Source organism: Pinus tabuliformis, chromosome 5_1, assembly GCF_031772625.1.
Source record: "Pinus tabuliformis cultivar Carrire ecotype Pingquan chromosome 5_1, CPIR1, whole genome shotgun sequence".
NCBI lineage: Eukaryota > Viridiplantae > Streptophyta > Pinopsida > Pinales > Pinaceae > Pinus > Pinus tabuliformis.
The window spans coordinates 721,594,962-721,739,140 of record NC_142305.1 but is presented as its reverse complement, the minus strand read 5'-3'; positions in this window follow the sequence as shown (position 1 = coordinate 721,739,140).

The window sequence follows — 144,179 nt, the reverse complement described above, 5'->3', positions numbered from 1 at the left end:
AAGCATGCTGCTACCCAATGGACTGATCTATCGACACTTTTTTTGGATAACGATGAGATCAAGAGGCAGATTCAGGAATTAATACAGAAAGGGCACTGAACAAGATCATTTTCTGGAATAGGTACCCAATCTTGTGAATTGATGACCTTCTGGACTAGCTCAAGGGGGAAAAATATTTCAGCAAGATTGACTTGAAGTCAGGTTATCACTAGGTGCATAACGAATCCTCGATGTGTGGAAGACTACCTTCAAATCCAAGGAGGGCCTTTTTGAATGGTTGGTCATGTCATTCAGATTGACGAACACCCCTGAAACCTTCATGAGACTGATGGATGACCTCTTGTGACCCTTCACCAATGCATTCGTGGTGGTGTATTTAGATGACATCTTGATCTTCAGCCAAAGTTGGGAAGAGCACCTCCACCATATTCAACAGGTCCTTCAAAGCCTTCAACAACGCAATTTGTGTGCTAACTTGGAGAAATGCACATTTGGCCTAACCCAGGTTCAATATCTATGGCACATCATTGATGAGTAGGGTGTACATGTGGACCCATCCAAGATACAAGTCATTCAGGATTGGCCATCCCCAACCAATCTAACAGAACTCCGTAGCGTTTTGGGTCTTGCCAATTTCTACCTTAGGTTCATGTTAGGGTTCTCCCATATCACTTGGCCTTTAGGTCAAGTCACCAAGGATGTAGCGAAAGCAAAGTTATTTTGGTTGGAAACCCAAAAACAAGCATTCTCCAAGTTGAAGAATCGCCTTTGTCCTGCACCGGTGCTCACATTACCAAACCTGTAACAACCATTTGAGATTGAGACAGATTCCTCCAACTATGCTATTGGCGCAGTTCTTACTCAGCATGGACATCTGGTGGCTTACCACAGTGAGACACTTTCAGACACAGTCTAAAAGTACCCCACTTATGACAAAGAAATGTATTCCATTATGCAGGTCTGCTATTAATGCAATCATTACATTCTGGGAAGGAAACGGTCATCCACACAGATGACCGGCCTCTACAATTCATATAGACACAAGGGAAGTTGGAGAATGATCACCATAAAAAATGATCCACCTATCTACAATAGTTATATTTGAAAATTAACTATAAGAAGGATAACACCAATAATGTTGCTGATTACCCTAGTTGACCACGGGTCATGGCACTATTCACTGTGCTCGACTCCTGTGGGCAGGAGACCTCAGGGTTTTCCAGATATTTACAAGAGAGATCCAAAATTTGGCAACATATACCAGACACTCCTGGAAGGGAATCAAGTTCCAAATTTTCACCTTCAAGATGCACTGTTATTCCACTTAACACATATTTCACTAAATTTAGAATAAAATAATGTATATAGAATTTGAAAATAACCAAAAAGATCAATTATAGTGATGTCATTGTAATAAAAAAATTCCAAATTTAATGAAATATGTGTTACTTGGGACACATTTGTGTTCCTTCAAGTGAGCGTGCCAAGATGATTTTGGAGGTGCACTACAATTGTGTCGTTGGACAATTTGAAGTGGAGAAAACAGTGGTGGTATTTCAGAAGTATCTTTATTGGCTGAAACTTCGTCAGGATGTTGGGAATTACATTAGATCATGCACCTCCTGTGCCATTTCCAAACCAACCATCAAGATTCAAGGCATGTATAATCCTCTACCTACTCCTAGTTGACCCTGGGCATCTGTCTCCATGGATTATATGTCAGGCCTTCCTTCTACTAAGCGTAATTTTGGGTTGTGTTATATTCTTTCCACAACTAGCCCACATAGTTAATCGACGGGTTAGAAGGGGCGCGAAGCCGCCCCTTCACTACGCTGATTGCATAGCAAGGGGAGTCACAAGGGGTTTGAGGGGTGCAGGTAACCCCACTCTATGGGGTCCAGGGCACTACCCCAGAAAATTTTGTTTTTGGACCCTATGTTAGGTTGGGTGGACCCACCTATGGTTTTGTGCATGATTTTCGCACATGTCTTTTGGACGCGATGGTTTTCGGTCCATGGTATTGGATGCGATGGTTTTTCGGTCCATGGTATTGGATGCTTCGGTATGTATAAATATGTATTATAACATTGAAAGGAACATAATGAAAAATCAAGCTAGTAGTCCCGGTTTTGGGATCCAGGGGAAAATTCTCTGTGTATATGTGTTTTATGTGTTATTCTCTCGCATTGTTTATTTTATTTGTTTCAGAATTCGTATGCAGGTAATTTCTGTATGGGGTTAAAACCTACACACAACAATGATTGTGTTTTCGTGGTCATCGATAGATTCTCTAAGATGGCCATCATGGCGGCCTACAAGAAGAGTATCACAACAGAGGCCACTGCTAAGCTCTTATTTGAATGAGTATGGGTACACTTTGGGATCCCAAATTCCATCATCTCAGATCAAGACAGCATATTCCTGAGTGCATTTTGGCCAAGTCTCTGGTTGAGGCTGGATATAAAACTTACTAAGTCCACGGCTTTCCATCGCCAAATTGATGGCCAAACAGAGGTTGTAAATAGGATGATCGTACGCATTCTATGCATGTACAACTCAGAGAATCCATTCACATGAGATAAAAGTCTCCCCTATATCCAACACAGCTACAATAGATCTCTCCACAACTCAATAGGCCACAACCCCTTTCAAGTGGCCCTAGGATTTTAGCCATTATGCCCCATTGATGTGGCCATACCATTTGCAGCCACTAAGGTAGATTCGGCTCACGTGAAGTCCGAAGCTGAAAGGGCTAACAACTTCATTGAGTGCATTCAACACATCTGCCAACAGGTCCATGATATATTAGATAGAGCTAATGCTAAGTACAAGCAAAGCTATGATCATCATCGAGTGTCGCACAAGTTCCAGGTGGGCGACAAAGTTTGGCTACATTTGCAGAAGGAGTACCTTGTTGGACCTCATTACAATCTTCGCCTGCTCCGATATGGGCCATATACCATCACCAAGGTCATCGGTGACAATGCCTTCGAGCTCAACATCCAACCGTTCCTTGGTCTGCACCCAGTGTTCAATGTAGATTGCCTTTAGCCATACTTTTCTTCATTGTTGGACACATTTGACATTGCAGAACAGCTCACACCAACAGAGCTCAACCCGGACTGCATGGAACATGCCAAAACTGATCAAATCATGGACACAAATATCAAGAACATTTGGCAACAGTTGATACAACTATGTCGACTTGTCAAAGAAGTCCAACTCCTTCACCAAGGCAAATGGCTCACCAAGGACCAAGTTTAGAAGAAGTTTCCTCATCTCATGAAGGAACTCAACGCAATAGGGACCATTGCTACCTAGGGGGGGGACTAATCTAGGTGGATTTTGGTGGCCACCTGCCTATTGCACTTGAACCCTCACCATTTTTTCTTCCATTTTTTCAGTTTCCTTAATTGTAGCACAATTTACTATTTTTGGCAGTTTTTCTAGTCATGAACTTCCGGAGTCGTTTTGAGGCCCCAAACGATGTTTTCTTGGCAATAGCAATCTGGTGATTGTAACTAAAATCGCATAGGTAGCTAGAGTCCTCGAAGGGATCTTTCCAGTGATGTATCATAGGCATCAAACATAGATAATATGACCAAGTTACGACCCCGGGAAGTTGGATGCCCAACTAACCCCAACGGGGCCCATAAACTCTTGGTGTTACATCTGCTCAGGTTAGGGTTTTGGTTGTTTAGGGTTTTCTATTATTGTTCAATAATGAAAGGCCCTTAAGCCTCATTATAACTCAGCTCAAAGGCATGTAGCCGCCACATCTCTTCTCATAGATAAGCTACCATCGCCCGAGCTATCTTATTTCCAATCTGTTTGCAAGCATAGTTCAATATTTTTCTATTAATGAAATGAAGTGTTTTCTTGCTGCATCTTTGGGTTTATGGTTATATCTGTAAGTTGTATCGTTCCTGTTTAAGTTCGGATCATTGGGAGGTGAAGATTGTGTAACTAATTTTATAGACAAACCTCATAGTTCACTAAACTAGCCTTGGTAATAGAAAAAGGAGAAAAGGTTGGTACATTGTATTTATGCAATAATATTTCTAATTATGTTACTCCTTTAACTCCAAAGGAGAAGATACAACATTCTGGCATCATAGGCTCGGGAATATTAGTGAGAAGGGAATGCAAATTTTTCACTTAAGAAATTTGTTGTCAGGTTTAAGGCATATTTATTTGGATTTCTATGAAAATTGTGTTTGTCAAAAATAGAAGAGAGTAAGATTTTACAGAGTTGGTAAGGAAAAGAAGAGTGAACAATTAGTGCTTGTGCATACAAATATATAGGGACTTGCCCTGGTATCATCTCTCGGTGGCTCTCGCTATTATGTTACTTTAATTATGATGCAAGTAGGAAAACCTAGATTTATTATTTTCGAAATAAATCTGATGTATTTGATACTTTCAAGAAATGGAAATCTTTGGTTAAGAATGATATAGAAAAGAAGTTGAAGTGTCTCAAATCAGAAAATCAAGGTGAATACTGCAGCAAAGAGTTTGATAACTATTGTTTAGAGAATGGAATTCGTAGAGAGAAGATAGTTCCAAGAACACCATAAGAAAATGGTGTGTTAGAAAGGATGAACATGACAATCATGGAGCATGAGATTGCATGCAGGATTTCCCTTAAAATTTTTGGTAGATGTTGTAGATATTGTTGTTTATCAAATAAAAAATGGGCATTCAAGTTCCTTGAATGCTGGTATTCCAGAGGAGGCATGGACAGGTAAAAAGGTAAACTACTCATTTTTAAAGACTTTTAGCTGTGAAGCCTTAGTCAACATCGATAAATATAATAGAACAAAGGTTGAGGAAAAATCACAGAAATGTACCTTTATTGAATATGGGGTAAATGATTTTGGTTATTGCTTATATGGTTACGAAAATCACAAAATCATTAGGAGTAGAGATGTCATATTGAATGAAAAGGTATTGTATAAGGATCAGATGTAGGGAAAGAATTAGGAAAAGGAAAATAAGGAACATACAATGCTTGATGAGATCACAAGATAATTTAAGGTGCCTGAAAATTAGAATGATCAGCCACCACAACAACAACAATAGCCAAAACAACAACAACAACAACAACAACCAAAACAACAACAACAACAAGAATAGACACCTCAAACACCTGAAACTGTACTCTCCTTCATTATATTATGTAATTTTGACTTCTTCTAGTGAACTGAAAAGATATGAAGAATAAATGCACGTAGAAACCAAGAAGAAGTGGGAGAAATCCATGGAAGAAGAGATGGATTCCTTGATGCAGAACTAGACTTGGGACTTGGTCAAGTTGCCTGCTAGTAAACAACATTGCAGCATAAATGGGTTTACAAGTTGAAGGAAGAAGATGGAGGTAAACAGAGGTATAAGACTATACTTGTAGTGAATGGATTTTCACAAAAGAAAGATACAAACTTTGTTGAAATATTTTCTCCTGTTGTTAATATGACTTCAATCATAACTATTTTAAGTCTAGTGGCAATAAAATATTTTCATCTTAAGCAATTAGACAGGGAAAATTTTAAGAACCCCCCCTAAATTTATAAATATAATAAATGGGCGAATCTCCATGGTATATAGGAAAAATGGAAGGCGATTTTATCAATAATATAATATGTATATATAATTTTTTGGCGAATCTCTCACCAGTCATGGTGAATATTTTACTCAATTATAAAATCTTGTAAGATCTTGGCGAGTCTTTCACTAAATAATAAAACTTTGTAAATTCCTAGTGAATCTTAGCATAGGCTACATGATGGTTTAATTCCCCCATTTAAATAGGCTACATTCGAGGTGAATACCATGGGTCAATACCATGTGCCATTTTGGTGAATACCATGGGTCAATACCATGTGCCATTTTTATTTTTATTAATTCTAATATTAGGGTTAATAATGGTTTTTTGCATGGTATTAATAACAATCTAGTCCATGGTATTTGTCCCATAGTATTTTGGCCATAGGTTTCACCTAAATATAACCCATTTTTTGAGTGTTCGTAAATATAAGGTGACTTATGGAGTAAATATAAAAAAATGTTTTATTTGTTTACCATACCTCTCGTTTATTTATATTTTTATTAATTTACCATACCTCTTTTACAAATATGGTATTTGGCCCATAGGATTCACTTAAATAAAACCTCTTTCTTGAGCCTTCATAAATAGGTAGAACGAGGGTTATGGACTAAATATAAAAAGAGGTTTTATTTATTTACGATATGTCTAGTTTATTTATATTTTTATTTCTTTACCATACCTTTTGAGTAAGTATAAAAAGACGTTTTATTTATTTACCATACCTCCACTTTACTTATATTTTTATTTGTTTACACCCTTACATGTATATAAGGTGACTTATGGAGTAAATATAAAAAATGTTTTATTTATTTACCATACCTCTTATTTATTTATATTTTTATTAATTTACCATACCTCTTTTATAAATATGGTATTTGTCCCATAGGATTCACTTAAATAAAACCTATTCTTGAAAATGGGCGAATGGAAGGTTGTAAGTCCTAATTTCAAGGGCTAAATTTACCTTTTTTACCCTCTCCCTTAAAATAAGGTGGGCTATTTGAGGTGATTTGTAAAAATGTACTATGATACAAAATATTCGCCCACTAAAAATTTAAAACCCCTTAATTTCGCCAAAGGGCGAACATTCGCCCCTAAAATTATCCTTGCAATTAGATGTAAATATAACCTTTCTCCATGTGGATTTGGAGGAAGAAATATATGTACAACATCCAAAAGGGTATGAGGTAAAATGGAAGGATAAATTAGTGTGCAAATTGGAGAAGAAATTGTATGGCTTAAAACAGGCTCCAAGGAAGTTGTATCTAAAATTTGATAGGCTTATGTCTAAACAAGGTTGTACTAGATGTCACTCTAACCATTATGTTTATTTTAAAAGGAAAAATGAGGACAACTATATTATATTGCTATTGCATGTAGATGGCATGCTTGTTGCAGGATCTAACATGTAGGAAATAAATATTCTCAAAGGAAAATTGGAAAATTAATTTCCAATGAAGGATTTGGGTGCTGCAAAACAAATCCTTAGTATGAGAATAACTAGAGATAGGAAAAATATAAAATTAACATTGTCTCAAAGTGAGTACATAGAAACGGTGTTGGAAATATTTAATATGCAGAATGCAAATCTAGTTAGTACACCATTGGCTAGCCATTTTTACTAAGTAAGAAGATGTGTCCCAATACCCAGAAAGAGATGGATTATATATGTAAAGTTCCATACACATCAACTATTGGACGCTGAATAAATTCGATGGTTTGCACAAGACCTCATATTGCACATGCAGTGGGAGTTGTAAGCAAGAATGTTAGGTCCCTATACTACTAGTGTAGCCCCTTGATTGTTATTAGTGCAACCCTGTTGTTGTATTGTTGTGCCTATGTAGTCCCCATATTGTTATTATTGTGCCCCATAGAAGCCCACTATTATTATTGTTGTGCCCTTACATTATTATTGTTATGTCGACTCTGATTATATTATGACCCCTTAGAATCTTATATATAGAAAGGAGGTCTTGTCATTTGTATCATCTATGAATTGTTCATTTTTGTAATGTAAAGGAGGTTTCCCCTTCGAAGAGACTACTTTTGAAGTCATTGATCTATCTCTTTCTTCTATTTTGTGCGCTGGTTGCATAATGTTTGATATCAGAGCTTTGGATTCTAGGGTTTCTCTATTTCAAATAATTTATCATGGAATTTTTGCTATAACCTTTTTTCTAGGAAGTTTTATAACCTGAAATTAAAACGCATTTGAGCTAAAATCGTGATGAACGTCATGTTTGAATTTTAAAGCTTTTATCGCATAATTTTCGGAGATATGAATCGAGGAATTTAGGGTTTTTGTAGGCTCCCAAATTCCATCCCAAACAGACAACCTTGGAAAAGTCATCATAACTTTCTCTCTGAGCATCAGATTAAAATTTCGTAAAAATATACAGAAAGAGGATGGATTTTAGTTTCTTGGGTATCAGTTTTAGGGTCGAAGGTCAAAATAGTGACATGTGGCATTTCGTACAAGTTCACTCTACTAAATGAGTGTATAATCATGTCATTATGGGAGATTGCGCATTTCTCTTTCTTGGAAAATCCAACATTGATCAGACTTGTGGGGTTGGAAAGAGAACTTAGAAATCTACGACAAGACGAAAATTCAGATCTTGGAGATCCAAAATTTTAGAGATACATCAGATTCAAAATTCCACTCCTACAAAGAAAAACAAAAAAATAAAAGGTGTAGTTTTTTTTTAAATTTTTATAAGTTCTTTTTGAAAAATTAGTTTTAAGTGATTCGAAGGGAATAGTGAAGCATAATTATCATTAATTGATGCCCCAACGAAATAAAATGGAAACACCTAGTAAGAAACCTAAAATCTCTTCTGTGAATCATGAAGAAGAGGAAGAGATCCAACATGATATATCAAAATCATGAGACAAAGTGCAACAAATTTCACTATCACAAAAAGTAACAGAAGCTAAGATGGATGGTTTGATGAATGGCATGGAAGCTCAGATGGATGGTTTGAAGAATGACATGGAAGATAAGATTGATCATTTTAAGAATGGGATCAATGAATCAAAAGGAAACATTGAATATTTGAAGAAACCCATGGAAGGTTTGAAGGGAGTTTTGGCAAAGTTGCTACACAAAATGTTTCCTAATGGAGAAAAGGTATTAGAGGAAAATCATGATGATAACAAAAGAAATGTTAATCGTGATTTCATAGCCTCTAATATTGGATTGAAGACCCACCATATTCCAAAGATCAACATGAGGAAGTTTGATTTCAAGGATCCCGTAACATGGATACTACAGATGGAGAAATATTTTGATCTCCATAATGTGAAAAACACACAAAAGGTACACATTGCAACTTTGTATTTAGAACTAAATCAGTTTGTATGGTATCAATGGATTTTCTCTCATAAACAAATTGTCATTTTGGTCAATTTGTATGGAGGAAATGATAGCACATTATGAGGATAGAAAGAGCAACGCCTTCTTTATCCAATTGATAAATCTCAAACAAAAGGGTTCAATTGTGGAGCACATTGAGGAATTCCAAAAGTTGATATAAAGGTAAATGATATTCCAGAGGAGCATAAGATTGATGTGTTCATAGGCAATCTAAAGGATAACATCCAACATGAAGTTCACCTTTAGTAACCTAATTCATTGGAGAAGGCTTTCAGGTTGGCAAGAAAAATTGAAAGCAAAATTATGGCAACAAGGAAGACTATCACTCACAACTATAAAGATGGAAGTGTGGTTGCTACTAGCCTCCCACAACCTACAAGGCTGACACCACAACAATTGGAAGAAAAAAGAGAAAAAGGGCTTTGTTACAGTTGTGATAGAAAGTACACTAAATGTCCTAAGTGTGCTGAGAAGAAATTATTTTACATCGATTATTAAGAAGAGGAAGAAAAGGAAAAAGAAATGTCAAAAGAAGAAGATATACACCAGGAACCAACCCCAGAGAAAGAATAAATGAATCTGACCACATTTTGTAATGCATTGGCAGGAATTACCACTTCTCAAACTCTCAAGATGGATGGACAAACAGAGATATTGAACAAATTTTTGGAAGGATATGTTTTTTGCTTTGTATCTAATAAACAAACACAATGGGTCAAGTCATTACCTCTTGTTGAATGGTGGTATACTGCTTCAATAAAAATGACACCATTTATGGCACTTTATCGATATCATACACCATCCATCACATCATCTTTAAGAGAAAATTTGAATGTTCAAGTAATGGAAGATCACATCAAGCATCAACAACAAGTTCTCCAAATCTTAAAGGATAACCTCACTTTGGCGTAGAATCAAATGAAACAACAGGAAGATCAACATCGTAGCAAAAGAAGTTTTATTGTAGGCAACTGGGTATTTTTACGGCTACAACCATACAAACAAATGTCCCTCAAGCAAGCTAATAAGGATAATAAATTATCAAAAAATTAAAGTATTATGGTCCTTACAAGGTGTTGCAAAACATTGGTACTATGGCATACAAATTGGAGCTTCTTGCATCTTCCCGAGTGCACCTAGTTTTCCATGTTTCATGCTTAAAGAAGGTTATAGGTGAAAAGATCTCAGTTCAAACAATATAGTCGAAACTTGACGAGGAAGGAAAAATCATATTGGAACTTGAAGCAGTCATGGAAATGAGAACCCTACAGCTACGAAATCGATCAATTTAAGAGAATCTCATCAAGTGGAAGAACTTAATTGCTGAAGATTCTGCATGGGGGGGTGATAATTTTATATAGAAGCATCGAAAACTACTCAAGAATTGAGGACAACACTTTTTGAAGGAGAGGGGAATATTAGGTCCCTATACTACTAATGTAGCCCCTTATTGTTATTAGTGCAACCCCCTAGTTGTATTGTTGTGCCCATGTAGTCCCCATATTGTTATTATTGTGCCCCATAGAAGCCCGCTATTGTTATTTTTGTGCCCTTAAATTATTATTTTTATGTCGACTATCATTATATTGTGACCCCTTAGACTCCTATATATATAAAGGAGGTCTTGTCATTTGTATCATCGAAGAATTGTTCATTTTTGTAATGTAAAGGAGGTTTCCCCCTCGAATAGGCTACTTTTGAAGTCGTTGATCTATCACTTTCCTCTATTTTGTGAGACGGTTGCATAACAAGGTATATGAAAAATATGGGAAAAGAGAATTGGATGGCATTGAAGTGGACTCTCATGTATTTGAGAGGTACCACAAATAAAGAATTATGTTTTAGGGGCTCAAACATTGCTCTAAAGGGATATGTTGATGCAGATATGGTAGGTGACAAAGATAACAAGCGAGGCACCACAGGGTAAATGTTTACTGTAGGTGGAACAAATATCAGTTGGGTTTCAAAATTGTAAAACATTGTTGCACTTTCAACAATTGAAGTAGAGTATGTTGCTGCTATAGAGGCTAGTAAAGAAATGATTTGGTTACAAAGTTTTATGGATGAGTTAGGAAAGAAGCAGGAGATAAGAAGGCTATATACTAACAACCAAAGTGTCATTCATCTTGAAAATAATTTTGACTTTCATTCTAAGACTAAACATATATAACTTAGGTATCATTACATACGATCAGTTTTGGATGATGAAGAGTTGAAGCTAGAAAATGTACACATCAGACAGAATCTTGCAGATATGTTGACAAAAGGTTGTAACTAGGGAGAAATTGAGTTTTTTATTAGTTTCAATTGGCCTTCAAGAATGGTAATGAATATGAGAAACATCTAGGTCCAAAGTGGACACATTGTGCAGCAAGTGAAGTAGCGATGGAGTAGGTATAATTAGTCTCCAACTAGTAGATCGTTGGATGTAGAGCCTAATTATTTTTTTGATTCAAAGCTCTTGTTTCTGACGCGTTTAGATCCCAGTCCCCGATAGGGGGGTGAAGGAGGGGGGTTCCCCCTACTATTTCTTCCTAGGGATTGGATGTGTTTGGATATCCCTTAGCGGGGATTGGGGGGCAGTGCCCTTGAAGCTAAAAGCAAATGAAAATTTTCCTTGTGAAATGTTGTAATTTCATAGTCAATCTGGGTAATTCATTAGGTAGATGATTTCACAGTAGAATTTATTTTTAATTTACAGTTTTTTTCCCTATAAGGAAACCCGTCAGTTAATAAGAGGGAATTGTATTACATATGTGTATTATTATTCTGAACGATAAAGAGAGAGGACATTGTGTGAGAGCGAAGAGGAAATTACAGAGGATCTGTTTTAGGTTGTATTTCTTCATTTTGCTAAATAATATAAAAGGAAGGACTAGTTGTTTCTTTGTGGATGTAGCCCAAATTGGGTGAACCATATATATCTGTGTCTCTTTGTCTATGCTTTTTTGTATTTGTGTTTCCGCAATATTTTGTGTATTTCATTGCTCATTAATTAATTTCTAACATTTGGTTCTGCAAATCGAGGACTATAAGAAGAAGAAAATATCTCCTTGGAGATATCAAAAACATACTTATAATATCCCCTCTATTGAATAAGATCATATTTGTCTCATGAGAGTTTAACCTTCTTAATGATATGGTTTTTGGAAGTTCCCTTGTTAGCACCATTCCTAGTGCCTCCTTGGGTAATAAAATTAATGATTTTCTGTTGGAATTGTTCTAGTTTACACATATCTAAATTGATCATAGTGTCTCCTCCCTTCCTATTTTGCTCCTCCCAGTGGGCAATCAATTTAGCAAAACCCTCCATTTCATGGGTGTTAACACGATAGTGTGAATACCATGGCATTTTTGGTAGTGGGAAATCGTTGGGTACATGTCTCCATTCATCATAATTATAACATCTAACTGGCCCTCTTCCACCATTTCTTCCTCCTCTATACCCTACATCTCTCCCATATGTGGATTAATTCACTTAGAAGGAAGAATGAACCAACCAATCTGCCAGAGTATCCAAAGATTTGCAATGGTTAGTACTATGTGTGGGAGATCCTTAATACTCACAAAAAGTAGAGTTAGGAACATTGGAATACTTCTACACTATTGTATATAACTTATGTGACTGACCATAACAAAAAAAATAAAAAAACCACAATATTCATTAGAGGGTGTACATTGTTTCTTTGGAAAAGCATGATATTATGTCCATGAAAATGAACAATTGAGGACACTTGCTCAACTCCTCTTGAAGGCCCTGTTTGTGGCAGAGGGGGTCCTAATGGAAAATTGGAAGGTCCCACACCCTAAAAAATTTAACATTGTAACATGATGTCCCTCAGTGTAGAAACTTTTGCACTAGACCTAACATTTGATAGGTTTTGCAATATTCATCTCCTTCAATCTCTCAGTCAAAACAACAATTTTATTTTGTAGATTAGTTAGAGTAAGGATGACTAGAAGTGCATCTTGATTTTAAGTGGCTAGGATATCATGTGATGGCCTTAATTTTCCTTGCTTTCTCTAAGGCTTTTGCTAAAGAGTTAATCTTGTATTGCGTCAAAGGTATTCTTGCTAATGGCAATAAAACATAAATAAACCATTCTTTCTGATGATATTGATGGATGGGATGATTTAATTTCCTGACAACATATTGCGATGCAAATCGCATTGTCATCTGTAGTCCTCAGATAGATCTTTCCAATGAGGTATCATACTTGTCAAACAAAGATAATATGACCAAGTTACGACCCTGGGAAGTTGGCTGCCCAACTAACCCCAACGGGGCCCATAAACTCTTGGTGTTACATCTCCTCGGGTTAGGGTTTTGGTTTTTTAGGGTTTTCTCTTATTGTTCAATAATAAAAAGGCCCTTGATCCTCATTGTAACTTAGTTCAAAGGCAAGTAGCCGCCACATCTCTTCTCAGAGATAAGATACCATCGCCTGAGCTATCTTATTTCCATTATGTTTGTAAGCATAGTTCAATATTTTTCTATTAATGAAATGAAGTTGTTTTTATGTTGCATCTCTATGTTTATGGTTATATCTATAAGTTGTAGCGTTCCTATTTAATTTTGGATCATTGGTAGGTGAAGGTTGTGTAACTAATTTTATAGACAAACCTCGTAGTTCACTAAAGGAGCCTTGGTAATAGAAAAAGGAGAAAAGGTTGGTACATTGTATTTATGCAATAATATTTCTAATTATGTTAATCCTTCAACCGCCAAAGGAGAAGATACAACACTCTGTCATCATAGGCTTAGGAACATGAGTGAAAAGGGGATGCAAATTTTTCACTTAAGAAATTTGATGCTAGGTCTAAAGCATGTTGATTTGGATTTCTATGAAAATTGTGTTTATGGAAAACATAAGAGAGTAAGATTTATTAGAGTTGGGAAGGAAAATATGAGTGAAAAATTAGTGCTTCTGCATATAGATGTATGGGGACCTGCTCTGGTATCATCTCTTGGTGGCTCTTGCTATTATGTTACTTTTATTTATGGTGCAACTAGAAAAACCTAGATTTATTGTATTCGAAATAAATATGATGTATTTGATACTTTCAAGAAATGGAAATCTTTAGTTGAGAATGAGATAGAAAATAAGTTGAAGTGTCTCAGATTAGATAATCAAGGTAAACACTGCAACAAAGATTTTGATAACTATTGTTTAGAGCATGGAATTCGTAGAGAGAAGATAGTTCCAAGAACACCTCAGGAAAATGGTGTGTTAGAAAGGATGAACAGGACAATCATGGAGAATGCAAGGTGCATGAGATTGCATGCAAGATTTCCCACAAAATTTTGGGTAGATTTTGTAGATATTATTGTTTATCTAATAAACTAAGGGAATTCAAGTTCCTTGGATGCTGATATTTGAGAGGAGTCATGGATAGGTAAAAAGGTAAACTATTTAAAGACTTTTAGTTATGAAACCTTTGTCTACATTGATAAATTTAATAGAACAAACCTTGAGGAAAAATCAAAGAAATGTACCTTTATTGGATATGGTGTAAATTATTTTGGTTATTTATTATATGATTACGAAAATCACAAAATTATTAGGAGCAGAACTGTCATATTCAACAAAAAGGTATTGTATAAGGATCAGATTTAGGGAAAGAATCAGGAAAAGGAAACTAAAGAAGAGAAAATGCTTGATGAGATCACAAAATAATTTAAGGTGCTTGAAAATTAGAATGATCATCCACCACCACCACCACAACAACAACAACAACAACAACAAAAATAGACACCTCAAACACCTGAAACTTGTGTTAGAAGATCTACTAGGATAAGTAGACCCCCTAAACAATACTCTCCTTCATTATATTGTGTACTTTTGACTTATTCTAGTGAACTGAAAAGATATGAAGAAGAAATGCACGTAGAAACCAGCAAGACATGGGAGCAAGCCATGGAAGAAGAGATGGACTCCTTGATGTAGAACTAGACATGGGACTTGGTCAAGTTTCTTGCTGGTAAAACAACATTGAAGCATAAATGAGTCTACAATTTGAAGGAAGAAGATGGAGGTAAACAAAGGTATAAGTCTAGGCTTCTGGTGAATGGATTTTCACAAAAGAAAGATATAGAATTTGATGAAATTTTCTCTTGTTGTTAATATGACTTCAATTAGAACTATTTTAAGTCTAGTGGCAATAGAATATTTTCATCTTAAGCAGTTAGATGTAAATATAACCTTTCTCAGTGTGGATTTGGAGGAAGAAATATATATACAACAGCCACAAGGGTATGAGTTGAAAGGGAAGGATAAATTAGTGTTTAAATCAGAGAAGAGATTGTATGGCTTAAAATAGGCTCCACAGAAGTTGTATCTAGATTTTGACAGGTTTATGTCTAAGCAAGGTTATACTAGATGTCACTCTCACCATTATTTTTATTTTAAAATGAAAAATGATGACAACTATATTATATTGCTATTGTATGTAGATGACGTGCTTGTTGTAGGATCTAACATGTAGGAAATAAATGTGCTCAGAATAAAATTGGAAAATTCATTTGCAATGAAGGATTTGGGTGTTGCAAACAAATCCTTACTATGAGAATAACTAGAGATGGGGAAAATAGAAAATTAACATTGTCTCGGAGTAAGTACATAGAAAAGGTGTTGGAAATATTTAATATGCAGAATGCAAAACTAGTCAGTAGACCATTGGCTAGCCATTTCAAACTAAGTAAGAAGATGTGTCCCAAGATCTAGAAAGAGAGGGATTATATATGTAAATTTCCATACGCATAAACTCTTGGAAGCTTAATGCATTCAATGGTCTGCACAAGAATTGATATTGCACATGCAGTGGGAGTTGTAAGCAGGTATGTTAGGTCCCTATACTACTAGTGTAGCCCCTTATTGTTATTAGTGCAACCTCCTTATTATAATGTTGTGCCTATGTAGTCCCCATATTGTTAATATTGGGCCCCATAAAAGCCCACTATATTATTTTTGTGCCCTTATATTATTATTGTTATGTCGACTCTGACTGTATTATGACCCCTTAGACTCCTATATAGAAAGGATGTCTTTTCATTTGTATCATCGAAGCATTGTTCATTTCTTAAATGTAAAGGAGGTTTTACCCTTGAGGATCCTACTTTGGAATTCGTTGATCTATCTCTTTCTTCTATTTTTTGTGCTGGTTGCATAATATTTGATATTAGAGATTTGTATTCTAGGGTTTCGCTACTTCAAACAGGTCATCATGGAATTTTCGTTATAACTTTTCTTCTACCAAGTTTCAAAAGTTGAAATTAAAACCCATTTGAGAAGAAATCGTGATGAATATCGTGTATGAATTTCAAAGCTTTAATCACATAATTTTCTAAGATATGAACCAAGGAATTTAGGGTTTTGTAAGCTCCCAAATTCCATCCCAAATAGATGACCTTGGAAAAATCATCATAAATTTCTCTCTCAGCATCAGATTAAAATTTCATAAAAATATACAGAAATCGGATGGATTGTAATTTCTTGGGTATCTTTTTCAGGGTCGAAGGTCCAAACAATGACATGTGGCACTTTGTACAAGTTCGCTCCACTGAACAACTGTATAATCAGGTCATTTTGGGAGATTGGGCATAACTCTTTCTTGGAAAATCCAATATTGATCACACTTGTGGGGTTAGAAAGAGAAATTAGAAGTCTACAACAGGGAAAAATTTTAGACCTTGGAGATCCAAACTTTCAAAGATACATTAGATTAAAAATTGTGCTCCTACAAAGAAAAATAAAAAAATAGGTGTATAGTTTTTTCTAAAATTTGCATAAGTTTTTTTTGAAAAATTAGTTTAAAGTGATTCAAAGGGAATAGTGAAGAATAATTATCATTAATTGATTCCCAAAAGAAAGAAAATGGAAACACCTAGTAAGCAACCCGAAATCTCTTCTATGACTCATGAAGAAGAGGAAGAAATGCAACATGATATATCAAAATTACGAGACCAAGTGCAACAAATTTCACTCTCACAAAAAGTAACAGAAGCTAAGATGGATGGTTTGAAGAATGGAATGGAAGCTAAGATGGATGGTTTGAAGAATGGAATGGAAGCTAAGATGGATGGTTTGAAGAATGGAATGGAAGATAATATTGATGGTTTGAAGAATGGCATCAATGAATCAAAAGGAAACATTGAAGATTTGAAGAAAGACATGGAAGGTTTGAAGGGAGGTTTGGCAAAGTTGCTACACGAAATGCTTCCTAATGGCGAAAAGGTAGTAGAGGAAACTCATGATGAGAACAAAAGAAATGTTAATCATGATTTCATAGACTCTAATATTGGATTGAAGACCCACCATATTCCAAAGATCGATATGAGGAATTTTGATGGCAAGGATCCTGTAACATGGATACTATAGATGAAACAATATTTTGATCTCCATAATGTGAAAAACACACAAAAAGTACGCATTGCAACTTTATATTTAGAACCCAATCACTTTGTATGGTATCGATGGCTTTTCTCTTGTATACAAATTTCCATTTGGTCAATTTCTACGGAGGAAATGATAACACATTATGAGGATACAAAAAACAACAACTTCTTTACCCAATTGATAAATCTCAAACAAAAGGGTTCAATAGTGGAGCACATTGAGGACTTCCAAAAGTTGAATATAAGGGTAAACGATATTCGAGAGAAGCATAAGATTGATGTATTCATAGGGACTATAAAGGATAACATCCAACATGAAGTTCACCTTTGGGAACATGATTCATTGGAGAAGGCATTCAGGTTGGAAAGAAAAATTGAAAGCAAAATAATGGCAATAAGGAAGCCTATCACTCACAACTATAAAGATGGAAGTGTTTTTTCTACTAGCTTTCCACAACCTACAAGGTTGACACCACAAAAATTGGAAGAAAAAATAATAAAAGGTCTTTGTTACAATTGTGATAGCAAGTACACTAAAGATCATAAGTGTGTTGAGAAGAAATTATTTTACATAGATTGTGAAGAGGAGGAAGAAAAGGAACAAAAAACATCAAAAGAAGAAGATATACACCAAGAACCAACCCCAGAGAAAGAAGAAATGAATTTTACCATATCTTGTAATGCATTGGTAGGAATTGCCACTCCTCAAACTCTCAAGATAGATGGACAAACAAAGATAGCGAATTTTTTTTTGGAAGTATATCTTCGTTGCTTTGTATCTGATAAACAAACACAATGGGTCAAGTGGTTACCTCTAGTTGAATGGTGGTATAATACTTCAATAAAAATTACACCATTTATGGCACTTTATGGATATCATACACCATCCATCACATCATCTTTAAGAGAAAATTCTGAGGTTCAAGCAATGGAAGGTCACATCAAGCATCAACAACAAGTTCTCTAACTCTTAAAGGATAACTTCACTTTGGCGCAAAATCAAATGAAACCACAGGCAGATCAACATCGTAGTGAAAGAAGTTTTGATGTAGGCAACTCAGTATTTTTACGGCTACAACCATATAAACAAATGTACCTCAAGCAAGCTAAGAAGGATAATAAATTATCACAAAAGTACTATGGTCCTTACAAGGTGTTGCAAAACATTGGTACTATGGAATACAAATTGGAGCTTCCTGCATCTTCCCAAGTGCACCTAGTTTTCCAGGTTTCATGCTTAAAGAAGGTTATAAGTGAAAAGATCTCAGTTCAAACAATATTTTCGGAATTTGATGAGGGAGGAAAAATCATATTGGAACCTGAGGTAGTCATGGAAATAAGAACCCTATAGCTACGAAATCGATCAATTTTAGAGTATCTCATCAAGTGGAAGAACTTAAATACTGAAGATTCCACATGGGAGGATGATAATTTTATACAGAAGCATCCAAAACTACTCAAGCGATTAGGACAACAATTTTTGAAAGAGAGGGGCATGTTAGGTCCCAATACTATTAGTGTAGCCCCTTATTGTTTTTAGTGCAACCCCCTTATTGTATTGTTGTGCCCATGTGGTCCCCACATTGTTATTATTGTGCCCCATAGAAGCCCACTATTGTTATTTTTGTGCCCTTACATTATTATTTTTATGTCGACTCGGATTATATTGTGACCCCTTAGACTCCTATATATAGAAAGGATGTCTTTTAATTTGTGTCATCAAATAATTTTTCATTTTTGTAATGTAAAGGAGGATGCCCCCTCAAAGAGGATACTTTTGAAGTCGTTGATATATCTCTTTGTTCTATTTTACGAGCTGGTTGCATAACAAGGTATATGAAAAATATGGGAAAAGAGCATTGAATGGAATTGAAGTGGATTCTCAGGTATTTGAGAGGTACTACAAATAAAGAGTTATGTTTTGGAGGTTCAAACATTTCTCTAAAGGGATATGTTCATGTAGATATGGCAGGTGACAAAGATAGAAAGTTGAGCACCACAGGTTAAGCATTTACTCTAGGTGATAAAAACTATCAGTTGCGTTTCAAAATTGTAAAACATTGTTTCACTTTCAACAATTGAAGTAGAGTATGTTTCTGCTATAGAGGCTAGTAAATAAATGATTTGGTTACAAAGGTTTATGGATGAGTTGGGAAAGAAGCAGGAGATAAGAAGGTTATATAGTGACAACCAGAGTGTCAATCATCTTGCAAAGAATTAATCCTTTCATTCTAAGACTAAAAATATATAGCTCAGGTATCATTTCATATGGTTAGTTTTGGATGATTAACAGTTGAAGCTAGAAAATATACATACTAGAAAAAATCTTGTAGATATGTTCACAAAAGGTTGTGACTAGGGAGAAATTGAGTTGTTGATTAGTTTCAATTGGACTTCAAGAATGGTGATGAAGATAAGAAACATCCAGGTCCAAAGTGGAAGCATTGTCCAGCAAGTGAAGCAGTGATGGAGTTGATATAATTAGTCTCCAAGTGGGAGATTGTTGGATGTGAAGCTTAATTAATTTTTTGACTAAGAGGTCTTGTTTTAGACATATTTAGATCCCAATCCCAGATAGGGGGGTGAAGGGGGGTTCCCCCCTCACTATTTCTTCCTAGGTGGCAAATGCGTTTGGAGGCCCCCTAGCGAGGGTTGGGGGGCAATGCCCTCGAAGCTAAAAACAAATGAAAAATTTCCTTGTAAAATATTGTAATTTCATAGTCAATCTGGGTCATTCATTAGGCAGATGATATGACGGGTAGAAGTTATGTTTAATTTAGTGTTATTTTCCCTAGAAGGAAACCCCTCAGTTAATATGAGGGAATTGTATTACAGATGTGTATTATTATTTTGAATGAGAAAGAGAGAGGAGATTGTGTGAGATCGAAGAGGAAATTACAAAGGATCTGTTGTAGGTTGTATTTTTTTCATTTTGTTGAATAATATAAAAGGAAGGACAAGTTTTTTCTCCATGGATGTAGCGTAGATTGAGTGAACCACGTATATATGTGTCTCTTGTTCTATGCATTTTTGTATTTGTGTTTCCGCAATATTTTGTGTATTTCATTGCTCCGTTAATTAATTTCTAACATTTGATCCCGCAAATCTAGGACCATAAGAAGAAGAAACTATCTCCTTGAAGATATGAACAACATATTTATAATATCCCCTGTATTGAATAAGATCATATTTGTCTCATGAGGGTTTAACCTTCTTAATGACAGGGTTTTTGGAAGTTCCCTTATTAGCACCATTTTGAGTGCCTCCTTGGGTAATAACATTAATGATTTTCTATTGGAATTTTTCTAGTTTCCACATCTCTAAATTGATCATAGTGTCTCCTCCCTTCCTATTTCGCCCCTCCCAATGGGCAATCAATTTAGGAAAATCCTCCATTGTATGGGTGTTAACATGATCGTGTGAACACCATGGCCTTTTTGGTTGCGGGAAATATTTGGGTAAATTTCCCTATTCATCATAATTTTAACATCTAACTGACCCTCTTCCACTATTTCTTCTTCCTCTATACCCTACATCTATTCCACAAGTGGATTGATTCACTTATAAGGAAGAATGACCCAACCAATTCGCCAGAGAATCCAAAGCTTTACAATGGTTATTACTATGTGTGGGAGATCCACAATACTCACAAAATGTAGAGTTAGGAAGATTGGAATACTTCTACACTATTGGATATAACCAAGGTGATTAACCATAAGAACAAAAAATTTCACAATATTCATTGGAGGGTGTACATTGTTTGTTTGGAAAAACATGATATTATGTCCATGAAAAGGAATAATTGAGGACACTTTTGAAACTCTTCTTGAAGGCCCTTTTTGTGGTAGAGGGGTTCCTAACGAAACATTGGAAGGTCCCACACCCTGCAAAATTTAACATTGTAACATGATGTCCCTCGATGTAGAAACTTTTGCACTAGACCTAAGATCTGCTAGGTATTGTAGTATTCATCTCCTTCAATCTCTCATTCAAAACAACAATTTTATTTTTTAGATTATTCAGAGTAGGCTTAACCATTACTTGAATAATCTGGTTATCTGCAAAACATATGTCTCGTCATGTATTCACCAAGTACATAAGTGAACCCACAAGCTGCCTATAAATAATAGCCTCCACTACCTCACCTAAAGTGGCATCTTCCTTCCTCCAATTCCCTACTAGAGGAGTCTCCATGTGTTTGTTTCTCTCTATGTGGAACTTCTTTATTATCTCATTGGCATACTTTCCATGAGAGACAAAAAATTCCGCATCTCCTTTCCATACTTCCATACCAAGGAAATAATGCATGAGCCCCTAGTCCTTCATCTTGAATTCTCTTACAAGATCCTCTTTGCCAGATTTTACAAGCTTCTCATCACCTGTTAGAAATAAATCATTGACATATAATACTATAATCAACAATTTACCTTAAACCATAATATGGTAAAGTTTTTCATTTGCTTCATTTTTGGTGAATCCCATCCTGGTGAAATAAATTTCAATCGTGGTGTACTAAGCATGGGGTGCTTGTTTCAATCCATACAGTGCTCGCTTGAGTCTGCACACATATGAATCTCTCTTTAAGGTATTAAATCTTTCTAGTTTCTCAATGTACACCTCTTCCTCAATCATTCCATTGAAGATTTTTGGCTTCACATCCATCTGATGTATCTTCCATCCCATTTGCATTGAAAGTGATATAATAGATTTGATTGAAGAGTACCTTGCTACTGGAGAAAAGGTCTCCTCATAATCAATTCCCTCCACCTAAGAGAACCCTTTGGCTACAAATATGGCCTTGTATTTTTCCACGCTCCCATCTACTACTTGTTTTACCTTGTCAAGCCATCTAGAACTCATCAATGACTTATCTGTTGGTCTTGGGACCACTTCCCAAACAATTTTTCTGATAATGGAGTCATACTCCTCTACCATGGCATCAACCCATACTGGTTGTTGTATTTCTTCCTCGAATGAGGATGTCTCAATATCTACACTCTCTCTCATCAGAGCCATGTATCCAGTGTATCGATCTAGTAACCTCCTGTACCTGTGTTGTGATGTGGGTGCTCCCACATTCTCTCTAGCATCATGCATCAATCGGTCATCCTCTCTGGCGCACTTCCTTCCATCTCTAGAAGTCTCTACATGAGTGGGTTCTTACACTCACTTCTCCTCTACATGTGGTTGCTCCACATCATCCTAACATTCTTCCTTTGGAGTTAAAAGCTCCTAATCTCCATGAGACTAAAGCTCCCTCTCAAGAGAACATCCCATGACCTTCTATTCATTAAAATTCACATCTATATGAACCACTATCATCATGTGAGATGGAAAGTACACCCGATAGTTGTGAGGTGTATCAGTGTAATCCACAAATATGTGCAACTCAGATGTTGGTTCTAGCTTTTTCCTTCCATCCTTGGTAACATGACAGTAAATTGATGAACCAAAGATCCTGAAGTATTCCACATCTAGTTTATTACCTGAAAAAGCTTCTTCTGGTGTACTCATCCTGAGAATCCAATGAGGACCCATGTTCTACGCATATACAGTTGTATTACATGCTTCATCCCATAAGTGAAATGGTAGGATTTGACCAAGTATCATTTCCCATGCATCTCCCACAATACTTGTGTTCTTTCTTTCAACCACCCCATTCTGCTATGGATTATCGGGTTCTATTAACTCCCATTGAACTCCTTCTAATGCACAGAAGTTCTAGAATTCATTCGACACAAATTCTCCACTATTATCACTCCTAAGAAGCTTCACTTTCCTCCATTTTATTTCTCAACAAGTGCTTTAAATTCACAAAATTTATAGAACGTTTAATCTTTCTTCTGCATGAAAAAAATCCAACACTTACGTGAGAAATCATTTAAAAATATTACATAATACCTGTGCTTGGTTGAGGAGGTTGTTGAGAATGGTCCACACACATCTTAGTGAACACTTTCAGGGATTTCTTGCGCTCGATTGCCCTCATCATGAAAGGTGTCTTTCATGTACTTCTCCAACGTACACCCTTTTCATGTATCTCTCCGCTCCAGTGTACCCTTGGGAAGTCCTGTAGAAATATGGTGCATGATATTCAAAGCTCTGTGGTGTAAGTGACCCACTATTCTATGCCACAACTCACTGATGTCTTAGCTCTGCACCTTCTCCGCTTTTGTGCCCAAAGCAGCACAATATTCTACATCTAATTTATAGAGGTTCTTCACCTGAACCCTGATCTGCTTCACTTGTCCAGAGGTTATGTGATGAAGGAAATTATTTCCTTTGCTAAATATCACATCATAGCCATGGTCCTCCAACATTGCAACTGAAACCAAATTCTTTTATAGGCCTAGAAAATACATGACATCTTTTAATGTGAGAGGATAACTAGACTCCCTCTAGAAAGTAATAGTATCGATGCCAGTCACACGTCACCTTCCATCATCTCCCATTTCAATGTGAATCTATAGGTCCTTCTCCTCCAAGTCACTAAATAATTATTTGTTTCCAGTCATATGGAATGAGGCTCCACTATCTAGATACCACACACTACCCATCACCAATGTCACCATGCAAGCAATGAGGGTGAAATCCAACTCGAATTGTGAAGTAAGAGATTCACCTGGTGCTCCTCCTGAGGGCTTATTGTCGAACTTCTTGTGTGGACACTTTGTGGAATAGCTTCCCAGCTCATGACAATGAAAACATTTAATCTTTTGAAATTCTTTCTTCTTCCCACCCTGACTAGAATCTAATTTGGATTGGGATGACTTCCCTTTCCCTTTCTTTTCCTTACCATATAAGAGACAATTCTCCTCATCATCATGCTTGGATTAGGTTCCATCTCTGGTGTTCTGCCAAATCTCTTCTTGCATCATCTTAGACCACAAATTCTCCCACTTGAGTAGCTTATCCCTCCCATTTACCGAATCTTGGTAGTTGTGCTAGATCTTGTGAAGGCATAGAGGTGTTAGGCTAACCATATCATCCTTACCAATTGTAACACTTACACTTCCAAGCTTATCCCGATATCAAGTGAACTTGGTCAAGTAATTTGGTATTGTGTCACCCTTCTCCATCTTGATTTTTCTGAGTTTGTGCTGCAGTGCCATCTTCCTGTTGTCACTATTATTTTGAAACCAATATGTTAAGGCCTTCCACATTTCATATGGATTCTCCTTACTGTGGAGGTTCGAGACAACATGATATTGAACTCCTTCTAGGATAATCCTTCTTTCCTTTGCAACACATTTTCTCCACTTTGCCAGGTCTTGAGCATCAGTTGGCTTAGGAATATCAATTTTTATGAATTCCTCTAGCCTGTTGTCTTACAACACTGCCTCCATCCTGTCCTTCCAATCAATATTGTTCAAACTATCCTTAAGGGAATATTCGAGTCTCAATTCGTAGAATGACATCCTGCTGACACTGAAGAATGATACTGCAAATTCAATTTCACCTGCAAAATACAAAATCGTATTCTCCTCTTCTAGAGTGATTTCTGCTCCAATACCAGGTAGAAATTCCTTGTAGATTCAAATTGCTAATTGTATTTTACTAAAACAATAGACTTGAATCTACTCTACTCATTAATGAAAATAATTAAACAATCGTGAAATCATGGATCATACAAGAGAAATAATTCAATCAGCACATTACACAATGATTCCTAGGGAAATCCAAAGCTATAAACACTTACTACCTGTATATTTCATTAGTCATAAAATATGAGAATATTACAATGTTTTTCTCAAGCCTGAGCAACCTTTGCACTATCTCTATCTGTCTCATTGCTTTATAGAAAAGCCTAGGCCAATACTTAACCAATTTCTCTCTTTCCCAAGACCCTATTTCCTTGCGTTGTTGCAACCTTTGCACTATCTCTATCTGTCTCATTGCTTTATAGAAAAGCCTAGGCCAATACTTAACCAATTTCTCTCTTTCCCAAGACCCTATTTCCTTGCGTTGTTTCCTTTGAAATTAGCCCCTATTAATTAGGAAAATTACTCAATTGGAATTGTGCAATCCTGATAGGCCTTCCTCTGACTACATGCACGACTTGTACAATTCAAATGACTATAAAATTGATAGTAAATTTTCCTTGAACCCCAATATAAACTGGGTAACTCGCAAATCTGACATGCATCAGTTATTTATGAGTTAATAATCAGTTAACTAGTTGATCACTGCACGCGTGACCCCACTCCTAAACCTTTCACTAGCTCCTCCAATAGTTGGAAGTAATTTAAATGAATTTAACTCAGTTGAACTGAATCAAATAGTTACAACTCAAAATAAACTCAACCAAGGCTTCTATAATGTAGGATACACTCTACATGACTCATGTTAGACCCTCAACTCGAATTAACTGGTCCAACTAAGTCAAATTAACTTAGTTAACTAACACAAGTTTTCATGTGATGTGGAATTACAACTTTATTCCTACTTTAATTCAAGGAAAAAATTAAATTAGGAATTTATTGTTGCATTTTCAACATTAAATTCCTTAATAATCTCATCTCTTAGCATATCCAAAGTCAAATTTATAATGGTTGGTGTAAACTTGATGTACCATTTAAGGGCTCTTCCCCTTAATGTTGTTTGGAATTCAACTAACTGAGTTGCATTCAGGGTTCGTCTAGATATCCAGATAGCTTCACATAAATACCAATGTTTTTCAATGCCCTCATCTCCTCATCCCCAAAACTCAGGATACTGAGTGAAATAACCCACTACATTGCCAACCATTAGAATCGAACTAGGAAAAACTAAGACAAACCTGTTTGGAATAGGTTGAGAAATATTCACCAAATTTTGTTGAATACTACTAGAAGAATTGTCAATTGTATGTACTTTGTAGAACATCAAAGTATTAACAAGATTAGAAAAGAACCTCACTGAATTTTGATAAAGCACAATGGGAAGGGATGGAGGAGAACCAACCATGTCGCTATCCTACAAACCATTGATTTCAGGGGAATGATTATATTTTTGGAATAACCTACACATCACAATATATATATATATATATATATATATATATATGTCTATATATATATATATATATATAGACATATATAGATATATGTCTATATATATATATATATATATATATATATATATATATATATATATAGATATTCATTCATTTACATGGGTATTAGAGTCCATCACTACAATCTTTAGGTCTAGTTTCTAGGCTTCACTTGATTCCTTTGTTGAATACTACTAGAAGAATTGTCAATTGTATGTACTTTGTAGAACATCAAAGTATTAACAAGATTAGAAAAGAACCTCACTGAATTTTGATAAAGCACAATGGGAAGGGATGGAGGAGAACCAACCATGTCACTATCCTACAAACCATTGATTTCAGGGGAATGATTATATTTTTGGAATAACATACACATCACAAAATATATATATATATATATATATATATATATATATTCATTCATTTACATGGGTATTGGAGTCCATCACTACAATCTTTAGGTCTAGTTTCTAGGCTTCACTTGATTCCTGGTGGACATCATCAACTCAACTCTTCTCTCCTAACTCGCCTCCTCTAACTTCCTATCCTCTACTAGAACTTTCATCTCCTCTCACTCCTTTTTTCCACAACTTTAAGTTGGCCAACATTTCCTCTATATTTTCAAATATTCTCATCTCCTTCTCATATCCGACATATTTCTATCCCTCCATTCCTCATATATGAAATCCCTTATTTCTTCCTTTAAATCTATTACATTTCATCTCTCTTCCCCTTCCGTTGCAACTCTTTCTTAGATTTTGCAATAGGTCATCGTCTCCCGCAAGCTTCTCCTCCCAACGTGAGGGTTTAAAGCTACCATATTAGTTGAAGGGAAGTGTAAAAATATTTCTTCCACCAATAAGATATTGATCCACAAGGGGATTTAATACAACATTCATCCTATTAACCCAAATATGAAAATTACTTTTTCTTTTGAAAAGGACTAACGGTTTTCTGTAGCGATTTCCATAATGTACCCCTCCAAGGTAACTTGCACCTATAAATGAATATCTCTGGTAAGCTCATGGTCTAGGCAGTGTAATGCAACCAAATTAGATGAAGTCTAGTTCTGATCGATTTTCCTAGAAATCTAATCTCTTAAAGAATCCTTCAACAATCACAACCAATGATATAAATTTTCAGGAAATTAGGGGTAAAATATCATGTATTGATCACTGACATACTCAAATAAACATAAAAATATCTCTTCATGAAGACAATCAAGGTTCTTTTGTCATAGCTTTTCTTGTTGAAGAACAAAAGTATCACACTTTTCCTCGCAACATGCATGAATGATGCTCTTTAAAATCCTACTCACCATTATCAGAAAATCATAGTGAAATTTTAGTGTCATAGAAACAGATCCATTTTTTGGCAAAAAGTATTACGGAGATTAGGGTTTTGATTCAGGGCCAACAAAAGGATTTTTCTATAGTCTAGCTTGCAATGACATTTTCAATCCTCTGCAAGGGAATAAGGTCTCACCTGACTTAAGTGTATTGACGAGGTTTTATATGGTGAGTGTATACATTTAGCATTTATATAGAACACAAATAACCATTACATAGAAAAGTAATGAATCATTACATATGATCTTAAACAAGAAATTAAAATATTTTAAGCAAATGAATGATCATGCACATACACATGCATTACACAACATATCTCCCTAAAAATAATCTCAGTTTATTAACACTAGACCAAACAGAGATATAACCATAGATCCACAACATTACAACTGTATTTGATACATTAGTCCACCAAAGCTTCAATTACAAAATACAAGAATGTATGTTCATAACATGAATCTAAATTTTGGTAGCATGTTAGCCTTTTATAACATGAATCTAAATTTTGGTAGCATGTTAGCCTTTTTTCTCATCTTCTATCATTGTGTAACTCTCTCTCTCTCCCCCTCTCTCTCTCTCTCTCTCTCTCTCTCTCTCTCTCTCTCTCTCATCTAAATTTTGGTAGCATGTTAGCCTTTTTTCTCATCTTCTATCATTGTGTATCTCTCTCTCTCTCTCTCTCTCTCTCTCTCTCTCTCTCTCTCTCTCTCTCTTTGTCCACGCACCTTGCCTTATAGCTTCCCTTATACATTTTGTCTATTGGCATTGTCAATCAATCTGCTCCCTTGATACCGTCAAGCTTAACTTTCGCACTTTGATAGGATCAATCTAACTCCCATGATAATCTCAAACTTAAGTCCATGCCTTGATAAATTTAACTCCCTTTCACTTTGAAATTGTTAATCCTTCCTTCATGCTCACTTGAAAATTTCTAAGATAATTGCTTGGTCCATCTATCCATTTTCTGCTTGCCACTTTCTTCTTTTTGCAACCGACTTTTGCTAAAAACTGAACAAAAAATTAAGGAACCAAGAATGGTTAGTTTGCCTTTAATTGTTTGGAAATTTTATATTGTATCTCTTGTTAAATTGGACAGATTCTCTAAGAAAATGTTGTTGGGTTTTCCCCGGATAGGTTTTTCCAGGATAATTTTTGTGTATGTTGTTATCTCTTCATGTTTTTATTGTCATTATTGTTTTACTATTAAATATTTTATATGAATGATCTCTTAATGATGAATGTGAAAAAATATAAACTAATGGAGAAATCATTGGAAGTAATTACCAATCTAGGAAATCATAAAAAATCAACAGGGTATCAAAGCTTAGATGGAAAAGTGATCTGAAATTTGGGGGAAACAACTCCCCATTGAAAACTCATCAACCCATCACACTTTCAAGTTAAAAAAATGGCTCTTTAAAGGTAAAATATTTTTCACAACCTATTCAAGATGGTGAGTTAAGTTTTCACATAAACTTAAAAGAGAAACAAATTCACATGCAACTCAAGATGATAAATATGAAGAGAAGAAACCAACATTTGATAAAGGAGTTCACCCCTCCTAGGCTACGTCTCTGGGACTGCTCCAATAGCTAGAGCACTATATTGATTTCAGTACCAAATGAGTACATTACAACTTGTTGACAATAGAGTGGCTTGTCTCTCATACAAAGAAACATTCTCCTACAAAGAATTCTCACTCAGAAAGATGAATCCCTATAACAAGTCACGAAAATGTCAACATAAAAATGACTATTCCATAATAGGTCCTTATACTCCACTTGAAATCAAAATCATAAACATGAAACTCATTCACAATGAAGAGTTGAAAAGGGATTCTCTCCTTAACATATTGAGGAAATACTGAAATGAGCAGCTCTACTGAAGTAACAAGTGTTGCAGATGAAACTAGAAGGCTAAAAAACCTATAACTAGGCTCTCTCCATGCTCAAATATGCCTCTATACTACTTCAAAACCGTCTCTACCTCTAGCATTAGAAGGCTTGATTCTACAAAAATTCCATCATGAAGTGCTCAAATAAGAAATATGAAGCTTCCATTGAGTTCAAGACACTCAAAAACCCCTATCTAGGCTCCTCTTGAGCTCAAAAAGGTTAAAAACTGAGCAAGTTGTGCTTCTCCAAGCCAAGCTCTATTATCTATCCTACAAATTGGAAAAACCTACTAAATATGCAACAATTTCACCCTTTACATAGTTCGCCGAGCAACAATTTCTTCTCGGACCGACAAGATTCCAGGCTGAAAAGGTGTAATTTGTCACTTCATAAAATTACACCATTACCCCCTTAAGCACCAAAATAGGTCACATTGTGCCATGTGGTCAAGGGCCGGGCCAATTGCTCAATCCTGCCAGTTTAGCCCTACGCTTCTTCGAGATGTGGTCATATGTGGCCATATGGCTAGGGGTAAGGGCCAACTACCAACCCTCGCTAGTTTTGGCTCTGCTCTCCTAGGGTCATGGTCACATAACAGTCATGAGACCGAGGGCTAGCATGGACCAGGTGCCACTTTGTCTGCCATGATGGAACCAGGGTTAGGTACAAGTTGCCCACCCCTCCCACCAAAGCTCTTCGCTGCTTTACGCTAATGATGGTCATGTGGGTGATGAGACCTAGGGTTACGGCGTAATTGACCTACCCCCACTCCGCTTATGACATGGTCATATGGTGTGTAATGTGACCAAGGTTGGGTCCATGTGCCCTGACCCCTCTCCCCAACACTGAAACCATTCGACTTGAAATAGAACTGTAGGTCGTTATATGGTAAGAACCAATTTGTGGTCCACTGGTAGGGTATAGAGTTGTTATATGGAAGTTCGAGGTATCGAACCCCACCGAGGCCCTTGGGCCTGATATAAAATTTTGGCCAACCATGGGGCACCACGTGGCTCCCTCTCATTGGCCATGTGGAAACCTCTTATTGGGCCACCTCAAAACCATACTAACTAATCAAAACGAGCCACTTGCAACCTGTACAAAGATACCACAAGTCAAAACCACATTGTTCCACCACCAATCATACCTTGCATAGTCATCTGACGACTTCAAATATACTGACTTTCCAGTCAACCTTGTTGTTGACCTTTTAGCTGTTGGTCAAAATTTTCATAATGCCATAACTTATTCATAAAACGTCAGATTAAGGCATTTCAAGCGTCGTTGGAATCAATATGGTGAACACTATGACTTGACACTAGTTTTAGGAGATTCTAAGAACTTTCATTTTTGAGCCTATTTTTTGTCTCCATATCATACCTCCCTACTAGGAACTTTTGGACCTCCAAAAGTATATCATCAATCATTAAATAAGTGAGGAAAAAGCTCATTCAATTTCCTGATCTCAATCCTTCTTGTTTTGTTTGAATTGGTGCCTTCGAGCTCTAATCAAGATAGTCCACCTTGCCTCTACATGAATTCCTTATCTTCTTGTTAAGAATTGTGACTTGCCGCAATTCTCTTAAACATGCAGGAACAAAAACTTCGATGGATCAAATATGGACATTCTCTGCAAAACCATATTTCTTTGGTTGAAACAAACTTCACCTTGAAGTCTCTCTTTGTTGTAGACAAACTTGATCTTCCACCTAGAAATTAGAAGCATCTCAATTCTTGCCATGCATTGATTTAAACTTTGCTTTGATGTCCTCAAGATGCACTTGTATAATGACATACTTTAATTTTTCCACATCAGCATGGTCATCTTTTGCACAATATTTACCAAATATCAAATTCACAAACAAGATTCACATATCAGAATAGTTGTATAGGTGAGTGTTTGACACAACTATAGACATATTGGATGAAATACAATTTTTCATCCCAAAAGTCCCATTCAAGTTGACTCATCATCAAGCCAAGATAATAACATGCCAAAGAAAAGACACTTGTTAAGTATAAGTGATTGTACATGAATTCACTTTACAAAGTACCCAAATGGCAATATACAACATGTATTTACAATTTTTCAAAGCAAGCTAACTGTACAAAATAGTCTACCCATTCTTTTCCTAACCAAGCTTATGGGTTCTCTTTCTACACCCACTTTGTTTCAAAGGCTGCTTTAGAAACTGCATCAATTTCCACTTTTCCACCTATTTCTTTCCTTGCAAGGGATTGCATGACCTCTTTGTCCTTCTTGGGATGAAGTTTTGGATGGAGTTTCCAACACTTTTCAATCTGATGCCCATTCATGCTACAATGGGTACAAAAATGCCTATGCTTTCCCATCAACAAGGAATTATTAATAACTAAGAGAGATTCCTCATGCCTTGTCCCAAGGATTTGTTCCATTGTTTTGATCATCACCCTATATTGCTCACAATCAGCCACACAATAGTCAGCTGCATCAAAAAATGTGCAAGGAAAAATTTCCCATAAATAATCAAAATCACCAACATTTCTGGAATTCCCATGAAACTTATACCTGTCCTTTAGGTTGTGACTTTGAAAAGAAGAACTAGACTTGGCATGTCCCTTGAAATGTTCAATTCTCTTCTGAGACAATTTGTCATTATCACTACCATAATGGTGTGACATATCTTCACTTAATGATTTCTTTGCCTCAACAATTTTAGAGCACTCTTCTATTTCTACATGACCATAACTCAATCCTTCATATCGTGGTCATTCCTTCACCTCGATAGGATTAGTGATACCTTGGCCATTGACTCTAAGGCCTCTTCCATCATAACCCATCCAAGTTAAAAGCTTCATACCAATACCGTTGGTATGATTTTCAAAAGCTGCAAAAGATGTGTTATCAAAATTAGTTGAAGGAGTAGAACTAGAAACACTAATTACCTCCTTTGGCCTATCACCCATTTTTTATGTTTCAACTATTGATGAAATAGTGGATGATGACTCTAGCCAACCTCTTTTACCAACTGCACATAGGTAGAATCTTTCAGATGCTGAAAAAAATTGCAAGCATCATTCTCAACATAAGATCCATATCCTGTGTATGGACCATGCCCAGAAATTGGATTCATCTTGGAGCAATTCTTTGTTGCTTCTGGGACGAAACACTCACCAATTTGTTCCTCCAATACATGCTACAACTGTAGGTGCATTTTCCTTTTCTCCTCCTTTGTAATTTGAAGAAATCTCCTTAGCTTAACATTCTCCATTTGAAGAGATAGATTAATCTCCTCCAACTCTTGGAGTCTTTCACACATCAGTTTCTTGCCCATACTTGCAATCTGGTCAGAATTGGCTCTAATACCACTTGATCTAAAATTTGGAAGAAATGACTCCCCAATGAAAATCGATAGTTCTATGACACTTTGCAACTTAACAAAATGGGTCTTTAAGGTAAAATAAGTTTCACAATATCTTTAAGATGGTGAGTTAAGTTTTCACATGAACTTAAAAGAGAAACAAATTCACATGCAACTCAAGATGATAAACATGAAGAGAAGAAACTAGCATTTGATAATGGAGTTCACCCCTCCTAGGCTACATATCTAGGCCTGCTCCAATAACTATCCTGATATGTTAATTTCAGCGACAAATGAGTACATTACAACTTGTTGACAATAGAGTGGCTTGCTTCTCCTACAAAGAAACATTCTCTTACAAATAATTCTCACTAAGAAAGATGACTCCCTACAATAAGTCATGAAGGTTTCAACATAAAAAGGACTCTTCCATAATAGGTCCTTGTACACCACCTAAAATCAAAAGCATAAACATGAAACTCCTTCACAATAAAGAGATGAAAAGGGATTATCTCCTTAACACATTGAGAAAATACTAAAAAGAGCTTCTCCACTAAATAACAACTACTGCATATGAAAATGGAGGGTTGGAAAACCTCTAACTAGGTTCTCTCCATGCTTAGATATGCCTCCATACTGCTTCAAAATTGTCTCTACCTCTAGCACTAAAAGACTTGATTCTACAAAACGTTCTATAAACTGCTAAAATCATAAATCTAACATTGCCATTGAGTTTAGGACACTCAAAAACCCCTATCTAGGCTCTGCTTGAGCTCAGAAAGGTTAAAAACTGAGAAAGTTATGTTTCTCCAAGTCAAGCTCTACTATATGTCCTACAAATTGGCAAAACCTTCTAACTGCATGACGATTTTTCCCTTTACATAGTCTATCGAGTGAAAATTTTTCCTGGGACAAGTGATCTTCCCACTGCAAAAGGTGTAATTTATCATTTCACTAAATTGCACCATTACCCCCTTAACCGTCAAAATAAGTTACATGGTCCCATGTTGTTAGGTGTTGGGGCCACTTACTTGCCCTTGCTAGTTTAGCCCTCTCCTCCATCAAGATGTGGCCATATGGTCAGGGGTAGGGGCCAACTGCCTGCCCCCACCAGCTTTGGCTCCACTTGCTCGGGGTCATGGTCACATAATGGTCATGGGACCGTGGGATGGTGTGGGCCAGGTGCCACCTGGTTCGCTCCCTCTGTAATGCCGTAGGTTATATGGGTGCCATTGGAACTAGTTCCAAGGCCAAGTGGCCCACCCCTCCCATCAAAGCTCTTCGTTGCTCCATTCCAATGGTGGTCACGTGGGTGATGCACAAGACCCAGGGCTAGGGCCTACCAACCCCACCCCCACTCTGCTTTTGTCATGGTCGTATGGTGTATAATGTGACTAGGGTTCAAGCCATGTGCCCTTGCGCCTCTCCCCAATGTTAAAACCATTCGACTTGAAATAGAACCAGTAGTCGTTATATGGTAAGAACCAATATGTGATCCACCAGTAGGGGATAGAGTTGTTATATGGCAGGTCAAGGGGTCTAACTCCACTAAGGCCGCTGGGCACGATATTAAAAATTTGGCCAACCATGGGGCACCATGTGGCACCCTCTCATTGGGCCTTGTGGTAAGCTCTTATTGGACCACCTCAAATCTATACTAACCAATAAAAACGAGCCACTTGCCACTTGTACAAGGATGCCACATGTGAAAACCTGATTGGTCCACCGCCAATCATACCTTTCACAGTCAGTTGTGACATCAGTTGTACGGAATTCCCAGTTAACAACCAAGTCAACCTTGCTGTTAACTTTTTAGCTTTTGGTCAAAAGCTTCATGACGCAATAACTTCTTCATGCGATGTCAGATTGAGGCGATTGAAGTGTCATTAGAATCAGAAGAAAAAACACTAAGACTTAACGCCAATTTTGGGAGATTCTAATCAATTTCATTTTTGAGCCTATTTTTAATCTTTGGATCAATGGGTAGCCCTATAGGAGTAGCCAAGAGAAACCCTAACCCAAATCCTATAACTCGAGCTCAAAAACCTAAGAATAACTAAAGTCAAATATTGGTTTTGATCACGGAAAAAGGACAAAGTCCTACTTACCTTACGGAATGATTGAAGTATTAGAGAGATCAATTACTTTTTTAAAAATGGATAAAGCCCTAAACTAGGGTTGAATGAACTCAACCCTAGTTATAGATAAAAAATGGATTTAGTATAGGATTAGGAAGGCTAAGGAATTTTTTCCTCTCAAACTTTTATTAAAGAAAAATGCCTTATTGAAGAATTAAGTACTAAGAGTTAAATTCTGTTTAGGGGAAAAAGCCTCAGTCTAGTCACAGATGATCAAAAGGCCTCAGGGATGATGTTAGAAAGGTCGAGAAGTCCCTAATACTAGTAGTATAGGTTTTAAGGGCCTCAAAAGATGACCTTCATAAAATCCAAATCTAAGAACAAAATACCTCAGTTACTCGAAAAGTCAACAGAGTTGTCTTTTGTGCATGAAATCTACTAAAACATTATTTACAAAAGGTGGTTTGTAACCTCTTTCTTATGGAAGGAACTGTACATTTAGGTCATGGAAAGGAGCCCCTCTTAAGAAGGGATTTGACTGATGTTTCATGGTTAATAAAGTTGAAGTGTTTTCAATATCTAGACCATTTTCAATATCACATGAAGATTCTTAAGACTTGTTCTGGCTATAAGGACTCATAAAACAAGGTATATTGTTTGAATTATTCACAAACAACATTTTTGTAGATGAAATGAAGGAATTTGTTGCGTAATATTTCCAATCAAAGCACACTTTAATGCAACACCCATATTTATGCCAAATCTTGTAGAATGACAAGTTCAAAGTATTTTCTATACTTGTGAAGGACCGTTTCAAATTGAAGGTTGTTTTCCTTGGTTGATGAAGAGAGTTCTCCTGAAATATTTCAATGGAATATCTACAATATCTTATTTCATGACACCATTGAATAAAGAGGTATGTATTGAATAATGTTTTTACATGGTATTATCCAAGTACTCATGAAGCTTAGTGTTGTCATAAATGAGGCCTACCCCTATGCAAGATAACCCATGCTAGTAGGAGGATGGATAGGGTATGTTTAGTGACATAATATTCTAACATCCTAAAGTGTGATATGTTGATTGGATTTGTTGTATGGATGTTGTTGTAGAATACTAATTCCATGGAAATATCTTGTATTTCTTAACAACAAATGCTTTGTACTGATGTGATCATGATTGTACTAGGTAAGTTATGTTGTTACTAGGGTACAATTTCTTGGTTCTAGTTGTTGCTAAGCATCTTAGATATGATCAATTTGATTTAATAAAGTTACTCAAAATAAAAGGGAGCCAAGAAGGACATAGTAATGTCATCTTGGTATCATGAATTTTTTTTTACATGACAATTAAAAGGGAATTCACAAGTCTGAGTTCCTCATCAAGTTAGGAGACCTCTTGTGGAGACCTAGTCATTTTCAGAACTGAAGATTGTCCTTGTAAATGATGAATTGTTGTTGTTGTTGTTGCAATTTTTTTAACGAGGCTGAGATAGTTTAAGAGGGCCAAGAGCAATCATTTCTATGAACATAATTTTCTAATGACTATGAAGGGAGTATGGACCTTGCTCACGCCTATTGAAGATTTCTCTTGATGAAGCAATATTTATTGTAAGATGTTATAGATAACATTGGAATGCCAATCCCTCCTTGGAGATTTGTAACTATGATTATATCATCTATAATTTTCCTAACAATAGTGGTAGGATGTTGTTTATTTACCATGCTATACAAGCCCTACAAAAACTATAATGGACCATCAATATTGATACTTTTGCTTGGAATGATATAAAGATGGAACATCCTTGATTATTTGATGACATCATGGATTTCATATACCAAGGCATGGGAACTCTATGGTTCCATACATCTAAATATGAAACTTTGCAAGTTTGGACTTACAACGGTGTAAATGAGAATTGTAAGAATAGGATGTGAAGGTCCTAGAGTTTGTGGATAAAACACTAGAACTGGACTAGATCAATATTTATGCTAAAAGAAGAAACCCTAGCTCATGTAAGGAATGAAGGAAAGTAACTAATGATGAAGATGAGGATGATGAGGTTGTATATGGATGACTTCTGCAATATGGAAAGGATCAAGAGGGAGTTTACCATTCCCTTCAATTGATCAAAAGATAAGTAACTTATATATCTCTTCCTTGATTATTATTGTTGTTTTTGTTGTTGTTTTAGTATTAGTTAGGCTCTTGTCTTTGTCTCTTTTTATGGGTTGTAATCATTCTTCCTTGGCCTCCTAGTGAGGTTTTTAGGTATGTTGTGAAGGAAACCATGAATCTAGAAGTAGATGAAAGCATCAAAAGAACTAATCAAAATCCATAGAAAAAGTGTTCTCTCGGGATTAGTGATTTGTGTTTCAGAGGGATAAATCGTACTGATATCATACCTGATTATTGAAAGAGCTCCATGTTTAGAGGGAGTAGGAAAGCCAACAAGTTTGAAGGAAGTCATTGTACGAAGATCCGTGGAAACCAAAAAATTACTTCAAGATAGATTCACAAGATTAAGCATTTGTTGGCAGCATACGAAAGTGAAAAGAAATATTCTCCCAAGAGGAGCGAGAGGATGTTGAGAAGACATTTTCTCCAATTGTTGTTTGGAAAGTTGAGAAGAAAGGAAGCTTTAGGATTGTTTGATTAGGTACAATCACGATGATAAATGCACATGGTACAAAAGGAGAATTCAGGCTCTTATGTATTTATATGGTCAAATTGTTTGTTGACATTCTCACTGTCCCTGGATGAAGTTGGACAAGTTTGGAGTAGTTGAGAATGCTTCCCTCGGTTAGAGGGAATGTTGATATTGTAGCATCAAGGGGAATATATTCTCCCTTGGTCAAGGGTATTGACCTCATCATGGATAGTGACTAGGAACGATGTAATGTGGCTAGGGAGATCAGCCCAGTTAGCATTGAGGCCTTCGAGTGCTCCTCTCGTCAGTAGGTTCTTACCATATTGCTAAGGGTTACTTGGTTAGTGGGGTTTGTGAGTGCCTTATGGCATTGCGCAAGTATTTTTACCATTCAATGACATGTGATGACATGTGGGAATAGTAAATTGGCCCAAGGTTTCACCATGGGTCAGGGATTACTTGACATGACTCTAGGTGACGACTTGGTATATTGGTGATCCAAGGACTAGTCTTGTGTTAGGAGGTAGCTAACTAGTCAAAGGGTATTTAGCTTATGGATGAGTAGATTCCTTGCAAAGGATATGTGAATGATGGGTAACTATATTATTTACATGATGTTCATGCGGGGATGCTTTCCACATGGTTATTGTATAGAACATGAGGTGGCTAGATTCAACAACATAGTTGAGTTCATTCAATGATTTGAAATGTTGGGAAAACTTGTTAATGCTATGAAAGCTCCCTCATCAGTATTAAAAATTTGTTTATGATAGTCTCAAATTAACCAGAATGTGAAGGATTATGTGTCAAGTATTGAGTGTATTTTATGAGCAAGTTATGAGATTAATTAGCTATTTAAAACACATATTCAGCAAGTAAAATGTATAGAACTAAAACACAACAACTCATAACACAAAAAGTTGATAAAGGAGTTCATCCCTCCTAGGCTACATCTCCTTGTACCTGCCTCAATGGTTAGGCCATCTTTGGATTAATGGTCAATTCTATGATTAAATGCACCCGCGGTGCTCCAATGGATTTGAAACTTGCTCCAATGGATTCAAAAGACCCATAAACCCCAAAAATGATCTTCCAAGCTCTGCAATTAGACTTCATATGATTTAGGCTTGACCTCCTCTCCTAGTGGCCCTATGCTTCCTTAAACTTCAATATAGAAAAATCATGTACATAACTGCCTTTCTACCTCTGCAACATGTTCCATTGTGTTTAGAGCATCCAAATCATCTAGGAATGACTCTTTTTGAGCCAAAATTGGTCGAAATGTGAAGAAGTTATGGTCTCTTCAGTTTTCCCTAGGAAAACTCCACCAAATCTAGAGAAACTGTAGTTAACTCCACCAAAAATGGAGGAATTGCCGAATTAATTGGACCCACCAAAATTTTTCCAAGTTAATCCCGAAATTAACCAATGGATAAGCATGATTAATTAACTTTAAATTTCAGTTAGCAAATTAGTCACACGGTTGCCATAAAATGTTGGTGGCTGGTTTGCAGTGTTGGTCACATGCTAGTGGTTAATTCTAATGTTTAATGCTAGTGGTTAGCTCCAAACTGCCACATTTAACATTTAAATACAAATTGTGCACATAGACTATTAAGTATGTGTTGGTGGGAAAAGTATCCAATACGGAATGACCCTATCCCACTCTAAGGGTGATAGTTCCTTAGCAACAATCAAAGCAAAGCTATCTGAGATTACTTCTTTATGAGATGTAAAAGAGGGGAGAAAGAGATCCACTAATCGATGTCTTTCGCTAATGGTTGATCCAATCTTCTCTCCTTGCTGCTTGCCCCCAGCTCCTTACTCTTTCACTGGCCCAGCTACACCAAGATCCTGCAAAATGGCAAGAGAGGGAAACTACAAGAAGCATACATTCATAATTGATTCAAGGATTAGAATAAATCAAATACACAAGTATAACAATACACTATTGAGACACATGCATATAGAAGAACCTCAAATGCTTTATTAATGGAAGAAGTAAGGTTCAGGAAGTGATACAACCATAAGAGGCCCAATCCAGCATCACCTTCCCAGCAGAGAGAAATCTCCTCTTCACCTCCTTCAAAGCAAATCACCCAATAGTTCTAAACTCAAACCAACAGCAATTCTTTACATTCACAAGATTCCAGCCTCCCTAGACCTCATGAGAGAGATCTATATATAGGAGTTTTGGAGAAAGGATGAGTCAGCTTGAGGTTGGCATGAAGCTGACTAGTGTCCTCTCCCACTTCAGTTCTTAAGTCCACTTGGAGGTTCTTGCTTCCACTTGGAGATTTGGAACCTCTTACTCATCACCAGTCGAATTCCCTGATCCAAGTGTCATTTTGGAAGCTTCCTGGGCATTGACACCTTGAGGAATGACTGTGCCACATGTCCAAACTCACCCAGCGCAGGTAGCCTTCTTTGCAGTTGACATTCAACACAGGTAGACAGTGGAGCAGTTGACATTCAGCGCAGATGCTCAGTGGAGCAGTTGACATAATCCAGAATTGCCTTGTTTTTGAGTGTTTTCAGGTGGAGAACTTTAATTGAGTGCTGTGGTTTACTGACCTTGTTCCCCTAGGGGTAGGAACAACATGTTTAGGGACTTTGGATCCCTTAGATTATGGACATTTTATGCTTCATGCTGTAAGGCACAAAAATGTCTATAACAGTATGATGGTTTTGGTGTAGCAGTAATTCTTGGTGCTTAAGTGGGAGAGGTCACGAGTTTGATTCCTTGGCCTGCCACTATAATTTTAAATGACCATTGAGAGGGCACGTGGTGGCCTCCAGGCTTGCCACATGTCATCCACTCATTGGTCCACCCAAAATGCCATAGACCAATCACGTGCTGACAAATGTAAAAATTTGATTGATGCACTTGCAGGAATATTTTGGGATTTAACTTTCACATACCAACTCCGTTTTGAGTGAAATGAGCTTTGTTGGGATCATATTTCCGAGACAGATGCGGTCATTTAGGTTTTGAGCGATTCCGAGCACTTTTATTTTTGAGCAAATTTTTGCCCATAATCCAGATTCTGATCACTCCTTCCCACTGATAGGCTTTTGGACCCACAAAACTTGGTTATCTAACGAGAGTTGAATACATTTCTCCTTCCCAAGTTCTATCAATTGATTCTACTTGGAGAAATCTCCATGACAACCACTTATGTTCACTGACATGCCTTGCCTTGCAAATGGCTTGGCACTTCAACCAATGTTCTCCTTTTTTGTTGACTCAATCCAACACTTGTTGGATGCTTATTGATTAAATAATCTACTGTACCAAAGTGATCCCTCGGTGCTTGGAAAACTGACTGATGGCCTTTCCATTGAGAATCATGTTCCTCCTTTACAACACATGCATTCGATGCAAGCTTCTCCTTGGAAACCAATTTTCCAAGTTAAGCCAATTTGAGTGAAATACAACAATGAGTTCTAATATCAGTAATAAAAAGAAAATAAATGACCATTATTTTACATCCACGGTTCCAAATTCCACATCTGGAAGAATGCATTTTCCATCTCTTTCTCTTCTTGGCATCAACACATCAAATGCATTGTAAACCATTTGATATTTTAGAAGGGCTGCAAATTTTTTTGGCATTTTTGTCCACAGTCGCTTCTTGATTCCATCATCCTCCAGTATTAACATTCTGCTCATATCATGATTTGATAATGAAGGCTAATCATGAGCCTCTTTCTCAAGCGTGGCCCTTCCAAAATCTCGTGACATATTGTCACAAGAAACACCATTAACCTTTAGAAACACTCATGCAAGAATATAACTTGACGACCTCTTCCTTTTGCTTCTTCAAAGCAACAAATGTCACATTATGTGAACATCACCATGTACTCTTACATCTTGATGTACAAACCATCGACTAATACACGAGTCAACAAAACATGCTTCTTCAAAGCAATTGACTTTCAAATCAAGCAAAAGCATGTACAACAAATTGACAATTTGCAACAAGAATTCTAGATTCTCATGATACAATTCGCCACATATCCCTTTCATCTTTGGAGATAAAATCAACTCTTCCAAGTTGATATAACATACATGTAACAATTAATCGACCACACAAGCCGACACTCATGCATGTGAAAATGATCAAAATTCTTGAGTTTACAACATACATGTTAACGAATCAATAAACCAACTCAAGTCAATCACTCATGCATCTTCAAGAACAATGAAACTATAAAAAATTCCATTGCTCACACACACAAACTCTCATGCATGTATAACAATTCTCAAGTTTCTCACAAGTAAAATCACAAGTACGAGAATCCCATTTTTATGTACAAGTACTTAAAGAGATTAAATGACCAAATTTGTTGCAATAAAGTGAGTCAACATACTCCACTTTCGAACACCTTCTTGGTGTAAAAATGAAAGTTCAAGAATGCAACATGCATGAAAATTTGTAGTTACAAATTGCCATCTTTGTTGCATCTAAGTGAGTCAACATAACTCTACTTTTCCAACATCTTGCTTCATGAAATATGCAACATACTTTCAGGAGAAAATAAATGCATCCAAAATAACAAGGAAATGCATCAATAAGGCAAAATTTGGATCCATTATCAAAAGAAATGCAAGGCCTTAATTGGTTAAGAAATCTAACCATCTCTTTCCAAACCATTTCAACGGCGCTTCTTTCATTTTCACTTCATCATGTGTATCATCCTGACCCACATCAATTATGGAATCTTCTTTTCTATTCTTGTCAAAATCTCTCTCCACCTTCTCCAAATGTCGTGGATGACTTGCTGGATACAAAGTCCAACACTTGTCTACAAGATGACCCTGCTTATGGGAATGAGTGCAAAATAATTGCATCTTCTTTTCAACATGGTTTCCATTATCTAATGGAACTTTATCTTCTGTCTCTTTTGTTTTTAAAGTTTCATGTGTATGGCTATCCTCTTCCAACACCTCGAATCAGTATGGTTATTCAAACCACAAAAGGAACATGTAAATTTTATCCAAATCTAATGTGAAGATTTACCATGTTTATTATAATCAAAAGAAACTTAATTAAAGGTAGATTTATACCTTGCACACTCACCTTTTTCACCTTCTTGAGGAGATGAATTTTATGAGTTAATGGCTCTCCTCAGAATACCAACAATGGTTTCAATGATTTTAGAGCTTTCAACATCCTCTTGTTTGCCATTTCCACTAGTTGCATGCTTATGAGCATCTTCTTGTAAAGTGGGTATAAAACTTTTGCATTCCTCATCAACACAAACTTCAGAAGCTTGAGGTAATGAACATGTAATTAAATTCCTTCTTGGAACACATTCCTGTGTCTCCTTGGCTTTGGAGCATTCTCCATCATGTTGTCCATAACCAAGACCGAAATACCTAGGCCTTTCCACAACAACAATTGGCTCAAATTTTCCTTGTGCATGTTTTCCTAACCCTTTACCTTCATAGCCCATCTTCATCAATAATTTTGACCCTATTCCTCTAGTGTGTATTTCAAAAGCACCAAAACATCTATTCTTAGAGGAAATTGAAGATAAACTTGAATTTCATACCTCATTTTCATGCACGTACTTGGCTAGGGTTTCCCTGGAATCATGAGTTGAATCTCCATCTCATGCATCTTTTCAAGAAGCTCTCGCTTCTCCTCCTTCATGGCCATCAACTCTTCTATAAGTATAGTGTTCTCCTTCCTATCTTCATAAAACTCTTACACCCTATTTCTCATGATGATAAGCTCTTGCAACATCTCTAAATCAAAGAGTCTTTATAAGGAAGATGGATTAGAAACATCACTTGTTGAAGATGCCATCACATAAACTTGCACACAGTTAAATTCTCCTTGCATAAACACAAAACCAATAGCTAATTTTCTAGCTAACCTTGGCAAACCATCTTAGGGTTAAAATGAGCTAACAGTGCTTTGGTACCAACTAATCTGAAATTTTGGAAAAACTTGTTAATGCTATACAACCTCCCTCATCAGTATTAAAAATGTGTTTAGGATCGTCTCAAATTAACCACAATGTGAGGGATTATGTGTCAAGTATTGAGTGTCTTTTATGAGCAAGTTATGAGGTTAATTAGCTATTTAAAACACATATTCAGCAAGTAAATGTAGAGAATTAAAACACAACAAATCATAAAATAAAAAATTGATAAAGGAGTTCACCCCTCCTGGGCTACATCTCCTTGGACCTGCTTTAATGGCTAGGCCCTCTTTGGATTAATGGTCAATTTTCTGATTACATGCACTTGCAGTGATCCAATGGATCTGTAACCTACTCCATTGGATTCAAAAGACCCAAAAACCCAAAAAATGACCTTCCAAGCTTTGCAATTGGACTTCAGTTGATCTAGGCTTGACCTCCTCTCCTCGTCGCCCCAGGCTTCCTTAAACCTAAACATAGAAAATTCACATACAGAAGTGCATTTCTACCTCTACAACCTATTCCATTGTGTTTAGAGCATCCAAGTCATCTAGGAATGACTCTTTTTGAGCCAAAATTGGTCGAAATGTGAAGAAGTTATAGTCTCTTCTGTTTTCCCTAGGAAAACTCCACCAAATCTAGAGAAATTCCAATTAACTCTGCCAAAAATGGAGGAATTTCCAAATTAATCAGACCTGCCAAAATTTTACCAAGTTAATCCAGAAGTTAATTAACGTATAGGCATGATTAATTAATGTTAAACTGCATTTACCGTATTAATCGTGCGGTTAGCGTAAAATGTTGGCGGTCAGTTTGCAGTTATGGTCACATGATAGTGACTAATTTTAGTGGTTAATGCTAGTGATTAGCTCCAAACCACCACATTTAACATTTAAATATAAATTACACCCATAGACTATTAAGTTTGATGGTTGTGCTGTAGCGGTAATGCTTGGTGCTTCTGTGGGTGAGGTAATGAGTTCAATTCCACGTCCTGCCACTATTTTATTAAATGACCTTTGAGAGGGCATGTGGCGGCCTCTGGGATTGCAACGTGTCATCCTCTCATTGGTCCACCCAAAACGCCATAGACTAATCACGTGCCAACAATTGTCAAAATCTGATTGAGCCACTGGTCAAAATATTCTAGGAATATTCCCTAGAATATTCTTTTTTTGCTGCCTGGGCTGTATGGATGCCTAGTTAGCGTCCCAGTCACAAAATTTTGCTTGTTTGACAAAATAGACAACATGGTCTATATTTCACATGCAAACTCTATTTTGCATGAAACAAGTTGAATTGGGATCGTATCGCTGAGATGGACATGATCATGCAGGTTTCAAGCAATTCCAAGCACTTTGAGTTTTGAGCAAATTTTTGCCCCTAATCTAGATTCCGATCTTTCAACCTTTTCTTGGGATAGATAAATTTTTATTCAACACGAGAACATTTGGAAAATTCATTATGAATACCTCCCTAACTAAGAGGGAGCATTGAATTTTGTATCTCTAGTCAGTCTTCATAATCAAGTTTTAGCCCTCCAAATATACAAGAAATGATAAATATATATGTGGGTTCTATGTCGACTTCAAAAGAAGAAAAAATAAATTTTTAAATTTTTAATTTTTTCCTCCAAATGTAAGGTTGGCTTTAAGTCAGCCCTAGTGAAGGGAAACACCCATTTGACTCATTCAACATCTATATATTTATATTCATCGTCTCCATTTTGGCATCCAATTTAGATCACCTCTATTCACATGTGGAGTTTTTTCTGTATCATAATAAGGATGAGCTTGATGCTTTATGAAGGACGAATCTAAGGCATTAATAGAGAGCTCTTTTACATAGAATGTTGAACTTTCTAGGAATTTTTCTATGGGAAGTTTGATCGAGTTTGACCTAGGTTTAGTTACTTGTCAGTTTAACTTTAATTGTCTAGAAAACTCAGATTGCATCTCTTGTTAAATTGGAAATTTTCTCTAAGAAAAGGTTGTTGGGATTTTCCTTGGTTAAGGTTTTCCGAGGATTAATTTTGTGTCTCTTGTGCTTGGCCATGTATTTACGTTTCTATTGTAATTATTTTTTTACTGTTGAATATTTTCTATTCTCAATTTCTTAATGATTTGAATGTGACACAAGATAAATTAATGGATAAATCATTGGAAGTAATTCAATTTAGGAAATCACGAAAAATCAACAATGTGTAGCATACAAATCCCCATGCTTCTTCAACTTCTTAGATGCATAGGCTATTAATTCTCATTATTGCATTAAAACAACTCCTAATTTTTCTTCAAAGCATCTTTGCAAACTATTAATTGCTTCTCCATTTTAGGCACTTAAGGAATTGGTGCACTAGTTAGTAATCTCTTCAACTTAATGAATGTAGTAATTCATTCATCCATCTATTCATATCTAAACCATTTTCATTGTAATGTGGTAATGGGTTTCATCTTTTTTGGGTCCACTAAAATCCCCTCTCCTGAAATGATGTGGTCGAGATAATCAATTTCCTTATAAAAGAAAGAGAATTTTGATATTTTTGCATGTAAATTGTTTTCCTTTAAGAATGCCAACACATTCCTTATATGCTCTTCATGTTCCATTTCATTATTGGAATATGTCATGAGAACATCGTACAAAGTAGTTTAGATACTTGTGGAACACACTATTCATGAGGCCCATGAAAATTATTGGTGCATTTGTCAAACTAAATGGTAACACTACTAACACATAGTACCAAAACTCAGTTGAAGAGGAATTTTCTCAGACTTCACCTTCGTTAGTCCTTAATTAGTGATATTTGAATCGTAGATCGATTTTTGAGAAAACCACTGCTCTCTTCATTTGATCAAGAGATCATCTATTGTAGTTATTGGTTATTTATTATTTAATGTGGTTTTATCAAAATACCTATAATATATGCATAATCTTAGAGGACCATCCTTCTTCTTAATAAAATTTGTTGGTGCACTGCAAGGCAAAATATTGGGTCTAATAAGTCCCAAGTCCAACAGTTATTTCAACTACATCTGCAACTCCCAAATTTCTTGAGCCATAATCTTATACGGTGTCTTGGATATTGCATCCATATTAGGATTTAGTTTGATTGTGAAATAAACCTCTCTCTTAGGAGGTAACCCTAACAACTCTTTGGGAAAAACATCCTTGAATTATGACAGAAATGGGTACTAATGTAGGGAAGGTCACTTATGGTCTTGCCACATAAAATTTACAGCCCTTCCCGAGGAAAAATTTAACTTTCATCATTAAGATGAAATGTAGGGGAACTTCCCTCTTAACACCATAGATATCAAATTGGTATTCCTTCATCATCCAAATATATCACTTTCTTTTTTAAACAATCCACCAAACCTCAAAGATCCTCTATCCAGTCCATTCTGATGATTATATCGTACGTTCGTAGGTTAGTGACATAGCCTTCAACTTAGTTGTACATATCAAGAGGTTTACCAAAAACTAATCTACACTAGGTCCTACCATTTGTTTCACCGAAGAAGCCATCTTGACTTGTTTAAATGCATCATGCTAATAGGATGCCATCATCAGATTTATGTAGCAGTTGATAACCATCAAGTTGAACACCAATACACTATGGAGGAAACCTTAGGTATGATACATAATGTAAAAATTAAAATTCTATTTGATTTTGGCACAACAAATAGTTTCAAAGTAATTACTTAATTCACATCAAGATTAATTAATTAACCTTAATGTATTAAACATAATGTGTTAACCTTAATTTAGTTAATCTTATTGACTTTATTTAATTAAACATTGTTCTTCAATTAATTAACATATAATAACCCACTTTAATTAGTTAATTAAAATAAACCTTATTTAATTGATACCAACATAAATATTAAGCTTATATTTTAATTGTTATATATATATATATATATATATATAAAATAAAAAAGTAAAATAAAATAAAATAAAAATATAAAAAAACTTAAATTCTTTTTCTTTAAAGCCCATGTAGCTACACCTCATGCAAGCTGAAGCCTTGCATGAGGTCCACCTGCAACCTCATCTTCATCGTGCCAACCATAAAAAACCAAAACTACTCTCTCATATTACACTTCCACTCCTCTTCCTCTACCTATTTGTGACCATGTTTCTTAGATCTCCTATTATTGTTTCTCCTGCTACTGGTGCTTCTTCTCCATGGAAGCAGAATCAACATAATTATTTTAAGAAAAGGTATTTTAGTAGTCAATTATAGTGTTGGTCTTTCCGCAAATTCAATGATGAAAAAGAGAGTATGCAGGTCCCCTGATCATATCATTCAAGCTTTAGGTTGTGAAGCGAAGATGAAATACTCATGAAATATTAGAACATCAGATGTGAGAGAGTTAATCTAAAAACCATTTTGATGCCTACTGTAAGGGATTTTGACAATGCTCAAAAGGGTGAATCCCCTTATACCATGGAATTGGCCTTTTCTTTAGAGAGACTCACAGATTAACTCATAAATCAAAGGCTTCTAACCTTATACATTGTATCCTAAGAGGCTAACAATGGTTAGATGAAATTGATGACAAATTTCATCGAGGGAAAATTTCCCATCCAACATGTTGAATCTATCGACAAAGTATCAAAATATGCGTCTCAATTGAGAAGGATAGACAACAATTCATTCTCATATCCATGAAGCTTTGCAGCATGATGAAGGTACATCGTTGAAGAAAAAGTTGAATGAGTTTGGTGAGGTTCTAACTTCTATTATTGGATTCTATGCATAGATATGCTATTGACCTCCTAGGGCATCGATATGATATTAGGAATCTCATGTTGAGTTCTAACCATACACTACTTATGTCAACGAGCCATAATTTAGTGAAAAATTAAGACCCTAGCACTTGTTCTTGTTTCTGTACACTTGATGCAATTTATGGTCTTTGTGGCTATTTTGTTCTTGGAAATCACTGTGCAATTGTTGCTACCAAAGCTGGAACACTAGAAATATTTGACAATAGAGCTGATGAATGCTTAAAATTCATAAGTGGTCTCATGTGCTGACACAGGATGGGTTAGGTTTTTTAAGTGGAAGTGCCAATCATGATCTTAAAGTTTGGGAATATGAAATTCTGGAAAAAAGTAGCTGATTGATTTGCTTTTTGGGATGAAAGAAAAATGAATGATCTCAAACTAATAATGAGAGAAACAACTCTTTAATTCCTCCCCTATGTTTTTATTCTAAGTTTCAAATGACTACAAAGTTATCTTGGCCTTATTTATGTGTGCATTGAAAATGTTTACATCCTTGATTATATCATGGAGTGATTTCTAAATTAGCATAAAGAAATAAGTGGAAGTACCTTCAATTGAAATATTGAATGGAAATAGTTGAATAATTCGTGTTTATGGAAATCCAAATCTTCTTAGCATATAGATGCAAGAATAGCTTATTCCCCAAACCGAGTTTAATTAGCCCATGATTTCTCAACATCTGCGAAGAATTTTCTTTAAGTTTTATATCAGTTTGGAGATTTATGTTTCCTATTTTAAATTCCTATCGAATGGATTGGTTTCACTTCTCTTGCAAACCATTTTATAAAGGAACTGTATAAATTATGATAAACATAAGTGTGTATTAGAAAGTGTTTTGGAATTTTAAAAATAATATGCATGGTATATTTTCTTCGTATGATGATTTTAATTTCTTTTTACTCACTCCTATATTTGAAAGACAAAACCATGACATCATTTTGGTTACTTTTAGATTCAATTCATGGTAATTTATCTTATTTCATTCTTTTGAATATCTTGATCCTTTACAGATCTATTACACACACATATAATCCTTCCACATTTTTTTTTGTCTTGTTCTATACAAGAAATTCTACTTCCTCTATATTATTTATGGTGATTAGTTTTCTCAAATCTACATTATCTACAAAAAAAAAATTCTTGCATTATTAGCCTCTTTAAAATAGATAATTATATATCATATGATCCATTCTATTGAAATTTATTTGAAATTGAGAACTTATTAAAAGTGACGTAAATATGAACTATGGATATCCATACAAAATGTGTAACGTACCCAACACGCTGCTAATGACCTTCTAGGGAATATCAGTACCGAGTGACCCTTTGTAACTTGGGTTTTTTATGGTTCTTCCTATATTTAAATTATAACAATTCCTCTAGCCTTCGGTTTAGGTTTATCTCTATCCTTCTTACAATTTTGACCTATTTTACTAGTATATTTCCTTTATTTTACTTCTTTTAAGGGCACTATGCATATTTCAATGCACTCTAAATGAAATTTCTCATAAATAGGCATATAATTGCATCACAATATCATTTAGTTTATATTTCACACATAGAATAAGATAAATTCATATTAATTATATCATAACTCAAATAAATATTCACAATAACATTTATCTAATTAAAACTGCTAATTGGTTGTAGGCGTCAGATGTTCCTCCCAACCATTTACCAAATCCATGGGGAAATAGCTCGACCAAATCCAAGTATATGTCCAATACCATAAATTAACTAGCCAAGGTACCAAACCCCAACAATATCCAACCTCTAAGCTCATATCCCTCATAAGCTTGCACCCATGTAGTGCACCCCTTTGTCTGCACCTGTAGTGCTACCTCAGGTTGTGCTAGTACCACGTGGGTGTCTAACCTGGTTGAATATGTATGTTCTTAAAGTTCCATGGCTCTAGTAGTTCTTGCTACCCTCTAGGATCTCCAAGCACCCTCCAAACCCTCATATAAAACTTTAGTAGCCTCTAACCTTCAAGGTGGCATCCTGCATCAACCCACACCCACATAGTTCTCACCCATCTCTGCACTTGTAGTCCCTCAGGTTGTGCCACTACCTCTAAGGTGTTTAACACGGTTCATAGAAGGATGTCTAGAGAATTGTGACTATAGGAGTTATTGCTACCATCTTGGGAATTCTCCAACTCTCACTTAATATCTCATAGTACTAAGAACTTTCCTTTTATGTGCACGCCTTTTCTCTGACACTTGGCACTCCATAAAGTCATTTAACAGATTTTTGTTAAAACATGTGTATTTTAATGAATATTAAATCATATGACCCCTTTCAATGCACACAAAGTATTAGCCCCCCATAGTATTTTCATTAAACTCGAACTATAGCTGCAATATGTTTAGTAAAATGCATGTGATATCATATTTACAACACAACATTGTTGGGCATGGAATCCCCCTAAGGCATGTTTTGGGGCTCAAAGCCAAAGTTTTCACAAAATATTGTTGTAAAGTCTCTGCGAATTGCGGGCATGGAGTGCAAAATGTATGATAGATTCACAAGGTTTTCCGCCCTAGTTTTGTAAATATAATGTTGGCGTACCCATGGTCCGCGGACCATGGGATTGTATAAATAGAGTGAGGCTCTAAGTGTAAAAGAGAAGAACAAGCAACGAAGAAGTGAGGATAGAGTCTAAGTGACTAAGTGTGCCTTGGGTCGTAGGATAGGAGAAGGCTCTGCAGATGAGTGCACAGAGGCCTAGTAGTCCACAGCTGAGTGCGCTGACCCCTGTAGCTGAGTGCGTAGGGTGGAGTCGAGTATGTAACTAAAGAATAGATTAATAAAGAAAGGTTTTGTTACCAATTCATGTATCTATTCTTGAATTAATGCATGGTTGGTGTAAATTGCAAATATGTTGTTTTTTTACTGCACGCACATGAATGAATGATTTATATTGCTAAGTGTAACTTAATGCATACAAATAAGATAAATTAATCAACTAACAGTGGAATACTAGTAAGGAATTGGGTAATAATAGCATTCGGGCCCCGAGTAAGGCTGCGCGAGGGCAGCATCACAATCTGTGAGGTAAGGGAAAGTGCGCATAGCGACGTGCACACAGGGTCGAAGTGCGCACCACTTGAACTCATCAGACATCTCCAGGGTGCGGAAACCTGGTTCTAGCACCCTCTCACACTACTTCGGGTGAGACCTCGGTCTGCGCTCCACGGATTGTTACCGAAAGGGCTAGTAGTACCAGGATTTGTTTGCCTAAATCACCTCCAAACCTGGGTCAAGCCCCAATAAGCCAACAAATGGTTCTGTTGCCAAGACTAGGATTTGCATAAGAGATGTCTGATGTCGTGTCACTAGAATCTGACAAAGAAAGAAATTGAAGGGTGGTTGGACAGAAATATTCACGAGTTCACAGTGCAGGAAAATAGGAATCCACGAGTATCAAAGGAACAATGGTTAGAGTGCTACTTATATACAGAAATCCATGAAATTTTCTTTGCATCCTTCCCCTCTCAGTTGTACGAGTGGATCGCGAAACTAGCAGACAGTCAAGGAAGGTGCAGGCTCGACAAACCTATTGTGTGGACTCAAGAGTTGGTACGCAGACTAGAAGAATTAGGAGATAAGATTGTGCGCGTTGTGGACCATTGGCTTGATCGAATTATAGGAGGGATTATCACCAAATTCGCAGTAGATATGTTAGTCAGCTACAGAGAGGCAGAATGGCACTTCCTTAAAGGACCAATAAAAGTGGGTTATGTGAATAAATTGATGTTTGGGGCTACGTGAAGTGGGAGGATATATAGAAATGAAAGTAGTGAAGAAATAGAGACTAGTCCCTTGATTTCACCTCCATGAGAAAGCAAGGAAGAGCTCGAAAAAGTTTCACCAAGAAGTGCGATCAGTCTAATAAGGCAACGAATTCCACGCATACCACCCCCACCTACACCACCACTAGTTTCACCGTCTTCACCCCCATCTTCGCCCACACCACCTCTGCCACCACCACAATTCAATATGGCGAGCACAATAAAGTTGTCGGTATTCAAAGGAGTAGGGAACAAAGATCCAAACCAATTTTGGTTTGTAGTAAAGGCTGTATGGGAAGCGCAAGGAGTCACGAATGATAATATCAAGAAGGCAATACTGGTTAGCACCTTGCAAGATCGTGCACTGACATGGTACATTAAGCACTCCAATGACAATCAAAATGAAGGGATCGTGGATATCCAAGCTATGCTAAATAGGGAATTTAGCAGGCCAAAATTAGAGACACAGTCGATTATCAGATTTAAGGAAATCACGATGCTTCCAGGTGAGATCCCCTGGGAGCTGGATCAGAGATTGAAGTGTATGATTCATGAAGCCAACATGACCTTGATGGATGGGCAACACCACGCATGGTTTTTAGCATCACTAACACTCATCTAAGAAATTCGTTGTCACAACAGAAGCTATCTACTCATGCCGAAGCCTTGGAGATTGCAATGAGGTTGAATGAGACCCCAACATAAGATCCTAGCCTAGGAGTGCAACAGATCCATGTGCAATTGAAAAAATTTTGTCTCAAGATGCAGAGCTTGAAACAAGACAAGACAGCTTGCCCAGAGGCACGCGAGGAGGTATGGTGCATAAAATGCAAAGGCCAAGGGCATGACAAGGACCACTGTCCAGTCTTCGTGAACTACCTAGCAGAAGGAGGGCCAATGCCATTAAGACCAGAGGCACAATCTGGGCCAAGCATGGTGCCTGCATTATGGTGTGAGATTTATCAGATAGGAGGGAAGCATGCTATAGATAACTGTCATCTATTACAAAAGTATATGTAGATGTGCCAACAGTGATTCTGTAATTTCTGTAGGTCAATAGGCCATGATGAGTGTACCTATAGAAGTTATGAATTGATGATGGATCGGACTTGATCTAGAATTTATCCAGGACAAAGAATTAAAGGTATTACAGACTCATGTGCGTGGATGTTCCTATGTTACTTTATGCAACGGATTGATAATATTGTGAAATACACAGGCACTAAAGCAATTAGCGAGAAACATAATAGGTAAACATGTAAACACAACAAGTTTAATAAGGAGTTCACCCAATACTCCTGGGCTACATCTCTCGGTCTAGCCTTCAGCGATGGCTCTCTATTATGTTTTCAAAGAAGCGTTTTTACAACAGTGAGCTCAGAGTCTCACTCAACAGATATAAATTAGTAGGATTGGACTTGGATCCCCCAAGTGTCTGGAGTACACAGACTCTCCTTACTAATACTTGACCTCTATTGGTCACAGTAGTGTGAGCCCAATCTCAGACTCATACATGACAGACATATACAGACGAGTTCGCTTTAACCTCTCAAGCCTTCTCTGCAGTACATAGACTCTCTGACTCTCTCTGGCTCGATGCTGCCTTTAGGTTTGCTTGGCTTACTTTCTCTATTCTCTGCTCTTAGCTTTCTGCCTTGACTAACTCCTTGCTACTTCTCTGTCAACTCATGGCTTTAAAGCCAATCTTCTTCCTGATTGTTCGTTTCCACTTCCCGGTGTTCTGGTTCTTCTGCGTCTATCCATTTGAATTCCCCTATTCTGCGTCATCATCACCATGCAACACTTCACAGGGAGGTGGCCACTTGTTTCATAACAAATTGAGTGCCAGTTCTCTTGGAAATGTTTGAACGGTCATTATTTCCGTTTAACTCCCAGATTTCTCGCGAACATGATTCTCCTGCCAACTCATCGTTCATGTTGGACTTCAAACTTTATACAACTCGGCCTATTTACCCCGTTGAATCTGGTCATCCGTCGAATCGCATGTCCGCCGTCTATCTGGAGCCTCCAAATCCTATAGCCTCCATCCATATCGATTGGGTAAGTTGCATGACGTTTACCTGTCCGATGTGAGCGGTTTTCTCTCTCTTTCGTCGGATGTGTGGCATCGAGCGGGACTCGGTTGAATTCCGTACGATTTTTTACTTTTCGGGTCTGGATCGCTCGAGGCTTTTTCTTCTCTAATGGGCTTGCCTAATCGCATATCAGAAACCACCCCTGTTTCACAAAAAGACCTCCCGTTTTGTTGTTTCACGGCAATCCACGTTACCATGGGCCAATGGTCTGCGTGCTTGACCGAAGGTCCTCATTGCTCCACACTGTTCACAAATTACAACTGTTCTAAGGGTATTTCTGATAAGCTTGAACTTTGTAAGTCTTTGAAACTTTGACATGAATTTTTCAGAGTTATGAAAACTTAGAGAGTGTTTTAGGATCCAATTCGAATCACGACATTCCCATTGAAAAATCTTTTGGACCACCAAAAGTTGGTTTTTAAGCATCCATCAAGTGAGGGTATAGATTCCTTGCTTGCCCAATTTCTGTTCATTTCGCACTGCTTGGTTTTGAACATTTGAGCCTAACCCTAAGGTACTCAACATCCCCTTTGCGTGTAGTTCTCACCTTGCTGTCTAGAACTATATCTTCCTACAACTCATTGAGATATTCAGGCAATAGATCATTAATAGAAGGCAATTGACTTTGCTCTTCAGGATCTTCAATCAATGAAGGTTCAAATAGTCTCAAGCTATCTGCATTGAAAACTGAGTAGATGTGCATGTAATCTGGTAAATCAAGGCGAAAAGCATTCTCATCAATTTTCTCAAGTATCTTGAAAGGTCCATACCTTATTGGGTTCAGATTCTTACCTTCACCTTGCATTCTGTCTTTGCTGATATACAGCCATACTTGATCACCAACCTAGAAACTATGCTCAATCTGATGCTTATCATGCCTTGCCTTGTACTTGGCTTGGCTCTTTTCCAGTTGTTCTTGTACTGCCTGGTGAGTCTCTTAGATTTGTTCAATGAACTTGGTTGCCTTGTCCACATTACTGTGTCCATCAACAGCTATGTCTTTCCCAAAGACAAAATCCAAGGGAGACCTTGGTGTGAAACCAAAACAAGTCTCAAAAGGAGATCTCTGTGTAGAAGAATGTTTAGCTCAGTTGTAAGCATGCTACACATAACATAAATGTTCATCCCAAAGCTTGGGATGGTTGTTGCAATAGCCTCTAAGCAACTGGATCACTGTCATGTTGACCACTTATGTTTTGCCATCTGTTTGCAGATGAAAAGTTGTGTTCATCTTCAGTCTGGTGTCCATCAATTCCCACAAACTCGACCAAAATTTCCCAAAAAATAGGGTATCTCAGTCAGATATAATGGAAGTGGGTAATCTAAAATGAACCCATACATGCTGAAAGAACAACTTTGTAGTTTGTTCAGCTGTAATCTATTTGTTAAAAGGAATTAAAATACACATTTTGCTGAACCTATCCACAACAACATATAAATAGTCGTAACCTTTTCTAAATTTAGGTAGTCCCCCAACAAAGTCCATGGAAACACTTTCCCAAGGATGAGAAGGAACTGGTAGTGGAGTGTACAAGCCTAGTTTTCTATTGCTGGTCTTGCTTTTAGCACACATGGTACATCCTCTTACATATCTAGAATTCATTTTTTGCCAATAACAAAATCTTTGCAGTTGTGCAACTGTTTTACTTACACCAAAGTGACTTGATATTAGAGAAGTGTGTGCTTCTCAAATTATCTTTACTCTTTTAGTTTGTGGAATGCATAACTTTCCAAAATGATACAAGATTTGCTCCTTAATATGATAATTCAATTCTTCTACTTGTTTTCCATGATTTAAAGTTGCATATACATCTTTAAAATCTATATCTTGAGCATACTGTTCAATGTAGCTTTCATGCAATACTGAATTATGCTTAAGTATATCTGCAACTTTATTTTGTATGCCCTTTTTATATCTGATGACTAGATGAAACTGTTGTAGAAAACCCATCCATCTATATTGTCTTGATTGTTGCAACTTAGTTTGGGAGTGTAAATATTGAAGTGGTTGATGATAAGTATGTATAACTGTCTCTTTGCCCATTAAATAATGTTTCCACTTTTTCACACTCTGTACTAATGCATACAATTCTTTATCATATGTAGGATAGTTAACTACTATAGAATTAAATGTCTCAAAATGATAACATATGGGTTTACTGTGTTGCATCAACACTGCTCCCATGGCATAGTCACTGGCATCTATTTCAATCTCAAATGGTCTTTGAAGATCGGGAAGTGCTAGTACTGGTGTTGTACTAATATTTTCTTTCAAGGTGTCAAAGGTTTTCTGTTGTTTGCCTCCCCACTTGAACACCTTGTTCAATCCTATTAAAGCATGTAAGGGAGCTGCAATTAAGGAAAAGTTAGAAATAAACTTTCTCCAATATTGTGTTGCTCCTAAGAAGCTTCTAACTTCTGTAGTAGATTTGGGTTTAGGCCAGTTTACAATGACTACAACCTTAGATGGATCTATCTTCAATTCACCATCCCCTACAATATGACCCAAATAATTCAAAGATGTTTTGCCAAATTCACATTTTGAGGGCTTAACATAAAGATTTTCTCTTTTCAAAACATCTAGAGTCTGCTTTACATGCTTCAAATTTTCTTCCCATGTTTTACTAAATATAAGAATCTCATCCAAATCTAAAATGACAAAATCATCAAGAAAAGTTCTGAGTACATCATTCATTACTCTCATTAAAGTAGCAAGAGCATTAGTTAAGCCAAAAGGAATAACCAACCACTCATATAATCCCTGCTTTGTTTTGAAAGCAGTCTTCCATGCATCTTGCTCTGCAACTCTGACCTAATGATAGCCACTATGCAAGTCCAACTTGGAAAAATAAACAGCTTCTTTTAACTGATCTAATAGATCATCTATGTGATGAAGGGGATAATGATTTTTTATCGTTATCTTATTCAGTGCTCGGTAATCAATGCACATTCTCCATAAGCTATCTTTCTTTCTCACCAAGACAACTGGAGACCCACATGGTGATTTGCTAGGTCTTATGAACCCTTTCTCGAGCAGCTCCTGTACCTGCTTCTTGATTTCTGCATTTTCTAAAGTGGACAACCTATACATTCCACTGCTAGGAAACGGAGCATCTTGCTGCAAATTAATATCATGTACTATTTCCTTTTTGGGTGGCAGACCTTTAGGTTCTTGAAATAGTATATCATATTCCAAAACAACTTTTTCTAAATCAGCTTGTTGTTTAACATTACAACCCTCAAATATACCGGTTTTATCAGGTTTATTTTCCTTTACAACCATCAGTAAAAATTGTTTACATGAATTTACAATACTTTTCATCTGCCCTGAGTTTATGAGAGTATAATTATTCTTGAGTTTATGAGCTCTTACAATATATTCGATTTCATCTTTAACGAGTTGATACTTGTTCTCAGCTCTATAGAAAATATCTTTCCTATCATACAAGTAAGGACTTCCTAAAACAATTCCACATATATCTAAAGGAACTATATCTAACTCAACCTCATCTACAAATTCTGACCCAAAAGAAAACTTAAGTTTACATTGTCTAGTCACTTATAGCTTTGCTTTATCACATAACCAACCTAATGGATATGGTTTCTTGTGAGGTGTGGTTAGTAATCCCAACTTCTTTACAATTTCTTCAAAAATTAAATTTACTTGTGAGCCACTATCAAACAAAGTATCAATATTTTAATGCTTGGAAATAACTCGAATATGAAAAAGCTCATGTCTTTTCCTCTCATTTTCCTTATTATCAGTAGTTCGTGTAGAATTACTAGTAGATGCTTCACAATTTTTACCTTTTATGCCTGTGGCTGCGATTGTTGTTTCATCTCCTGAGTCTGACCCCAAATCCTTTTGAATAGCTGCAGCAGACTTCTTCTTTTTGCCCCCAAACTTCTTGGGGCTCATCTCTGGATGCAAGATCTAGCAGTGTTCATCATCATGCCCATCCTTCTTACAATGAGTGCATGAAGATTTGGTCTTTTGTACAGTATTTGTCTTCCTCTCTTTCCATTTCTGTTTTCTTTTCTCCTTATTCTTGCTTGCAGTGGTTTTCGATGATCGCCCAACTTCTAGGTTCACATTCTTTCCTCTAGCCTCTAGATGTGTAACCTGAATGGATACCTCATCTATGCTAGTGGGACTAAACATGAGAATAGCATGACTTAAGTAGCTATGTAGACCACCTATATACTTCAGCAGAGTTTCAGGTGAGTCTAAAGAAATTCCTAGAACCAAAGATATTTTCCTAAACTCTTGATTGTATCCTTGTACACTTTGCCCTTTTAATTGGCGAAGAGTTTGCTAGCTCATCATGGCTTGCTGCATATATGCTAGTGGATAGAATTTCTTTTTAATTTCAGAATCAAATTCACTCCAGACAAAAAGAATTTTACCATGTTTCTTCATGTTAGCTTGTGTCCTGCCTTCCCACCATACCAAGGCAGTGCCTCCAAGGCGTAGGTTGGCCAGTTGAATCTTACAGTTGTTTGAGTTGATGCTCTGCACTCTGCAATATACATCAATCTGTATAATCCAATTATCCAACTTCTCTGCATTCATCTCTCCATTATATATCGGCAAATCAAATTTAACATCTAACTTAATTAAAGATGTCTTCTTTTTATTTTTATGGCTACTAGGAGGTGTCAGAAGGTTTTCTCTTCCCTTTGCCTTTAGAGTGGTCATGGAGGAGAGATTCTTCTACTCCTTTATCTTGTTTGGAGTTTTATGAATCTTCACCTCTACCCTTCTTAAATTCTCTATACATTTCTTCTACCATGGTTTTCATGGTCAAGAAACTGTCCATGAACTGGGAGTCTAATTCCAAGGGACTTTCTTCTGACATTTTCCTCTTAGGATAGACTCTTCCAATTTCAAGGTTAGCTTCAACCAATTCTTCTGCTCCTAATTTAAGCTTTGATCTAGTTAGCATTCAACAACAAAATCTAGCACAAGCTTGTCTAACCTTAGTAACCTAGAGCTCTGATACCACTTGATCTAGAATTTATCTAGGACAAAGAATTAAAGGTATTACATACTCATGTGCATGGATGTGCCTATGTTACTTTATGCAACGGATCGATAAGATTGCAAAATACACATGCATTGAGGCAGTTAGCGAAAAACATAACAGGAAAACATGTAAACACAACAAGTTTAATAAGGAGTTCACCCAATACTCCTGGGCTACGTCTCCCGGTCCAGTCTTCAGCGACGGCCTCTCTATTATGTTTTCAAAGCAGAGTTTTTACAACAGTGAGCTAAATTTGAGTCTCACCTAATAGATATAAATCAGTAGGACTGGACTTGGATCCCCCAAGTCTCTGGAGTACATAGACTCTCCTTATTGAAACTCGACCTCTATTGGTCACAGTAGTGTGAGCCCAATCTGATACTCATACATGACAAGCATATACAGAGGAGTTCGCTTGAACCTGTCAAGCCTTCTCTGGAGTACACAGACTCTCTAACTCTCTTTGGCTCTATCTGGCTTGATGGTGCCTTCAAGTCAACTCGCCTTACATTCTCTATTCTCCGCTCTTAGCTTTCTGCCTTGACTAACTCATTGCTGCTTCTTTGTCAGTTCGTGGCTTTAAAGCCAATCTTCTTCCTGACTGTTCGTTTTCACTTCCCAACATTCTGTTATTTTGCCTCTATTTGTTTGAATTCCCTGTTCTGCATCATCATCATTGTGTAACGCTTCACAGGGAGGTGGCCACCTATTTCATAATGAACAAAGTGTCAGTTCTCTTAAAAATGTTTGAACGGTCGTTATTTCTGTTTAACTCCCAGATTGCCTGCGAACATGATTCTCCTGCCAACTCATCGTTCATGCCAGACTTCAAAATTTATACAGCTCGACCTGTTTACCTAGTTGAATCTGGTCATCCATCAGATTGCATGTCTGCTATCGATCTGGAGCCTCCAGATCCTACGGTCTCCGTCCATATTGGGCAGGTAAATTGCATGATGTTTACCCATCCGATGTGAGCAGTTTTCTCTCTCTTCTGCAGGACGCGTGGCACCCAGTGTGTGGCATCGGGTGGGGCTCAGTTGAAACCGCTTACTGCTCGAAGCCCTTCTGATATCCTGTCGGTTTTTGTGTGGGATCCACCTCTGATGGAATCGACAAATTCCATATGGTTTTTGACTTTTCGGGTCTAGGTCGCTGGGGGCTTTTCCTTCTCTGAGGGGTTTTCCCCACAATTAGTGATTACCAACTGTCACTAATTCATATCAAAAACCTCCCCCGTTTCACAAAAATACCTCCTGTTTTGTTGTTTCATGGCAGCATGTTTTACCATGGGCCAACGGTCTACACGCTTGACCGAGGGTCCTCGTTGCTTCGCGCTGTTCACAAATCACAATATTCCGAGGGCATTTCTGACAAGCTCAACCTTTGTAAGTATTTGAAACTTTGACATGAATTTTTCAGAGTTATGAAAACTTAGAGAGTGTTTTAGGATCCAATTCAGATCAGGACTCCTACCTATAAGGTTCAGACCGAAACACGAGCCCTTGATCAAAATGTAGGGATGGCGCGCACTAGATTTCAAGGGTGCGGATGAGGTCGAGGTGGAGTGGGACCAAGAAGGGGTCGCGGACAGCTGATTTGTTACAATTGTGGAGGGCCAGGGAATTATGCCCGCGATTGTACAAATCCAATGAAAGCATCATGTTTATATTATACCCAGTTTGATCATGAGACGAAGGACTACCCCACACTGATAGCGAGGTTGTGTGATAAAGGAATACTCCAGCCTCCCCCCACTCAGAACTTGCAAATGATGAGGTTTGAGTTGCGCAAGGAGGACCTGAATGTAAACATCGTGCTCCAAAGTGGTATCACGACAGGAGATGACAAAGGTAAGCAGCCATAAGAGAGTTCTTGGACTCACAAGGCTCCAACAAAGGAACTAGAGTTTGATTTGGAGTGTATGAAGGACACATTCATAGAAGCTAAGAAGATCTTGCCTCCAATTTAAGTAGTAAAGACCAACTAGAACTGGAGATGGACCCATCAATGCTTACTACCTTTCTGGAGACATTCATGAAGCTGCTACGCGACAACAAGGCTGTGAAGGGACAACAAGAACTCATCACTAGGTGCACTAGACTAGGAGAACCGTGCGTAGTCTGGAAGCTCAGGAAGCACACAACACAAACTGGAAGGGAGATGAGATTGATTGCGCAAATCCGGGAATATGAAATGGATCAAGTGATTTTGGATCTAGGATCGGACGTGAACGTTCTGCCAAAGCAGACATGGGAGGGCATGGGCAGGCCCACGTTGCAATGGTCTCCTATTTAATTGAGAATGGCAAACCAGCAAAAGATCCTACCGATGGGAAGATTGCAGGCAATAATGATAGATATCGAAGGTGCGAGCGTGCTTGCAGATTTCGAAGTGATAGAGATTGTTGACGAAAAAAATACCTATCTTATGCTACTGGGAATAGATTGGGACACTAATATGAACGGAGTGATAAATCTAAAGAAGCACAAAATGATTTTTGAGAAAAATTCATTGCACGTAGTGGTACCTTTAGACCCTACGGAAGGATCGCGCTACACCTATTTGGTGCACGACTCTGACAACGACGACGATCTAGACTATATCTACAAGATAACCTCTTGCCAAGAGGATTGGGTGAATCCTATAGTGAATGGAAAGATTTCATGGGAGCGCGAAAGCTCCTGCACATCAGATTCAGATGAGGAAATAGAACGATGGCAGAATCGGTTACATGAGGTAACCACACTCAATTGCAACATGATGATAAAGTCACTACACTGTGTAGCAATAGAGGAAAGGGATCTACCTATGTATGACGGGTTGACAATGGTGGATGAATTCCTAAACAAATTTGAAAGTGAGGTGCCAGAACAATAGCGGTTCGATGCTCTGAAATGGGCACTACGCGCTATGCCCGCAAGGTGGTGGGGTACGCGCCAGCAACATTTTGAGGACTAGCGCGAATGCAGAAGGGTGATGCTTATATGGTTTGGAAAGCCTCAGCTACAGATGGAAGCCAGGTATGATGGAAAAAACAACCTGTGCGCCCACCTCTCCATATGAGTATAGGCATATGGTATGCAACCTGCATGAACGCACGACGTCCTTGCGATAGGAACCGAGACCAATAAGTAGGAGCGAGCAAGATGAGGGTGCGAATGAAGAAGTATGATCAGATGAAGCACATCAAGGATTATCCACTGGAAAGCCTTTGACAAAGTGTGCAAAGGACTAAACACAGTCCACCATGTGAGATGCACTGACTGGGACCTATGTGTACCAACGGTTCTATAGGCTTATAGGACCATGTGCAAAACCATGACTGTGCGAGCACTTTTGAAGCTAAGATATGAAGCAAGGGTTGTAATCCCTATGGAGCATGTGAAGCCTAGTCCGCGCATAGCAGCAATCATAGATACGACGGTTTGTGAAGCCCGGAACGAAGGAATCACATAGCCGCAAGAAACAGAACACATTGGACTTGAGGAAGAAATCCGACGGGGAAACTTTAGACTCCGCGAACTTAAGAAAGAAAGGGTATGATTAAGGAAGAAAAGTGCTATGATGGACACAAAGGTCAAGAAGCTCGAAGACAAGATACAGGAAATGTTTTTCATTGAAAAACCTAGGATGGTAAGGCAAGGTGCATACAATCATACTAACAAGTTTGAGCACTATCTCCGTGAATTGGTTAGTCTGCTGCCTTGGCTTGGACCACATATCGCCAAACGTAGTGACCAGGGTAGCGCATTGCAAGTAGTAAAGTGCACGATGCTAACCACAACAATGGAAGGTGGGGATTCTCCGCGAACCATGGTGGAGGACGAGATGGAGTCCCACACGGGTGGTGTAACCACCTGACTAGCCGCGGGAAGGACAGTCTTAGCACTCCAAGTAGTTGAAAGGAAGTGTGGGACTATAAACTATTCTACCCAGAAGTTGCACGATATTGGGGATGCACGCAGAAGCAACGGGCCATAGGGTCCGCAACCGCACACGGAGAGCTGCACTACCACGTAGGTTGGCTAGGAAGTGACCGTTGAAGTCACTATTCATGATGGGATGCTCGACTTGAGGCAAAATGGAGTGGGTGGCGGGCATTTAAGACGTGATTTATGTGCAAGATTTGGGAACATCTACTGCCAAGAAAGGATTAACGGATCGGAATTGGGGGGAACAATCGAATTCAAATTCAAAAGGCACTATAAAATACAAAGGAATGGAGAACAAACAACACTTGGTCATTTGAGAATTGAGCGATTGAGCAGAGCACTGAGCATTGAGAGCCAAGTGATAATTGATCCCCTGAGTTCGCGAGTGATAGAATACAACCTAGATATGATGATAGAAACTAAGGATGGTTTGGGAATTGAATAGGTAACTGCCGGCGAGGCCGCACAGACCCCAATGGTGGAGGATGTTCTAGAAGGTGCTGGGGTTGTGATAGAAATCCCCAAATCACTGCGTATGCCAAGGCCCATGAAAAATAAACAGGGAATGGCCCCCGTACATGTGTCCCCGAGCAACTCGTTGCGCAGCAAACTATCGATGGAAGAGAATGGGAAAGTTGTCACGATAGAAACAGATGAGGAAGAAGAAGATTTACAGGCCCTGATCATCGTAGAGGAAGAAGACGAAGGCATGGAGGAGGATATTCAACCTATACGCTCTGAAACAAAACTACCTGCATATGTCCCTCTGCAGAAAGGGAAGACCAAAGTGTCGAAGGACCTGGACGAAATCTAGAGTTCACTCCCGACGCTGCTCCTCCCAGACAACATCGTGTTTGAAGGCACACACCTGGGCTATGTGCCAACCATGAAGTTTGAAGATTGGGACCTCGCTGACTACGATATGTTCCCTCACCTAAAGACTAGGAATCTCATGAAGCAGAATAGTGTGGGGCTGGTGACAACGTTAGAGCTGCGGAAGTGGTTGTGCGGTGTGGAAAAGTTCAGGTCGCTGAACTTATTATGGGTTTCGCATTTCCACTGCGTGCCCATAACCATTTTCATCATCAAGCAGCTACTTTGTGTGGTGCATGATGGGTATCTATGGTTGGAGGAGCCTATCCCCATCATGACAGACCTAATTCATCGCATTTCTCAGCTCCCCTGCAAAGGAAAGGGCCCCGCGACCATAGCTGAAGGAAAGTGCAGTGATTTGGCCCTTGCAAAAGCCATGAAGATGAAATACAAGCTGGAGAAGAAGAAGAAGGGCTACGCCATCTCCAACATCAAGGACAAAGGGGTACATGTAGCAACCCAAATCCTTGTTGGCAAAGTTATGAGGAAGTATCATGTCGATGAGGTACCGGCGTCGATGGTCACACTAGTCGAGAAATGCGCGGATGGGGTCTAGTTCAACTGGTTCGAATTCCTCTGTGAGGAATTTTTCAAAAATTGTCACGAAGCCCAGGAGCAGGGTAAAACCTTCCACTATGCGTGGTTCTTGTTATCCATAGTGCTAACAGTGGGGGAACTGTCAAAGGACGGTCATTTCCCCCCAATTGACAGAGATTTACCAGAGGCCGTGAAGTACACTTCGCTCTGGGCCACGACAGGTGTGAAAAGAATACAAAACAAAAAGATCTTTTGGGTGCTCATGGATATGAACATCCGGATGTGGATCAATCAGAGGCCATGTCTGTCACCCATGGTGTACAACAGTCTGTAGATTTTTACAGAATTCAAAGCCGACATGCATAGCATATACATCAGGGTGCATAAGGACACAAGGAAGTAGTGGACGAAGTTACCTTTTATAGCTACCGACGACATTATTTTCACCATCTTGGAGGTATGGCCTCCGGAATGGCATGCCCTAGATCTTGCAAAACTGGAGAAGGCAGTAGCACAGAAGAAGAAGGACGATGCCAAGCTGCACGTCACACAACTGGCTGAGAAAAGGTGGAAGGAAACAGTAGCAACTGAGGCATGGGGAGCGCGGGAAGCAACACAGAAAACCACCGAGAAAAAAAAGGCTACAGAAGCAGCAATAGCAACACAAGAGGTAGAAGAAGTGACCAAGAAGGTGGATGAGGGCCAAGAAATGCCCTCGCAAGAGTAGGAGGCAGAGGAAGTAGAAAAAACAGAAGGGAGCGTGGACAGGGATCACATCCACACAGCTGAAGCGCCCACACATGGCAGAGCGAGCAGGACCTAGGAAGAAGGTCAAGGCCTTGAAATTGGCCATTGACCCGATCACCTTAACTGAAGGTGATCTGCATGACATTGGCGAGATGGTTCACGATGTCATGAATGAGGCCCTTCAGGATTTTATGCAGGAGCACCAGACTATGTTGGGGGCCCTTAGACCACAGTTGTAAGAGTTACAGGTGCATCCCCCTCAGGTGAGTACCCTTTCCACCCACCTCACATCAGGATCTTCGGCAGTAGAGCAGATGCTGCTCGCACGGATGGAAAACACAATAGTGTTGCCGGAAGGGGCCCTAGTAGTAGCGAATGAGACTGATAGATTTTCAATTAACATGATGAAAGGCCTTGGCCTTAGTTTGGCTGCCCTTCCACGAGAGACACTGTATCTGCTACAAGATGGGACAATGGTAGAGTTTCGCGCTAGGGAGATCTGCACAATCCAAGTTCTCAACGAGCAGAAGATAAACATGGAACAACTCATCTTGCAGCGCGACGAATTTGTGCCACAGAATCAACAGTTGGTGCAGGTGGTAGATGATGCTTACCGTTGCTCCCAAGGCTAGCCATCCCAGCAGATCTACTAGTAGAGGTGCGGATCCATAGGTTGGCAACCAGAGTTCGAGAGGCTAGAGAAGAAATTACCAAGGTTCAGCTAGAGCTGAATCTTCAGATTGTCAAGTTACGGTTAAAGGCGCAACCTTCCACTCCCCAGAGGTCCGAGAACAGCACGCTAGCGCTATCGTAGCAAGATTGGAAGAAATTAGAGGTGTAGTGCAAGAAATACCACTTTTTTGGAGCAAGCACTTGAGGTCCTCACAACTCTACAGGAGGACCCCAACATCTAGCACCTAGAGATAGAGGCACGAGAACTCCAGCAGTAATACGACAGTGTCTGAGGAATTGCACGGACAGTATTTCTCACTCAGCAGCTTGCGAGGATGCAGCAAGCTAAGGCACTGAAGGAGCAGGTGGACGCGGCACGACATAAGGAGGAAGTTCTCAAAGCACGCATCCAACTATGGATCAATGAGGCTTTCACTATTACAGAAAAAATCGAAGGAAAGCTCGTGAACATATAGGGGATGCACACATTAATGCAGAGAAGCACCCCAAACACGGAAGTCTTAGAACAAAGGATGAAACAGATTCAACAAGCAGCGGCTCAGTGCACTGCCGACATTAGCACAGTTTGAGGACAGTTGGAGGAACTTTGTGCCAATATCACCACGCTGATAGAGTGACTCGAGGGTGAGTCATGATGTTTGTGTTGGCGACATGTTGGGCATGGAATCCCACTAAGGCATGTTTTGGGGCTCAAAGCCCAAGTTTTGACCCAATATTGTTGTAAAGTCTCTGCGAATTGCGGGCGTGGAGTGCGAAATGTATGATAGAGTCACAAGGTTGTCCGCCTAGTTTTGTAAATGTAATGTTGGCCTACCCATGGTCCACAGACCATGGGATTTTATAAATAGAGCAAGGCTCTAAATGTAAAAGAGAGGAACAAGCAGCGAAGAAGCAAGGATAGAGTCGAAGTGACTAAGTGTGCCTTGGGTTGTAGGATAGGATAAGGCTCTGCAGCTGAGTGCGCAAAGGCCTAGTAGTCTGCAGCTGAGTGTGCAAGGCAGAGTCAAGTCTGTAACTGAAGAAGAGATTAATAAATAAAGATTTTGTTACCAATTCGTGTATATGTTCTTGAATTAATCCATGGTTGATGTAAATTGCAAATATATTATTTGTTTACTGTGCGCACATGTATGAATGATTTATATTGCTAAGTGTAACTTAATGCATACAAATAAGATAAGTTAATCAACTAACAGTGGAATCCTAGTAAGGAGTTGGGCAATAACAGCATTCGGGCCCCAAGTAGGGTTGCACGAGGGCAGCATCACAGGCTACGAGGTAAGGGAAAGCGCGCATAGCGACGTGCATGCAAGGTCAAAGAAAGGACCACTTGAACTCATCATACATCTCTAGGGTGCGAAAACATGGTTCTAGCACCCTCCCATACTACTTCGGGTGAGACCTCAGCCTGTGCTCTGCGGATTGTTGCCAAAAGGGCCGGTAGTACCGGGATTTGTTTGGCTAAATCACCTCTGAACCTAGGTCAGGCCCCAATAAGGTAAAAAACACATTTTAACCTCAAAAAATATAAATAGCATATTCACATCGAGATATTAGTCCCAAAACATTTAAAAAAAAAAAAACACATGCACATGGGAACACTAGCGCCAAACTAAATCCTTGTTTTGCCTGCCTAATTAATATGTTCCAATTCACTAGCCTTTGTTTCACATGTACATGTTATTTACAATCTAGGGGTCAATTAGGGGTGTTACATTTGCCTCCTTATTATTTATTCATTGTCCTCAATGAATTATAGATACAACAAGATTATCCAAAAGGATGATGGTACTCTTCTGTCATTACATATTCATGATCCAATGTAGCATCTCCAGGATGGATATCTATCCAATGCACCTTTACCAAGGGGATGGCTCGATTTCAGAGCACCTTAACATTCTTATCCAAAATTCACATTGGATGGACCCAAAATTCTCCCTCGAGCTCCACCTAATCATATTCCAACCAATACATGGTTAGCATCTGCAACATACTTGTTAAGTAATGAAATATGAAACACATTATGAATGTGCATGAATTCTAGCAATGAAAAACTATATGAAACCAAATCAATCCTCTCTAGGATTTAAAATGGCCCACAATATCTAGCTTCTAACTTTGCACAACCCAATTTTAATGAACTTTTCTTTGCCTTCACTTTCAAGAATACATGATCACCAACATTAAATTCCCTATTTAAGCTCCTCTTGTTTGCATATATTTTTTGTATATTATTGGAAACCTTTAATTTCTATTTAATTTTTATTACTTCCTCTTCCATTTCCCTAAGTAGGTCTGTATCAACAATGGACCTAACAACTATATTGTCCCAAACCACAGGTGTGATGCATTTTTTTCCATATAAGACTTCAAATGGACTCACCTTCAAAGATTTTTGATACACATAATTATAAGAAAAATCCAAAAATTGAAAGTATTCCTCCCATTTCAATTGTTTTTCCATCACTTACACCATCAACATATCTTTCATAACCTTATTGAATATATTTATTTGTCCAATTGACTTTGGATGGTTAGTTGTTCTAAAATTTAAATTAGTCCTAAATCTCCTAAATAAACTTGTTTAGAATTTTGATTTAAACTTTGGATCCTTATTTGAAGTAATTTCCTTGGACACACTGTGTATCCTGGTGATTTCCATCATATAAATCTCAACAACATTTGTTGTCTTATGTGTTGACTTCATTGGAATAAAGTGGGCAGCCTTAGTGTGTTTGTCTATCACTACCATGATGGAATCATGTTGCCTCATAGCCCTTGGTAAATTCATAATAAAATATATAGAAGAAATTTACAATTTAGGAATGGGTATTGGTTGTACTAATCCAATTGAGTGTATATGTTCAACTTCAACATTGTTACATTCCAAACACCTTGTTATATAATCAGCCACCTGTTTTTTCATACCTAGCCAAAATTATTTTTTCTTATTTGTTGAGATTTTCTTTTGGTATCCTACATGTCCAACATAACGTACCCTTTGCATCTCATTCAACATTAAATTTATCATTCCCCAAGAATTTTGCACGTAAAGCCTACCTTTATACAAAATAATTCCATCTTTTCCTATTTTGTAATCCTTGTATTTTGGCTATAGTTCACCTTGTTGTAGGTTGCTTTTCATTTCCATGTATTTTTTATCTAAATTTTTAGCCTCCAAAATTATGAATTTTAAATTAGATTTACATATGCTTATGGCTATAGTGTGCATTGTATACACCCTTCTGTTGAGTCCATCATCCATCTTATTTTACTTACCTTTTATGTGCTTAGTTTCAAAGTCATAATTGGCCAAAACTTCTAGCCATCTAAGTTGTCTAATATTTAAATTTGGTTTTCAAAAAAAATGCTCCAAACCATTGTGGTTAGTTCGTAATTTAAACCTTTTCCCTACAAGGTAATTCATCCACATTTTTGAGGCATGTGTAATGGATGTCAAGTCCAAATTATGAGTGCCATAGTTCCTTTCATGCTCCTTCAACTTCCTTGATTCATAACATACTATTATTACCATTTTTCATGTGAACGCCTCCAAACTCCTCCTCACATGCATTTGTGCACTCTCCATTTGGATCATATATAACTACAAGAAAAAGGACATTGGTGAGGGTAAAAAAATGTCACCATAATCTCACTTGTGACGGTCAAAAGAGACTCTGTCACCAAAAATTGAACATCACCAAAGCTGGCATGGCTAAAAGTATAGGTGTTGTGGTGACATTCAAGGTGTGACACCAATAATTATTTATAATGACGGATAGTGATCGTTATCATTTCATATGAGCAATGGTGACTAACCTTAACCTATGTCACCAAAAAATTGAACGTCACAGAAGTTGGAGTCACCAAAAGTATAGGTGTTGTAGTGACATTCAAGATCTATCACGAATAATGATTATAATGAAAAATATTGACCCTCACCATTTCATATGAACAACAATGATTTATTATGATGAATCTTTCATGGTCATCACTATTGAGGCACATATATGGCAACGTTTCTTGATTGCCACCATTTCATATTTTGGCGATGATCAAAAAATGTCACCATAAGCTCATTAGTGATGGTCAAAAGAGTCTCCATCACCAAAAAATCAATGTCACCAAAGGCCACATCTTCAAAAGTATAGGTGTTGTGGTGACATTCAAAGTCCATCACGAATAATGATTATAAAGACAGATAGTGATTGTCAGCATTTCATATGAACAAAAAAAAATTATGGTGATGGACCTTTCATGGCCGTCACTATTAATGCATGTATATGGTGGCATTTGTTAACCATCACTATTTCATATTTTGATGGAGGTTGAAAAATGTCACCATAACCTCATTGGTGATAGCAAAAAGAGTCTTCATCACCAAAATTTGATTGATGCCATTCCATATAAATATTAGGGTACGATGGAATCGAACCACCGACCTATTGATTGTAAAGTAGGTGCTCTTCCATTGAGTTAGCACCCTTTAAAGAATGAAACTTTAAGAAATTAGACCTTGAAACTTTATAAATTGTAAATTCTACAACTTTCAATAAATTATAAAACCTTGTAAAGTCTTGGAAAATCTTTTATTAAACAAGCAAAATAACATCGAAGTTGGAAGTCTCTACCTAATGATTATGGAAGTTATTAAATGTGGGTGGAGGAAAAAATAGTTACGTATAAGATACTCAATATGTTAAGTTGAATAATCAATTAGAAGGGAAAATTTGAAGCCATTTATATCTATAAATGGCCTATAATTATCAAACTTAAAATCTACAATTACACCAAAGATTGATTTCTCACTTTGTGAATCATGTAAATATGTTGTGACAACACAAAAATCTACCTATAAAAGACTGATTTGCATGCAAAAAAGTAAAAAAAAAAAAGTGAATATATATAATGAAATTAAGAATAATGCACTACATGCTTGAATCCCACTGGCTATGTGGTCTACAAAACTAATTGGGAGTACTTCTCATTATTAATTAATTCAAGATGTCAAAATACAACAATCAATAATAATGATCATGAAATGTAACCACTAAATAGTAAGTGCTAAAATTGTAAGCACAAAGTTTGGCTAATATCTGTTATACCAACAAAATATCCAAGAGGTATTCAAACACTTACAAATACACACCAAGTATGAGTATACAAAGATGAAATTGCGTGGATAGAAGGAAAGCACTCTCTACCTCTTAATGATAACTATGTCCTCTCACAAGTACTTCAACTAGAAAAGGGGTGTGAATACAAGAACCTCAAAGCAAAAATAACTACACAATACAAGAAATGTGTAGAAGCTAAGATGGATGGTTTAAAGAAATGCGTAGAAGCTAATATGAATGACGTGGAAGTTAATATGGATGATTTAAAGAAAGGCGTAGAAGCTAAGATGGAAGATTGGAAGACAAATTTGACAAAATTTCTACAAGAAATGCTTACTAATAGAGAAAGGGTAGTAAAGGAAACTCATGATGAGAACAAAATAAATGTTAATCATGACTTCATAGACTCTAACGTTGGATCGAAGAACCACCATGTTCGGAAGATCGATATGAGGAAGTTTGATGGCAAGGATCCCATAACATGGATACTACAGATGGAGCAATCGATCTCCATAATGTCCAAAACAAACAAAAGGTACGCATTGCAACTTTATATTTGGAACCAAATCAATTTATATGGTATCATTGGATTTTCTCTCGTAAACAAATTGTCACCTGGGCTATTTTTACAGATGAAATGATAGATCATTATGAGGATACAAAAAGCAACACTTTTTTAGCCAATTGATAAATCTCAAACAAAAGGGTTCAATGATGGAGCACTTTGAGGACTTCCAAAAATTGAATATAAGGGTAAAATATATTTCAGAGGAGCATATGATTGATGTGTTCATTGGGAATTTAAAGGATAAGATCCAACATGAGGTTCTCCTTTGGGAACCTAATTCATTGGAGAAGGCGTTCAGGTTGGCAAGAAAAATGAAAAGCAAAATTATGGCAACAAGGAAGCCTACCACTCACAATCATAAAGATGGAATTGTTGTTTCCCCTAGCTATCCACAACCTACAAGGTTGACACCACAACAATTGGAAGAAAAAAGAGAAAAGGGCTTTGTTACAGTTGTGATAACAAATACAATAAAGTTCATGTGAAGAGGAGGAAGAAAAGGAACAAGAAATGTCAAAAGAAGAGGATATACACCACGAAAAAACCCTAGATAAATAAGAAATGAACCTGACCATATCTTGTAATGCATTGGTTGGAATTACCACTCCTCAAGCTATCAAGATAGAAGGGCATATCAAGGAGAAAAAGGTAATAGTGTTGATTGATTCGGGAAGTACCCATAATTTTATTCATTGTAAGATAGCCAAGGAATTGAATTGCTTCCTATATCTAGCGCCAAAGTGTCAATTGATGGTTGCAAGTGGAGGAACCATAACTTGCTCAGGCAAGTGCCATAATATCAAACTATCCATGGGAGAATATGTATTGAATAGCCCAATTTTTTCCATTCCAATGGGTGCTGCTGATGTTATACTAGGAGTCCAATGGCTACAAACTTTGGGTACAATAGCTTTTAATTTTCAAGAACTTTTCATGAAATTTTCTTTAGGAGGAAAGGAAGTTGAATTAAGGGGTATCGCAGGGAAACCGAGAAGGATAATCAACTCTAACGGAATGAAGAAGCTTCTAAAGAAAGAACAACAAGTCATAATTGCACAATTATGTTCTCTAGAGGTTCCCACGTCGAAATCATCTATTTCTCCAAATCTCCATAAATTCTTGGACAATCATTCCAATGTATTTGAGACTCCCAAAGGACTCCCACCTATTCGTGATCATGATCATGCTATTCATTCGATTCCAGGAAGTGTTCCTCCAAACATTAGGCCTTACAGATATCCCTATGCCCAAAAGAGTGAGATTGAACATATGGTTGTAGAAATGCTAGAGGCTAATATAATTCAACTTAGTCAAAGTTCTTTCTTTGCTCCAGTAGTATTAGTTCACAAGAAGGATGGATCATGGCGCATGTGTCTGGATTATAGGGAGCTCAACAAGATCACTATTAAATATAAGTTCCCCATTCTTGTCATTGATGAATTATTGGATGAATTGCATGGATCAATTTACTTCACCAAGTTGGATCCTCGTTCAGGATATCATCAAATCAAAATGAATATTGAATACATTCCAAAAACAACATTTAGAACTCATGAGGGTCATTATGAATTTTTGGTCATGCCTTTCGGCCTTACCATTGCACCTTATACATTTCAAGGTTTGATGAATTCCATTTTCAAACCCTTCCTTAGAAAATTTGAGTTAGTATTTTTTTATGATATACTAACATACAACAAGTCTTGGAAGGATCATATTCAACATGTTGACAGCATGCTTAAACTATTGGAGGAGAAGCAATTATATGTAAAAATCTCCAAATGTTTCTTTGGAGTACAAGAGGCGGAATATCTGGGTCATATTGTATCTCATGAAGGTGTCAAGGTAGACCCTAGAAAAATTAAAACCATTAAGGAATGGAAAATACCCACATCCATAACGCATCTACGAGGATTTCTCGAGTTGACAGGGTATGATCGCAAGTTTGTTGAGAATTATGGGAGAATAGTAGCACCTCTAACAACATTATTGAAGAAAGATGCATTTTCATGGACTCCATAAGCAACGAAGGCCTTTCAACATATTAAAGAGGCAATGTGCCAAGCACCATTCTTAGCTACACCATACTTCACAAAAACCATTATTGTGGAATGTGATGCCTTAGGAAATGGAATTGGTGTTGTTTTAATGCAAGAAGAAAGACCCATTTCTTTTGAAAGTCATCTAATCAAAGGAAAGTATTTACACAAAGCTATTTATGAGAAGGAAATGTTGGCAAAACTACATGCACTTAAGAAATGGCGACCCTACCTAATGGGAAGACACTTCAAGGTAAAAATAGATAATGATAATCTTAAATACTTTTTAGAACAAAGATTATATTCATAAGAGCAGCAAAAATGGGTCACAAAGATGTTGGGTTATGACTTTGAATTCATCTACAAAAAAGGAAGCAAAATGTTGTGGCAAATGCACTCTCAAGAAAGGATGAGGATTTGGAAGCATTTCTTTGCGCGATTTCTATTATCCAACCAAATTAAATAAACAAAGCAAGGGATGAATGGAAGAATGACGAAGAAGTGTGGGCATTCATTCAAAAATTACAACGATATCCCAGTACTTCTGATACATTTAGTTGGAAAAAAGATTCATTATGGTACAAATATCAGTTATACCTATGTAAGAATTCCCAACTCAAACAAAAGATTCTTAGGGAATTGCAAAACTCTCCCGTAGGAGGGCATTCTGGATTTTTAAGAACTTACCACAAGGTTAAGAAGGATTTTTTTTGGGATGGTCTTAAATCGGATATTTAAAAGTTTGTGGCGGAATGTTTGGTTTTCCAACAAAATAAAGTTGAAACAATTAAGAGTCTAGGTCTATTACAACCTTTATCCATTCCAAGCCAATGTTGGGAGGAGGTTTCAATGGATTTTATCACAAGTTTACCCAAGTCTGAAGGAAAGAGTGTTATCATGGTGGTAGTTGACAGACTTACCAAGTATGCATACTTTTGTGCATTATCTCATCCATTTAAAGTGAGTATTCTTTCTACTGCATTTATGGAAATAATTCAAAAGCTACATGGAAACCCAAAGATTATTATAATCGACAAAGATCCCATTTTCACTGGAAATTTTTGGACAAAATTATTTTCTTGTCTTGGTACTCAGTTAGCTCATAGCTCATCTCATCATCCTCAATCTGATGGAAAAACTGATATAGTAAACAAATGTTTGGAAGGATATCTTCATTGCTTTGTATCTGATAAATAGACACAATGGTTCAAATGGTTGCCTCTGGCTTAATGGTGGTATAACACTTCCTGCCATACTGCAACAAAAATGACCCCATTTATGACACTTTATGGATATCATCCACCATCCATCACATCATATTTAAGAAAAAATTCTAAGGTTCAAGTAGTGGAATATCACATCGAGCATCAACAACAAGTTCTCCAACTCTTAAAGAATAACCTCACCTTGGCACATAATAGAATGAAACAACAGGCAGATCAACATCGCAGTGAAATAAGTTTTGATGTAGGTGATCAGGTATTCCTACATCTACAACCATATAAAGAAATGCCCCTCAAGCAAGCTAATAAGGATAATAAATTATCACCAAAGTATTATGTTCCGTACAAGGTGTTGCAAAAGATAGGTACTATGGCATAAAAATTGGAGCTTCTTGCAGTTTCCCGAGAGCACCCAGTTTTCCATTTGTCATGCTTAAACAAAGTTATAGGTGACAAGCTCCCAGTTCAAACAATATTTCTAGAACTTGATGAGGAAGGAAAAATCATATTGGAACCTGAAGCAGTCAAAGAAACAAGAACTTGACAACTACGAAATCGATCAATTTTATAGTATCTCATCAAGTGGTAGAACTTACCCATTGAATATTCCACATGGGAGGATGAGAATTTTATACAAAATCATCCAGAACTACTGAAGTGTAGAGGACAACACTTTTTTGGAGAGGGGCATGTTAGGTCCCTATAATACTAGTGATTCCTCAATTACTATTGTCATTGTATCCCTTATTGTTATTGTTGTACCCCTATTGGCCCCATATTGTTATAATTGTGCCCCATAGAAGCCCGCTATTGTTATTTTTATGCCCTTATATTATTATTGTTAGGTCGGTTTTGGTTATATTGTGACCTCTTAGACTCCTATATATAGAAAGGAGGTTTTGTCATTTGTATCATCCAAGAATTGTTCGTTTGTGTAATGTAAAGTAGGTTTCCCCCTCGAAGAGATTGATTTCTAAGTCGTTGGTCTATCTTTTCTATCTTTTTGTGAGCTGGTTTCATAACAGATTACCATTTTTCATGTGAACTCCTCCAAACCCCTCCTTACATGCATTTGTACACACAATTAAATCTTCATTTGGATCATATATAACTACAAGAAAAAGGACATTGGTGAGGGTCAGAAAATGTCACCATAAGCTTACTTGTGATAGTCAAAAGAGTCTCTGTCACCAAACGTTGAACATCACCAAAGGTGGTGTGGCTAAAAGTATAGGTGTTGTGGTGACATTCAAGGTGTATCACCAATAATTATTTATAATGACAGATAGTGATCATTACCATTTCCTATGAGCAATGGTGACTGACCTTAACCTATGTCACCAAAAAATTGAACATCACAGAAGGTGGAGTCACCAAAAGTATAGGTGTTGTAGTGACGTTCAATATCTATCACGAATAATGATTATAATGAAAAATAGTGATCATCACCATTTCATATGAACAACAATGATTTATTGCGATGGACATTTCATGGTCATCACTATTGATGCACATATATGGCGACGTTTCTTGATTGTCACCATTTCATATTTTGACGATGATTGAAAAATGTCACCATAAGCTCATTAGTGATGGTCAAAAGAGCCTCTATCACCAAAAAATGAAAGTCACCAAAGGCCACATCTTCAAAAGTATAGGTGTTTTGGTGACATTCAAAGTCTGTCACTATTAATGCATATATATGGTGGCATTCGTTAACCATCACCATTTCGTAGGGTTGAAAAATATCACCATAACCTCATTGGTGATAGAAAAAAGAGTATTCATCACCAAAACTTGATCCATGCCATTCCATATAAATATCAGGGTACGATGGAATCGAACCACCAACCTATTTCTAGTAAAGTGGGTGCTCTTCCATTGAGTTACCACCCTTTAGAAGATGCGACTTTACAAAATTAGACCTTGAAACTTTATAAATTGTAAATTCTACAACTTTCAATAAATTATAAAACTTTGTAAAGTCTTGGAAAATATTTTATTAAACAAACAAAATAACACCGAAGTTGGAAGTCTCTACCTAATGATTATGGAAGTTATTAAATGTGGGTGGAGGAAAAAATAGTTACGTATAAGATACTCAATATGTTATGTTTAATACTCAATTAGAAGTGAAAATTTGAAGACACTTATATCCTATAAATGACCTATAATTATCAAACATTAAATCTGCAATTACACCAAAGATTGATTTCTCACCTTGTGAATCATGTAAATATATTGTGACAACACAAAAATGTACATATAAAAGACTGATTTGCATGCCAAAAAGTAAAAAAATAGTGAAAATATATAATGCAATTATGAATAATGAGCTACATGCTTGAATCCTACTAGCTGTGTGGTCTACAAAACTAATTGGGAGTGCTTCTCGTTATTAATTAATTCAAGATGTCAAAATACAATGATCAATACTAATGATCATGAAATGTAACCACTAAATAGTAAGTGCTAAAATTGTAAGCACAAAGTTTGGCTAATATCCATTATCTCAATGATAACTATGTCCTTTCACAAGTACTTCAACTAGCAAAGGGGTGTGAATACAAGAACCTCAAAGAAAAAAGGACTACACAATACAAAAATACGCTTCATCCCCCCTCTACCTTTATAGAATAGATCTAGGGGAATAACAAAAATATCCATAGATAATAGGAATAGTGTGGGAAAAATAAAGATGATAAACAAAAAAATAACCAACAACAAAATCTACTAATTTGAACATGTGTCCACATGTACTAAAAAATTAGAGGAAACAGAAAAATCCAGCATGCTTGATTATGCACTTGATAAAATGGTATTTACTTCTTTAGTAAAAGGGAAGAAAATCCCAACCTCTTTTTTATTGTACTCTGGAATAAATTCTCTATGTATGGCATTGGGGTTATGTACTACACTCTATACTTACTCTCCAACATTAAAATAAGAGTTCCCAAATATGTTCCTAAATGTTTGATTTGTTTGAGTTTGGGCCAAACCTAGTCAAATCATGTCAAGTTCGAGCAAGATGAAATGAGCTTAATTATGTTTCCCTAAGCTAGTCAACAAGCTTGACCCAAGATTTTGAAAAGGAATTTTGATGGAGATGATTGCTCTGACATATTTTGAAAATTTTTCCCATTTTGTATGTCTCGAAGAAAGAATCTGAACTAGCTTCCTCTTACCACAATGTGGCTAGATAAGTGAGACAAATCATAACCAATAGTATCCACTAAGAGATTGCGAGTGAGGAGCATTTATTCTGCCAAAAGATGTTGATAACTTGCATTTGACTCCAGTGATTGTCTTTTGTGTTGTTGCATCGATAAGCACAAACACAATTTTGTCATCAAAGAGGCTTGAACACATATATGGGCAACTTCAACACCACACTTTTACCAGCTAGGCAAGCCACTATTTCAGAGTTTATTTTAATTGTGGAGTTTTATGTCGATTTTCTATTGGGGAATCGAAATCATTTTTTTTTCTTAGACTTTTCCCATTGTTTTGTGGGTCCATGTCTTGTGATTTTGCTCTCCATTGTGATATAAAATTTTGAAAATTTACCTCTTTGAATAAAAAAACTTGTACCATGATATAAATAGGCAACTTGTGTCTTCCAATTAAGAGGTTACTCTAATTGAAGATCCCGCTCCACATTTTTGGCCCAGATATGATGTTGTGCATGTTAACTAGGATTGGACATAGATTTTACAATAGTTGAGAAACCTTTTAAAAATTGGTCCCAATTTGAATTCATAATGAGATATGTGGCATGCTAGGATTTGTTTATGGTGAATATTTTCCACCCTTGGTGCCAGAATGGAGTGTTCTATTTTTCCTTGTATTATTTTCCTTAGCTAAGGGGTGTTATTGGAACTGGAGGACATGAGATATTGATCATTTTTTCATAAACCATGAAGGAAAATCCATTAAATTCTTTGTCCAAACCTATGGAACAATGCCAGAAAGAATATGATGTGAACTTAGAAATAGGTTTTTCTCATGAAGTGGAGAAATGACATCAAATCAACATTGGTGAGAGTGATACATTTCAATATGAAGATCACAAAGATAATTTTATGAATATGCCCATGGGGTATCATCACAGTCCCAATGGTTATTATTTTCTAAAATATTATGTTGACACTAATTGGATTTCTTACAAATTTATATTTCTTCTGAGATTGATTGATTGAGGTTGAAGAGGATAAAATTAAAGTAATTGAGAAAGTTCAATAGTTACAATAGTGTTGTAAGCCAACATAACACCACATACTCTTTTATTAGTAGCAGGTTGTGTGGCTATTTTGAATTAGTATGCATGTATACATACACATGATATGGTCATGGATACGAAGGAAATGGATTTTGTTGGTTCATGCTTTTTGGGACTACCAATCAATCCAAAGGTGCATGTGAAGTTTTTCAAGCATGTATATTTGGTTATCTATGAGTCAACTCTTGATTCCTTCACATTCATGGATTTCCCGATGTCACCTAGATGATTCCTTGTGAAGCTTATTAATTCCTTAATTTCATTCACCTACATCTTCAAGTTGGATAAGACTCTAGAGGATCAGTATGTGCAGGGATTGAGTGGGGTATTGCCTAGAATGTTACATAATCTTACAAAATTGATGGTGTTAGATGTGGTGGTGAATGTTAGTGGACCTGCAATTATTATCAACAATATGGAACATGGGACATGCATGGGTTGAAGATAAACAACAAAGACAAACTATTATAATGTTTGCAAATTGTTTGATGAAATCATTAAATGGAGTATAGCAGTGACAATTTGTAGTGTATTTTTTTGGAGACTTTTTTTGGTTTAGTTGAAGAGGGTTTTTCCCTAAGTAGACTACCATAATTAGAGAAAAAGGGGTCATGACCAGGTTTTCAATATTCATTATATGCTCATGGAGGCAATTGTGAAGGCATGTCAAGCCATTATTAACTTGAATGTAGTGTTGAAAATTCTCTTTACTAGTGGTGAAATTCTATTGAGGCTTGGTTTGAAGGGAAAAGCATTGGCTCAAACCTGAAAATACCCCACTTAATGTTACATTCATGAAATGTACATCTACATTACAAAGGTTTTCCAATTGCAGTCTTTCATTAATGTATATGCCACAAACATTTCTAATGTTAGACATGGGGTTTTGGTTTCACATACTACAATGCATATAGTATACATAACAAAGGTTTCTAGAAAGTCCCTTTATTGCCTCGATAGAGACAACAAGAACATTGAACATAACTGTAGCACCCCCAGATGATTAACATAATAGCCATGTATAATATGTGTTAGTTAGTGAGCCTGAGACTCATTAAGGCTTGTGTGCCTCTGTATGTATATACATGTTAGGCCAATGGGGCCAAGTTATAAATATGGTTAAGGTTGGTGTGCCTATGTAATGGGTTTGAGGATTGTTATTTTTAGGCTAGTAATTCGGGACATAATTAGGCTAGTGAGCAGAGAGTTGGTTCTGGGGCAGTACGCCCATGTGTATGTGTGCTATGTGTTCGGGTTATTGTGCCCATATGGTTATGCTCTTATATGCTATGAGACTGATAGGTTTGGAGCCATAAATATCTTTAATCCATGTATATTAATAAAATGATAATGGTTGTTGGTAGAGTGAGACAAAAAATGTATGAGGGACCTATGACTCCATAGCTGGAAAAGGTATCTTGATGAAAAGTTAGAATTATGATATTATAATATAATATTAAATAAAGGAGAACTATATTTATAAAATGGAGAAGTAGGTTACTTGGGAGGGCATGCATTCTTGGTGAATGAGGACTGAGTGAGTCGTGGGGGTTGGACTCTGAAACTAACTAGTTGGGATGCTTCCGAGTTTTTGTGGGCCCTGGTGGTCCTGAGAGCTTGGTGGATCTGGTTATGACTTGGTGGCCATGGATTTCTGGGAAATTGGTTTTGAGATAGTGAGTCATGGGCTTGGACTCTGTAACTAATTAACCAATCGGTGAACCCTGTGCTTGGACTCTGTAAATGATTGAAGCATGGTTATTCAATTAATCGTGCCATATAGGATGCATCTTGATGTGAGAGCCATGGTGGTTCTGGTTATGGCTTGAGTAGCCATGGAGTCAAGGCCCCAGCTCAAGGGTGACCGACTGCTAAAAGATGATGAACAACATGGTCTATGGTTGGGTGGAATGTCAAAGGTTCACAACTAGCTGCCAACATTCACAGATAAGTATTTGATAACTTGTTATTGTTCATCCTGCTACATTTACATATGGTTTTGTAATCTTGTGGTTGACTATGCTCAATATCATATATTATGGTTAAGTTAAGCATATATTTCTAGTTATACTTGGGAACAATATAATCAATTAAATGAATTTGGTCAATTCACATAAACATATATTTCTGGTTTAATTTTTCCTAGGGTTATATATTTATGGTCCATTTATGTGTGAAAATATTGTTATGGTTAATTATGTGTATGTATATGTATTCTTGGTTATGTTGGAAATGTATATGTATTTTGTGCATTAGGGTTTGGCGGTGTGTTAGAATTATATGATGTGGTTAAATTATGCTTTTGCTTTTGGTAAATTTTGGAGAAATTTTGGGGTTTGTGTGAGTGGTGTCGCCTAAAGGTGGCTAGGGATGTTACAATGGTATCAGAGTGCCCAGGTTGCAATACTAGGCCTACATGGGTTGAAGACTTATAACACAAGAAAAATTATTGAGCATGGTTACAAGCCATTTGAAAATTTCCAAAGGTATATTATAGAAGGGTTATAAATACCAACACAAAAGAGGATTCTCTTTGAAAAGTTTTGTTGAGGATACTCTTGTATGGCAAGTGCTAGAACATAGTTTGCATACCTATTGCTTGATATAATGCTTGTACAAAATGAATGCATCTTGGATAGTTGTATTTAGAGGTATTTATGGTTGTCTCACTATGCATTGTATATGTTTTTTGATTGGACTCGGACACAACCATAATACTATACACTATAAAAATTACTACAATTATGAATACTGCCATGATTATGAGGATACCCTCTTCTAATATAAAGGTTGAATTTCAGGGTGTCAATGAAACATATGCCATTTACTCAGATGTTTAGTAATTCTTGTTGTAGGAAGGTATTAACAAAAAATCCATCAGAAGGCCATAAATTCCATGTCTAGATGCTTGTCATGGGAGTATTAACCCATAGTGTTTTCATGGTAACTAGCTTATCGACATGTATGCCTATGGAGATCGCAAGACAAAAGAAAGGAATGTTGAACCACGCCTATCTAGATATTATGGTTCTCAACTTGATATGGAAAGTAAAGATGTTTTGGACAAGAAACAACTCTTACACCATCCAAAGAGAAATATAGTGAACACCTCATTTACTATCTCCAGAAGTGGAAGGTATGGGTCTTCAAGAGAGGAGGATAATGGTAGGGATGAGGAGGATGATGGAACCAAAATTTCCATCAACCCTACATTTAGATTTCCAAGTCAATATGCGCAAGATGTCGAAATGCAAGTAATGAAGGAAGTGAAGCAAGAAATGGAAGAGAAACAGATTTTGGAAATAGAGACAAGCCATCAAAGCATGGTCATATCAAAAGATAATGTAGAGTCTCAAGTTGCTAAGGAAAGAAAATTGAAACTCATAGATTTCTTGAAGGATGTTGGCGAGTCTGATATCAGTATGCATAGCTAGGTTGATGGGAACTTGAGAACAATGAATGAAATAACTTGTAATATGGGGGAAAGGAACATTGGAAAGTGTGATTACAAAGCTGTAGAGAAACCCACAATGTGTCCTACTTGCAAAGAAAGAAAAAAATAGCTTGCGGCTCTGAAGCTTTTGATGGCACGAACCAAATAAGCTCAAACACATTGTTGATGAGGCCCAACATGGGATCCCATCTTCATCCAGGCCATTTCAAAGCACAATATGAAATACTTTTCCTCATGTTTTGGTAGTTCCAAACAATACCAGCAGTAGAACAACAACTCTAGACCAGACAGCAGAGGTTTCATCATCTACTAATATTTTAGCACCATAAAAGAATGACTTTGATTTGAATGAAGGAATCATGTTAGATGAAGTCCCACAACAGCCAAGTACAATTTCTTATCCTATTTCTTCTATTCCAAGCTTCTCAGTTGTTTCACATTCTGCAGTTTCTTCTTCAAGCTTAAGTGTTCCAATTGCAGTTATAGCTTCTACAAAAGGAAAAACTATACCTCCAGCGAGTCCTATTAAGGGAAAAGGTGAGCTGAGATAGAGAGGCTCTATAGTAAAAGGTGTTTTTTCCCCTAATGAACCTCAAAGAACTCTAGATACAAAAGGAAAATTTATATCTCCAATGGGTCCTCTTAAAGGAAAATGTGAGTTGGGCTGGAGAGGATCTGCAGCGACAAGTGATTTTCCCCCTTGCTAAACCTCGAAGAATTATAGATAGGAATTTAGATAAGTGCCAAAACGCAACTGAAGTAGATGGAAAAATAACAGATAGGAATCTAGACAGGTGCCAAGCTACAAATCAACTGGAAGAACTTCATATAAGTGCCAAGCTAAAAGTGAAACAAATATACCATTGGCTCTAGGAAAAAGAACATCTCAACCTCTTTTTTATTTTGATCTCAATGTTGTTGATGAGGGTCTACTGGAAGAAGAGACAACAATTACTGCAAAATTTCCTTCACATAATTCATCGCCGGCCACCCCAAGCAATATACAATCGAGTGAAACTTGATTTGGATATGAAGTGTGCAGATGAGAGTGAAGAAAATGTACTAGGCTTAATTTTAGATCACTGGAAGACTAAAGTAATGGACATCTCTAACAGAAACAATGGTTCTTCTGGTGGAGAAAAATGCATTAAGCATAATTTTGACTTGAACGATGGCCTCTGTATGGATGACATAATAGTTGAAGATGATTCTATTTCTTTTTAGGGAAGTGCACAAGTTGTGGGTAATCAAGCTTCCTCCATTGTGGGCCTTAAAATGGCTAGTGAAATAATAAATCTAACTCCTTGGTTTCACAATAGAGGACCAATTCCTATAGTTGCAATGCCAACATATGCACCTGTGAGGCTAGAATCTCCATTTTCTGTGGTTTTCCCAAAACATTCTTCATTGTAGGACAAGGGTAGGGCTTTCCTTCATTCCATGCAGATATATATAGGCCACTTGTTGGGTTCTCATCATCTACAACTGCAGGATTTTCATATCCAATGTAGTCACCTAGTTTTCCATATACTTGGTACCCCATTGGATTCAACTCTGCCTCTTTTACTATTGTGTTTGCTTGGACTCCTTAAGTTCTCACTCATTCCCTCCAAGTGCTTCTCATATTTTTACCTCAGGTGAAATTATTCTGCCCCATATCTATAATCGTTACTTAATGGGATTGACAAAAATTCCAACTCCCAACAATGATAGAATCTGGTCGAGGCCAAAATTAGATCTGAATTCTAGCCCATAGACTTCTAAAGAAGAGGGTAAAGAAGAAAGAGCAGGATCAAAATATGTAGCCGTTTTGGAAGGTCCTTGATAACATATGGGAAAACTAGCATCATTTGTCAATCATCAACATCATCAGAATATTTTAAGAGAAAGAAACCCGAAGTAGGGTGGGATTTAAATAGATTTGAACTCAAACAAAAGATACAAAGATAGCTAGTTTATGCAGGTGTTGGTAGCTTCGTTTTCGTGGTTCTATCTCACCCAAAGGGTGTTGGTTATTGGGCACATTAAGTTGTAATTGAAGCCTAGTGTGATTTTGATATAGTTGTTTAAGCCCAAATGGATTAAGTTGGAGATAAAGGTGTACTGGCTTGAATATGAGATGGATACAAGGCCAAAATTTCTCTTGTGGATTGAAATGCCCATATCACTAAGTTTCCTCCTTTTCAGTGATCCTGTTGTACTTCTTACATGTATTCTTATTATGGAAGTATGAAGGGCACACATAAATTGTTTAAGAAAATTCCCAAGCAAAATGTGTCCACATGGAATTTTATTATCAAAGGTTGTGTTAGGGATGGACACTAATAGGAAGCCCTCAAGTTGTATTACCAAAACACAACAAGGAGGGCTAAGTGGAGATACACCTTTCCAATTTTCCTTAAGGCGTGCACTGAGATTGTAGCCCTAGAATAGGGCATGGAAATCCATAGTTACATGGAACACCATGAATAAAGGACATTTCGAAATTAGAAATTGTGAAGAGGTAGGAAAGCTACTTCACGAAATGCAGTTGGGAAGGTTGAAACACAATGTGATAATTTAAAGCGCAATGATATCCAATTATGAGTAGAATGGTCACAGAATAGGTGCAGTGAGATATTTTCTAAAATGCAGTTGGATGGAGCGAAAGACAATCCAATCACTATCGCCACTGCTCTCACTTCCTACAGAGAACTAGTAACGCTGCAACAACAAAAAAAGGATGATGCATATGAAGTGTTTGACAATATGCCAAAGAGGGATCTGATCTCATGGAATCTAAAAATTTATTGTTATGCATTGAATGGATATTGTGATGAGGTGATATAACTCTTTTATCAACTTCTAATTGATAGAAACGAACCCAGATGTAATTACATGGAATGCAGTCATTGTGAGATATACCCAATTTGGTCATAGTGTTAAATCCTTGAAACTCTTGAGTTGAATGAAAGTTGCAAAGGTAAAACCTAACTTTGTTACCATTTCAATTATTTTTCATTCGTGTGCTGACCTAGTGGCTTTGCAACATGGGTATCGAGTGCATGGGCATGAGGAAGATGCACTAACACTCTTTTATGAAATATAAGAAGAAAGCATTAAGGTATTCCATATAACATTCATTGCTATCTTATTTTCCCGCAACCACGCAAAACTAGTAAATGAAGGCTAGCATAATTTCGATTGAATTAGTAGAAATTTTGACGTAAAGCTTAGAGTGGAGCATCATGCATGCATGGTTGACCTCCTCGGCCACTCAAGATACTTGAATGTAGCATATTTGATATTGTTGAACATCTATGCTACTTCTATGGGATGATGTAGTCATCGTGATAAATCTAATGTTAGATAAGGGAATTTAAAAAAAGGAACCAACTTCTCATTTTTACAGATAATTCTAGTTGTTGCTAACTTAGAATGTTTTGAAATATATCTCCAAAACTTTTCAACAGTGTTCTCGAGTTTCAATGATAATACACCTTATTCATTTGAATTTTGCCTCTTCATAAGCATGGAAAGGAGAGACATGGAGCAATAACAATCATGCATCCTTCCTAAAAAACCCTCAAGGTGGATGGAAATAGATAATCATGACAAGCTCCAAGCATTGGACAAGTCTTGGTTGAACCCTTATGTTGTAAAAGATGAATCGATTAGGAAATTCTTGAGCCAAGTTTGGGACTTCATTGAGGAATTTTGGAGAATTCTAACTTTAGTGCGAGAATCAAAACCAAAATAGGGGCCTTTTCTAGTCTCTCCCAAGTGGGATCTGTTATGACTTAAATCTACCTCAGGTTGAGAAAGGTAGGTCTAGGGTAACATCAAACCACGCTTAACCTGGTAGCTAGCCCTACCAGGTCGGGAGAGGGCTCTCTCCTTGTCAATCTCAGGAAAATATAGCAAGTGAGGCTTGAGATGACTGATGTAAAGACTAATTTTAGGCTAGATATATGCTCAGAGGAGTTTGATTGAGTTTTATGTTGGTTTACTGGATCAAAAGTGAAAGGCAGTTTTGGGTCCGGGGAATCAACTCAGATTTGCAAAGGTTTCTGTGGGGCGAGGTAGGGAAGTGTTTTAGCACTTTTAAATGAATGTGATGGTGAGTCTAAATACTGGTGAGGAGTTGGAGAGGGCATGAAAATGTCATGAGTCCTCTTCAAACAGTAGAAAACATGTAGAACTAAATAAACCCCAAGGTAGAGCACTGAAACACCAATGAATTCCACCTTTAAACTTGATTCATTTAGTTATGCAGAAAGAGAGATATGATGGCACACATAAACATAATATCAACTGAATTACAAAGAATAACACAATGCTAAATCACATTACCACAAGAATCCCACAAAATGCTGCAAAACCCTGGTTTATTTCCTTGCCAAACTGCAGAAGTGATGTACAAAGTAGCTCAATGCATCCACAAGAGTCCAACCTTCTGCCAAAGTCCAACCCCTACACTATGAAATTCATAAAATATATACATTTTCTCATCCTTGTACTAAAGGAATTGAGCTCAACCATTTTCTTCAAAATAGAATTAGTTACATTAAACTTGGACCGAATTTCTGAAAATAGGTGTTGAAGATGAACTCGTATCTCCTAAACCATAGCACCTGTTACAAAAATGAAAGAGGTTTTTGTAGATAAGATCATTTTGGAGAAAAACCTCTCTCAAATTTTGGAAATTCGTTTCCAGTTGCTCGTAATCTGTGCCACAAAAGAATCTCTAAAACAGAAAATCATTAAAAAATTAAATCTGTGAAAATGAGCCATAAAGATCTAGTCACATATCCCAATTCATGACACCTGCGAATAAAATGAAAGAGTTTTTTGTTATATGGTTTGTGATTAAAAAAATCTCCTTGGTTTTTTCAAAATTACTTTCCATCTGTTGTGAAATGGCACCGCACTAAAATGACGAAAACATCAAAAAATATGAAAATTTTGCTTTGTTTTAATGTAGGTTCCAAATATCACTATATATCTCCCACATAGTAGCACCTGTGCATAAACTGAAGGAGGTTTTTGTTATTTTGTATGTGATGAAAAAAACTGTCTTTCACTTTTGAAAAATTCCCTACCATTATTTCAGAAAATGATTTTGTACTAAACATGTCATTGTGTGTAGCAACTGACCTAAAAACATGCATAACCAAGAATCACTCATTCATTTCGATCATATCTTCTAATCCAGAAGCCAGTTACGGGAATGTGATATACCATTGGAAATATTTTTCCAAGCTTCTAATGGACACACTTGTGACATGTTTTGTGCTAAACATCATGTGCAAAACATCTAACAAAACCAGACATAGTAAGAGCTCATGTTGATCCCTGGTGACAGGCTGCGAACACTGGAACTAACAGGATCAAAAAGAGGGGTCTAATGCTTAAACATGAAAGGGGTGGATTCAATACACAAAACCTTATTCAGAGCCTAATGAAACTCTTCAGACTTATTGAAAAATAAAATGAACCAACCTCTAACTAGTATCTTGAAAGTTGGAAGAAAGTTGGGAGCAATTTTATGTCAGCCCCCCACTCATTTATCATCCATTATGATATTGTCTTCCCACTAAAACAACAACCACGAGCACAACCCACCAATTCAAACTCAGACATTTGAACAACTTCATGCATCTCAATCCCATCACCCAGAATGAAGAAGAGTCAACCCTTCTTTTCTTTCACAGAGGGGTTCTTTTGTTTTCTAGTAGCAAATTAGGGGCCAGGCTTGAGGGAATGAGTGGGCTCCAACAAAGGTTTTTTTTTCTTTGGGGGTGGGGGGTTGTAGTCAAGGGTGGAGGTGTTGATGAGATTGGTGGGGGGACTATGGGAGAATAAAAAGGAATGGATGAAATACTATCGGGTGGAGGAGTGAATTTTGGATAATTAGAAGGAAGAAATCCTTCAAAATTAACATGTGAGACAAAGAGAGCCAGAGGCGAGGAAGGGGAAGAAATCCCATGGGTGGAAGGGTAGTCAGGTATGTCAAAAACAATAATCGAAGGCTGTCTCAAATGTAGGGCTTCGTAATGGAAATCAGTAACCCATGAAGAGTAGTATACAAAGCATATAAACCTATGGAGAGAGCCTTAGTTGGCGATCCATAAGCAAGTTAATCATCAAAATCAAACAACACTCGGGGGGGTGCAAAGGTGGAAATGAAAAACCCTCCAAGGAATGTAAACCCCATCTAATGGAATATTCCAGAAAATGAATGACGCTAACGTGAGAACCCAAATCTCCAGTTATACCAATGTTGTTGCTTTGAATAGAAACCCACCAATGAAAACCCTCAATGAGTGAATCTCCAGAAAGAGGCAAGGCCTCGTCAGCAAGTGAATCAACAAAACCATGTACCGTGTGTCCTTCAAGCCCCAATCTACCAAGGGGAGCTATAAAACCCTATGCGATGCTTCCTTCAAGCCCCAATCTACAAAGTGCAGCCACAAAACCCTGTGTCATGCTTCCTTCAAGCCCCAATTTGCCAACTAGCATAAAAATAATGTTTCCTTCTAGCACTCGGTCCTACCAATATTCATCCACCTAGATTTGTTCCATGATAGTGACCCAACCCAAGGAAAACACAATTAAAAAACTAGAAATGAGTTGTAGTCAAAGGGGGGTAAGTTGAACCATGAGCTTACAGAATGCCTAAAGGGACTTGCAACCTCGATGTGGGAGTTGTGCTGGTGTGCACCAAGACAAAGGTGCCCTAGTTGTGCAGGTTGAAAGGCAACAACTTCCTCTTTCAGAAGAACAAGAAATGATAAGGATGTAGAGATATATTGATTGCATGCAATTTTCTCGAAAGTAGGAAATAATCTTGGAAGAGTTGGTAATTAATAAAGACCATACCTATGGCTTCTTTGATGGGGTAAGCTAGGGCCCACATAATATTAGCAGCGTTGGGTATATACCATTCCCACCTGAATGTCATTGTGTTCAGATGAACACAGGGTTGTGTGATGGAACTAATACCATGTAGGATACGTGGCATTAAGGCTCTTCAAATAGGCTTAGAATAATAGGGTATCTCACTCTTAGATATTTGGAGATTCAAGATTGCTTATCAAGTGAATGAATGGAATTGACGAGTTGCATAATATGAACTCATGGTGTTCGGATGCGAAATTAAAGAAATATGCAAATTTATTTAAATCTGTTTCAATCACACATCTTTTGGGAGAACATTGTGATAGGATACACTCTATCTAGTGAAGGGTTACCGGTAGAAGGGGGTATAACTATGTGAAGAAGACAAGGATGGAGTAATCCCTATCTCTAAATGCAATGGTTAATGTCATGTGTAGTAATGCTCAAAATTTTTTATTGTTGGTAAAATTACCTTGTCATTGTATCTTCTAAAGTTGGTGACAAACCTGAGAGGCTATGATGTGTATTCAGAGTTGTAAGGATGTAAATTTAAGAAGATGGTGCCAGATGATTTTTAGTCATGAAAATATATATGATTTATTGTCATGAACACTATGTCTCTAATGGATAAGAGGTGTAGTTTTTTTTTTTTCAAAGAAAGAGGAGTATTTTTTTAACCTCTGGGGGTGCAAGTGCACATGAGAAGTGTAATTTATTTTCTAATTAAAATGAAATGGAAATTCTTACCTTGGAAGAAAAATATTGCATTCATGGATATAATAAAGGAAACACTTGTTTTTTACAATACCAACTTTGCACTAAGAATGAATATAGAGAAAAAGGGCTATGGCTCAAACCTCCTAAAAAAAGCTCATCCAAACAACTTATGGAAAGATGAGAAAAAGCAAGAGAACCATCCGCAAGCCAACTATAGGTTCAAGTGCACCTACTATTGTTTATAGGTTTTATTGAATAAGAAATGTTGATCAACAACCTTCTCATCAGAGGGTCCCAAAATTCTAACTCTTCTCTTTTGCCCCGACACCCTAAATGGACAACGAAAGGAGATTACCCCTCTAGTAGTTGGATAAAATCTCTACCATGTAACCATGGTTTCAAGAGGAAAATCCTCTCTTACATGAACAACACCTGAAATTTAAGCACAATGATTCCAGAGAGTCCTTACATTGTTTGTTCATAACATGATAACAATGAATTTCGTATTATTTCCAAAACACACCGAGTATAACTGAGATTTCCCTGTCGGAAACCCTGGCTTGAATCCTTTCACAAAACCTCTGCTTGCTTCAAACACATTGCTAGTAACCAAAATCCAAACCTTGAAATGTTTTAAATGTGCGGAGCAACCTGACATGAAGGGAAGACTCTAACAATGAAAATTCATAAATCTGACTTCCTTATATTTTAAACTTGATACGTGCTTCATTTTATGCAAGTGAAAAATGTTAACTTGAAGTTGAGTCTTGAGAAGTAAATAAGAGATGGAGATGAGGAATGGACTACTTGAATGATTTCGGGTAAGATTGGTGAACAATTTAATTCACTCCTGCTTTTATTCTTTCCATATGATTCTCCCCCTATTTTTGTCTTCGGGGAAAATTTAGATGGAGGTAGTGAAGGAAATCTTGCTCTCTCTGACAAGAAAATGTAAATATTATGTTTGAACTTTGAAGGGACTGGGCCTGAAGTGTATATTTTTTATTATTATATCACCACATTTTAAGGAAAGTTATTTGAAAATGGTCATTTTTAGGTAATTTATTTGTATCCAACAGTGAGGATAGCGATTATTGCTTTCTATTTATGAATGTGGGCTAATTCATGAATTTTATTCAATGAAAATTACACTATTTGAAATGATTTATTGGCAATCCATTAAGGCGGTGGAATTTGCAATTTCAATATTGCGAGATGCCTTTTTTTATTGCGTCGTTAACATTTTTCCTTGTATGTAAGGAAAACAAGCTCTTAGCCAGTCAAAAATAATTTTAGATCTCCTTCTATGACCAAATATATTTTTTAATTGTGTAAACATGTTTTCGACGAGGTTTCAGTATGGTTATGCTTAATGCCAATTAAATTTATCTATTTTAAAGATAACACACACTATGAAAATTTAAATGGAGCTTGAGGTATAGTTTTTATAAATGAAAAAAAACATCCATCTAAATTTAATACATATGAACCATTAGAAAGGGATCAAAAACAAATTAGGATGTCAATTAGGTTTAGCTTGGGTCGTTAAGAGGAGTTGGTATCCTCTTTTTCTAAGGTCAATCTTACTTTTGATGTGTTTATTCCTCTATGGTTTTGACCAAGTTTCTTAATTATATAAAACCCTACCCCTAATCAACATTATTTTCAATCATAGACTGACCTTAGCTTCCATATATAGTTCAAATATAAGATGCTAGGGTATGTTATACACCATAACTAGCATGAACTAAATGTCAATGTCTCATACCTGATCATTGGTAGCTTTGTGGATAATGAGAAACTTGCGGCCCTAGTTTTTGTATGCACTGCATATACAATATAGCCTAATGTTATAGTTACATAAATGGATGAATGTTTGTACTATGTTAAGGACAATGCTCTTGCATGCCTCAAATTTCCACAGATTCATATGAAGACTCGTAGTTGATTTCTATATTGCTTCTATCCTTAATTCATTTATGAGTGCAACTCCTTTGCTCACTATTATTTAGCTAGCATGTGAGGATGTTTTGTTTGTTATATGGAAATGCCAAGAAAAATTCTAGTATTGGGAAAAATTCAATTTTCGTTTTGTCATTGCCAAATTGAGATGAAAATTGTTGTGCTATAGGTTGTTCCAACCAGGCCTTAGTACACAGACTACCTTTATGTTTTCGAAGGTGTTCATACCTAGATCCCATCCCATACGAAGCACGATGAGTTCATTCAATGATGTCTGATTGTCAACTATAAAAAAATGGGTTGGAAACAAATCAATTTTTAGCATGTTCAAACTTTAGAGGTTGAAATTATCTTTCAAATAATTCCGAATTTTGTGATGGCTTAAAGATGATAAACATGGATGAGACAAGGGAATGCAATAACCCAAAGCCTCCAATGTTATCTCATGTCTCCTTGTCCTCCTGGAGGAATGTTATGTGACATTTTTCCTTACCAAAATTTCAGTGATGATTATCTTAAAAAATAAACGTCAATAGTGTCTAACTATTTTTAATGCAATTAACAAAATAAAATATTTTTGTATTATGAAAAAAATAAGCAATTCGTTGGACTTTCGATGGATATTGACCAAAGAGAAATTGTCCAACTGGGAAAATATTGACTTTGTCAAGCCCCAGCATTGAAATAGATAGATAATTGACTTGGTCAAACATCGAATATCTAATGGAAATTCAATTGTTATCCCATATCTAACGAACAAAATTATCATCGAATATGCTACTAACATATTTCCAGATATCCGATAATAATTTTGTTTGTTGGATATCCAAAAAATGTTGGGCCTTTAAAAAAAAGACAAAAAATATTTGCAAGTAAAATCTGAGAGCATTACCAAACTATCAGAGTACAACGTTGTATTTTCCACCCATATGTACTAGAAGGGGTTAGAAGTTAAGAGTTAATTGGCATAGGTCAAGAGGATAAGGGGTTAGGGATTGTTTTTGTAGCTTCAAAGGTGTCCTCAAGTAGGGTATCCTTCTTCATCTCCTTCATCATCATCCTGTGATAACATGATAGAATACTTGCAGCTGAAATCTACTCATGATAGACGACATCAGTCCCATAAGCTCCTTGTCTAACATGCTTCATGAAAGCCACTAACTGAGATGGAAGCAGGTGATAGGTTGGGAGACAGGCTTAGGGATTTCCCAGTTTCACAACTTAGGAGGTCAAAAGCTAGGAATGAGCCTTAAGATTGTGCAATGTGTAGTTCAAGCAAGCTAGTGCAAGAGAACTACGCAGTTGAGGGATCAACAGATCAGACTGAGGGCTTGAGACTTGAATATGCCCACTACACAGTTCTAGAGGGACAAAGGCCAATGGATTTTGTAGTTTTGCAATTCAAGAGGTCAAGATTGAGGCTTGATGATTGAGACTCCACAATGTGCAGAAAAGGATGACCGGAGGAAGGGGTTGCTTAGTTCTGGAGCTTAAGGGATTGTTATAGACATATTTGGGCACTGCAACCCCAAACTCATATGTCCATAAACTAAGGGCTCCTTAAGTCCCTAAAAGTGTTGTTTCACACCCCAAAGGATCATGGTCAACTGATTACATCATTTCCTAGAAGTTCAACCTGAAAAACTACTCAGAACTAGCCAAAACTAGACCATATAGACTGCTCCATAGGCAAGGTGCGATGCATACTGACTGCCTAACTGGCTAGGTGCGATGCATACTCAAATGGCTTTCTGTGGGGTGTGATGAGTGAGAATAGACAAATGGCAGAGATAGTTTGCAAGGTTGATGATCATGGAATCTTCCAAAAACTTCTCATGTGACACTTGCCTCTCTGAATTCACCTAGGGATGAGTAAGAGATCATGAAATCTCCAAGTGGAACCAAGAACTATCATTGGAATGACACTAATCAAAAACCTAGAGCTGACTCACACCCTTGCAAGACATATATAAATGGATCCTTCATTTGAGAGATCTAAAGGCTGGAATTTTGTATTTTGTAAGGAAGTGTTGTTGGTTTGTTGGTGAGAAGAGACATTACATTGTTGGGTGATTTGCTTGTTCATGAGGTGAAGAGGGCTTCTACAACTGGGAGGATGTTTCTGAATCAGATAGCTGGGTTGTAATCCTCTCTTACATTACTATTAATAAAGTTCTTTGAATTTTCCTCCATATGATCATGTATTTGTGAATCTTGTTTATGAATGTATGGTCAATGTGTTTCTGATTCCTCATTGTTTATGATTTTTTAGATAGAGATTCTTTGATAGTTTGTTGCTACTTTGACTCTACAGGTACTCTTTGAAGCGGGACAAGTAGGAGAAGAGTGGCAAATTCTATCAAGGAAAGGAGAAATCAAGCTAGGATCAAAATGGAAGATCCAAGTTGGTCTTCTTTTCTTCTCTTCCATCTATCACACAAAGGAACTCTTGAAAATATTTCATTGTTTGTTTCTAAGATAGCTACCCATCTTAGTGGGACTAGTAGTTCAAATCAACACTAGTTTTCCCTAAAATAGGGATGAGGATGAGAACTGAGACTATGTAGTGCATAGTTCTTGAGGGAAGGGACTATGCATTGCACAGTTCCAAGAGGAAAGGTTTAAGCTTGAGGACTGACACTACGTAGTGCACAGTTCATGAGGGCTAAGTGAGGCCAAGTTGCTTGGGCATGAATTTTCCTAATTTGGCTAAGTATGTTATCAATGAAGCAAAAGTCAGCAATGACAAAAATGGAGCATGATCACACACTTAGAACAGTTGACTACACAACAGTGATCACTTAGCACACATGTATAACATACTTCCCTCAATGTGTCGACATTGAGATGGCTTACCCCAAGTGAAACACTAAAGATAAACTTTAGGAAGACAGTGATGACACCTGGTCAGGAGTGCTTGAAACTTTGGGAATGAGTGTGAAAGATTTCTATATGGTAAGAATAAATCATTAACACCAAGGTTACCCCTTGAAAAAAACAAAAACTACATATGTGCGATGTGTGATGCTTTCCATGCTAAAAGATGACACTTTGATTTTCTTCTAAAAGGGACAAAAGTACTTAAAGAAAACACATGTGATAAACCTTATTATGTGCGATGATAACATGAAAAGTCAAAGTAGGCTCTGAAATTTGGATGTGGGAAAAAAAATTGGAGGGTGTGGTAGTAGTGACAACACTTGGCGACACACTAGTTGAATTCCATCTTCTCTTCCTTGGTCAAATATTTTGTGCAATAGCACTAGAAGGAGGGCCATATGACAATTTGTGCCCATTGAGTTTGTTTTGAATCTCTTATCTTAAATGGATCATCCCAAAATCATAATCCTTGAATGTTTCTCTAACCTATCCCTTGGGAAACTTTTCATCTCTGTAGAACAACTTGATGACTTGTCTCAATTTAAGTTTGATAGTGATGGTGATAGATCAATTACCGAGCATGCATCTCATTTTCTTAAGTTTTCTAACTACTAGGAAACTAAATGTGAAGATATGGATTGTATTATTTTTTTCCTCACACTTGAAGGTCAAGTTAACTAGTGGTGTCATACCCTACCACCCTCTTCCATTCATTCTTTTGAACACCTTATCAAGGAGCTTCATTTAGCATTTGCTAGGTATTATTACTAAGATGTTTTTAAAAGAATTAATCAACTAATAATGAAGCCCAATGAATCAATTGAGTATTTCTCTAACCAATTCCTTCACATATGTTATGAAATTCCTGAAGAAGATATGGATTGGGATTTCTTTAAATGAAAGTTTGAGTGTTTGGTTCATATCTCTTTTCATGGTGAATCTTAACCCCTTGATTTTTTTTTTTCCTAACTCTTGTAAATCATAAGACACCTCTAATTTTAGAGGAGGAACCTATTAACCTTTTGGTCCTTTTCCTCCTCCTTTTCCAGTACCGATCATGGTGCCTCTATGTGTTAATGTTGAAACTCAAAAATATGCAAATCAAATTCTTGATCCATATCTTCAACCTTCATCCACTTCTCATGATTTAGATCCAATGGATGAAACCTTGGAATGGTTCATGGAGCCTAGGGTGAAGGCTAATCCTTTCATTCTGGAAGATGACATTAGCACACTTAACCTCAATCTTGAATTCATTTCCACTAAAAGTACTACTTTTTCAGGAGACATCTATAGGATTTAACCCTGTATAGAAATTACCTACAAACAAATTCTTCAAATAGGAAAATATAAAATGGAAAGAACATAAAACAAATTTACACAAATTTTTTCCCTTGGATCCCAAAACTGGGACTACCATATTAAATTTTTCATTATTTTCTTTTTAGTGTTACAATACATATATATCCATGTCGAAGCATTCATAAACCCCAATCCACTAACCATGGATTAGAATATAATTGTAGTTCCCTTGATTGTATCTACAAAATACCATGGGTAGAAAACGAACATGCCCAAAACCATGTGCAAACCCCACACAAAAAACCATGGGTAGGTATGCCCGCCATATTTAGGTCCATCCAACTATTATTGGGTCATAACACACACCCAAAAACATTGGCCCTCCTCTATCATCTGCATGCCATGACTCTTTGTATCATGATCTACTTGATGAATCTACTCCACCAACTAGTTTTTCACACTCTCTTGATTTCCAAGTTATTGGTTCAAATTGTGATTAGGTACAAGTTAGTCACATTACACAGGTAGAGGAGCAGGAAATTGATGAGACTTTTGATATCTCTTCCCTTTTTCAAAGTCTCCCATGTCAAAATGATGCTCTTCCATTCTTGGTTGATTTTGAATCTACTAATCTTGGTAGTGAATCAAATGAATTGTGTTTTCCTAATCAATCTGAAGTCTTGAGCAAACACCATTCTGATGTTGATGACTTTGTTGATGTATGCGATGGTGAATGCTCAAGTGCACCAACTGATCTTCCAGTTTTTCAAGAATATTTTATTTGAAATAATTAGATCTGAAATTTGATTTGGTAAAAGAAGATGTTATTATGAAAATTTCCTCTTCATCTCTTGGTCAAAACTCTGACCATTAAATTTCTCAAACTCTATCTTTCCATTGTTTGCCATCTTCCTTCACCGCAAGAATTGATCCTGCATATCTCCCACTGAACAGGGCCTACCACAAGTCTAATAAAAACCCCTCAACAGCAAAGGCGTCCCCTTGAATATGAAACAACTATGATACCAAATGTAGGTTTTAACCCTATACAGAAATTACCTACAAACAAATTCATAAAATAGAAAAATATAGAATGACGAGAACATAAAATAAATATACACAGAGATTTTCCTATGGATCACAAAATCGGGAATACCAGATTTATTTTTCATTATATTCCTTTCAATGTTACAATAAATATATATACATGCCGAAGCAATCATAAACTTGAATCCACGAGTTGAAAATGCAACAAGCAATTCCTAATTTAATTTTTCCTTAATCAAACTAGGAGAAATTCAAATTCCAATTTTAGTAAAATACTTGGAGGAATTTAACTGAAGTTATATGGCACTTATCACTTTGTTAAATTAGTTAGTTCAAGTAGGAGACACTTGATTTCTGTTTAGTTATGATTGATTTCTAATTTCTAGCAATCTGTTTCAGTTAGTTTGAGTTGTTGTGAGTTTAACTAGTTCTAACAGTTTGAGAATAAGTGGAGGGTCCAGTAGTGGGGTGTGTACCTTAGTGATCAACCAGTTAACTCATCAATAAGCCTAGAATAATTGATGCATGTAGATAATTTGAGTTACTTAGCTGAGATTGGAGTTCAAGGGAAGTGTACTATTGCTTGTACACAATTCCAAATTGTATAGGTGGTGCATGCAGTCAGAGAAGGTCCTATAGGGATTGTGTAATTCTAGATGAGGAATTTCCCTAAATAATAGGGGCTAATTCATAATTGAATAGCACAAGTAAATTGGGACTTGGGCAGGCATAAATTTGGTGAAGTAATGACCTCAGAAATTATGTGAAGCAATGAGATAGATTATACTCGTGTAGAGGTTTCTCAGGCTTGAGAAAATATTGTATTTCTTCTATATTTTCTTACTAATCCAATATAGATAAGAAGGGGTTTTGAGCAGTTTCTTTCCCCTAGATAAATTTATGAGCATATGTGATTGAATCTTGTGCCATGTTTATGTTGTGATTTATCGAGTCGATTAAATTGTTTTCCTCTAATGAGTAGAGTAGATTCCATTCTTTTGTTTTAGTAAATTATATTTGTAGTTTTGAATCTATAAGAAATTTCTATATGGTATCAAAGTAGGAATCACAATAGAAGAGAAGAATTCGAAGATTTCTTTCAAGGTGAATCGAATTTGTAGGATCATTCTTCAAAGCTTGCAGGATGTCTTTCTATGGCTTGAGACTTGAGTATGCCCTTGAGGTTAGCTCGAATTATATTTCTTAGAAGGATGGGATGGAGGTAGTGTTGGAAGATAATAGGTTGAATGAATTCATAGATAATGATATCTCGAAGCATCCAACATCAAATGCTCAAGATCTAGCAGAATGAAAGAAATGTGTAGCAAAGGTGAGGAGGATCATATTAAAGGAAGTTTGAAATCATATTGTCTCGAATCTCCATAGGAAAGAGACTCCATAAGCAATGTGGCAAGCCTTGAAATACTTGTTTCATAATAGTAGTGACCATAGGAAGCTGCCACTAGAGGATAATCTTCAAAAGATCAAGATGGAAAAGGGTGACACAATACCACAATACCTAAGCAGGTTCACCCAATGTTAGGATGAGCTTGGAAATATTGGTATTACTGTTGTAGAAGATGATATCGTAAGCCTAGCCCTTATAGGCCTTCCCAAGAGCTGGCACATCTACTAAGATTCTGTAAATGGGAGGGAGAAGCTACCAAAATGGGAGTGCTTGTAGTCCGAATTGCTATAGGAGGAGATCAGGTGGAATACTAAAGATAGAACCTCATCCAAGATTGTGGATGAGGAGAACTATTCATTGGCTAGAAAATAAAACAAAGGGAAAGGGAATAAATCCCAATCTAAAGGAGAATCTAGTCAAGGGGACAAGAAGAAAGACTTGTCCAAAATCAAGTGCTTTCACTATCATGAACTGAGATAATATGCCACAAAGTGTCCACACAAGAACACAGGCAAAAATCCCTTAGGAGGAGAGACAGGTGAAGCTTTGGCGTCACAATTCGAGCTTGATTTCACCTACGATGTGATATTTAGCAAAGGGAAGGCTTTCCTTAAACACATCACAATGGGACAAGTGAGGTGGATCAAGGTTCATGTGAAGAAACTCTACAAATTAGATGTAGAATATTGTGTAGCATTAAGCACAAAAGAAGAGAAGGTGAAAATTTGAGACATTGGTGAATTATGTCATAGAAGACTTGGACATTTGCATCATGGCGCTTTGAAGATCATGTAGCAGATTTCTATAGGACTTCCAAAAGGAGCACTAGAGCAGTAAGATACATGCAAAGGGTGTACATTGGGGAAGTACACAAAAGAAACCTTCAATGATCAGGACAGTAAAGCATAAGAAATCCTCAAAATAGTTCACTTTGATGTGTTTGGACCATTCTTGACAGCCTCCACTACCAAGCAAAGGTATTATGTAATATTTGTACATGATTTCTTGACATGGAAGTGTTAGATCTTCTTCATGCAGAAGAAAGACTAGACTATCGCCAAGTTTGCTAAATTTAAATCACTTGTTGAGAAAGAGGTTGGCAAGAAAGTGAAGTCGCTAAGGAGAAATATTGGTGGATAATATGTGTCGAATGAGTTAAAGAATGTTTGTGCAAAGGAAGGCATTCGATTGGAGTTGAAAGAACCCCATAAATCACAACAAAATGGGGTGGATGAGAGAAAGAATAAAAGTATTTTGGGAGCTAAATGGGCCATATTGGATGACCAGAGCCTATCATTGCACTTGTGGGCTAAAGAATGCAACACAATTGTTTATTTCCATAACAAGAGTCCTCATCGGATTCTTGGCATGAGTACACTAGAGGAATATTTTTCAAGGAAGAAACTAGATGTGTCACACTTAAGGATATTTGGATCATCAATTTACTTTCATGTTTCCAAGGATGCAAGGAAAAATCTAGAGCCTATAGTTGAGTTGGGCATGTTTGTGGGGTACACTGAAATACCTCACAACTATTGTGTGTACTTTCCATCTCTCAGGATCATAGTTGTTCGTAGAAATGTGAAGTTTGATGAGGAGAAGGCAATGAGGTGTTCTCTTGAGATGGAGCTTCAGTTGCATTCAATTGAGGATATTTTAGCTCCAAAGGAAGAACCTCAAGAAGTTGTGGAGTCACCACAAGCAGAGGACTAGAAAGTGGAGACACCCACTCAAGCACAAATATCAAGATATGGAAGGAAGCACACGAGAGAAACTAACATATTATTGCATGATGCTAGGAAGAATGTGGGAGAACCCACATTAAAATGCAAGTAGAGGAGGTAAATGGATCGATACAATGGCTACATGGCTCTAATGAGTGATCTTTTAGAGACTAAGCCATCCTCATTCGAGAAAGTAGTGCAACAACGAGTATGGGTTGATGCCATGGTAGAGGAATATGATTCCATTATAAGAAAAAATGTTTGGGAGCTAGTCCTGAGACCAGAGGACAAGTCAATGGTAGGTTCCAGGTGGATCTATAAGGTAAAGCAAGAATCATATGGAAGCATTGAGAAACACAAGGCTATATTTGTGGCCAATGAGTTCTCTCAAGTGAAGGGATTGACTATGAGGATACCTTTGCTCTAGTAGCAAGGTACACTTCAATCATATCAATTCTAGCACTTGCAACGCAGATGGGATGGAAGATCCATAAAATGGATATGAAGACAACATTCCTCAATGGAGTGATTGAGGAGAAAGTGTACATTGAGCAGTCGGAAGTATCAGATACCTTTGATAGAGAGTCACATGTGTGCAGACTCAATCGAGCATTGTATGGATTGAAACAAACACCTCATACTTGATACACCAAGATCGACATCTATCTCACTGGGTTTGACTTCGCCAAAATTGAAGTAGATGAAAACCTTTCCACATTTTTGTTGAACGTAAATTATTGGTTCTAGTATTATCTATTGATCATTTAATTTTAGCTGGTGATGAGAAGTTGATCGTCTTTCAAAGAGGATTTTGCAAGAGAATTTGAGATGAAATATTTGGGGCTCCTGCATTATTTCCTCCATATGGAAGTATGGTAAGGATATGGGAAACTATTTGTCTCTCAAGGAAATTATGCAAATGACATACTGAAGAAGTTCCACATGGAGAGCAGCAAACCCATGGAGGCTCCTCTAGCAGGGAATTGGAGAAATGAAGATGCTACTTCAAGTGAAGTAGTTGAGGCTACCATTTATAGGAAGCTTCTGGGTTCACTCATGTATTTGGTCAACATTTGATAGAACATGTTTTATGTAGTTAACTATCTTATTCAAGCAATGGTTAAGCCAACCAAACTATATTATAAGGCAACAAAACATGTGTTGAGATACCTTAGAGGCACCACTCAGTTTGGTCTTTAGTACAGACAGACAGAGGGAGTGAATATGCAATTCTTCACAAAGGTATATTGGGTGGGGAGTCCATAAGACAAGAAGAGCACATCAGGAGGAATTTTTAGTGTTGGTTCAATAGTGGTTTCTTGGTACAACAAGAAGCAGAGATCTGTTGCACTCAGCACAACAGAAGCAGAGTACATGGCTCCAAGTCAAGCGACATCTGACATTATTTGGATGAGAAAGATTCTTGTTGGGTTATTTGGTCAAATAATGGATCATATTTTGATTTACTCTGATAATCAAAGTTGTATCAAACTCTATGAGAATCTTGTATTTCGTGATCGATCCAAGCATATCAACATCTAGTATCACCATCTACGAGATTGTGTGTAGAGGCGGATCATGTTGTTGGATTACATTCCTACAGAGGAACATGATGTAGATATTTTGACAAAGGCTTTGTCGAGAGGAAAAGTGGAGTTCCATAGAGGCAGGATTGGGCTATCAGATAATCCTTTTCTTACTAAGAGGGAGTGTTGAAAATGCAGCAAGAAATTCCTAATTTAATTTTTCCTTAATTAAATTAGGAGAAATTCTAATTCCAATTTCAGTAAAATACTTGGAGGAATTTAACTAAAGTTATATGGCACTTATCAATCAGTTAAATTAGTTAGTTCAAGTAGGAGGTATTTGAGTTATGTTTATTTATGATTGACTTCTAATTTCTAGCAATGTATTTCAATTAATTTGAGTTATTGTGAGTTTAACTAATTTCAATTGTTTGATAACTATTGGAGGGTCGAGTAGTGGGGTGTGTGCCTCAGGGATCAACCAATTAACTCATCAATCAGCCCAGAATAATTGATGCTTTCAGATAACTTGAGTTACTCAATTGAGATTGGAGTTCAAGGGAAGTGTACTATTAGTTGTAGACAATTCCAAGTTATACAGGTGGTGCATGCAGTTAGAGAAGGGCCTATAGAGATTACACAGTTCTGGATGGGGAACTTTTCGTAAATAATAGGGGCTAATTCATAATTGAATAATGCAAGGAAATAGGGACTTGGGAAGGTATGAATTTGTTGAAGTATTGACCAAAGATAGTCTGTGAAGTAGTGAGATAGATTATATTTGTGCACAGGCTGCTCAAGCTTGAGAAATCACTTATTTCTTCTCTATTTTCTAAATAATGCAATATAGATAGGAAGGGTTTTGAGCAGTTGCTTTCCCCTAGATAAATATCTTATCATATGTGATTGAATCTTTTCTCATGTTTATGTTGCGATTTTTTGATCAATGGAATTTCTTTCCGCTGATGAGTAGAGTAGATTCAAGTCTTTTTTTTAAAGTAAATTACATTATTATTTTTGAATCTACAAGGAATTTCTACAACATTAACCTTGGATTAGAACATAACCATAGTTCCCTTGATCAGATATACAAAATACCATGGGAAGAAAACAATCATGCCCAAAACCATGTGCAAAACCTATGCACAAAACCATGGGTAGGCACGCCCACCATCTTTGGGTCTGCCCAACTATTATTGGGTCTGCGTGTTTCTAGTCATGGAAATAATATAACCCACACCCAAAAACATTGGGCATCCTTTATCATCTACATGCCATGACTCTTTGTATCATGATCCGATTGGTCAATCTTCTCCACCAACTCGTTCTTCACACTCTCTTGATTTTCAAGTTGTTGGTTCAAATTCTGATGAGGTAGAAGGCTGTCACATTACACAGGTAGAGTAGGAAAGTGAAGATACTTTTGATCTATTTTCCATTTTTCAAAGTCCCCTATGTCAATATTATGCTCTTCCATTCTTGGTTGATTTTGAATCTACTAATCTCGGTAGTGAATCCAATGAAATATATTTTCTTAATCAATCTGAAGTCTTGAACAACCACCATCCTGATGATGATGACTCTGTTGATGTTGTGATGGTTAACGCTCAAGTGCACTAGACGATCTTTCATTTTTTCAGGAAGATTTTGATTTGAAAGAATTATATTTGGAATTTGATTCAGTCAAAGTAGATGTTCTTATGGAAACTTCCTATTCATTTCACTATCCCTTGTTCTCTCCTATTTGTGATGCATCTACTTGTGATGAAGATACTCTATCCTCTTCAAATTCCTCATCTGATGAGTTAACTTATCAATCGACACAAGCTAGTGAAATTATCCATGATGAAAAAGGAAACAATCAAATCATTGAGGATCCATTCTACCCCTTGTCATTTCCAGTTTTGCATGAAGAAAATGATTTTTTCCAGGTTACTTATGAAATTTTTCTGGTATATTTACCCTTACATGTGCATCCAGAAGAATATTTAGACTTGAGTAATCTAGTTGTCAAAGTTGTAAAATATAGTCAAATCAGTGATATAGATGGCTTCCATCCGGTTAATAGTGGTCCTACTGAAATTATTGGTAGTATCTATCCACACACAATGCATGATTTGATTCAATCTTCAAAATGTGATTTTACAATCCTTGAAAGTTTTAGGACTTGTCAGGAAGTCGAGGCACTTCAACTTCTGTTGATGGTTATTTCAGGATCTCGTGACTCTAGTACGATCCCCAAATTATGTAAAACCTAGTTTTTCTCACAAAATTCTCTTCTTCGTATGGTTTCACTGAATGTATATTCCTTCTTGAAAGATGTTTGGTATTTCGGATATAATCTTTCAAACTTTCAAGATTTGATGTTTGATCTGATTTAAGATTCTATTTTAGTTGATTCATATCCATGCAAGGCTTATGTACTTAACTTTGGTTTGGAGTGTGTGTCTCTCCTAGAAGCATAGAAATGCAAAGATGATCATTTCAAAGCTTGTTTTTGGTTTAAGGAATGACGTCTATCAAATACATTCCAAAATATTCAGCTCCTTGTTTTTATTGTATTGCGAATGTTTTTCTTCATCGCACTAGAAATCCTCTCGAGTGCTAATGAATGCATGAGTTATTTGGCGAATCAAATACTTATTCACTCATTGTATCCTAATTGGTTTCATGTGTTTTCTATATTGGCATTCCTTTTCACTTCTTTCGATGTTTAAGATGCTAGTGCAATGTGTAACCAGTTACAAGGAAATGGTTTGTTATACTTATCACATGAGGGAGATGATTCTTTTGTTCAAGGCACTTGTGAAGCTTTTCAAATTGATCCATATTTTTTGTCTTACAACAAAGAATCTCATGCCTCAAATGGTCCATATGATCATAATATTAAATTTCATTCGATTTATCATTTTCCCACCAGTATATCTGATTATAGTTGTTTCACATTGATCAATATTTATTGTTTATCTCACTATTTGGATACTTGCAAAGAAACTGAGGCACTTCAGCCTTCATTGATGGTTGTGTCATGTCCTTGCTATCTTGACAAGCATTATAAATATGATCAAATTAATTTTCCCTTCCAATATTCTCACCTTAATCCCATGCTTTTAATTTAAAATTCATCTTTTCAAGGATTTCATGGTTCTCAAGAGGATTTTTGTGAATTTCATGATCCAATCATTGAATGGTTGAAGCAATATTACCTAGCAAGTGTTGTTGCAAATAACAATTTTCAATATTTCCTCATGCTTGCTAAGAAGGACAATACAAATGAAGATACATTCACAAGAAGCTTGTAACGTTTGTTTAATTATGGTTTTCATAAAAAAGGTAAGAGTGTGAGTTGGTTAGAAGTAGTGGTTGTGACATATATTTCTATTGGCAGGAAAGACCTATTTTTTGTGCAATTTATTCAAGCTTTTAGCCTTTCTTTCACATATTGTTTTATATTTTTTTTCACTTCTCGTACCTTCATGTATGGAGGTCAGGAGAAGTTATGGTGGCTACATTAGAAATTTCATTACACTTGACCCTAAAATTATAGTCAGTTAGGTTAGTAGTAGGTCTAGCTACATACCAGTATCTCTTGCACATTCATCATGCACTCGCTCTTTGTAGTCTTTCTTGTGTTTCCTTAATTTTCTCTCACATCCTATTTTAGGTTTAGCCTCTATCTTATTTTTCTTTCGATTTTGTTTCCTTGTTGTCTCTTGTCTCTTATTTTGTGTTTTATTTAATAAGAATTTGCATGAATGATGTTCCCTTCTGCTCAAAAGACAATGTGGAAAAACAAAAAAGGGCCTTGTGACACTACAACTTTTTGCTAACCTTTAGTTCATATTCTTCGTCTTGGTTTCATAATTTTGGTTGATGATGTTTTGATGGAAAATATGATCCTTGCGTAAGGAGAGCTTCTGTGAAACCATGACACCTGTATCTATTCTAGGAGCCTCATTACTATGCTTAGTTCTTTATGTTTTGGTATTTTCCTTGCTAATCTGATCAAGGAGAGAAGGACAAGGGGGGAATATAAACTGTAAAACCAATATCATAGTTTTTGTATATGATTCTCTGAAGGAACAACCTCTTCTTCTCTAAATAATTCGAGATCTCTCTTTTGCCCCATGAAATGATTAAGTGTCGATGCATAGTCCTATATAAAATAAATAAATACAGGGTGAAAGAAGAGAAAGGATTCCTACACAGGGAGGTGAAGTAAGAAACTTCACTGGGGTACTATCTAGCCTCGCTGGCAGTGGAGCAATGTTTGTGTTCCTGAACTGACTCCACCAGGGTATTGTCTAGGCTTGTTGGCAGTGGAGCAACACCAAAGATGAAAAAATATACTCTAAAAATCTAAAGCTCGCAAATAACATTACCCTTATCCTAGTTTCAAAGATTGCGATATGGATGGATCAGTGATTTTTTTCAACTTAGAAATGATGAAGGGGATTATGTTTACACGCAGGGTAAGTGGGGAAGCTAAAGTAATCTACAAGATGAATCAATACTCCCTAAGGAACTAAACCTTGCAAAAAATATTTTCCCAAGGTAGAGAAGTTGGAATTCAACCAGTGTGTCACCAAGTGTTGTTGCTGCTAAAACAACCTCCAAAATTTTTGCCTACAACCAAATTTCATATCCTACCTTGACTTTTCATGTTGTTGTCACAAGTATTCAGAGTTACCATATGTGTTTTCTTTAAGTATTCTTGTCGAGTTTAGAAGAAAATCAAAGTGTCATATTTTAGCATGGAAAACATCGCACATCGCACATATGTTGTTTTGGTTTGTTTCTAGGGGTAGCCTTGGTGTTAATGAGTGATTCTTACCATGTATACATGTATCATACTCATTCCTAAAGTTTCAAGCACTATTGTATAAGTTTCATCCCTATTGTCATAAAGTGTATCTTAGTGTTGCACTTGAAGCCATCGCAATGTCGTCACATTGAGGGAAGTATGTTAGTAATGTGTTCTAAGTGATCAATGTTGTGTTGTCAACTATTCTAAGTGTGTGATCAAGCTCCATTTTTTTCATTGTTCACTTTGGCCTAATTGGTCCCACACCTAGCTAAATATGGAAAAGTCATGCCCGAGCAACTTGGCCTCACTCAACCTTCCTGAACTATGCACTCCATAGTCTCAATCTTCAAGCTTCAACCTTGCCTCTTGGGACTGCACAATGTAGAGTCCCTACCCTCCAAAACTTAAATTATGGTCAAGTTTTGAGGTGTTATGTGCGGTGCTACAAGATGCTATTGGATTTCCTTGTATTGCTACAAGATTGAATGTTATAGCATTCCAAGGGCTTGGAAGGTGATATAAAGGTGGGGAAGGATGGTGGAAAGTAGGATAAGGATATGGAAGCCATTTCCAAACTTAATACTCCTTAGGAGCCAAACTTGCAAAATGAGGGAATGCAAATACTGGCTTATAACAAATATGTCTTGAATTTTCTATATGTAGATCGCTTGAAGAAGTTGATGAGAATGAAAGTAGGGTGTCGATGGTAGGGTTTCAAATGAAAATGACAATTCTCTTCCTTGAAAACCAATTCTATTACCTACACACCAGAAATTTATTCAACTTTCAAAACATATTACAAAAAAAAAAATCAAACTAGAAAGGAAAGGATGAATTGTATTTTAATCAAAATCTAACTTTTGCATCAAGAGAAGACCTATCTATTTGAGCTTACCAATACAAAGTCTACAACTAAACTTTTCAAGAGAGATGATTGAAAAATATGTAGAGGCAACTTTTTACATAAACAAATCTTGCAAGAAAGGAAATATTTCTGAACTAAGTACAGAAGAGAAAATGCATAATAGTAATGTACAAAGGAGAGAGACTAGAGTGCTTGGTTTGGGCCCTACCCCAAGGGAGCTCAACCCTATAGAACACACTCAAACTGGAGGAAACAAAATGCTTTTCATTGACATAAAAAAGTGCTCAGGTACATGATACGGAAATGTAAATGACAAGTACAAGCTCCTAGCTCTAGAATTCAGTATGCTCCTCTAAAAAATCAAATCTTTCCAAGCTCTTGGGCTCATTTCTTTGTACAAAATGAGCTAGGGGGCCACCTTGCCGCAAGAAGGGTTGTTTCCATATAAAATACCTATAAAAGTGGGTCTAGTCTCTTGAGTTCCTCGCAACCACTAAGTGTAGTAACTTCCCAATAGCCAACTAAGTTTTTTGGTGAATTAACATGGGGAACAAGCCTCCTACATTTCCTCCAGCTAGTCTCCAATGTTTTTCTACACAATAAATACTATTTTTACCACAGATTAGTAATGTTAGGCCACATGATATGATAAATATTTCTTAACCTCCCTAATAAACACATTCTAGTCCAAAAAGGTGTTATCAAATGTAAAGAGAGAGGTAAATGTATGTTGAAGGATGACCAAATGGGCCTTGTTTTATACCTATTTAGGAGGCCCATCAAGGGGGTTAGGGGTTGAAGGTTAAGGTTTATGGTTTAAGAGGATAACGTGTTAGGGCTTAGGTGTTTCAAATATTCTATGTTGGGGGTTAAGGGATTAGTGGCTTAGGGTTTAATGGATCAAGGGGTTAATGGGTTATGAGTTATGAGTGTAGGGGTTAAGTGATTATCACTGGGACGTTAATGGGCTAGGGAATTTAGTGGGTATGGGTTAAGGGATTATGGGTTGTGATAATGGGACCCCTTATCGCAATTATTGGGGATTCCTCCTATCAATTGCTCTTGTTTCCTTCCCTATAGACCCTCTAGCCCTTGTGCCATGAGGTACTAAGGCCCCTTCTCATTTTCAAATGATAGGATTATATATCTTAGTAAACCTTGCTTGAACATATCACTTCTAACCAACCATGCTACCCTTGTGTCCCCTTTCCCCATTCAATACACGAAAATATCTCTCTCCCCCAAAATTCATGAGAATTGAGCATTTGGAGATGGTCATTTAACAACCACATCTAAAAAAAAATTAAGGGTGGGGGGGGGGGGGGTTCAAAAACTGCCTCCAGAAGTTAAATGCTTATGAATTTTAGGGGGTTGTAAAAAAACACCATGAAAAATGTATTTGGGACATTCATTTAACCCCCTCCCCTGCAACAAAAGTCATGAGAAGACACTTTTAGAAGCGTTGTTAGAAATCCCCTACCACAAAATAAATTCAATTTTCATGACTTTCGAGGGGGGGGGGTTTAAAACCTCCATGAAAAATATATTTAGGGGAAGCCATTTAAACTTCCCCTACCCTCGAAAGCCAAATTTTCATGATTTTTTGTGGGGGGTTTCAAAAACTGCTATGAAAAATATATTTAGGGGAATAATTTAAAAACCCCCTCCAAAAGTCATGAGAAAACACTTTTAGAGGCGGTTGTTAGAAAACCCCCTTAAAAAGTTCAAATTTTCATGACTTTCAGGGAGGTTTTCAAAAATTGCCCCAGAGTCACTAAAAAAGCTTTTAGAAGCGGTTTTGGCAAGACCATTGCAAGCCAAACTTCCCCTAAAGGTCATTTTTCTAGTACTGTGGGTGCTAATACATGCCAAGTGCTAATTGTTTCTGCATTTTAAGTGCCAAATATTGCTTTGTTACTTCTCCCCTACTTTCCAATAATTGATCTCAAATAACTTTAATCTTAAACCATGACAAACCATTCCAAAACATGCCAAAGCATACCAAGGCATTTCAACGCATGCCATGCATGCTAAGACTTACCAAGTGTCAATGGTGTCAGGGAGTGTTACACATGATATGGAGTGGTAGGGCATGTCAAAGAGTGCTAAGGTGCGCCAGATAGTTCCAATGCATACCAAGGATTTTTAGGGAGTACTATGGCAACACAAGGGAGCACTAAGTCAAAATTCATGGAAATGAATTAATATGAGGGTGTGCCATGGAATGTCAACGAGTGTTAGGAGTTCCAAGGAGGGAGTGACAAGGTATCCTATGTAGGGTTAATGCATACTAAGGAATACTAGGGAATTTAAAGAAGATTCAGAGTGTGCTAGGGAGTTCGAGGGTGTGCTAACATGTGCCAAATAGTGCCAAGGCATGCCAGGATGTGTAGGGTGTGCCAACATGTTTCAAGGAGTGTCAAGGTGATAAAAGGGAGAACCAAGCTAAAATGAAAGGAAACTAACACATAAGAGAGTTAATAAGTGAAGACTTTACCCTTTTCAAAAGGGACATGTTAGGAACACTAACAATATGTTCCAATACATGTCAAGTGCCAATGTGTGCCAAGTCCTAATTTATGTCAATGCATGCCAAGGTGTTCTAGGGCATGCTAGGGCATGCTAGGGAATATAGGGCATGCCAACACATTCTATGGGATTGTTATGTTGTGTTAGGGCATGCCAACACGTGCTTGGGCATCCTAGTCATGTCAAGATGTTTTAGGTACAAATATGTTCCAAGACATGTGAGGTACAAAGGAATGGTATTGTGTGCCAAAGCATGTCAAGTTGTGTCAAGAGTGTTGAGGAGTGTTATATCTCTCTCATTAATAGAATTGACCAGGCTTTATTATGTTTTAAATAATATGGTTCCTACACACACTAGTGGAACTTCATCTAAAGCGAATTTTATATATAATAAACTTAACATAGATGAATCATGTGTTGACTCATAGGAAAACTATATTTTCATTACTTGAGGGAAATGATACACACTAATTACTTCTTAAAAAATTGATTGACTCTAACTACTATGGCCTTGGACACATAATGAAAAATAGTCCATAACAATGGTATTAAATTGTTATATTTTGATAAAAAATTATAGCAACAACCACATAGCGTCATAAAAAACACATTGGAATGATAAATCATGATGAACATCTTTTGACCCCCACTAAAAGTAACAAAAAAGAGCATTGGTGAGGGCCAATAAAATATCATCACTAGAAGTGTCACCAAAGAGAGAATTAGTGATGGTCATTTAACAACCCTCACCAAAAGTGTCATTGAAGATGGATTTGGCGACAAACCTCAAAGGACAATCATTATATGCACTTACAATGATGATTTTTCAAGGACCGTCACTATATGAAACATTGGTGATGAACCTTAAAGGTCTATCATAGGTATGACCCTCACCAATGACATTTTTTGTTGTAGTGTATCTTCAATATAGAAGCACATGTTAATAACATTTCTAAAATGCCTTTTCACATTCATGTGACCATTCAAATTTCACACCTCTATTTTACAAGGAAGTGATAGGATGAGATATTTTTGAGCATCCCTCAATAAATATTCTATGGTATCCTTCTAAATGCATGAAATATCTTACCTCTATCAAATTTTAGGTGCTAGACACTCTTTGATCACTTTGATATTTTTTGGGTCTGTTGTTATCCCTTCTTTAAAAATGATATGACCCAAATAATGAATTTGTTTTCGATAAAATGAATACTTACTCAACTTGGCATATAACTGATGCTATTTAAGTACTTGTAACACCCTCAACTGTTGTTAATCCTATTCATCGGATTTGGAATATATAATGGTGTCATCCAAGTACACAATAATAAACTTATCAAAATAATTTCTAGAAATGGCATTCATGAGGCACATGGAAACACCTAGCGATAACCTGACTAGTACCATTATGAACACATAATGCCCATATCTTGTGTTAAATGGCATCTTACTAATGTCATATTCTCTAATCCTTACTTGATGATACCTTAATATCACATCGATTTGGGAAAGCAACTTAGCTTCCCTAAGCTATTCAGTTAAGTTATTTATCACATTGACTTTGTTTAGCTTCCTAAAATTGATACACAGTCTTAACATACCATCCTTTTTTTTAACAAAGAGCATTGGGACACTCTAAGGTGACACTAAGAGTTCTTATTACTCTATTTGTAATTCTTTCATGTGTATGGTGTTTCGAGCATCAAAGTAACTCAAGGTACTATTTTCTATAGAGAAGTCAATGTCTCTTTTAGGCAGTATCCCTAGAATTTCAACAAACACATCTCCAAATTCCTTAGGTATTGGGTGGTCCTCAATGCTTAGTGCCTAATCCTTAACTATATCCCCATGTGGGCTACATAAATTTGGCACCCTTTTCTGAAATTTCTCTTCAATTTCATGGTTGATATTTTCCTATTAGAAATGGGCCTTAGGATTCCATGCACTTGTATTTTTTTCCATTCCCCATTAAGGCAAGTACATGTTTTACTATAACTGTCTAATATTGTATAATGTCTTTCCAACCAATTCATACCAATTAGGAAATCATATGATCTTAATGGTATTATAATTAAATATGAAATTATATCTAACCCATTCATAATGATGGGGAATTCTTTTATGAGTTCAATTATTCTTCTTTTAGCTCTTGTATCTAACTGAACTATCCAAGTCCTACCATGCTTGTTTTCCTTCAAATTAAATATGTCAACAAAATTAGGACCAAGATAACTATGAATAGATCTAGAATCAATTAAAATGGAAATGGTATGGTTGTTTAAATTACCTTCCACTTTGACCATATGCACCTAATTCTCAACCTGCTTATTGTCCAATGTTGCACAAATTCTAGGCATGGTTCTACCCATTTCCTCCACTATATCAACTCCTTGAATGCAATGTAAAATCCTCAATGTTCCTTCTTTGTGAGGGAAGTCCCTATACATGTGCTTTCCTCCACAACCCCAACACCTAATGGTATGAAATCTTGGTCTCTTACTCAAAGAACTAGCACCCTTTTTTTCATTATGGGATGGATTAGTTTGCTTATTTTTTTTAAGAATTATTCTTAAAAAGTGATAGTTTGAACCCATTCTTCCTTTATTTCATATTGGTTGTTTTTTAGTCATCCCAATTCTTTTGGGAGTTTGGCTTATTTTTTCCTTTCTCATAGAGGTACTCTGACGTCCTCATAAATTCATCTAAATCCCTTGGTTTATCAAATTTAACTTTGTCACCATAAGATGGTAGCAATCCACTCATGAATCTTTGTATCTTTAGCTCTTCATCCCTTATAAAATCAACATATATCAATAATTTGTTGACTTTATAGACATACTCTTCAATTATCATGTTCCCTAACTTGAGTTCAAAAAATATTGCATTTTCCTTTCATGGTAATGTTCAGATAGGTATTTCCTCTAGAAATAATTTTTAAATTAACTCCCTAAGATCTTATTTTCATCTAAATATTTTACTTCTTTGAGCTTCGCCCACCACAAATTTTATTTTCCCTTCAAATGATAGATTGAAATTAATGCTTCTAAATTTGATGAATAATCATGTAGCTGAAGGTACTTTCTCATTTATAATAGCCAATCTTTATCCTCCTCTCCTTTCTTGTTCTCACCATAAAATGTGGAAGGTTTTATTTTCCTGAGCTCTCCTTCTAGACTATCTAATTCCAGTCTCCTTCTTGGATACCTTAAAAGTGATATTCTTAGACTACTTCCTGATTTTGAGAAGAGAAGCTTTGTAAATATGATTTTGGCGACCCCAATGTAAATATTATTCTATTAATTAATCATGAATATCAATGTAAATTATAAATGATGACTGGACTGAGAGTGGAAAGATATTCAAAGTATGTGGAGAAGAAGCTATTTAAGAATTTCTTGGGGAAATAACTAATCTCAAAGGATTTCATTTAATGGACACCTACATCCTTGTTGAATTTAAAAATTAATGGGTACAAGCATTAAAGTTGTCATATGGGTTCTTGAGAAAAGAACGTGTCATTCCCTTGGAACGTGTTGGCCCTAGTAAATAAGCTAAAGCTACGGTGTTGAGAAGGTAGAGAAGCAATGGAATCTAGATTCCTATTAGGTAAATGGAGACACTCGGAACTATGGAACTCCTCTTGGTGTTTTCATAGGTGGAGAACCTGAAAATGGACTCTGGATTCTCGTGGAAGTTATCAATTGGAGGCATTATGGGCTTTAGATTCATGTGTTGTAAATTAGGTGGAGAAACTAGGGAATTTGGAGTCTTGTAGTGATTATTGGGTGGAGCACTACATGCTTTGGATTCCCTAAAGTATTGTTTGGGTTGAGATATTGTGCTCTATGGACTCTTGGTTTTCAGGTGGAGGAAATGTGTTCTTTGTATTCCCATGTGTTGTGATTTGATTGGTTTGAATTTCCCTTGAGCATTTCACACCTTAGCCTCTAAATCTACGTCAGGGGTGTTTAATTTCAGGAGAGCATAGTTGTGCAGTTGGCCTATGGTTGGGAGGAGAACTAAGTCCCTCTCTTGGTTTCAAGTCATCCAACTACTAAGATAAGTTTCTTACTAGTATATTCATGCATGTTGGTGCAATATGAATGATGAATAATGTTATTACATGATAAACAAGTGTATTAGCACTATGAAAGAGGAATATGAATTCTTGTGTGTTGCAATGTGATGGTTATGTGAATGATTCTAATGGTTTTAAGGGACTTGTGGAGCCCTATGATGTCAATGTGCTACTCAATTGCAGAGTTACTTATATGCTTATGTTTGATTGTTTTATATGACTAGTTAACAATTACTATTGTAATTTCCATTATATGATATGTATGAATATCTTGAAAAATTGTTATGTAAAGGCTATTGAAGGCATGTGGTTAATATTGTGTATGATGGGTCATTATCTTTCTTCTCTAGTCCTAACCCAAAATTGAAACATTGCATCCTAGGTGCTAGGAATGGCTATACAGGCTTCAATAATTCAAGCCCGAGTTCACAAAGAAAAATCTTATATTTAATTTGATCGATACTTGATAACAGAGTTAACAGAGTGTGGGACTAGAAAATTTCAGTTACCTGTCATGGACTATTCACATAATACTACATTGGGGTTTCCAATATGTATTTGTAAAAGGGGGTGTGATCGAAAAAAGGCATGGGATGGGAAAATGCTCGACACTTAGCACTGAGTTTTACCATCGCACTGTGGAGATGGGGCATTGGTTTTTCTATTTGTGGGTGCATTAGCAATGTTGACAGAGGGAATGATAAAAAATCCTCGTCATCCTTAAATGGGAGAGAATCACTTGCATGAAGGCCTGAGTCCAGTGTGCCCCAAGCCTTATGCTGAGATGGAAGATGCCACATAGGACACATATGATGTGTACTAGTGATGTGGCAAGGTTACCGATGTGGCACACCAATGGTGTGACATGTGCCATGCAAATGGCATGAAACTTCACATGCATAAATGACCTTTTGGAGGGCCATGCGGTCAGTTTTTGAGTGACATGTGGCACCCTCAAGGGATGGTATGTGGTAGGATGACATCAACATGATGCACTAGGAGCGAGTGATGTAGATTTTGGGCTGATGTGGAATTAATTAACATGTCGTGGTGGTTTGTGGTGTTGCTTAGTGTGGGGGTTGTCATGTGGTACTGAGGTGGCAGTAGACATGGTTGGGATTCATGTCTCTATGGAACTTAGGACCATAGAGGTCTTTTTTGGATGAAGATTATTTCTGTTACCTAACTAAAAATGAATTATGTCATGTTGTTGATGTTTGGAATAGGAAACCCTTAAGGTTGTGGCATGATGGCCGAGTGGTGCTGTAACAAGGTAGGTTCCACGTTAGACCTCATGTAAGGAGTCCATGCCACATGGGTGCCACATGGTAGATCCTTACCAATGTGGCAAGGTTATGGGATGCAAACTTCAAATGGGTATAAATTTCAATCCAAAGGTTAGATTGGGGAAAATATTATATCGCCAGAAATTTCTCGATAAGTTGAGCATGATGATTTTATACAAAGAAATTTACACACACATTAGGTGAGAAGGAAATTTATAACCCCATTTCTATAATGAGACCATGGAATTTGGTTCAGTTAAAAGTAACACCTCCCATTTAGCTAGGGTTATTTAAGGGGGTGGGATGGAGAATTACAGGCTCCCTTAGATGATTTCCTTAATGCATGATGATGTTGCTTGATATCACTCTTAGACATCCTTGAATATTCAAAATATTTCCACATAAATTTAGTCATGCTTCTTTTCCTTCCTAGAATCAAATCTATTTTCCATTCTCATTTTATAATTTATTCAGGATGTGTAAATTCTGAGTATTAATTTCTTGTTTCTATCTTATTTGTCTCTCACTATCAAATTTGTAGCCAAGAACCTCCATTTTGAGACTTCTCATGGTTTCCTCCATGTCTATATCCCATGGTCTATTCCTTCCATGCCCATTTGACTCTATCTTATCATTATCGAAGCTAATGTTCATACCTCTAACCTCTTCTTCATGGCTATAGGGCCCATGAGCATCCCCCATACTTCGAGTCCTCATGTTGGTCCTTCCCTCTACGTCACATATGCCTTGTTTTTAAAATTTCGAGAAATTTCCTACCCTAAAACAAAATTTTGGGTTTATGGGCATATTCTCCTTTTCAATATCTTCATATCAACTATCTACTTGCATAAATATAAGTCTCTAGCTGGAAGATATAGCCTTTAAAAGTTTTGGCCCATTTAACCCCAATTTCCTTTGTTTTGTTACAACATCTCTTTCCAAATTTTCTAAAAAATTATGCTCCGTGATGGCATTCTATTGTATCATAGTTTTCTATTAACTGCTTCAACGCCCCAATCTAAGCTTTGGTTGTAGATTTATTCCCTTTTGATGTGACTGTATACCCTATTTTTCCTTCACACTATTTTAGTCAAAACTTATTCATACTGGATCAGTTTCATGATTGTAATATGTCATTGGAAATCTCTCTCCAATATATTTTATTTGAGCTATATATAATTCTTATACCAAAAATAGTTGTTGTGTTTTTTTGCTACTAAAAATGTCATTTAGTCCTAAAAAAGTTCCCTGCAAGTAGACAACTCAAAAATTTAACAAAAACTTTAGGAAAAAAAAAAATCAAAATTTTTTCTTGGTTTACTCCCTTGGACCAAACAAATCTTCCTATAACTTTTCTCTATAACTATTTGTATACATACAGACCTTTGTTTTCATTCTCTTGCTTCATTGGAACATAATTTCTTGTAAATATTTGGCTTTTAGTTCCCATTGGACATGAACTAATTTGTATGGATTTCCTTAAATACTTAGCACACATGCAACCCTTCCTTTCTACATGTTAGTCCCCATGTGAGCCTCACCATTCACATGAGATGTTCAAGATTGGATCATTATATTTTTTTTCATCCATATTGATGCTTTTAATGTTGAAATTGTAGCAAGAAAAGGCTCCATTTGGCTTGTGCCTTAGTCAAATAGAGAATTTCAATTTTCCACATCAGAATGATGGCATAGATTGAAATTAGCTAGAGTGACATGGCCTTGTCTTCTAGTTATATCAGTAAATTCAAGTTTGTAGGCTAGAAGTAGATTTTTGCATGGGTTTATTGCTAAAATCTAGAAATCTAGTGGAGTTATTGTTAGTTAAACTCAATTAACTGAGCTCTAGTCTTTAGTGGAGTCAGTAAGAGTTCATTTGAATAGTTATCATAATTTTTAACTCATTGATCTCTTATTTAACTTATCAATTTAAAAAATATATCCCTAGTCATGCATGGAATTCAAATTTCCTAGATGGAGTGGAGAAAATGGAACATCATAATTATAAATCGTATACTAGTTGAGTGTACAAACATTGTATGAATCAAGTGATCATTTCCTTTAGGAATTACATAAGGAAATATGAAATTATCCTATTTTTTAGGGGCTATTTTCCTCAAGGATTGCACAAGGAAATAGGAGGATAGTTGTGGCGTATTTTGGCTAAGTGTTGGTTAGAGAAGGCCAGTGAGCAGGAGATCATAATTTTAGTGTAGGGTGTGCTTCAAAATTGAAACAAGACATGGTAATTGATTCATATTTTCATATGAATTAATGCAAAGCAGTGAACGGGTTTTCCCAAGTTGGGTTCCCCTATAGAATCATTGTGTTCCTTGTGTTTTGATGGTTGCATGTAATTTCATGTGTTTCTATCATGTGTTTTCCTTTCTGCAGAATAGTAGAAGAAATTTGTGTCTCTTGATTTTAGTCAAGTTTCATTAGCAGTAACTTCTTGCAATTTATACATGGTATTAGAGCTATAGAACACTACATAGAAACCTTGTTCCAAATAATCTCTCAAATAAATTTCTATTTTCACATTTTTTGGTGTATATTCTCTTAAGTTCCAAAAAAATGTCTTTCAATGGATTGAGACTTGAGTATGCATTGGAAAGCACCTCAATTTTTTGTGCTTAGAAGTACAGGATGGAAGTTGTCCTAGATGAGAATGGAGTATGGGAATATACACAAACTAATGTTCTGAAATGAGTAGCACTAAATGCATCGGCACTTTCTCAATGGAATAAAGACATAATAAAGGCCAGGATGATTATTCTAAAGGGTGTTAGAGATCATGTGGTTTCGAACTTGCATGGAAAGGAGAATCCTTTTGCGACGTGGAAAAACATCACAAATATATTCCAAAGTAGTAGTGATGTCGGTAAACTGGCATTGAGAGATAAGCTCATGAACATTCCTATGAAAAAAAACTAAGCCATTCCTCAGTACCTATCCAGATTCATTCAAGTTCGAGATGAACTTAGATGAGTAGGAGAAAATGTGACTGATGAGCCCCAATTTTTGGTACAATTTGGGCTCATTTGGCCTACTTGCTCTGCTCAAACCATTCATTTTTTATTGCTTATGCATTCATTTCTTGGTTTATTTGTGTTGTTTGTAGGAATAAGGGTAGGCATTCTATCTACGTGACTAATGCATGATGCTTTCAGGTTTTTGGCATTAAAAGGGAGAAAAGACCACGAGAAAGGAGACAAGGAGACAATGAGGTGGCACTGCTGGTTTTTAGGAGAGGATGTCCATGGTCTTGGGGACCTTCCTCATGATTCCCACCATAGCTCCGAGCTCCAATCCATCTCCCCACCGAGCTTAGAAGCAGCCAACTGTTCTACAGGAACAACAGTTATAACTGTTCTACAAGAACAGCAGTTATGACTGTCCTACAGGATCAGCAGTTTAAACTTTAGTTGGACAGCCGAGCTCCTCAAATCAAGCACACCTGTTGGATGAACATTTTGCATAAATACTGAGGCCGTAGCCTTGGATAGGAGCTTTTTGAACTTTTGTGTTACTCTTGTAATTGGGAAGTACGAGCTACAACTCGGTTTTTTGTTCCTTTTGTAAGCCAATGTTGGCATGTCATCAGACTTTCGTTTATGAATAAAGGCAGGCAGATTTTGATCTCATTCTGAGTTTCTAAGGGAGCTATAGCTCTCAGGTTAGGGCCCAACCTGAGAGCAATAGATCTCCTCGGTGTTTTAATGTGTTTGCATTTCGTTCCAGCACTTTGAGTTTTTACTTTCACATGCAATTCGAATTTACAGTTTGTTAATTTAGTCTTTTTCATGAGCTTAGATAGGATTAGTTTATGGTGAATTTGTTTCAGTTGCTTAGATTCGATAGGAGGATAGTTATAAAATTATTGGAGCTCCAGCAAAAGGTTGTTAAGGCTCACTGCCATCTCTCTTAGGGATTGGGGTGCAGCCCATAACCAACCACCAAAAAGAAACGCAGTTCTTCTCACTTCCATGCAAGCTGCAACATAGACATTGTCGTTGAAGATCCATCCATGCACTGTTGACATCAAACCATACTTCTACATTTCACTTCCATGCACGAGTTTCATTTCTTGGTTTTCCATTGCTGTTCATAGGTTTCATAGCACCGTTATCATAGGTTAATGAATTTCTCGTTTTTGGGTGCATAAGTCATTTGTTTCATTTACGTTGCTCCTTATCATTCCACTTCCTTCTTCTTCTTCTTGATCTCTCCTCAATCCACCTACTCAGCCTCTGTCCAACTCATCTACCCTCCAACTCATCCATTAATCACTTAGCTCCATTTACTTACACTTTCATTGATCCCATCCTTCCAACCATCAACCCACTAGATGCACTCTTCCTCCATTTGATTTCCCTGCTCCAGAGCCATCACCAGCTCCATCTCCATCTCACCTATCCTCCCATACCACTCCAACACTTCACCATCTCCCAAAACTTCCACGGCCAAACATCCTGTAGAATTGCACAGACTTCCTGTAGAAACCCCTGAGTTTCCTGTAGGATCCCCTGCAGACTTCCTGTAGAAGCCTGCAAACTCGGTTGCTGAGCATCCGAACGTGGTAGACTTCTGTGGATCGATGCTAGAGACCCTCTGGGACCTCCCCTAGCCATCCTGACCTTGCCCATGCTTTCCTCCCATTCCAACCGCTCCTGCACAACCAAACCCTAATCAAAAGCATCATCACAATAAATCCAACCACTTAATGAAAAAATACAAAAACATGTCTTTCCAGATGCAAGTAGCCTAGATGCATGTATTTCAGTTCACAGCAAGTAATGGCATTAGTGGTAGTAGTTTCATTCATAGTTTTGCAAAGTTAGGGTCTAGCTAGTCAAATTAGGGTTTACTAGGGTTTTCATGCTTTGTTGACTTTCAGTTCCTTTCTGCAACTAGATTAGTCTTCTTTCAGTTAGCTTTCGTCCATCATTCATAAAGCTTCTTCTGTGAGCCTATAGAAGTTGGCTTGAGCCCTAGCGGACTTGTGCCAGCTGACCAAGTGACAGCTGCGACAAGAGCTAGTACTTGTGCATACAACACCGTCGCTTCCAAGTTTGTACGAACTACCGGGTTGATAAAATTAGAGATAGGAAGCTCCAGGAGTTGTAGCATTATTGCTACAATACTGGAGCCCACCATATTTTTGGCGCCGTTGCCGGGGAAGCGTCAGAGTATTAGTAATTGTTGCTTTTCTTCTATTTTCTTGCTCTTGCCTTCTGCTAAGTAGTTTGCTTCATTTCCATTCTGCAAAAGTAGCATAGACATTTCCTGCTTTCATAGATTAGCATTTCCTGCTTTCCTAGATTAGAATTTCCTTTCTGCAAGCGTAGACTAGCATTTCCATTCTTGCAATTTCCTTTGAGCAAAGTAGATTAGTTCTTTCCTGCTTTCAGTTTAATTTTGCATCTTTCATAGTTAGTTGTAGATCAATCTGTCTCAGTTTTGCAGGTACCAAAAGAAAAGCAAAGCAAAAGCAATCAAAAGAAAAAGAAAGCCTTTTCCATTTCATGCCTCGTAGGAACCGAGATAGATCAGGCAAATTCCTACCAAACACCCCCACCACATCACTGAGTCACCCTTCTCTCTTCTTTGGTGACAGTGACCCAGAAGAACCTATAGGTAAACATCCTGAGATATCCAAAGACCCTATAGTAGAAGAAGAGTTAGAGACCACTCCATCTGAAGCTATGGCTGACAATAGAAGAGAAGATGAGAGAATAGAAGGTGCCTTCCCCATCCGAGAGACCAATGGAGAGATGAAAATGAAGAACATTAGCCCCTCCGCCTTACCTCACTTCCATGGGCTGATCACTGAAGATCCAGATACCTTCCTGTTTGAGTTTGTTGTCCTTTGTAGAACCTACGACTATACTGAAGACGAGCAAAAGTTGAAACTTTTCCCTTCCACTCTTAAGGATGCAGCACTACGCTGGTTCATGGGCTTACCTGGGAATAGTATCACTACTTGGGCTCAGATGCAGCAAGCTTTCAATACCAAGTACCGGGATTACTGTAGGTCCAAGGAAACAAAGGGGGAAATCTTTCGGGTGTCCATGGGAAATGATGAGTCCTTAGAGGATTATGAGGAGAGGTTCCAACTAAGCTATAAGCGGGCCAGGTGCACACTTGACCCTGAATCCCTCAAGTTGGTCCTGCTCCGAGGAGTCCCTGAAGACCTCTTAGATACCCTGCACATGTTAGCTGGGGGGGACATTTACCAACTGCCTTATGAGGACATCAAGACTGTGTTTAGAAACCACTCCAGGGCAGCTCGGAAATGAGGTAGAGGAAACCACCTCTCAACTAGTGTCCCTTTCTCCAAACACGAGCTTGCAAATCAATTAGAAGATCTTAAGAGTGAGGTGAGACAAACCATTGCCATGCAGCTTGACACATTCAGAATTCAGCAAAAGAAAGAAGAGGCTGAGAGAGCCTTGGCTGTCTTCTGCCCCAGGTGCACAAGGAGGCACCCTAAGAACGAATGTCCATTGCATTCGGTTGAAGTGTGTTTCGTTTGTGAGGAGGACCATCCCACAAATCAGTGTCCAACCTTACCTGTGTTTAAAGCCATGTACCAAGGGACAGAAGCTCCCACAGAGCCTCTCTATTACCTCAACCAAAGGAGGCCACAAGGATCTAGACCTTATCAGCAGGGGATGCAAGGGGCATCTCAAGCATATTACAGCCCCAACCAATCGACTCCTATGCCTTCCTGGGGTCCCCCTGCTCATCCTTCATGGTCCATGCCTCCTCCATGGTCTTATCCACCTCAGTACCCCACTCAACCTACTTCTCATTCATAGCACTCACATGCCCAGCCACAGCCTCAATGGAATGCACCTCAGTCGGGGTGGAGGCCCCAATACAACACTCCTCCTGCCATCTTGCCTCCACCACCAGTTCAACCTCAGCCATTACCTCCTGCTCCTCCATTACCTTGTGCCCTACCTATGCTGTGGAGATCCAGGAGATCAATCTTCGATCTGGAAAGACTCTACCAGATCGCCAACCTCCTCCCCCAGAGGATGAGGAAGATAAACAGGAAAGTGAACCAAAGGCTATTCCACCCTTTCCTGAGAGACTAACAGCCACCACACAACCCAACCCAGAGGAGGATGAGCTTCTGGGTGAGCTCAAGCAGTTGTGTGTAAAAATACCACTTCTCCAAGCCATCAAGGATGTGCCAATATACAACAAGCTGGTTAAGGAGAAGTGTTTCAAACACCCAGGTAGACGGAAGAAAGATGCCTCCACTATCAATGTCATAGGACAACTGTCTGACCTTATGTTAGGACAAGTCATCTGCCCAAAGTACCTAGATCCTGGAAGTCCTGTAGTAGATGTTCACATCAATGGCACCATTATACCTCACACCTTGATCGATCTGGGGGCTGCCATTAATGTGATGACCAGGGATACCATGCTTCAGCTTAATCTTCAGGGTTCCTTGAGGAAGACCTCGACAGTACTGCAATTAGCAGATCGCTCCACCGTGACTCCCGAAGGGATTGTGGAGGATGTCTTGGTCTCTATTGACTCTTGGGAATACCCTGCAGACTTCCTGGTTCTGCAACCAAAGGCCAAGCTTACTGGGTATCCTCTCATTTTGGGAAGGCCTTGGTTAGCTACTGCAGATGCTTACATAAGTTGTCGTGCAGGAAACATGACCATCAAAAATGGTCCCATGTCCAAGCAGCTAGTCCTATACCCTCCTACCCAACCCTCCTTAGAGCATGACTTACCACTCTGGTTGGAAGAAGGAGAGGAAGACGAGGTGTACTCAGCACCTCTGTGCACCTTAGATACCACTAGAAGAGACCCCCCAACCGAGGATGACTTGATCGAGACCTTGATCCAGAATCCACCTTCCAGTGCACTACCCTTAGAGAAATTGGTGGAGGATGCCCAAGCTAGCACCTTAGTGGATCTTTGTACAACCAACCCTGTTACTCCCAGAGTCAAGAATGTGGAGTTCAGCCCTGAGAAAGCATTGAAGATTAGCTCCTCCCTATCTCCTTCCCAGGAAAAGGAGCTGTGTAGTCTGTTGGCCAATCACCTAGATGCTTTTGCTTGGAGCTATAAGGAAATGAAAGGAGTCCATCCTTCGGTCTGTACCCATCATATATACATAAAAGAGGATTGTAAACCGGTTAGGCAACCTCAGAGGAGAATGAATCCAGCCCTTAAGGACATTGTCAAGGAAGAATTGCAAAAACTATTGGATGCCGGATTCATCTACCCCATCTCAGATAGTGAATGGGTGTCCCCTCTAGTGTTGGTTCCCAAGAAAAATGGGAAATGGAGAATCTGTGTGGACTACCGAGAACTGAACAAAGCTACCAAGAAGGACCATTTCCCCCTACCTTTCATAGATCAAGTGTTGGATGGACTGGCAGGAAAGAAGTTCTTCTCTTTCCTGGATGGGTTTAGCGGGTACAACCAAATCCAAATCAGCCCAGAAGACAAAGATAAGACTACCTTCACTTGTCCTTGGGGTACCTTTGCCTATCGAGTCCTTCCCTTTGGGCTATGCAATGCTCCTGCTACTTTTCAGAGAGCTGTCCTGAGCATCTTCTCGGAGTTGGTCCATGATGCAGTAGAAATCTATATGGATGACTTTACTCCTTATGGGGCCAACTTCCAGGAAGCATTGTTGGGAAAAGTCCTAACCAAATGCACCGAGATGAACTTGTCCCTTAGTCCTGAAAAATGTAAATTCCTAATGACTGAAGGGACCGTGCTAGGCCATACCATTTCTTGCCAAGGATTGCAAATGGATCCTAACAAAATTTCTCTCATCAAGAGGGTTCCACCTCCTCAAAAGGTCAGGGATGTCCGGAGTTTCTTGGGATTAGCAGGATACTACCGGAGATTCATTAAAGATTTCAGCAAGCTAGCCTCGCCATTGTTTGGCCTGTTGGCAAAAGATGTGGAGTTTAATTGGACTGACGATTGTCAGAGGGCTTTAAATGAATTAAAGGACAAGTTGGTGTCAGCCCCAATCCTGAGAGGTCCAAACTGGGCCCTACCTTTCCACATCCACACTGATGCCTCGAACAAAGCCATAGGTGCAGCTTTAGGACAAGTTGAGCAGAAATTTCCATATGCCATTTACTTTGTTAGCAAAAACTTGTCCAAAGCTGAGCTGAATTACACTGTAACCGAGAAAGAATTCTTGGCTGTGGTCCATGCATTGAACAAGTTCCGACATTATATTACTGGTTACCAGACCTTTGTACATACTGACCATGCTGATATTAGATATTTAATGAATAAACCAGATGTGAATGCTCGTATTATTAGATGGTTACTTTTATTGCAGCAGTTTGATTTGACCATTGTTGACAAACCAGGTAGAGAAAATGTTGTTGCTGACTTTTTATCTAGATTGGACTTGTCTGCAGATGAGGATGGAACAGTGGATGACCAGATGCCTGATGAACATCTGTTTGCTATTTCAGTACTCTCTCCATGGTTTGCTGATATAGCAAACTATCTTGTTTCAGCACAGTTCCCTCCACACCTATCTTCCAGAGAGAAGAGCAGAATCATCAGAAAAAGTGCCTCATTTACTTGGATCGGGGGCAATCTGTTCAAGCTTGGCCCCGATCAGATCTTAAGGCGTTGTGTAAGGGAGGAGGAAGTCTTTGATATCCTCCTCACTTGTCATGATGGGCCTTGTGGAGGACATTTTGCAGCAAAGAGAACTGCCTTCAAGATCTTGCAGGCAGGCTACTATTGGCCCACACTTCATCAAGATGTCAGAAGATATGTCAGTCAGTGTGACCAATGCCAAAGAATGGGGAAACCGACCCAAAGGGATGAGATGCCTCTCCAACCTCAAGTGACTCTTGAGCCATTTGAGAAGTGGGGCATGGACTTTGTGGGCCCAATCAACCCCTCTTCGAGGCAAAGGACTTACATCATTGTGTGTACTGACTATTTGACAAAGTGGGCCGAGACCAAAGCAATCAAAGCAGCAACAGAAGAAAAGGTGGCCGAGTTCCTAAGAGAAAACATCTTCTATAAGTTTGGCTATCCAAGAGAGCTGGTCACTGATCAAGGGAGCCAGTTCACCTCCAACCTGGTTGAAGATCTCCTGGCTCATCACAAGATCAAGCATAGGACTTCCACCCCTTATCACCCTCAAGCAAATGGGCAGGTGGAAGTCACCAATAGAGCACTAGAAGGGATCTTGACTAAAGTGGTGAGCAGCAGCAGAAAGGACTGGGCAGATTGCCTGGTTGAAGCCACATGGGCTTACAACACCACTTGGAAGACCACCACCGGCTTCACACCGTATGAGCTGGTCTATGGGAAGAAAGCTTTGCTGTCCATTGAGTTTGAGTACAACACATTGAGGATGGCAGCTCAGCTGGACCTAGATCTCAGCCATGCACAACAAGAAAGGCTACTGCAGCTGAATGGCCTAGATGAGCACCGAATGCAGGCCCTCCTTCACTCAGAAGTGGTTCAACTTCAGAGAAAGGTGTGGCATGACCAACATCTCCATGACAAGCAATTTCAGCCGGGAGATTGGGCTTTGTTGTATGACTCCAGATACAAAGATTTCAAGGGGAAGCTGAGAACCAGATGGCTAGGACCATATGCAGTGGAGAAATGCCATGACAATGGATCTGTCCTCATTCGAACCATTGATGAGGAAGCCATTCCCATGCTTGTCAATGGGCATCGTTTGAAGATCTACAGGAGACCTCTCTCAAGACAAGAGTTCATCAAAACTATAGAGAAATCTGTATTGGTCATAGAGAAGGGTTCTGCCTCTGCCTCTGGCATACCCTGAAGAAAAAAGAAAAAAAAAGAGAAAAAAAAAGAAAAAAAAAAACGAAAAACAAAAAATAAATAAAGATCCTTGGGTGAAAACCTCTCTAAGGCGCCCAAGGCAGGTAGTAGGGGTGAAAACCTCATTGAGGCGCCCCTATTGTCTTTCAAAAAAAAAAAAAAAGAGAGAAAAGGTGAAAAGATCCTTGAGTGAAAACCTCTCTGAGGCGCTCAGGGCAGATGGCACGGGTGAAAACCTCTTTGAGGCACCCCTGTTATCTTTCAAAAAAAAAAAATAATAAGCAAAATATGGTAAAATTGCATGCAGGTTGCAGATGTTCTATGGAGGAGAGGAAGCCTTCAACTCAAAGCCAAGGGTCCTTACCATGCTGTCAAGGAACCTCACCAGCACCTCCTCCAAGGGTACCCATGTTTTTTTCAAGGTATCTGCAATTTTATCATGGTTTGAATCTTCTACAGGAAGATGCTGTCTTTCTACAAGAAGATGCAGTCTTTCTACAGGAAGGCGCGGATTTTCTACAGGAAAGTACAGACTTTCTACAGGAAGGCCGAACTTTCTACAGGAAGCTCTGTGTTCTACAGGAAACTTCCTGTAGGAGTTTTGGACGGCCAGAATTCATCTTAAAAGGAGATTTAGCGACTATGGATTGGTTTGGATGCATGCAAGCCTCTGTTGGCACCCTTGCACATTGCTGTCACCTTGCTCCCCCATCCTTGTCGACATGCGACCAAGTTCCCTGCACCAACAAAGAAGATCGATGAGTTCTCGCGGGAAAAGCCATTTTCAAAGTTAAACAAATGCTGGGATCTCATACCGCAGGCATCAAAGAGCTCCGGGAACGTGATTGAAACGCCAGAACCTCTGTCGTGCAGCATGCACCCAAGGAGAAAGGACTGTTACGAGACACCTCGCGGGAATCCTGTAACAGTTCAACCTGCTCGAGTGGATACCATTCACAGCACCGCCATCTGAAATGAAACGCGGGCGCATGCAAGCAACACATCCACTCCATCATTGGCAGCCTGTAACCACGAGCCTCCGGGTCTGCGTAAGTCGCATGCAGCAGGTAGATCCACTCACCATCGTCCAAGAACTGGAAAAATCGTGTGCAGCCACGCAGGTAAGTGTCTCAACCCTTCCTTCCATCAAATCGCATGAATTTTACTTTGAAATCGTTTGCATAGCGTAAAATTGAACGGTTGAGCGGCCGTATGGCCAGTCGACTGGCCACGTCGGCTAGTTAAAGTGTAATTGGATGTTTGGGTGGCGGCCACGACAAAGAGAATGAACGGCACGCACGTGAGAACACTCTCGTTAGAGCATGAGTTTAACAGGAAAAGGCGGCGGAAAATCTGTGGGAATGGATGCGGCAGCAAGTGAATACGCAGGCGGATGATGGATGACATCGCCCAATGGTCCGGCGGGGACAGCTCATCCCCCGCGCCACGGATTGCGCCGATTCAAAATCTAATCGGCTAGATCATGCGCATGCATTTATCATCCAACACTTCAAACTCGGGTGGCTATTCTGATCTCCTCTGCACTTTGATACGCCGAGCTGTTGGCTACCAGAACGCCGGTAAAGCACACCTCAAGCGCGGGCCAACTATAGTCCTCCCTGAGAATTGCGCACTGCTTCTACAGGAACGCAGTTCTACAGGAACGCAGTCTACAGGAACGCAGTCTACAGGAACACAGTCTTCTACAGGGAAGCGGGTGCCTCACGAAAAAGGTGGCCAATTAAAGAGGTAACCCTGAACTCTTCATGCAACTGGTTAGTAGAAGTGGCAAGACCATCGTCCACAGTCGGGTCATAAAGATATTGGTGGAATTGTTGTTTGCTGTGCCTATGCTGTCGTTCTACAGGATGTCAGTTTAGGTAGACTGTGTTGAATTTTGTGGATTATATGCATGCTCTGCCTTAATAGACCAAATCTCTTTTGCATTTGCCACCTTTAATTAAAACGACCGTGTCCATCATGCCAGGTGGGTTTATAAGACGGGAACCCACTGATTCAACCAAATTAAGGGAAAACCCGGCAGTGATAGAGCTCTTCACCAAAGCACAATGGATGCCTTTTTGTGATAAGCTGCAGGGTTACGATGATGAAGTGGCCGAAGAATTCTTGCAGGCTCTGAAGCCTAAATCCCAGACACTGACCACAGTGAACTTCAGAGGTCTAAGCCTCAAGCTCACCCCAGAACATATCAGTCGGATCACAGAACTTCCTATGGGTCTGCCGTGGGATAAAGAGGAGAGAAAGCTGATTCAGCAGGCAAAGAAAGAATTCTTTCCACCTGAGGAAGAATTCTCGGAGGACAAAAATGGGGTGCGAAGAATGAGCCTGTTGCCACCTTGGAATGAAGTCAGTTTGCAAATCATGAAATATATTACTTGTGAAGGTCGTTTCAGCATCGTGTATGCATATCACTTTCGGCTACTCACTGAATTGAGGCACCGAATTGACCTTCATGTAGAACAAAAACTGAGCATCCCTTATTACCTCCTGCAGTCTCTAATGGAGTGTGCTACAAAGCTGAAGGAGGGAATACCAGATCAGATAGCCCACCATGGGTTGATCAAGCTTCTGGTGGAGGATGCATTGCATTCATATAAGGTACCCCTCTCATGGGAATCCTTCCGGAATTTGACAAAAGATGGGGACATTAAGATGTTGATCGAAGAAACGGGTTCCTCCAGCAGTGAGGAACACGAAGTAGTGGCCGAGGAACAGAGGGAAGAAGGCCAAGAGACCCCGACATCAGTTCAGAAGAGAGAACAAAGGAAGAAGCATGAGGGAAAGGAGGACAAAGAAAAAGGTGGCACACCTATCCTGTCAGCAAGGGAAAAGAGGATGAAGAGCAGAATGGACAAAGCTGAGGTGGTCCACGTCAGCCCAAGTACCTCAACAGCACCTACAACCAAAGCAAAAAGCAAAACTCAGGCAAGCAAGCAAGCAGAGGTGGAGACACCTGTCTCTACAGGAAAGCAAAAACAGGCTTCTACAGGAAGCCCAAAAACAAAAACAAAGGCTTCTACAGGAAGCCCGAAGATCATTGAGAAGCAGGCTTCTACAGGAAGCCCAAAAGCAAAGACCAAGGCTTCTACAGGAAGCCCAAAGATCATTGAGAAACAGGCTTCTACAGGAAGCCCGAGAACAGAGACAAAGGCTTCTACAGGAAGCCCGAAATTGCAGAAACAGGCTTCTACAGGAAGCCCCGAAAAGAGGAAACCCAAGGAGAAAAAGGTGGATATTCTGGCACGGGAGGCAGCAGCTGTATTAGCTGGCCTCAGCACGCCACCTAAGCCAAAAGGAAAGAGGAAGAGGGAGACCCCTCTATACTTTAAGGCTCGAAGAAGTGTTAGGATAAAGACGGGCAAGCCACAGGCCCAATCCAGCAGCCCGATTGTCATCGAAGATACACCTGCTTCTCCCAAAGAAAAGTCACCCTCCAGGATCACAGTCACCTACGAGAAGGGGAGTCCAAAGAAAAATACGTGGCAAGAAAGGTTAGACCTGATGACCGAAAAAACCCGGCTACAGGAAGCTGAAAATGTTCTACAGGCTACTCTGGCCCGGCTACAGGAAACGGAAAAGAAGGAAGGAGAAGGACTCTCATCACCACCAAGGGAGGGTGAGGTAGAACCACTTGAAGAGATAGAAAGAGAACATATACCAGAACCTAGCCCTTCACCTAATCTGAATTCATACTACACCTTTTTAGAGGCGGGCAAAATCATACCGCAGAAATTTACTGTGCCTCTATTTTTTGAACTAGAGAAAGAAAGAGTCTGTTCCCACACATGGATGCAGATCGCCAAATCAAAGGGTGTGGCGGACATAGGCCCTTTACAAGATCAACTCAGGGAGGTCAGGAGTGAATTCACCATGGCTAAACATGTGGCTAATTGCCAACGTGTGCTTCTACAGGAAGAAAATCAGAAGCTAAGATTGCAGCTTCAGGAACTAAGGGCAGGAGCAGGAACATCCTCCAAGGACATCACAAATGAACAACAAGACAAAAAGGAGCTGACCACCAGCCTTGAGGGACCAATGACACTTCTACAGGAAGCAGAACAGCAAACAAAAATTGAAGTGCAAGCCCTAAGAGAACAGCTGCAACAAAAGGAAGCACAATTGGCCTGCATGGCCAGTTGGGCCATGGAGGCAATTCAGTGCAGAACACCTTCAAAATCCTATGGATTGTTCTTAAAATATCAATGGCTGCAGTTCCAAATAAACACCTTGGCACAAAGAGGTATTTCACATATCCAAGACCCACAACAATTTTCTGAATTGTGCAGTACTAGTTCGTCTGAGGACAAAGCCAAATTAGCAGAGTTTTACCTCCACAATTTGGCTTTGCCTAATGAAGTCTCCTGGGATCCCAATGTTGCCTTGGGTGATATGCAATTGATGGCGTTCGCCTCATGGTTAAACCATGAGGATCAGAGAGCAGCTGAAGCAAAATCGGTCATGAACCGAGAAGTGAGTGAACCACTGTTCATTCGACCAGAACTAGAGGATCCGGTGGCACTCATCTCAGCCCACCAACAGTTGGCTACAGATCCCACAGCTTCCTTGAGATTCATGGACAAACAGGCCCAAGCCATAGCCCACTTTGAAGACATGGAAAGGTTGTTGGAAGAAAGTGCTGCCCAAGCATGTGCACGAAGATGGAATACCCTGGCACACAGCTTAAAAATCAGAGAGTACCATACCCCCATTCGGATGAGGGAAGCTTTGGCAAGGGTTGAACTTTACAAGAAATCCATGCAAAGCCTCCAGGCCAGCTGGATTGGCCTTAAACTCAGCCCACCACTATTGCTGGGATTGACTGAAGGCAATACCGAGGAGGATGACAGTCAACAATGGGAAGAGGTGAACAGGAAAGCAGGGTTTCATATCCACAGAGAAGACACTACCACAGAGCCTTGGGATGCAAGGGAAGCAGTGAAAGCAATGAAGGATGAGGATTTGGACTAAGTTGCTCAAGGATGAGCAAATAGTTTAGCTGGGGGGTGATGATGAGCCCCAATTTTTGGTACAATTTGGGCTCATTTGGCCTACTTGCTCTGCTCAAACCATTCATTTTTTATTGCTTATGCATTCATTTCTTGGTTTATTCGTGTTGTTTGTAGGAAGAAGGGTAGGCATTCTATCTACGTGACTAATGCATGATGCTTTCAGGTTTTTGGCATTAAAAGGGAGAAAAGACCACGAGAAAGGAGACAAGGAGACAATGAGGTGGCACTGCTGGTTTTTAGGAGAGGATGTCCACGGTCTTGGGGACCTTCCTCGTGATTCCCACCATAGCTCCGAGCTCCAATCCATCTCCCCACCGAGCTTAGAAGCAGCCAACTGTTCTACAGGAACAGCAATTATAACTGTTCTACAGGAACAGCAGTTATGACTGTCCTACAGGATCAGCAGTTTAAACTTCAGTTGGACAGCCGAGCTCCTCAAATCAAGGACACCTGTTGGATGAACATTTTGCATAAATACTGAGGCTGTAATCTTGGATAGGAGCTTTTTGAACTTTTGTGTTACTCTTGTAATTGGGAAGTACGAGCTACAGCTCGGTTTTTTGTTCCTTTTGTAAGCCAATGTTGGCATGTCATCAGACTTTCGTTTATGAATAAAGGCAGGCAGATTTTGATCTCATTCTGAGTTTCTAAGGGAGCTATAGCTCTCAGGTTAGGGCCCAACCTGAGAGCAATAGATCTCCTCGGTGTTGTAATGTGTTTGCATTTCGTTCCAGCACTTTGAGTTTTTACTTTCACATGCAATTCGAATTTACAGTTTGTTAATTTAGTCTTTTTCATGAGCTTAGATAGGATTAGTTTATGGTGAATTTGTTTCAGTTGCTTAGATTCGATAGGAGGATAGTTATAAAATTATTGGAGCTCCAGCAAAAGGTTTTTAAGGCTCACTGCCATCTCTCTTAGGGATTGGGGTGCAGCCCATAACCAACCACCAAAAAGAAACGCAGTTCTTCTCACTTCCATGCAAGCTGCAACATAGACATTGTCGTTGAAGATCCATCCATGCACTGTTGACATCGAACCATACTTCTACATTTCACTTCCATGCACGAGTTTCATTTCTTGGTTTTCCATTGCTGTTCATAGGTTTCATAGCACCGTTATCATAGGTTAATGAATTTCTCGTTTTTGGGTGCATAAGTCATTTGTTTCATTTACGCTGCTCCTTATCATTCCACTTCCTTCTTCTTCTTCTTGATCTCTCCTCAATCCACCTACTCAGCCTCTGTCCAACTCATCTACCCTCCAACTCATCCATTAATCACTTAGCTCCATTTACTTACACTTTCGTTGATCCCATCCTTCCAACCATCAACCCACTAGATGCACTCTTCCTCCATTTGATTTCTCTGCTCCAGAGCCATCACCAGCTCCATCTCCATCTCACCTATCCTCCCATACCACTCCAACACTTCACCATCTCCCAAAACTTCCACGGCCAAACATCCTGTAGAATTGCACAGACTTCCTGTAGAAACCCCTGAGTTTCCTGTAGGATCCCCTGCAGACTTCCTGTAGAAGCCTGCAAACTCGGTTGCTGAGCATCCGAACGTGGTAGACTTTTGTGGATCGATGCTAGAGACCCTCTGGGACCTCCCCTAGCCATCCTGACCTTGCCCATGCTTTCCTCCCATTCCAACCGCTCCTGCACAACCAAACCCTAATCAAAAGCATCATCACAATAAATCCAACCACTTAATGAAAAAATACAAAAACATGTCTTTCCAGATGCAAGTAGCCTAGATGCATGTATTTCAGTTCACAGCAAGTAATGGCATTAGTGGTAGTAGTTTCATTCATAGTTTTTCAAAGTTAGGGTCTAGCTAGTCAAATTAGGGTTTACTAGGGTTTTCATGCTTTGTTGACTTTCATTTCCTTTCTGCAACTAGATTAGTCTTCTTTCAGTTAGCTTTCGTCCATCATTCATAAAGCTTCTTCTGAGAGCCTATAGAAGTTGGCTTGAGCCCTAGCGGACTTGTGCCAGCTGACCAAGTGACAGCTGCGACAAGAGCTAGTACTTGTGCATACAGCACCGTCGCTTCCAAGTTTGTACGAACTACCGGGTTGATAAAATTAGAGATAGGAAGCTCCAGGAGTTGTAGCATTATTGCTACAATACTGGAGCCCACCAGTGACCACATCTGAAATTGTGATCTTAGCATTCTCTGGCCTTTCGAAATCCTAGAACAACTATCAATATTCATTTAATGGAAGAGACAAGCTACCAGATTGGGAGAGACTTTTGGTTGATTTGGTGCAGGAGAAGAATAGAACAAACACTAGATATGTTGTGACATCCAAATCTAAGGAGGAAGAAAAAAATTCTTTGGCAAGAAAAGGAAATAAGACCAAGGGAAAGAAGCCCAAAGGAAATGTAGAATCTAACTAGAACCATGGAAATAAGAAACACTTCAACAAAATTAAATGTTTTCACTGCCATGAATATGGACACTATGCAACCAAGTATCAGCACAAGAAATATGGAAAGAATCCTGCAGCAAGAACAGGAGGAATTTCTCTCACATTATAATTCAAATTGGATTTCACCCTCATTGCATGCATGGAAAGTACTGTATGAATCAATATAAGGTACTTGGACTTTGGAGCCTCATTTCATATGATAGTATCTAAGGAGTTCTTCAGTAGCCTAGAAGAGAAGGACTTATAATTACACATAGAGCTTGGAGATGATGGAAGGTATAGTACCAAAGGAATTGGCACTATCACCTTTAAGAGGGAGCTAGGCTCCCTTCTTCACTCAAAGGATCTAAAGTATGTTCCTGGTCTTAAGAAAAAACTAGTTTATGTAGTTATACTTGAAGACCGTTGATATGATGTGATGTTCAGTAAGGGGAAAGATTATTTGAAGCATGTTACTATGGGACAAGTAAAAAAATTGGTGTTCAAGTTAAAAATCTCTACAACCTAGAGGTGGATTGGCCATGCATTCATCCATACCTATAGGAGTGAGGTGGGGTAATGTAGAGCTTTTGTCCCAAAGTTGCATAGATCTGGGCAGGGTCCATAGGAGAGCAATAGCAGTTGCAATATACTCTTCTCATGGATCATTACCCTTGCTAGAGGGGCCCACAGTATTCAATAGAAGAAGGATAAATTTTAGATGATGTAGTCAGATCTTGAGTGATAGTAGTAGTCAGAGACTCAAGAGACATTTGCAGCACAAAGGCAAAATTGATTCAGTATTTTTGGTTAACACCAAAAATTATTACCTAGCCATTTTTAACTAGGTGGGTCGAAATACACCATGTAGGATCAATTTTACCTTAGTAAAATCACTTTCACCATGGGAACTAATTTAGTAAACCATTTTTATTAAATTATTTTTCGTTAAAATTTAAAAACCCCGTGAGAATAATTGAATAAATCATTTTTTATTTAATTTTCTCTAGCAATAATTATTAAATCATTATTTGATAATTATTCATTGTCACATTTGACTAAATCACCTAGGAATAATTAAATAAATATTTATTTATTTATTATTCCTTAATTCTATTATTGGAATAATTGTTAAATCACTATTTAATAAATATTTTAATGCTCGTGAAATAATTAATCAATCATTATATTTGTTAATTATTTATAAATAAAGATATTTTACCATTTTGAATATCATTTTGCTCTCCAAAAAATACAATAAATTATTCCTAACGGTTAGAACTTGATTTGGTTAATATTATTTTATTATTATCCATTTTTGAGATCAACCCAATACTTTTTTATAAATAGGAGGGTTTCCCATTCATTCTTCACCTTGATCATTATCATTGTCGTCATTATCATCTCTTTTCATTTGAGCTCCCACTTGAGTTCTACACATTGCTTTGGGTTTTTCACATATTGAGAGAGAGAATTGATTATTGAAGCATCAAGGACATCAAAGGACCCATCTCATAGAGGAGGATTTGTAGACATTTTTTGTAGATATTCTTCACCAGGTGTTATCAATAAAGATTATTATTCATTTAACATTATTTCCATATTAGGTTATCACATTGTATATATATTTGTTTGTTGTTATGGATCACATATGTATTTTTGTTGCAGGTTTTTCTCATTTTATTATGGCATATATGAAGTGCTAGAAACCACAAATTGTGGTTATGGTCATGTTATAGCGGCTACAATCACCCTCCAAAATTTTTCCTTAGCTTCATTCTGGAGCCTCTATATTGACCATCCTTAACAGCATGTCTTGCACTATTAAGCACATCAACTTCAGCTATTTCATAGAGTCTTGTCACCCTATTCATGCAAGTTTTTTCTATCTCCTTCATAGGCTGCTTTCTAGACTTGGTGTCAGTTGCTGGTTGAGCAGCTTCCTATGGGAATTGCAAAATGTTGGAGGGGAACCAGCCTTCCCTCCAAAAATTGCGCAAACCTAGCTGGACACCCAGCTGGGATCCATAATTCTGCAATTCTTCCTGACAGTCTTCCTCTCAAAAATTGCGCAATTCATCCCAAGGCAGCTTCTTAGCCCAAAAATAGCGCAATTTTGAGTAGCATTCACCTGCTACTCCCAGAAATTGCACAATCCCTCTAGGACAACCAGCCCAGTAGCTAGCAGAAATTGTGAGATACAGTGAGACATGCTTCCTTGAGGAAATTGAGAGGTCTGACCCAGGACAACTATTCAACCCAGAAATTGTGCAATCCTAGGAGACAATTAATTGTTCCTCTCATAAATTGCTCAATCCCTCTAGGACAACCATCTCAGCTTAGCCCAGAAATTGTGCAAATTTCCATCCAAGGCTCGTAGACCAATACATGTGCCTTTAGGTTGATTGGTTCCCTCCGGGACCGAGCAGAGTGCATTTGAATGCATGGATTGCTTCTCCCAAGGCAGCATGCAAAGGCATCCCTTGATTCAGGGATCTATTTTTAGCAACTATAGGTTACATGCAAGGTTCATTTCTGAAACCTCTCGCCAAGTGTCACTTTTCCTAGATTTGTGGCATGTGCGTCGCAAACTCGATCTTATAAAAACTCATCAACCAAATGCTACAGATCTCATTCCTTACATTGACCTTGCAACTCTGACATCCCAAAGTGCATCTAGGAGTCGTCTGCACATTCAGCTCAGTTGTTTTGGGGTAAGCTCGTTTTTCATGTCTCATGCTGTGTTTCTGTCGCTTTTTGTGTTTCACTTCATGTGAGTGTTGTCTGCTTAATTTCAATGAGCTCTTGTTGTCGTTTTGATGTATGTTAGCTTGTAGAAGCATTGTTTCATTTTTCATTCGCATCTCACTGCTATCACATGCATGACACTGTTTTTGCACGGTTGGTCACCGTTGTAGCGACTCGCTTCACACACATGCATGCTTTCTCATTTTCTGAATCTTGTGCTTGTTGTTTGCATGTATGATCATTCACACTTGTTTTCACTCATCTCATCATGCATTCATACTTCTCATGTTTTCAGTCGCTCGTCGGCCAGCCTGGGCTACATTGGCCCAGACCATGCCTTGCTCAGTTAGCACTTCGCATTCTCAGAATTGAAGGCTCTACCTTCCCTCCATAAATTTTTCAATTCTGGCCCAACACTAACCTCGAGGCTTGAATTACACAATTCTTATAGATAGTGTCCTGCTAGCCCCAGAAACTGAACAATGCAGTTTCCTGTTTGCATGTCACTACTGACTGAAATTGTGCATTATGCAATTTCAATCCTCAACAGGCAAGGCTAGATTTTGCATTGCATAACTCCTATAGTCATTCAACCTTTTGAGAGCCTAGAATGTGCCTTGTGCAATTTTGGTAGTCAGTCTCCCGACCTCCATGCATAAATTGCGCAAACTTCACGATCAATCACACTGGTATGTTACATGTCAGTCCTCAAGTTTGTTTTGGTTTTCGACTAACATATTGCTTTCCATGAGTGTTGCTATTTCTCTAGGCATCATAGGTGTTCTTCTACCTCTTAGTAGCACAAGTACAATGAGCTTTAGGATAGCGGAGTCAAAGAACACCATTGAGAGCACAACCGGGGTTGCAACCAAGCAAGTGTCTATAAGCTTGCCTACCAATGAGGACATCAAGTTGTTTGTAGACAAGGAAATCAAGATAATATGGAAGCAACATCACAGCAAGCAGCACCATCAATAGTAGTAGAAGGAAGCACATCTACATGCAATGAATGCAAGAGGAAGGTTGTTGACAAGACAAAGGCGGAACAAAGTTGCAAGCTCAAGTAGATCCACTTGTGATGAAAGCAACTTTGGAGACTGAGACTATGAGGTGACAGCACAACATGAAGATCACGCAAAGGTAGAGAGAGAAACAGATAAGGAGTTTCATGTGCTCAAGAAAAAACTCAAGGAAGAACAAGAGCTGCGTAGAGGATAGAATGAGTTGTAGCAGGAACAGGTATAGTAGGGGGTGCAACATGCAAATATGGATGAAACTATGCCCACACAAGTTATAGATCCATCCCAGCAATTGGCATGGAGCAGACAAGGTGAGCGGTGTTGTTGATCGCATGTAAGGGAATTCAACAACATGCATGTCATTGTGTGCACGCATGCGATCCCACCCATTCGGTACACTCACCAAGGCAAAGACAAGAAGCAAGTCCAACTGGAGTTGAACATGTACTTTGACAAGTTGATGCACATGGTCACAAGCACACACTCGGAGATCATCACAAACACTATGCATAAGTATGTTGCTGGTCTAGCCAGACTCAAGACGATGATGTGCATGCTATCGAGTGAGTTGGATAGAGGGGCCATATTAGTGTACCTAGATGCAACAAAGGTAAGAGTTAGCTCTTAGGAGGATGTCACCATTGAGTGCACGGAAACCATCATGGATGACCAAGCTTGGCACTACTTCTCCACCATCGACCATCACAAGGATGTCAAAGAGTTGGTCTCACCACAATGGTCTGAGTGTTAGTGATGTCTTGCATGGCTTGCTCAAGCCATTTTGTCTCACATGGGTACATGAGCTGATTGTATGTAACGTCTTGACAAGCGGAAGTTAAAGTGTCAATAGTTGAATGTAACAGTCATAGAGTAGTTGAAGAGTCATGAGGATAGATGAACGGTTACAAAGGGGAATTTCAAGGGTCACCCCACCCTTTTCTATATGATGGTGGAGGCCATGTAGCCTTGGTTAGGCACGTGATCAATGTTGTAGGCTCATTTGAAAGACATGGAATCTTTGAAGAATACATGACCTACACACTGTTTGTCTACATGCTTTGAGGGAACCCATTGCAATGGTGTGCCACGCTGCTTGAAAAATCTATTCATTCTCTTGCTCATCTGGTCATAGAGATAGATCGTGCTTTCAATCAATTTAACTATGAAGCACTTGATAAAGAAATTCTGAAATTACGAAAATCACCCACTGAATCCATTGAACAATTCTATGAACACTTTTGTAATCTCGCATATCAATTCGTCGAAGATGAAATTTATTGGTAATTTCTCGATGGGAGATTTGAGTATCTTCTTCACATATCCAAAAATCCACAATTCTAGAAATCATTCGAATCCCACTCAACACACTTCGGTGATGGAGCTGCACAATCACAGGTAGGTATAATTGTTGTCACAAGTGATTTTCTACCTTCACCTCATCAAACAACTCCACCATCGTAAAGTGATGTGGGAGATTATGCACACACATTTGTTGAACTGTCACATCCTCCCACCCCACCTACTATTGATATCTATTTAGATTTCGTTTGTGAGCCTGTTGGTTGTCATGTGGTTTCATTCCCTCAACCTCCATCCCTGCGTTCTATTGATCCTTTGGATTGTACTGTCTTGTGCTCTTCCATTCTCGAGTCCTCACCTATTGTGAATGAGGATCAGGCTGTTGACGGATTCGGTGTTGTGCAGCCAACCTGCGCCATCATTGATGATGAGTATGTGGAGGAATCTAAAGAAGAACTCGCGGTGAAGGATGACTCTCTTCCGGTCGCACCTCATCCACTTTATCCTGACATCCCTTTCGATTCTACCACTGCTGATTTCCCCTGTGAAAAATCATTTCCGAATGTTTCTACTTTCGATCGTTTAGAGGACACGTCGGATGTCATTCCTTCATTACATTGTGGAGAGGACACATATTCCTTCGAAAATCCATCCAATCTATCATCTGCCATTTCTCAAAACACAAAGGGTGAACATCATTGTTTCTCTTCTACCCCTCTACATGATTCATCAAATCATGAGGATGCTGACAAACATCCTGAATTTTTTGATCTTGGTTGTCGTGAACTCTTTGCTTTATCTGATCACGATGTTGATTCAATCATCTTTAATCTGTCTAAGGCATTGGTCTATGATGATATATATGTCGACGAAGTTGAAACCCCGCAGGCTGTCGAGGCACTTCAGCCCAAGCTTATGGTTATGTTAGGCCCTCGCTGTCCTGAGGTTGGTTTCACTTCCGATCAGGAAATTGTTGAAACACACAAGGATCCTCATCACTCTCTGCTTCACATTCAAGATCAATCTAACACTCAGATTTTACTTCCTCCACTCGAACTACACGATCCCATCACTCATGCATTGGAGGAATCTTACATAGCAAGCACACTTGCACAACGTAAGTGGTCTACCTTTCTCATGTTTTCTTGCATGTCACAATCAAGAGAATGCATACACTCAACATCTGCATGTAGTGTAGCACAACACCATGGCAATTCCACAGAGTGCATGCCATGGGATTTCACTCACTTTTGTTTTGTGGATGCTTGTAAGCTTGGAGTGTGTTTGTCTTCATCATTATATCTTCATGTTCTCTAGTTTGCACGACGGTGTTGTTCGCAAATTGTGCCTTCACCAAGATGGGTCGACCAATGCACCGGTGGCTGCATTGGAAGTATCACTACATGTGAGATGGCCCATGCATTGTTAGCTTAGGAGTAGGAGTATTGTTTGCTTTTGAGTAGGTTGCTTGCATGCATGTTTGCTTCTTTCTTTGTGTGTTTTATTTCTTGCTTGTTTGTTTTCTTATTTTCTTTGCATACACATTTTCTTCTACTTCTTTCTTTGCATTTTGTTTTGTTTTCTTGTTTTCGTTCGTAGGTTAGTTTCACATGGACTGTGTGTGACTCTTGAAACAAGCTTGGATAAAGTATAAAAGGACTTTTACAACTATTAACATTTGGTTATATGTTGTTCACTCTCTCATGAACAACTTGTTACCTTCAATCCATGACACATCAATGGAAAACACGTACTATTCGAAGTGAACCTTGGTGAAAATACAATGCTTGCGTGCTAACTAGTATCATCTACTCTAGTAGATTTTTTTTGGGTTAATCCTTGTCATCTCAATCAAGTAGAGTAAGGTGAGGGGGAAAACCTTAACAAGCCTGTCAGAGGTATATATAAACTACTTCTCAGAAGGAACAACCTCTTCTTCTCTCAATAAGTTGGGATCCCTCTTCCACCTTTGAAATGAATAAGTGCCATGCATAGTTATGAAAATGAAAAATGAAAAAGTGACAATGTGCAAAAAAAAATCGAAAAAATAAAAAATGAACAAGGTGAAAGAAGAGAAAGGCTTCATGTGTAGAGAGGTGATGCAAGTAAATTTGTCGGGCTACTGACCAGGCTCATTGGCGGTGGAGAAATGCTTGTGTTCTTGCATGACTCTGTCAGGGTACTGTCCAGGCCTGCTAGCAGCGGAGCAACACCAGAGATGAAAGTTAAAAATATAACAATCATATGACTTGTGCATCAATATACCCCTCATCACTAATTAAAAAAATTGTCTTGGCTTGGCTTGGAATGTGTATCAACCAACCATGATCTTGGCAGATGCTACAGCTTACAATCAAGCAAGTGTGGAAGCTAAGATGAATAAAGAACTGAACAATACTTCTGGAGGTGTTAGATTTTATTTTCATGAACAAGGTCCATTCAGAGAGTTGGAGTTCTACCAGTGTGTCACCAAGTTTTGTAGTAGCTACAAGCACCCTCCAAAATGTTGCCTTAGCTTCATTTTGGAGCTTCCCTTCCAACCATCCTCAAAAGCATGTTTTGCACTATCAAGCGCATCATCTTCAGTTGTTTCATAGAGTCTTGTCAGCCTGTTCATGCAATTTTGTTCTACCTCCTTCACAGTGTGCTTTCCGGACTTGGTGTCAGTTGTTGGTTGAGAAGCCCCCTCTAGGAATTATGCAATTCTGAAGGGGAACTAGCCTTCCCTCTAGAAATTATGCAAACCCAGGTAGACACCCAGCTGGGCTCCAAAATTGTGCAATTCTCTTGACAGTCTTCCTCTCAAAAATTGTGCAATTCATCCCATGACAATTGCTCAACCAAAAATTTGCTCAATTCTGGGCAGCAGTCTCCTGCTATTCCCAAAAATTGTGCAATCCCTCTGGGATAGTGTTGGGCAGTTGATTCCCCCCATAGCATGTTTTGGGGCTTAAAGTCAGAGGTTTGGTCAAGATAATGTAAAGACCCCGAAAAATGTGGGCACAGAGTGTAGAAGTCTAGGGTTGTCTACTCTAAGATAATGTAAATTAATATAGAATGAGTCGAGCTACCCATGGTTCGCGAACCATGGGATTGTATAAATAGAGCGAGGCTCTAAGCGTAAAGTCAATTTTTGTTAGTCTTGATCATAAGTAATATGGGTTGTTGAATAAGGAATTCGCTCTGAGTATGTAAGTCCGAGTCCTGGGTTGTAGTAGTAAGGAGAGGCTCTGTAGCTGTGTGTGCAGAGGCTTGGTAGAGTTTACAGCTATGTGTGTGGACCCCTGTAGCTAAGTGCGCAGGGCGAAGTTGGGATTGTAACTGAATAGAGGTTCAATAAAAGATAAGTTTATTCTGTAATACTATGTGTTATTGTTTCTGTAATATTTACGCATCTCTTTATAATTTATGATTGCGTGCACTGGTTATAACTGTCAAATGATTAATAAGAATATCAGGCCCACATAATTAAGTTAAGATCTATAATAAGGCATAGTAAGGATAAGGGATCTAGGTAGCATCTCTTCGCGCCCTTTGCAGAGCTATGTGGAATAGTTGCGTAAGGCGTGAAGGACAGACGGCTGCACGGAGCAGTGCGAGCGCGCATGATTGATTTGTGAACTTCGCAAACTTCATCAAGACATCCCTAGGGTGTGGAAACTTGGTACCAGCATCCTCCCATACTACCTCGGGTGAGACCTCAGTCCGCGCACAGCGGAATATTGCCAAAAGGGCCGGTAGTACTTGGATTTTCTTGGGTAAACTCACTGCTGAACTTGGGTCAAGCCCCAAGTAGCCAACAAATGGTTCCATTGCTAGGACCAGGATCTACCTAAGGGATGTCTGATGTCGTGCCATTGGAACCCCACAAAGGAGGAAATTGAAGAGTGGTTGGACAAGAAGCTTCACGAGCTTGTAACAAAAGAAAACAGAACTCCACAGATATCCGAGAAGAGTTGGTTGGATCGCTACGTATATATAGAAATCCACAAGATCTTCTTCATGTCTTTCTCTACTGAACTGTATGAGTGGATCGCGAGGTTAGCCAATAGCTAGGGAAGGTATAAGCTTAATCAACTGATAGTGTGGACTCTAGAATTAGTGCGAAGACTAGAGACATCAGAAGATAATATCGCGCGAGCTGTGGACCATTGGCTCGACCGGATAATAGGGGGATTTATCACTGAGTTTTCAATATACACGACTGTAAGTTACAGCAAAGCAGAGCGACTTTTCCTCAAGGGACCATGAGGTAGGTACATTAAATCCCTGAATACCTGGATTAAGATGTTGTTATGTGAAAAACGGGTGATGTGAATACATTAATGTTTGGAACAATGCGAAGTGGGAAAATCTACAAATGTAGCAGGGAATTAGGAAACAGTCCCTTTATTTCACCTTCACGAGAAAGCGAGGAAGAGCTCGCTCGAGTCTCTCCGAAAAGTGCGATTAGTTTGATAAGGCAACTCATTCTGCAGTTACCACCTCCACTTATGCCAACCCCCAAGTCACCTCCTTCACCTACATCTTCAACCACCCCACCTCTGCCTACATCATAGTTCAGCATGGCGAGTGAGATCAAGTTACTCGTATTCAGAGGGGTAGGAAATGAGGATCCAGATCAGTTCTGGTTCGTAGTAAGAGCAGTGTGGGAAGCACAAGGGGTCATAGATGACAACATTAAGAAGGCCACTTTAATGAGCATGCTATAGGATCGCATGTTGACATGGTATATCAAGCACTCGAATGATCAGCCAAATGCAAGAATAGTGGAAATCCAGAATGCGTTGAACAGAGAATTTAGTCACCGAAATCAGAGACACAGTTAATCATCGGATTTAAAGAGATCGTGATGCTTCTAGGCGAGAGCCCATGGGATCTAGATCAACGGCTGAAGAGTATAATCCGTGACGCTAATATGACGCTAACGGATGCGCAGCACCATGCGTGGTTTGTGGCGTCTTTGACATTGCACCTAAGGATGGCGCTGTCACAGCAGAA